General features: G+C 45.0%; 1 protein-coding gene across 4 annotated transcripts; it reads right to left on the reverse strand.

Annotated features, from left to right (window-relative positions):
• Positions 1-26,530: 26,530 nt before the first annotated feature.
• nat8l (N-acetyltransferase 8-like) lies at positions 26,531-111,851 on the reverse strand. Of its 4 annotated transcripts, none has more exons than XR_009445618.1 (4): positions 109,992-110,447; positions 105,412-105,576; positions 35,831-38,384; positions 26,531-35,717 (listed from the first exon to the last, which is right to left on the reverse strand). XR_009445618.1 is itself a non-coding variant. In XM_048528367.2 (4 exons), exons 2-4 carry the CDS (start codon positions 110,365-110,367, stop codon positions 38,017-38,019), a joined length of 909 nt encoding a protein of 302 aa, XP_048384324.1. In that variant the 5' UTR covers positions 110,368-110,382; positions 111,012-111,851; the 3' UTR covers positions 26,531-38,016. The 4 variants fall into 4 exon arrangements, 3 of the variants coding, with proteins under 3 accessions (XP_048384324.1, XP_048384325.1, XP_048384323.1); XM_048528367.2 differs by adding an exon at positions 111,012-111,851 and having other exon boundaries at positions 26,531-38,384; positions 109,992-110,382; XM_048528368.2 differs by adding an exon at positions 110,802-110,846 and having other exon boundaries at positions 26,531-38,384; positions 109,992-110,382.
• Positions 111,852-144,179: the final 32,328 nt, after the last annotated feature.

The raw sequence follows: 144,179 nt of genomic DNA on the forward strand, positions 1-144,179 counted from the left end.
TAGTGAGCCAGATGAGATTACAGCAATGAACACTAATTTTATGGTGTCCATTACTAAGACTAGTTTTCAAATCAAAATTTTATTAACTTAATGAAAATTCCACCACCCTGCTGTGGTGAGATTTGAACCCATGACTGTAGAGCATGAGCCTTGACCTGTAAATTGTGAGGGGGGAGATGTTACGAAGGCCAGACCTTCACAGTAACTCAGCCAGTATTGAATCAACACTGGTTTCACTCTACAACACAAACTAGCCATCCAGAAGGAGCATTTCAAGTACAGTGTTCATTTCAGTTGCAACAGAAAAATCTTCAACTCTCCAGATTTGCAATTTTATGAACAGAAATTAACAAGCAAAACATTTTACGCTGATTAGTAAGTGGCTATGCCAAAAACGATCAAAAGATGTAACACCAAGCCTAAGTGCCAGGGACCTGAGTTCAATTCCACCCTTGAGCGGCCATCTGTGTGGAGTTTGCACGTTCTCCCTGTGTCTACATGAGTTTCCTCTGGGTGCTCTGGTTTCCTTTCACAGTCCAAAAATGTGCAAGCAATGTGGTTTAGCCATGGGAAGTGCAGGGTTACAGGGATAAGGTAAGGGGATGGATGCCCTGTGGAGGGTCAGTGTGGACTCGATGGGCCAAATTACCTGCTTCCACACAGTAGGGATTATAATATTCTATGATAATAAAATCCAGTTTGATGTTGTTTATAAATATTCAAGAATATCTCAGAGCATCTCATAATATCTATGAATTGCTAAGAATAGAATATCCAACAATATCTAACAATAGACATTTTGATGTTTCAAGCCTCAAGGAGGTAAGGTACCTTTTCCTGGTAGGAGAAAATATCTTTTAGAAGCATTATCTGATGTTCCTCATGCTTCTGAAACTTCAGTGAAAGGATCTTTTTTTTTATTCTCCTGTTTTCCTAATGTCTGCTCTTTTAAACTCTATGTGATGCTGCATCATTCAACCCAATCCCTTAATTATTTACTGATGATTCCTTTATAAAATGTGAGATTTATTTGTGACGCTTTATATTCATATTCCCTTCATGTTGCCCTTTTGTTTCAACTCTTAAAATAATCCTTCAGTAAAGTTTTATCAGCAAACATATTTCCTTTCTCGTGTCTTTATGAGCGTTGACTTATCCCAGTTTCCAATGGTATTCATATAGTAAGGATCAAAAACAGAAATTGCTGGAAAAGCTCAGCAGGTCTGGCAACTTCTGTGATGAAAAAAGTCAGAATTAACATTTTGGGCCTGGTGACCCGAGGTTCTAAGGAAGAGTCACCGAACCCGAAACGTTAACTCTGTTTTTTACTTCACAGGTGCTGCCAGACCTGCTGAGCTTTTCCAGCAGCTTCTGTTTTTGTTCCTAATTTACTCTCTGATGAAGGGTCTAGGCCCGAAACATCAGCTTTTGTGCTCCTGAGATGCTGCTTGGCCTGCTGTGTTCATCCAGCTTCACACTTTGTTATCTTGGATTCTCCAGCATCTGCAGTTCCCATTATCTCCTTTTCCATCACGTCTGCATTGCTAGTTATTTTCTCACCAGGCAACTGTGAGGAAAAGAACATATTGTTGAAGTCAGGTTTGTGTGTTGGATGTTTATGCTTGAATGATTTTGTTGATTCTCAATGATAGTGCTCACCACTGTTGAGGTCAAAGTGGAGATATTCAACAATGATTGCACAGTATTCAACACCATGCACAACTCCTCCACAAATGGGACAAGATCTGAGCAATGTCTAGGCTTGGGCTGATAAGTGACAAGTAACATTCATGCCACACAAATATCAGACAATGACCATCTCCAATAAAAGACAATCTAACCACCACCCCTTAAGGTTCATTGGTGTTACCACCACTATCCACATTCTGGGGATTATCATTGACCAGAAACTGGACTGGACTTGCCACATAAACATAGCAGCTACAGGAGCAGGTCAGAAGCTAGGAATACTGTGGTCAGTAACTCACCTCCTGACTCCCTAAAGCCTTTCCATCATCTACAAGGCACAAATCAGGAGTGTGATGGAATACTGTTCATTTGCCTGTTAGGGTGCAACTCCAACAACACTCAAGAAGCTTAACAGCAACCAGGACAAAGCAGCCCACTTGAATGGCACCACCTCCATAAACCTCCACTCCCTCCACCACCAACACTCACAGCAGCAGTGTGTACTATCTACAAGATGCACTGCAGAAGTTCACCAAACATCCTCAGACAGTGCCTTCCAAACCCACAATGACTTGCACTTAGAAGGACAAGGGTAATAGATACACAAGAACACCACCACCTACAAGTTCCCCTCCAAGCCGCTCACCATCCTGACTTGGAAATATATCTTGGTTCCTTCGCTGGTGCTGGGTCAAAATCTTGGAATTCTCTCCTTAAGGGTGCTGTGGGTCCATCTACAGCATGTGAAGTGCAGCAGTTTAAGAAGGCAGCTCACCACCACCTTCTTGAGGGAAGCTAAGGTCAATAAATGTTGGCCCAGACAGCGATGTCAATGTCCCACGAGCAAAAGGAAATCATTAAAATGCTACCCCACAGTCAACACAATCACCTGGCCAGCTTCATTCCCCAAAATTACGTCTGGCATTGCACCGTCTCTTGTTGGACCTTCATGTTGATATAAAATGTTTTCTTAAATGTTTTTCAAGAAATCTGATCCCTTTATACCCTTTTTACTATGACTTTTCTAATTGATAATGAATTAGTTGTTGAAATCCCCCCAACGTAATTGGCCTATTATTCCCTATTTAACAGTTTCTCCATTGCCTGTTGACAATTTGGGAGTTTATAATACACTCCTAGAGGTTTGTCTGTCCCCTTTTTATTCCTAAGCATGACCCACGAAGCCTCGTTTGCGGACCCTTCCATGGCATTGTCCTTCTTTATTACAGTATCTGACTCCCTAACTAAAAATATCAAACATCCTCTTCTTTTACACCTTGCCCTGTCCTTCCTGAAGATCCTATACTTCAGAATGGTAAGGTGCCACTCCTGGGCATTATCAGTAAGAACACCCACTTCAGATGTCATGAGAAAGAAATAGTCATTTTCGGGCCGCTGAGGATGGTTGGAGTAAATGTTGAAGTATAAAAATACCATTTGACCCCTAGGCTTCTCTGTCCATTCAGTAAGATCATGGCTCATCTGATGGTAGCTTCAACTCCAAACCCCTGCCTCCACTAGCTTTTTGTAGATCAAAACTCTATCATTTTTAATCGATTTGAACACCTATGCTCCACTGCCATCTGGGAAAGAGAATTCCAAAGTCTACCGTCCCTGTGAGAGAAGAAATTCCTCCTCCTCTACCCTTCAAATGGGAGCCCCGAGTTGTAAGCTCCCTGGGGGAGGTAACAAATATTCAACACCTACTCTGTCAAAGCCCCTTAGAATCTTATACTATTCAATGATATCACCACATTCTGGTCAACTGCAATGGAACAGGCCCGACCTGTTCAACCGTTTGTCATCAAGACAGATGTTTCCACACCAGGAACTGCTTCCAATGTAATGATGACTTTTCTCAAGTTAGGAGATCAAAACTGGACAGCATCCTCAGGGTGCAGACTCAACAATATTTTGTACCACTGTGGGAAACCTTCATTATTTTCCCATTCCATTTCCCTCTACAATAAACACCAACATTCCACTTGCCTTCCGAAGAACCTGCCGCAACTACATTTAACCTTTTGTGATCCTGAACCAGGACATGCGAATCCCTCTGCGCCACTAAATCTCTCTCCATTTCTATTGTAATGCACACTGCGTTTCTGTTCTTGCTGTCAAAGTGAATATTTTCACCTTTATACCCTTGCGTCAAGTTTTTAATTTGTTCGCATAACTTACCTAAATCCCTCTGCAAACTCTTTAAGGATGTTGGTGAGACCTCTTATGGAGTAATGTGTCCAGTTCTGGTCTTCCTGTTATAGAAGGATATTGAAGTGGAGAGCGTTCAGAAAAGTTTTAAAAGATATTGCTAGGAATGGAAGGTTTGAGTTGTCAGGAAAGGCTGGGACTTTTTCACTGGAGTGTAGCAGGTTGAGAGGAGACCTTGTAGAGATTCATAAAATCATGAAGGGTATAGATAAAGTGAATGGCAAGTGTCTTTTCCCTAGGGTTGAGGATTTCAAGATATGGGGGAATATTTTTGAGGTGACAGGGAAAAGATTTTAAAAAAGACATGAGGGCAGTTTTTTTTACACAGTTTGTGTTTGGAATGAACTTTCAGAAGAAGTGGTAGATGCGGGTACAGTTACAAAGTTTAAAAGACATTTAGAGAAATGCACAAAAAGGGAATGTTTGGAGTGGTATGGGCCGGGAGCAGGCTGGTGGGACTAGCTTAGTTTGGGATTATGGTTAGCATGGACTGGTTGGACTGAAGGGTCTGTTTCTGTGCTGTATGATTATGACTCTATAACTCCTCACAATTAACTCTCCTAAATATCTTTGTGTCAGGACAAAATGTAGTAAGAGATACTAGTGACATCCTAAAGAGGAGATAATCAACTATTTACTAGCATCATCCTATGTGCCAAATGTTACTCCAGTGAGTGAACAGTTTTTAATCTCAACTCCCTTCAAGTTCCTCCATCTCTTTCCTGCCCTGTTCAGTTTCAGCTTTGGAAGCTGTCTTAGAGAGAACAGTGAGATGGTCAGCAGCTAGCTGGATCGTGTTAAGTTGAAAGTGACATCCTGATCTAAACTTGGGGATGTGAGAGAAGTTTTGGGGTAGCGGTAATATCGCTGAGCTATTAATCTAAAACCCCATGCTAATGTTCTGATATTATGGGTTTGAATCCCACCCTGGTGAAATTCGGATTTAATAAAAAGGAAAAAAAAATCTGCGATAAAAGGCTAATCTAATGGTGACTATGCAACCAATGTCAATTTTTGTAAAACCCCACCTGTTCTTTCGAGAGGGAAATCTGCTATCCTTTCCTGGTCTGGCTTACACGTGACTCCAGACCCACAGCAATGCAGTTGACTCTTAACTGCCCTCTGGGCAACTAGAGGTGGTCAGTAGTCAGCAATACCCCCACCACCCAAGCTTTTCTTTTTATAAAGTGTGGGTAAGGGGATGTAGGGGAGAGGGCAGTGGGGGATGGTTGGCACAGGGCAGAAGCTGAACTGAATGACGTAATAGGAAATGTATATGGTGAGACCAGTTCGAGCATTGAGCTCCGGGACAATGCATTGCCATCCACAAGGCCAAACTGATGTGTGACCTCAGGGGGAATGATAAAGAATCCCACTAGAATGGATTGCCAGGCAGCAAAAGGCCACTGCTGGGGTCCTAAGGGAGCGGGAGTGGTGCTCCATCAGTTAAGAAGGTGGGCAGGGACACACGATGATAGAGGTGCCCCAATGGAATAAGGCAGCTGCAAACTCACCTGTCTAACATTGACAAGCCCATATCCAATCTACACAACGGCCTTACCAAGGAAAAATCGGCCAATACACCTTGATTTACTTAACAACCAGGTTAGAATTTCATCCCTTAGCCCATTTGGTAGCATTCTCAACTTGTGAGTCAGAAGATTGTGGTTTTTAAATACCTCATCAAGGATATGTGCAGATAGCCGAGGCTGTGGGTGCGCTGTCTGAGACTAATGGGGATGGTCTGTCCGTGTGAACACAGCTTGTGAATCTCTCCTGTTTTACAAAATGCTACACTATTCAGCCTACAGCAGGTGATGCCATGGGAGACCTGCCAGGATGTTAAATAATTCATGTTCAGACCATGCTGGATCATTAAAACCAAGACAAAGTGAAGAATGAATTTGAGAAGATTAGTTACGCATTGTGGACAAAAGGTTAGGGCTTGAGCCATTGAAATCCACTCGGGAGCCTATTAATATGTGATGGGTTTTCTCAAGGCATCATTCTCATGAAGATGAAGAACGCCAGTTAGAGAGCAGGGGCAGGAAAGGGGTGTAGAGGGTGGTTGGAGGTTTGGACAACTGACTCCTATCAAATTTGACAAGAAGGCCTGGTGACCCAGCTCAGCTTGTGGTGAACATGTTTCCTTAATCCTCGTCTTGCACAACCCCCACCTCACCCCTATCCTACTGCTGCCAGGAATGAATGTAGGGGGCAGTGGAGGAACACGATTGAGGGCGTACGTCCCAAACCAGATGGCTGCGTGTTTCGTTTGCCAAGGCTGCCCATTGCTGAGCTCCATCTGTCATTATCGGCTTCTTCACACACTCCCCTGTCGATGGCTCCTTTATGTATCACTGAATATCCTGACCTTGGGTTGGCAATTTAAAAAGGCAGGAGAGCACCCAGTGAAGCTTTCACTGCCACAGTACCGAAAATTACTACACGTCAGACTTATGGGTAAAGGCAGTGGTAAAACGTTTATAAAACAAGTGCTGCCATCATGAAATGCTTGTCCGTTTGTTTAAGTTTGTTGTGAGCTTCCCAAACTGGGCCAGCATTTATTGCCCGTCCCTAGCATGAGGAAGGTTGTAGTCAGCTACTTTCATGAACCATTGCATTCCACCTGCTGTATGGTGACCCGCATGCCCTTCGGGAGGCAATTCCAAGATTTCGACCCAGCAACACTGAAGGAACAGTGATCAGACCATAAATTAGAATACAGGAGCAGAAATTATGCCATTCAACCCATCGAGTCTGCTCCTTCAATCATGGCTGATAACTCTCTCAGGCCCATTCTCCTGCTTTCTGCCTGTAACTTTTGATTCTCTTGACAATCAAGAGCCTATTTACCTCTGTCTTAAATATGCTCAATGACCTGGCCTCCACAGCCCTCTGCAGCAATGAGGTCCATAGATTCACCACCCTCTGGCTGAAGAAATTCCTGCTCTTCGCAGTTCAAAAGCGTCATCCTTATACTCTAAGGCTGTGCCCATGTGTCCTAGTCCCTCCTACTAATGGAAACATCTTCCCAATGAGCATTCTGTCCAGGCCATCTAGGCTGAGTGTTTCCATGTCAGGATGGGAAGTGGTTTAGAGAGGAATTTGCAGCTAACTGTATTTCCATGTCCTTGCTGCTCTTGTATAATCATAAGAACACACACCTGATAAAGATGAAGGATTTCAATGTCACATTAATGAGTTGCTGCAGTGCATCTTGTAGATAGTATTCACTACTGCTACTGAGTATCGGTGGTAGAGGGAGTGGATGCTTGTGGATGTGGTGTCAATCAAGCAGCTGCTTTGTCCTGGATGGTGACAAGCTTCTTGAGTGTTGTTGGGGCTGCACTCATCCAGCCAAGTGGGGAGTATCCCATCACACTCCTGATTTGTGCCTTGCAGATGGTGGACAGTCTTTGAGGAGTCAGGCGGTGAGTTACTCCTGCCTGTAACAGGCTCTTGTAGCCACTCTGTTTGTGTGGCAAATCTAGTTGCGTTTATGGCCGATGGTAACCCTCAGGATGTTGATAATGGGAGATTCAGTGATGGTAACACCATTGACTGTCAATGGGCAGGAGTTAGATTCTCTCTGTTGGAAACAGTTATTGCCTGAAACTTGTATGGCATGAATTTTATTTGCCACTTGTCTGCCCAAGCCTGGATATTGTCCAGATCTTGTTGCATGTGAACATGGGCTGCTTCAGTGTCTGAGGCGTTATAAATGGTGCTGAACATTGTGCAATCATCAGCAAACATCCCCACTGCTGACCTTATGATGGAGGGAAGGTCATTAATGAAGCAGCTGAAGATGGTTGGGCCTAGGACACTACCCTGAGGAACTCCTCCAGAGATGTCCTGGAACTGAGATGACTGACCTGCAACAACTATAACCATCTTCCTATGTGTCAGGTATGACCTCAACCAATGGAGAGTTTATCGCCCAATTCCCATTAATTCAGGTTTTGCAAAGGCTCCTTGATGCCACACTTGGTTAAATGTGGCATGGAGTTCAGTCACTGTCATCTCACCTCTGGAAGTCAGCTCCTTTGTCCATGTTTGAACCAAGGCTGTAATAAGTTCAGGAGCTGAGAGGCTCTGGCAGAACGCACACTGGGTATCACTGAGCAGGTTATTGCTGAGCAGGTGCTGCTTGATAGCACTGTTACTGACACCTTCCATCACTTTACTGATGATCGAGAGGAGACAGATGGGGCAGTAATTGGCCGGGTTGGATTTGGCCTGCGTTTTCTGTACAGGACATACTTGGGCACATTGTCAGGTAGATACCAGTGTTGTAACTGTACTGGAACAGCTTGGCCAGGGGAGCAGCAAGTTCTGGAGCACAAGCCTTCAGTACTATTGCCAGAATGTTGTCAGGGCCCATAGCCTTTGCAGTATCCAGTGTCCCCAACTGTTTCTTGATATCACATGGAGTGAATCGAATTGACTAAAGACTGGTATCTGTAATGCTGGGGATCACTGGAGGAGACCAACATGGATCATCCTCTGAACACTGAAGATTGCTGTGAATTCTTCGGCCTTACCGTTTGCAGATGGGGATAGCTGAGGACATCCTCCACCATTCAGTTGTTGATTTGTCCCTTGCCACTCCTTTAAAATGTGCGGATCCAATATAAAAATTGGCTTATCAAAAAAGGCAACAATAACACTTACACTAAACAAATGCCTCTCTATTGTGCAGCCATCTCTCTTCTTAAGCTGTGAATGTGGGGAGTCATGCACAACATCGCAGCCAGGGAAAGATTCAAAAATTATTTCACCGTAAAGGAGCTAATGTTCCAGGAACGGGGATCTCAGAGGGTTAGCGTTAATTTAACTCTGAGACGTGGTCTTAAATCCAGCCTTAGACAGCTGCTATGACAGCTCCCCCTTCCTCTGCCAAATGTAATCGTTCTCAGTGAAATGCGTTTTGGGAGCCTCGATCCAGCTCCTTAATGGATCCCTACCCCAGGATTTAGTAACTACTGAATTAACAGTGATTGATGGTAACCTGACAAAATCCCAACAAGCCAACCCTTCTGCAGCACCAGCAATAGAATTGTCACACTGGAGGGCTGTAATTCGTATTTAGGTCGATTGACACAACGTGTTCTCATGAGTGTGTTACAGCCAACAGGGTTGCAGTCAGAATGAAGACTGTTTACTCAGAAACAGAAAAGCCAGTTCAATAAGGGGCTTCAATCAACCAAATATCATTTGGGAATAATATGTGGTTCAGACGCTGAGTCGATAAATATAATGCACAACCGCTTTCTGACCTAATGCATCAAGGAAGGACCAGCGGCGAGGTACATCTCGATTCAGTAATAACAAATGGCCCAAATAAAAAGCAAGAAACTGAGGTTACAGCTCGTTAAAAGTGTTACAATTGCAAACTATTCCATGGTTACATGATATGGGATTTACAAGTCGCTGTGTCCCGGGGCTCACTAAGATTTGAAAAGGGCTACGTTAACAAAGATGGCCGAAGGAATAAAGCAAATTAAACCAAGTGTGGAGGCTGTACAACAACCATTAAACAGCATGGGGCGGCACGGTGGCTCGGTGGTTAGTACTGCTGCCTCACAGTGCTGGGGACCTGGCTTCAATTTCACCTCTTGGTGACTGTCTGTGTGGAGTTTGCACATTCTCCCCGTGTCTGCGTGGGTTCCCTCTGGGTGCTCCGGTTTTCTCCCACGTGCGGGTTTGGTGGATTGGCCGTGCTACAGTACCAATAGTGCCGAGGGATGTGTAGGCTTGTTAGATTAGCCATGAGAAGTGCAGTATTATAGGGAGTGGGCTGGGTCTGGGTAGGATGCTCTGCAAAGGGCCAGTATGGACAATGGGCCAAATGGCATGCCTCCATACTGATGGGATTCTATGAAAACAACATTTCATCTGAGAACAGTGAAAGGCGCAGCGTTGATCTGATAATTGTATCTCTAGAAAGTGAATATTGTGCATGATTGGTGCATCGAGGAAGCTATCAGAGCCAGTACCTATCCTAACTGGGCCATGATATCACTCAGACACCATAAAACAATCAGAACTGCAACTTAGTGGATGGTTGTAACTGTGGGATATGATGTACAACATGACCTGGGATGTCCAGCATCAGCAAAGCTGATCTTGTATATTTTTAAAACTGAAGTTCAAAAAGTGATGGAACAGCTTAAGCCAATAAAGTGAGATGTCCTTCATCAGAAGCAAAAGGTAAAGTAGGGGAGGTGATGGCTCATAGTTTTATCGCTTGACTGTTAATCCAAAGAACCCCGGACTGTTCTGGGGACCTGGGTTTAAATCCCAGCATGAAATATGATGGAATTTTAATTCAATTAAGATAATCTGGAATTAAGACTCTAAATCCATTGTTGATTGTCAGAAAAACTCATCTGGTTCAGTAATATTCTTTAGGGAAAGAAACTGCCATCCTTACCTGGTCTGGCCTACATGTGACTCCAGACCCACAGCAATGTGGTTGACTCTTCTCGGCCCTGTGGGCAATTAGGGATGGGCCCTTAATACAGGCCTACCCAGCAACATGCTCATCCTATGAATGAATAAACAGAAAAATGTGTTCTCCAACACCTCTGAGTGCACGGCAATGCAACATCTGTAAATATTGGCTGGGAACTTCTACTGGGCTTCTCTTTTGGGGTGGTGTTGGAGGCTCTGTCAGGCTTAAAAAACAGACCAATCCTCTGTCCCGGGTGGACTGCATCCCAGGCTGCTGTGGGAAGCGAGGCAGGAAATTGCAGGGATCGGGCACAAATTTTTAATCCTCCCTGGCCACGGGGTTACTGCCAAAGGACTGGAGGGCAGCAAATGTTGTTCCACTTTTCAAGAAGTATGGTAGAGATGGACCAGGAAATTACAAACCAGGGAGTCTCAGCAGTTGTAGAGAAACAGTTGTGGGAAATCCTGAAGGAGTGAATTAATGCCCATTTGGAAAGCCATGGGTTAATTATGGATCATCAGCATGGCTTTGTTAGAAGGAGAGTATGCCTAAGAAATTTGTTAGAATGTTTTGAAAATGTGATCAAGCGTGTGAATGATGGAAGTTCAGCTGATGTAGTTTATACAAATTTTAGCAAACTTTTGACAAGGTTCCACGTGGGAGACTGATAGAGAAGGTTAAAGTACATGGAATTCAGGGAAACTTGGCGAGATGGATCAGAGACAACCCTAGTAATAGGACACAAAGGGTAGTGGTAGAAGGCTGTTTGAGTGACTGGAAGCTAATGTCCAGTGGTGTATCACATGAATCAGTGCAGGGACCTTTACTGTTTATTCTGTACGTAAATTATAAGGGTGAAAATGTAGGGGGAATGTTAAGCAAATTTGCAGATGACACCAAGGTCAGTAGTGTGCTTAATAGCGAAGGGGATAGTTGTAAATTACAGGGAGGTGTAAGTGGGTGGATCAGACGGACAGACCAGTGGACCAGCTTCAAAATCTCCCCTTCCCCCACCGCATCCCAAAACCAGCCCAGTTCGTCCCCTCCCCCCACTGCACCACACAACCAGCCCAGCTCTTCCCCTCCACCCACTGCATCCCAAAACCAGTCCAACCTGTCTCTGCCTCCCTAACCTGTTCTTCCTCTCACCCATCCCTTCCTCCCACCCCAAGCCGCACCCCCAGCTACCTACTAACCTCATCCCACCTCCTTGACCTGTCCGTCTTCCCTGGACTGACCTATCCCCTCCCTACCTCCCCACCTATACTCTCCTCTCCACCTATCTTCTTTTCTCTCCATCTTTTGGTCCACCTCCCCCTCTCTCCCTGTTTATTCCGGAACCCTCACCCCATCCCCCTCTCTGATGAAGGGTCTAGGCCCAAAACGTCAGCTTTTGTGCTCCTGAGATGCTGCTGGGCCTGCTGTGTTCATCCAGCCTCACATTTTATTATCTTGGATTCTCCAGCATCTCCAGTTCCCATTATCACTGGGGTGCTGTCTACCATTCAGGTCACCTTGCTACAGAAACGATGTGATAGAAGGGACACAGAGGATGTTCACCAGGGTATTGCCTGGTATGGAGAAATTGAGCCATAAGGAAAGACTATATAGGCTGAGGAGTGACATGTGTTTGTGTGTGTCTGTGTGTGTGTATGTCTGTGTGAGGGTTTCTGTGTGTGTGTGTCTCTGTGTGTATGCTTGTTTGTGTGTGTGCCACTCTAGAGTGTGTGCGCCTCTGTGCGTGTGTGTGTGTGTGTGTGTGTGTGTGTGTGTGTGTGTGTGTGTGTGTGTGTGTGTGTGTGTGTGTGTGTGTGAGAGAGACCTTCACCCATAGAGCTACTACATAGAACAATACAGTGCAAAACAGGCCCTTCGGCCCTCGATGTTGCACCGATCTATGAACTAATCTAAGCCCATCCCTCTACACTATCCCACCATCATCCATATGCTTATCCAAGGACTGTTTAAATGCCCCTAATGTGGCTGAGTTAACTACATTGGCAGGCAGGGCGTTCCACTCCCTTACCACTCTCTGAGTAAAGAACCTACCTCTGACATCTGTCTTCAATCTATCACCCCTCAATTTGTAGCTATGCCCCCTTGTACAAGCAGACATCATCATCCTCGGAAAAAGACTCTCACTGTCCACCCTATCTAATCGTCTGATCATCTTGTGTGTCTCTATTAAACCCCCTCTTACCCTTCTTCTCTCCAATGAGAACAGACCCAAGTCCCTCAGCCTTTCTTCATAAGGCCTTTGCTCCAGACCAGGCAACATCCTGGTAAATCTCCTCAGCACCTTTTCCAATGCTTCCACATCCTTCTTGTAATGGGGCAACCAGAACTGCACACAATATTCTAAGTGAGGCCGCTCGAGCGTTTTGTACAGTTGCAGCATGACATCACGGCTCTGGAACTCAATCCCTCTGCCAATAAAACCTAACACACCGTAAGCCTTCTTAACAGCACTATCAACCTGGGTGGCAACTTTAAGGGATCTGTGTACATGGACACCAAGATCCCTCTGCACAGCCACACTACCAAAAATCTTTCCATTGACCCGGTATTCTGCCTTCCTATTATTCCTCCCAAAGTGAATCACCTCACATTTATCTGCATTGAACTCCATTTGCCACCTTTCAGCCCAATTCTGCAGTTGATCCAAGTCTCCCTGCAACCTGCAACATTCTTCCACACTGTCCACCGCTCCACCGACTTTAGTGTCATCTGCAAACTTACTAACCCATCCACCTATGCCTGTGTCCAAGTCACTTATAAAAATGACAAACAGCAGCGGTCCCAAAACAGATCCTTGAGGCATGCCACTAGTAACTGGACTCCAGGCTGAATATTTTCCATCAACCACCACTCGTTGCCTTCTTACAGAAAGCCAGTTTTTAATCCAAACTGCTAAATCTCCCTCAATCCCGTGCCTCCGTATTTTCTCTAATAGCCTACCATGTGGAACCTTATCAAAGGCTTTACTGAAGTCCATGTACACCATGTCAACTGCCCTCCCTCATCCACATGCCTGGTCACCTTCTCAAAAAACTCAATGAGGTTTATGAGACATGACCTGCCCTTGATGAATCCACGCTGACTATCTCCAATCAAATTGTTGCTTGCTAGATGATTATAAATCCTGTCTCTTATAATCCTTTCCAAAACTTTTCCTACCATAGACATAAGGCTCACAGGTCTATAATTATCTGGGTCATCTCTACTGCCCTTCTTGAACAAGGGTACAACATTTGCAATCCTCCAGTCCTCTGGTACTAAACCTGTAGACAATGAGGACTCAAAGATCAAGGCCAAAGGCTCCGCCACCTCCTGCCTAGCTTCCCAGACAATCCTCGGAAAAATCCCATCTGGCCCAGGGGATTTATCTACCTTCACACCTTCTAGAATTGATAACACCTCCTCTTTACCAACCTCAATCCTTTCAATTCTAACAACCCGTAACTCAGTCATCTGCTCTACAATATTCTCCTGTTCCTCAGTGAAAACAGATGAGAAATAATCATTTAGCACCTCTCCAATCTCCACAGGGTCCACACCCAACTTCCCACTTCTGTCTTTGACTGGCCCTATTCCTACCCTAGTCATCCTTTTATTCCTCACATACCTAGATATTCTGATGTTATGAAATGTGATAAGTAAATATAAGCTTTTGTGTAAATCTCAATGCGATTGTTTTATCAGAAATATTAACCTATTTAAATCAATTGGTTTAAAGCCTTCACTTGAGTAATAAAGAAATGCCTTATATGAGAACTAGAAGCAGGAGCAGGCCCTGCACCCCCTTGTTCCTGCTCTGCAATTTAGTCTAATCATGGCTGATTTCCTCTCAGCCTCAATTTCACTTCCCTGCCCAGAAGTCTTCAATCCATTACTAATGAAAAACCTGTCTGTCTCCTCCTTAAATTTACTCAATGTGCACCGTGCTGGGGGAGTGAATTCCACAGACTCACAGCCCTTTGAGAAAAATAATTTCTCCTTATCTCTGTTTTAAATCTGCTATCCCTTATCCTAAAACTACAACCTCTCCTTCTATTTCATCCCACATGAGGGTAAACACCATCTCTGTGTCCGCTTTGTTAATCCCCATTACCATCTTGTATGCCTCAATTTATGATTCATTAAACAGTCCTGTTTGTGTCACAGATTATCACAATAATCTCTAAAGTTTTCACTGATAATACCAGCTGCTCTGAATGATTTGGGTTAGAAACTGATACATCAGCTCCTTTCTGCAGCAGTTCACACACCTCCCACGTGGGATTATCGCTTTTTCTTCAATGGGCCACGTGCTGGAGTATGGGATTAGAATCGTTTGATAGTGGTTTCTGATTAGTGCAGACTTGCTGGACTGAAGTACTTTTTCCAGTGCGCTAGACCTCTGTGTTGAGGCAATGACTCCATGTCTTAATCTGTTCTTCTTCCCATAGGTTACCCTGGGGCATTTAAATTGAATTACATTGAATCACTTACGGTAAAAACACAATGAAAAGTGTGTGCCTTCACCATACATACCTGGCACCATTTACATTAACTTAGAATAAGATAAAAAAGTAAGTTAAAAGAGTCCAACCTTTGCTTACACTGCTGCAGCCCCCCATGGGCTTCCCAGCCCTCACCACGACTCTGCCAGCATTCTGTGCTGAGCTGCCTCACCGACCCCACTCTCACCGTCACTGCCTCACTGTCCCACTCTCACCGTCACTGGCCCACCATCCCCGCTCTTACCGTCCCCGCTCTCACCATCCCCGCTCTCACCGTCACTGCCTCACCATCCCCACTCTTACCGTCCCCGCTCTCACCGTCACTGCCTCACCATCCCCGCTCTCACCACCACTGCCTCACCATCCCCACTCTCACCGTCACTGCCTCACCGACCCCACTCTCACCGTCACTGCCTCACCATCCCCACTCTCACCGTCACTGCCTCACCAACCCCACTCTCACCATCACTGCCTCACTGTCCCAACTCTCACCATCACTGGCCCACCGTCCCCGCCCTCACCATCCCCGCTCTCACCACCACTGCCTCACCAACCCCACTCTCACCGTCACTGCTTCACCATCCCCGCTGTCACCGTCACTGCATCACCGACCTTGCTCTCACAGTCACTGCCTCATTGGCCCCGCTCTCACCGTCACTGCCTCACCGTCCCATTCTCACCGTCACTGACTCACCGTCCCCCTCTCACCGTCACTGCCTCACCATCCCCACTGTCACCGTCACTGCCTCACCTTGCCCGCTCTCACCGCCACTGCCTCACCTTCCAAGCTCTCACTGCCACTGCGTCACTGGCCCCGCTGTCACCGTCACTGCCTCACTGTCCCCGCTCTCACCGTCACTGCCTCACTGTCCCCGCTCTCACCGTCACTGACTCACCGTCCCTGGTCTCACCAACACTGCGTCACCGTGCCCACTCTCACCGTCACTGCCTCACCTTCCCCCCTCTCACCATCACTGCCTCACCATCCCCACTCTCATTGCCACTGACTCACCGTCCCCCTCTCACCGTCACTGCCTCACCATCCCCACTCTCGCTGTCACTGCCTCACCGTCTCCCTCTCACCGTCACTGCCTCACTATCCCCGCTGTCACCATCACTGCCTCACCATCCCCGCTTTCACCGTCACTGCCTCACTATCCCCGCTGTCACCATCACTGCCTCACCATCCCCGCTTTCGCCGTCACTGCCTCACCATCCCGCTCTCACCGTCACTGCCTCACCATCCCCGCTCTCACTATACCCACTGTCACCACCACTGCCTCACTGTCCCTCCCTCGCTGTCACAGCCTCTCCGTCCCACTCTCGCCAGTACCCCCCTCGATCTGCCATCACTGCGGGACACAACCCATGTGTTCAGCTCCTGCCATATGGTACCCGGTCACAGCTCGGGCCCTTCCTGACTCCTACACCAGGTAGTTAAAAGGGGTAGGAAGGGGGGCACGGACAGAGTTGCTGCAGAGGAAGGGAGAGAAGAGGGAGGGTAACAAAAAAGGCAAAAAAAGAGAAAAAGAACTGGCGAGCAGAGTGGAGCTCTGAAAGGACCAATTTAGCCTGCTGCCATCTAGCAGGACACGAGTGTGTGTTATTCTTCCTGTTCTTGGGTCTAAAGGGATTGAAGTCAGTTGGGAGAAAATGGGAACAGGATAGATACATTCTTATTCTACAAGGGGGTGAAAGGTTATCAGGAACAGGCAGGATTGTAGAGTAATCAGATCAACCATGATCTTATTGAATTGAGGAACAGATTGAAGGGTTGAGTGACTAATCCAGATCCTAAATCGAATATATCTTCTTGTTCTCTCAGGGAGAACCATCCCAATGTCTCCAATATATTCGGGTAACTGAGGGTTGTAGAATAGTTGGAACACACAAAGACGTTGTTCAATTCTCATGGCTCAGGAACCTAATGTTGTGGAAGTTTCTGGAAGAGTCAGCTGGATGATGGTGGATGGCCAACATAAGCTTCTCCTTACTTCCTGTGGTCTATCACTAGAACTTTCGTGCCATCAGCTTTTAGGTGTGTAATTTGCCGCTAACTCTTAACAGTTGATATCCTGTAATTTTAAGCAGTTAATTCACATTAAACTCCTTTTTGTTCCAGTTTCAAACAACTGTAATGTCAGTGTGGTTAGGAATTGAACACGAGCTATGTTAACCAGTTGCACAAAGGAACTGGGCGCTTACATTTGTATGTGCAGGAAGACTATACAGTGGGGTCTGATCCATAATCCTTAGGATTACTCAGGATGAACTGTGAACTGCTTGGAAGCCAGACCATCCTTTAACCAAAGATACTTACAGTTTACACGAGTTGACCATTCGGCCTCTCATGCCTGTGCTAGCAGAAGATGAATCCCCAATCCCCGTCCTCTCCCAACACTGCAGTGCTTTTTTGAATTAATCCTCAGACTTAGCCGTAGAAGGAACTGTGGTCTCATGATCCTGTGCTAAATCATTCCATGGTCCTTAAACAGGACATTTACTTTTCAGACCATCACAAACATTCGGGAATGGATGGCTGCTCACATTTTATCCTGAAATTTTCTAAGCCTGAGCTAATTACACCATCACAGCTAATGCTTCCACACATGGAGTACTTGCTCAGTATTGGTCTCCTTATTTAAAGAGGAGTTTAAATGCATTGGAAGCAGTTCAGAGAACATTTATCAGATTCATTCCTGAATGAGAGGGTTATATAATGTGGAAACATTGGACAGGCTGAGTTTGTATCAAGTGCAGTTTACAAGAGTGCAGGAAACTTGATGGAAATATACTAAATCCTGAGGGGTATTGACAGGGGAGATGTGGAGCGAATGTTTCCTCTTGTGGGATAATCTAGAACTAGAGATCACTGTCTAAAAATGAGGGATGGTACATTTGAGATAAAGATTGAAACAGAGAATAGAAGCAAGGTTGGGTCATTCAGCCATTCGAGTCTGCTCCGCAATTCAATATTTTGAATTTATTGATTCGTGGGCTGATCATCGACTCAGCCCTCTGTTCCTATTTTCTCCCCAGACCCTTTAATCCCTTTAGCCCTAAGAACTGTATCTAACTCCTTCTTGAAAACATTCAATGTTTCGGCCTCAGCAACTTTCTGTGGCAGAGAATTCTGTAAGCTCACCACTCACTGGTTGAAGGCACTTCTCCTCAACTCACTCCCAAATGGCCTATACTGTATCTGTAGACTGTGACCTCCCTCAACATCCCCCCCCCTCCCCAATATCCCCCCAGTTCTGCACTCCCCAGTCATTGGGAATATCCTTCCTGCATTTACCCCAACTGGTCCTGTTCGAGTTGTAAAAGTTTCTGTAAAATCCCCTCATTCTTCTGAACTCCTGTGAATATAATCCCAACCGATCCATTTTCTCTTCCTATGTCAGTCCCATCATCTCAGGAATAAACCTTTGTTGCACTCCAACCATCACCAGAATGTCCTTTCACAGATGTGGAGACCCAAACTGCACACAGTTCTCCAGGTGCTGTCTCACCAAAGCCCTGTGCAGTTGTAGCAAGACATCCCTATTCCTGTACTTGAATCATCTCATGATGAAGGCCGATATACGATTTGCCTTCTTTACTGCCTGCTGCAACTGCTCACTTACTTTCAATGACTGACGCACAAGGACACCCAAGTCACATTGCACCTCACCCTTCCCAAATCTTACAGATAATAATCTGCCTTCCTCGTTTTTGCTACCAAAGTGTGTAACCTCACATTGATCCGCATTATTGAGTCATATCTCACAGAAACAGAGCCTTTGGCCCAACTCATCCATGCCAACCAGGTTTCCTAAACTGAACTAGTCCCATTTGCCTGCATTTGGCCCATATCCCTCTAACCTTTTCTGTCTGTGTACCAGTCAAAAAAATCTTTTAAATGTTGTAATTGTACCAGCCTCTGCCACTTTCTCTGGCAGCTCATTCCATACACACACCACCCTCTGAGTGAAGTTGACCCTCAGGTCCCTTTTACATCTTTTCCCTGTCACCTTAAACCTAATGCCTTCAGTTTTGGACTCCCCTACCCTGGAGAAAAGGTCTTGGCTATTCATCTTATCTGTGCCCCTCATGATTTTATAAATCTCTTTTCCAAGCCTCCTACGCTCCGGGGAAAAGAAACTACCGTTCTATCCAGCCTCTCCTTATAACCCAATCCCTCCAATCTCAGTCACATCCTCACAAATCATTTTTGCACCCTTTCCAGTTTATTAATATCCTTCCTAAAGCAGGCTGCTCCAAATGTGGCGTCTCCAATGTCTCGTATAACATAACATTCCAACTCTGACACTCAACACTCTGATTAATGAAGTCAAGCATACCATCCTGTCAGCCTGTGCCACCACTTTCAAGAATCTATGTATCTGCACCCCTGGGTTTCTCTGTCAAACAACTGTCCCCAGGACCCTACCATTAAAGTTAGTCCTGCCCTGCATTGTCCTACCAAAATGCAACGCCTTGCATTCATCTAGATTAAACTCCATTTGATATATCTTGGCCCAATGGCCCAGTTGATCAAGACCCAGTTGTACTCTTTACTGTCCATTACACCACCAATTTTGCTGTCATCCTTGTGGCACACCATTAGACACAGGCGTCCAGTCTGAACAACAACCCTCAATCCCCACTGTCTGTCTAATATTGGCCAATTCAGTATCCATTGGCTCACTCTCCCTGGATCCCATGTGACCTAACCTTACTAATCAGTCTATTATTGGGAACCTTGTTGAAGGCCTTGCTAAAGTCCATGTAGTTGTTGAGATATACAAGGTGTGGAGCTGGATGAACACAGCAGGCCAAGCAGCATCAGAGGAGCAGGAAGCGTCCCGACCTGAAACATCAGCCTTCCTGCTCCTAAGATGCTGCTTGGCCTGCTGTGTTCATCCAGCTCCACACCTTGTTATCTCAGATTCTCCAGCATCGGCAGTTCGTACTGTCTCTCATCCACATAGATGTTACTACTCTGCCTTCATCGATCTTCTTAGTCACATCTTTAAAAAACTCAATCAAGTTTGTGAGACATGATTTCTCATGTACAAAGCCTTTTCAAATGGATGTAGGTCCTGTCTCAGAATCGTCTCCAACAACTTACCCAATACTGACGTCAGACTCATCGGTCTGTAGTTCCCCAGCTTTTCCCTGTAACCTTTCTTAAATAATGACACAACATTAGTCACCCTCCAGAGTTCCAGCACCTCATCTGCAATGTATTTGTCCACTCACTCGACTTGTCTCAATCACACTCATGCTTTTCTCCATTCTCCTGGTCACTCACTCTCCGAGAGCTTTGTGCTGACGCAAACTTGGAGATATTACATTTAATTCCCTCATCTAAATCAGTAAAATATATTGTGAAGAGCTGGGACCAAGCACTAATACCCATGGTACCCCACTATTCACTAACTGCCTCTCTGACAAAGACATGCCAATTTCCTGTTTGCAAACTAGCTCTCTATCATTGTCAGTATATTATCCCCAATCCCATGTAGTTTTACTTTACACATTTATCTCTAATGTGGGACATTAGCAAACCCCTTCTGAAAGTCCAAGTAAACCATATCCACTGGCTCACCCTTATTACTGCACTTGTTACACTCTCGAAAATTCCAGTCGATTTGTCAATTTCCCTTTTTATAAATCCATGCTGCTCACCGAAGCAATTCTTTCTCCTCACAGAGCATTGTTTTCAATTCCCTTCATCAAAATGTTGGCGGAGGCAGAGAATTTTTAAGACAGAAGTGGTCGGATTGTTGCTAAAAGAAAGGGGGGGGTGAAAGGTTATTGGGAGTGAGCGGGAAATGGAGTAATCAGATCAGCCATTTGAATGCGGAGCAGGCTTGAGGGCTGAATGGCCTACTCCAGTTCATTGTCGGTATCTACCAGCTTCAACAGACCATTTTATGAATACAGTAATCATGAACCATCAGCAGCTGAGGACCATTGAATACATCCAATATAACTGGGCTCCTTTGGCATAGTGGTAGTGTCCCTACCTCTGGACCAGGAGACCTGGGTTCAAGTACCACCTGCTCCAGAGGTGTGTAATAACATCTCTGAATTGCTTGATTATAAAGCATCTACATCCGACCTACTGACTTTACACGGCATCTAAGGGATTAAAGGGGCTGGGAGAAAGCAGGAAGAGGATATTGAGTTGGATGACCTTTTGAATGGTGGACCAGGCTTGAAGGGCCTACTTCAGTTCGTAGTTTGTGTGACTTCAGTCTGAGTTCCTGAGGCAAGCAACAGAAGCAACGTAGCACCTTGAATGTGGTACAACGCCCCCTGGCATTTCATATGAGCGCTATCCAACGTTCACACAAGTTACAGAGACATCAGACACTTGGCCAGTTTTAAGGAAGGTCTTGACCAAGTGAAGATATGACACACTGGTGAGCGCTAGGCTCAGCAAATGGAGTAAACAGTGGTTAAATATTTGAGTTTATTCCCAATTAGCAACACGATCCTGTCCTTTACCACAGTTTGGCAGTGCCGAGCCAGTGTCCAACCATGGAATATCCTGGACAGCAGAATGGTGAACATCTACCAATTGGTGACAAATTCAAAAGGCAAAAGGTCACAAGGAAGGCCCAAACTTGCAAAGAGGAGGGGAGCGAGGTGAAGGCAGACATGCCCCTCTGAGATCCATGGAAGCAGTGTGGCATTTAGAAACCCAGGATGTGTCTACTTGTAAGATGGGATGCTGTTTATTTTGTAGAGTTTCATTGGAATAGTGTAGGAGGCTGAGGGCAGAGATTTTCTCCATGATTTAATGGAAATAATTGTAGTCCCAGCACTGATCCCAGTGGCTTAGTTACAGTTTGCCATTCTGGAAATGTCTACCTGATCCCGACACTCTGTCTTCTATTAGAGTCATAGAGCTGTACAGCATGGAAACAGAGCCTTCAATCCAAATCATTCTTGCTGACCAGATATCCTAAATAAATCTAGTCTCATTTATCAGCTTTTGGCCCATATCCCTCTAAACCCTTCCTATTCATATGTCCATCCAGATGCCTTTTCAAAGTTGTAATTGTACCCAACTCCACCACTTCCTCGGGCAGCTTGTTTCATACACGCACCACCCTCTGCGTGAAAAAGTTGCCTCTTAGGTTCCTTTTATATCTTTTTCTCTCTCATCTTAAACCTATGCCCTCTAGTTTTGAACTTCACCACCCTGGGGAAAAGGCCTTAGCTATTTACCCTACCCATGGCCGTCATGATTTAATAATCCTCCGAAAGGTAACCCCTCGGCCTCTGACACCCCAGGGAAAATAGCCCCCGCCTATTCAGCGTCTCCCTATGGCTCAAACCCTCCAATCCCGGCAACAGCCTTGTAAATCTTTTCTGAACCCTTTCAAGTTTTAAAACATTCTTTCAATAGTTGGGAAACCAGAATCGCATGTAATATTCCAAAAGTGGCCTCACCAATGTCCTGTACAGCCACAACACGGCCTCCCAATTCCTACACTCAATGCACTGACCAATAAAGGCAAGTGTACCAAACACTTTCTTCACTGTCCTATCTACCTACGACACCACTTTCAAGGAACTATGAATCTCACTCCAAAGTCTCTTTGTTCAGCAACACTCCCCGGGACCTTACCATTAAGTGGAAAAGTCTTGCCCTGATTTGCCTTTCCAAAATGTAGCACCTCCAGTTTATCTAAATTAAACTCCATCTACCATTCCTCAGCCCATTGGCCCATCTGATCAATATCCTGTTGTACTCTGAGGTAATCTTCTTCACTGTTCACTACACCTCCAAATTGATGTTATCTGCAAACTTGTAAACCATATCTCCTACGTTCACATCCAAATCATTAATATAAATGACAAAAAGCAGTGGACCCAGCACCAATCCTTGTACCGCACTGCTGGTCACAGCCCTCCATTATAACCTTCTGTCTCCTACCTTCAAGCCAGTTCTGTATCCAAATGGCTAGTTCTCCCTCTATTCTGTAAGCTCTAACCTTGCTAACCAGTCTACCAGGAGGAACCTTGTCACATTAGAATTAGATTCCCTAAAGTGTGGAAACAGGCCCTTCGGCCCAACAAGTCCACACCAAACCTCAGTGGATCCTACCCAGACCCATTCCCCACCTAAGCTACACATCCCTAAACACTATGGGCAACTTAGCATGGCCAATTCTCCTAACCTGCACATCTTTGGACTGTGGGAGGAAACCCACACAGACATGGGGAGAACGTGTAAACTCCACACAGACAGACACCCAAGGCCAGAATCGAACTTGGGTCCCTGGTGCTGTGAGGCAGCAGTGCTAACCACTATACCACCGTACCGTCCAAATGCCTCACTGAAGTCCATATTGATCACATCCACTGCTCTGCCCTCATCAATCCTCTTTGTTACTTCTTCAGAAAACTCAATCAAGTTAGTACGACACAATTTCCAACACACAAAGCCATGTTGACTATCCCTATTAGTTAGACAATTCTCTATCCTTGTTAATGTACTATCTCCAACATCATGGGCTCTTACAAAGTAGGTAGTACTTCATTTGAGAGAGAGCGAGAGAGAGAGAGATAAAGAGAGAAAAAAAGTGGGAGCTGAGCAGAGAAGGTGGTGACCAGTAACCTTGGTCATACTTGTGGACCGAACGGAAGTGTTCTGTGAAGCACTGTGCAGTAATAATACTTGTAATTGTTGAACACAGGAAGAACAGTTGTGTTCTGAAAGTCCACAGAAAATCTTCGAGGAGAGAAACATCAGCAGCATAAATGTCATTTAGAGCTGGTAGAGCCCCTGGTTGTAATCTTCCAAGATCCTTAGATTCTGGAAAAGTCCCAGAAGATTGGAAAATTGCCAATGTGACACTTTTATTTAAAATGGAAAGCAGACACAAATCAGGTCATTATAGTATCAGTGATAATGGGAACTGCAGATGCTGGAGAATCCAAGATAACAAAATGTGAGGCTGGATGAACACAGCAGGCCAAGCAGCATCTCAGGAGCACAAAAGCTGACGTTTTGGGCCTAGACCCTTCATCAGAGACCCTTCATCCCCCTCTCTGATGAAGGGTCTAGGCCCGAAACGTCAGCTTTTGAGCTCCTGAGATGCTGCTTGGCCTGCTGTGTTCATCCAGCCTCACGTTTTATTATCTCAGGTCATTATAGGCCTGCTAGCTTAATGCCTATTATTGGGAAAAGGTTAGTGGCTATCGTAAAGGATGTAACAGCAGAGCATATAGAAATACACAATTTAATCCAGCAGAGTCAACGAATGGTTTTATGAAGGGGAAATCATGCCTGGCAAATTTGCTAGACTTTTTTACGGAGGTAACAACAGGATAGATAAAGGCGAACCAATGAATATTTTGGGTTTTCAAAAGGCATTTGATAAGGTACGACTCAGTATGCTACTTCATAAGGTAAGAGCCCATGATGTTGGAGATAGTACATTACCATAGATAGAGGATTGTCTAAGTATTAGAAGGCAGGGAGTTGGGGGTGAGGCATTTTCAGAATGGCAAACTGTAACAAGTGGAATGCAGGGTAACAAGGTGTGGAGCTGGATGAACACAGCAGGCCAAGCAGCATCAGAGGAGCAGGAAGGCTGACATTTCGGGCCTAGATCCTTCTTCAGGAATGCTACAGGGATCAGTGCTGGGGCCGCATCGTTTACATAGAAACAGTGAGAAAAAAATTACAATATGTATTAAAATCTTGGATGAGAGAAGTGAATGTACTATGACACAGATGACACAAAGATGGGTGGGAAGGCAGGTTGTGAGGATGACATGGATGGGCAAAGCAAATGGACAAAAAGCTGGCAGGTGGAATACAATGTGGGAGAAATGTGAGGTGATATACTTTGACAGAAAGAATAATGGTGCTGAATATTATTTAAATGGAGAAAGACTGCAGAAGTCCAAATGACTTGCTGTTTGAAAGTATGCTGCAAGTTTGTAATTTTTTCCCAGTTTAATTTCTGCCAGAAGCATCACCATTTGTCATCATTTTCTAATCTCCCTAAATCATACAATGGACATATGTCGTCAGGAAGTAAAATTGTAAACAATGTTCTTTCAAGTTCCTTAAGCATAATAGGAAAACAACCATTTCAAATCATCCTGCTACACACCTGTTATTACAGTGAGGCCAAAGACCATGCAGCCCCTAAGTTTGGCTGTAAAAGCTTTCCAATTAGTCACGATCCTCACACCTTTCTCAACAGCTCTCCAGCAAATGTCTCTCCATTAACAATTTATCCAAACCCCTTCCCTCCTGAATCTGCTACCACCTGTCCTTTTGAGTGGCACATTCCAGACTCGTGACCAGAATGAGACATCTTTCAGATTTGATCCCCTCCGACCCACTGCCCTCCCCAGCCAGGGGATGTTCATCACAGAGTATAACAGCAGTCAGACATCCCATCAGAAAGGACTACCAGCCTTTAAAAACTGACAGTACCAATGTCTGAAATTGAAAGCAGCAAGTGACGAAGAAACACAGGGGTTAAGGCAGGTTGGCAGCACCTAGAAAGGCAAGAATAGATCTTCCTTAACAAAATTCTGTCATTACATTGTCCATTCTCACATTTTTGTGGGTAATATTTTGAACACTGACAGAGGCATGTGAATACACTGGCACAGTGTACCAGCAATTGTAGTTTTGTAATGAACCACAGATTGTAACATTACAACATTATTTGTAATATCACAGAGAATGTAATATCAAACTGAACCAGTAATTACAATATCACAATCAATGAAATGTAACAACATTAAAATAGAATAATGATGCAAAATCACAATTAATCAGTGTAATGATACAGCATACCAGGGACAGTCGTACACCGGCAATCTAGACTGTAATATTGCAATACATCAGACTTTTAATGTCACAATATACCAACGATGTAATTTCATACTGAACAGTGGTTGTAATATTACAGTATACCAGAGACTGTAACGTTACAGTATATCAGTGATTGTATGTTACTGTACGCCAGAAGTTGTGACATTACAGCGTAGCAATGAATGTAATATCACAATGAACATGTGTAAATAAAATTCAGCTTGTGCTAATGTTTAATACAGATGTAGTATGACATTAATAAAAATGACATTAACAAGAATGGATAAGTCAGACCGCCTCACAATATCTGTTTCTGTCAACGTTACAATACCCGAATTCCTCAGCATTACGATACCTTGCTCCCTTTGTCGCTTGCTATATCAGATAATGTTATGCAACGAAAACAAAAAAGGCAGGAAATTCTCAACGTTATCTATTGAGACAGAGACTGTTAATATTTCAGGTTTGTGACCTTTCATGTGTTCTAAAGTTAAATCTGCCTCTCCACAAGTCCTTCCCTAACTGGCTGAGTATTTCCACATTTTCTCTTTTTAGATATGTTTTAATCAGAGGTGTTGTTACAGCCAGCTGGAGCAGGTGGGGCTCAAACCCAAACCTACTGGCTCAGAGCTTCGGACACTACCACCGTGTTTTAAGAGGCCTCTAGTTTCTGTTTTTATTTCAGGTTTCCAGAATCTGCGGTACTTTGCCTTTGTGCCTTTGTAATTCTCTCGAGTTATACTCCAAACATTTTCTCTTTCACAAAATCAGGCAGTGATGCAGGTAAATTCTTGCAGCACACAGAAAACATTAAATCTTTTGCAGAACCTTTCATTTGCTTTTATTGATACACTATGTACATGGCGTTGCTTTCAGAATACAAGTAATCATCTTTACAGCTTCCTTTAGAAATATGCATCAAACAAACCACGCACTACAGCACGCATATGCAATCATCTTACAGTCACAGTGGCAACCTGCTGTCCAGTGAAAGTGCCTGCAAGCTGCCAGCTTCAGAACAACACATCCTGTACACATCAGGAATCGAACTGAAAACGTGGATCCAGCCTACACACCGGTATGAGCAGTAGCAAACATGAGTACTATCAAAGTACTATATAAATCTGGAACAAGAGACAACAGTTGGCTTTTCTGTGAATTCACACACCCTTTCTCCAAAAACCAATATTGAATCCTGCTCAACAGATCAAGCAGCAGTTTGCCATCTCTGACCACGCTGTTTGCATTTTGAATTGCTTTGCTCAAGGCCTTATATCCTTATTTAAATAATTTTGTTTCTTATGGGAGTGGTGTGTTGGTTGCCTGCCTGGACTTTGTGCACGAACAAACACACAAAAACAGTAACTTTGCCCTTATGCACATGCCCAGGATAATCCAGGCAATTCCAATAGAAATCCAAAAAAATGTGCCCAGACCCGGATCATCTGCTGTGCTTACCCTTAGCCTGGCCTACATCTGACTCCACACCCAGAGCAACGTGGCTGGCCCTTAACTGCCCCCTGGGCAATTAGGGATGGGCAATAAATGATGGCCTATCCAGCAACACCCATATCTCATGACCAAATATAAGAAATAAAAGAGTGCTGTAAAAGTGTTTAGAAAATGGGTGTTAAGATGGTCTGTAACAGTGAGCATTGTAGCTGTGGCCTTTGTGAATTTTGACAGATTTGAAATGGTTCTATAAATGATCCTATGATTCTCAATATGTACATCAATCATTCTGGCCATCAGCAGTTACAGGCTTTCAACTGAAACAGTTACAACTGACCAGCAGCAAAGAACCCTGTGAAACAACTAAATTTTAGCTCATGAAAAGGAATGGAACACATCTCACACCCGTTAGAAAAATCGGCCAGAAATCTCCAATTTGTACAATTGTGCATTTTCACAGAAAGCTTTGATACAGTCAGTAAAGAGACAGTATCCCATGTTGGCATTAAACTTAGAGATCGAAACAATTCAAGATAGGTGCTTTGTTTTAATATTGGTAATATGTTTTTAAAAAATCAGTCTTATCACATATTTCCTTGCATTTGAGTTGCTACTCCTTCCTAACCTGTTGCCTCCAGAAACCATGAGGGGGGTCCCCTGTTATGCTGGTGCCATCAGTAGCTCTATGTGTTTACTGGTTAGGGTCGGGAGTGGGAGTCTCTAATACAGAGAAGACCTCAAAACTCCTGGTCCTCAGGAATAGGAAGGCTGGAGCGTTGGGATATGTCCAATCCTGGAAAGTGTCTAAATTCCAGTCAAACATAAACTCCTAACCACAAAACATTGACACCAAACATAGCATACAGCACACCAAACTGACTGGGGATTATCACATGACCTGTCTTTTGAACAAAAATGGCAGTGGCATCTCACAAAAATAATGAAGCGCCGTTTTGGCTAAGAGCGTCTAAATTACAACATCTTCCTAGCACTGCCTAGGTGGATGTTGAGAAGCTGAACACCATCTAATCTCTGATTGGTCCTAACATTTACTCTCAACAAGGACCGCACACATCAATATCAAACCCTTGGCTTTTCTGCCAAACATTCAGTTCCCCTCTGCCGACTGACTGCAAAATGTGTCGGTCTGAATGTACCGCAGGCCATATCCAACCCAGCCCAGGAAAACCCACTGATGGGAGATCTTCAGCTGGCAAGTCAAAATTAAGATGGGAAACTGCAATGGGGGCTTCATTTAAACAATATGGACTGACATTTCAAATAAGTTTATTCATTAATGGAATGAGGGTGTCTCTGACCAAGCAACATTTATTGCCCTTCCCCAAAGGGCAGTTGAGTCAACCACATTGCTGTGGGTCTGGAGTCACATGTCAGCCAGACCAGGCAAGGTTGACAGTTTCCTTCCCTGAAGGACATCAGTGAGCCAGATGGGCTTTTCCCTGACAATTGACAATGGATTCATGGTTGCCATGGTTGGATTTGAACTTGGGTCCTCAGAACATTATCTGGGTCTCTGGATTAAATAGGCCATTGCCACCCCCATCAACCCTCCCCTGCCCCCACACTAAACAAAGAATTCATCACTGCAGCTGGAGTAATAATGCTCTAACAGCAGTAACATGCTAACAGCACTTGGGACAGTCTGGTCTTCCTGCACTGATATTGAGGCTAATGGTTAAAATCTGCTTTCCTCTCCCAACTACAGCAACCACAGGTCACTGCTGACTCTTCTTCCAAATTAAGAAAGTGAAAATTGAATAGTTGCTTTAGTTGCTTCATTGTCATGATTGAACTCTGCATAGACAATGGGATAAGGCAAGGGAATGCCTTTCCTGCCACAGTCTCCTTCCAGATTCAATGATGCCCAATTCAAAGTACATTTGCCTTCCCTGCTCTAATAGGGTTGAAATATTATTTGAATTGTCTTACACTGGTTTACAAGCATTTCATAAACCTTTAATGGAACATTCAGTTCAAACAAACTGAAGCAAAATTGTAAACATGCTGGAGTTGATTTTCTCACTCCTAAAGTGGGATATCACACCTGTATAAGTACAGGGCTGCTGACACTGCAGACAGGATCTGGGCCAGATTGGCCAATCTCTCTTGGTTAAATATAGTTACCGCAGCCTAGTCTCTCATTAAAGTGACGGAGGGTGGTGCTTTAATCCAAGGGTCATTGTACTTCAGGCCAGGGGAGAGATTGAGAAAGACAGCCCATCATGGTAACCTCAGCTGGCATTGGAGCTGAACCCATGCTGTTGGCATCACTTACCAGACTTCCAGGCAACTGAGCTAGGTGACCCCCAGCAATAGCCCCCTAGCTTAATAATAAGTGAGAGGGGGAGATACAGAATGGTCCAGAAAGACTATTTTTTTCACACAGAGGGTGGGGGGGTGTCTAGAATTGGCTGTCAGAGGTAGTGGTGGAAGCAAGTACAATTCCATCATTTAGAAAACATTTCTAGGAGAGTTATGGAGGGAAATGAGCCAAATGCAGGCAAATGAGGCTCCTTTGATTGTGAAAACTGGGCAACTTGGGCAAGATGGGCCGAAGGGCCTGTTTCCATGCTGTAAGTCTCTATGACCCAATGGTAATGCTCACTGAAAACATTTGCATTGAAAGAGAATTGGTTCAATAAAGGATAGAAACCAGACAGGGGGCATAAAAAGGTCATTTCCAGATTGGCATGGGTTGATGATTAGTCAGGTACTGAATAGATCAGGTCCCAGGCCTCAGCAATTTACAATCAATACCAGTTAGTTGGGTGAAGGGACCCAGCGGAATGTGACCAGATTAGTTGGAAGGTGCAAAGCTTGGTGAGAACAGAAGTTCTGAAGGGGACAGGTTATCTCAAAGCAGGCTCGGGAACCTCACATTCATATGAATTCACTTCTTGCAATGCTTTGAGGAAGTGAGCTCAGTGCTCTTGGCAAAGGCAGTTGGCAGCCATTTTGAGGCTGATCAGAGCAGGTGGCTGACCCATGGAGGATAAACTAATGTAGAAGAAGGCAGCCAGGCTATACCAATGTAGACCGCACATTCCAACCCAGAGCTCAATAACTTGCTCTGTCATGAAATAAGCTTTCCTTCGCATCCACCTCCTAGCAAAGGTCACAGCTCCACCTCAGCATGTAGCACTTTGCTGGTGTTTGCTGATATTGGATGCACTAGCACTGGAGGGGGTGCAGAGGAGGTTCACTCGGTTGATTCCGGAGTGGATGGGCTTGGTTTATGAGGAGGGACTGAGTAAATTGGGATTATATTCATTGGAATTCAGAAGATTGAGATGGATCTTATAGGAACATATAAACTTATGAAGGGAATAGATAAGATAGAAGTAGAGAGGATGTTCCCACTAGCAGGTAAAGCTAGGACAAGAGGGCATAGCCTCAAGATTAGAGGGAGCAGATTTAGGACTGAATTGAGAAGGAACTTCTTCACCCAGAGGTTTGTTAATCTATGGAATTCCTTGCCCAGTGAAGTAGTTGACGCTGCTTCAGCAAACGTTTTTAAAGCTAAGGCAAATATTTTTTGAACAATAAAGGAATTAAGGGATACGGGGAGAACGCGGGGAAGTGGATCTGAATCTGCGAATAGATCAGCCACAATCTTATTGAATGGCGGGGTAGGCTTGAAGGGCCGAATGGCCTACTCCTGCTTCTAGTTCTTATGTTCTTATAAACTCTTAAAAATTACAGCCTTAATGGCTGAGGCCCCTTTAAAAACTCCTGAAGGACTTCATTGGGCTGTTGATCAGTCTTTGCTCCCACTGGCCCTGTTGGCCTGTGAGAAGAGGTCAAATAGATTGGGCGTTTACTTCCTGGGAGTTTAAATGGATAAATGGTGATCTCTTTGAGACAAATAAGATTCAGAGAGGGCTAAACAGGATCTCCTAGAGGGAGAAACTGGAGCTGGAGGGCAGGGTTTTGGATAAGGAGCCTAGTCATTCTGGTTGAAATGATTGGAGATTTCTTTAATCTGTGAATCTTTGGGATTCTCTTGCTCGCAGGCTGGTGAGATATTTGGACTCTTTAGTGATTCAAAGGATACAGAGATCAGGCAGCACAATGGAACTGTAGTCAAGCATCAAACACAACCTGGTTAAATGTTAGAACACGCTTGCAGGGCTGAATGGCCTCTTTGTGCTGCTCTTTCTTTTGGATTGGAGGGCACAAACAGTGCCTCCCCCTACTACTCAACCAGCCTAAGCATGGTGTGAAACTCCTGCATTTTGCTGTGGGGACTGGGGTCAATTTTTAACCTAACTGGCATCCTTCCCCCACCTCTCAGGATTAGGTGGAACATTCTGCACTACAGTCTTTTCTATTGCCCTTCTCCAGGGTAGTTAGGGATAGGGAATAAATGCCGGCCTAGCTAGTGATGACTGCATCAAATGCCTGTGAATGAATTAAAATAAATTTGGTGTCAAGTAAAATTGCCCCGAATGTAAGTCCAGCTTTGTAGCCAAATCTTGGACCAGGCTGTGGGAAAGGTTAAAATTGTTTAGGAAGGGCCTGTTCTGAGTGTCACTGGCGAGGAATCATGAAAATCCAAACACCAACAGTTTGTGAAAGTGCTAATTAATGGGAATGCAGTTTGAACATTCTGGGTTCAACAACTTAGGGCTTGAGCTCTCCCATTTCCCCCAAACACCAAGCCTTGTTATCACATGCTATTCACCCTCATAGTCAGATTGTTATCCACTCCTTTATCTGTCCAACTGCTCTTCTCTCTCTTTAGGCTCTATCCGCACCTATCATTTACTGCTTAGCCCCTTCCCCCCACCCCCCCCCCACTCCCCCTTCCTATCTGCTGCTTTAAACCGATGTTGCCCAGCCACCATCAGTTCTGAGGAAGGGCCACTCAACCTGAAACATTAACTCTGATTTCTCTCCACAGATGCTGCCAGACCTGCTGAGCTTTTCCAGCAACTTCCGCTTTTGTTCCTGAGCATTCACGAGTTGCCCAGCCCAGGGTTATTTGGTAAACATCCTGTACGGTCCATAAACGAAAGACAACTCAATCCCAAAATTGCAGCACTGACCCCAACTCAACCCACCCCATCCCATCCTGAGCTAAGCCAAGCACAGGCTGAATGTGGGCCCAGATCTCTGCTGTTTCTATCTGACTGTGTACCAGGGAAACAGCCCTGGAGTCAATGACCATGAGAGGAGTGAGCCTGTGATTCGAGTTGAAAATAGCAAGGGGATGTTTTCTTTCTCAGAGCCATTGGCCCCCTTGAGCTTTCTGAAATTTATGTACAACTTAACTTGGTCAGCCAATAGCCTTGCATTGCAATGGAGGTTAGCCAACAAAATAATGTCCCTTTCCAACATTTGTAAATACTGATACAATGTACTGGTAACATGAAGAATACTTGCATGCACAAATTCGAGTCACAATACAAAATTAATTTTTACTGTAAGGACACTCATAGAGTTTCATCATTGAATTGCAGCCAGCATCTGACAGATGCTTAAAAGTCAATTACAATGTATTTCTTATTAATGAAAACACAAATACCATTGGCTGTAATACTGCTTATCATTGTCTCTGATGTCAGTTTATTGCTGAATTAGATGTTTAAGGCTTAAAGGGACAATACAGTGAAAATCAATAAATCAAAAAGCAACTGGGGCAAAAAGAGAAGGAATTTAAGACTGTGAGAAGACAAGCATTTGACATCTGAATGTAGAACATTCCTACAAGTTTCCTTCATTCACTACATTAATCATTATTTTGCTGAAAGCATTTGTCAGGGAATGTTACATATGAGTTTTAAATGTTGGCTATTTAATATACCAGCCTGGAAATATACAGCAAGATCTGACTCCTGAAACATTAAACTTTTCTGTGTCTCACCACTGGGCGTTATTGTCACTTCCTTCACCTAACTACAAAATCTTCCTACTGGACATGCCTGGGGCGAGCAGAGGGAGAAAAGCTATATTATAACACTGATAAATTATGCTTCAAAATTGACATCTCTGTGCTTTTATACATCAGTAGTTTTGTGATACAGGCAAAGGATTGCATTTCAAGCAATAATTTTAATCAAGAATTTCTTCAGCTGTGGATGTTGGATCAATTGTTAGTTTTAAGTCTGAGATAGCTGAATTTTTGTTAAACAAAGGGTATGAAGGGGTATGCGTGCCCAAGGCAGGGATATGGGGCTAAGTCACAGATCAGTCATGGTCTCATTGAATGGCAGAACAGGTTCAAGGGGCTGAATGGCCCACTCCTGTTTCTCTGTTCCTGTAAGGCTCTTTCCCCCTTCTTTGCAAGTTTGTCTTTTACAGCTACTTACTACATATTGTACTTCAAGCACTTTCACTGCCTCAGGCCTGAGTAATCCTTTTGACCATGGTTTCACATTCTTGCAGCTATATCTTTTGTTTGTAAGACCTCTGACTCCCAATAGGAGCTGCTGGAGAGCAAGGAAGAATAGGAGCCTTGAGTGATAGAATCATCCCAGTTTTGGCCCTGTCTTGGTGTTTATTTATGGTGGGCCTTGTGGCAGGGCCAGCATTGATTGCCCATCCCAAATTACCCAGAAGGCAGTTAAGAACAACCACATTGCCATGAGTCTGGAGATACCGAAGGCCAGATCAGCAGAGGATGGCAGATCTTCTTCCCTAAAGGATATTAGTGTAGCAGATGCGTTTTTATTACAATCAGCACTGATTACATGGTCACCGTGAGACTAGCTTTTAAATCCAGATTGAACCCAAATTCCCTCAACATTAATCAGGAGCTCTGGATTACCAGGTTAGCATTGCCATCATTATAAGTGCTTTCCCTTCTTGAAATATTACTGTCCTTGTGCTGTAGGGACAGTATGGAGGGATTGCCAGGATTCTGACCATGGCCAATATACTTCCAAGGCAGAATGGTGAGTGAGTTGGAGGGAAACTTGCAGAGTGTGGTGTTTCCCTGTATCTGCTATACCTTCTGGATGGTTGTGGCCATGGGTTTCTGTCAGAGAGACATTATCTACGCCGGGATCTGACCTGGGATCTTCGGACAATTCAGTGCCAGGGCATGGGATACACTTTTGTTGATTTGTTTGTGCGATGTAGGTTTTTATCAGCTGGTCTAGTCTTGAATGCCTGTCCCTAATTGGCCTGGAGATTGGTGTGACAATCTGCCTTCTTAAAATGTGGGGCCTTAGTGTGGAAGGACACCCACAGTTAGGGAGAGAGTTCCAGGATTAGGACCTTGTGACAGTGAAGGAACACCAATATACTTCCAAATCAGGTTAGTGTGTGCTTTTGAGCTGTTACTGGTGAGTGGAGGCCTCATTGACTGGTGTATGAGATGGCTATCCATTAGCAACAAGCCGTGCCAGTGCTACATGATCAGCAAACTACAAACACCTTCAGGCCAGGGCAAGAGACTCTCTATTACATAAACACTGCAGTGCTGAATCATGTCACACTTAATGCTGCCTTTGGGCACCCCTGTGTGCGACAATGAGTAACGGTGAGCCAAAGTCTACTTTGAATCTTTTCTCATATATTACTGCATATTACTGTAATACTTCAGAGTTTCAGCTTCAAATCTTGCCAACCAGGTCTTCACTTATATGCCACCAGCTAGTTTTTATTGCTTTTCATAACCACGGGGAAAGAAACAGGTTGAGGAATTTGAGAATGGGAATGCTTTGTATTCTCACAGCCATTAAACTATTTCTTCCTTCCAGGCTAATTCTGTTTCACTCGAGCCTCCACTGTTGTACATCTTGGTGGCTAGAACAAGGCAGGAGGCTGACAGCAAATTTCCTCTCAATCCACACAAAGCAAAGGGCCAATAGAGTTTGGCTGAGGAGGCGGGTGAGAGGATGATACAATTAAAGCAGGGCTTCACATCTTTGTGTCTTTTATCTCCCCCAAGCAACAATCTTTGATTTGGTGAAGTGATGGAGTTAAATCTGAAATGCCAAAACTCCAATGGCTAAACCTCTTCAAGCCCAACCAATCACAGAGCTCATGTTTTACAACAAGGGCCGAGAGGTTCAGTTCTTTCTGCAGACGGTATAAGCAGCGAAATGGGCAGAATTGGAGTGGAGGACATTCAGAGACATGGTGTGACAACTGACTGAGTTGTGACCAACTGCCCCATCTCAGAACACAGGGTCCATTAACTTTGCCGTATTGTGGCCCAGTTTTAACTCACCCATCAAATGACTAGGCTGATGTAAAAAGAGAGTAATTTGGGGATTCCTGTAAAGGATACATTATCTACACCAAACTGTTACATTGGAGACAAGCTGTTACACTCATATTAACATACTTTCTTCTTAAAAAGCTAGCAATTCCACCCCTCGTTACAAACTGATACCACATCCAATATTCAACACTAACTCTACACCAGGGATTGAGACATGAGCCCCTGCTGTCCCCAATAGTTCCTGATCTTGGCTGGGCATCTCTCCGTGGCGAGGCGCTAGAGGTCATTCGACGATCACCCTCTTGCGCCTCCCAGTGGCCATCTTAGATGCAGCCCTGTTTACGGCCAGACCACGATCCAAAGAGACTGAGGAGAGAAACAGAAGAGCCTTATTGTTACAAAAAAAACCAACTCGAAAATAAAACAAAATTCATCGAGATTCCCCTAGGAGTGGCACAGAATAAAACAAGTCCTCTCACCCGTGGAGTTGCTTGGCCACACGAGCTGTGGGACTATTGTAGACCAATATTGCGCTAGTTTTAGAACTGCAACAAACTCACCATCGCCAGCGAGGTATCATCTATGTACAGAAAATGACTAAAAAATAATTTGGACTGATGTGAGAGATCTTCACTACTTCAGATACACATTCGCTTGACCGCACATTAGAAGCCAAGAGATATTCATTGCCAGTAAAATACTATCTTTAAAAAAAGAAAATTTGACTTTTGCCAGCTCAACTTCGGTATCTTTCAGAAAACATCAGCGTAACAAAAATAAACAAAGCAACCAATCCTTGTCCATTAACCAGGAATGACTTTGTGAAAAAGTATCTTTTCAGTTTTTTTTTACACATACAGCATGTCTATTACAAAGTACTGATACTAAAATCTCCCTTTACAAATCAATGAGGATCAGAGTCTCTGAGAAAGTAGCGGAAGTGCATTTCCAGAAGTTTTCTTCATATATATATATTTATATTTTGGACATTTCCCTTATTAAAACTAAAATTCAGCTATCCTCTTGTTGTTTGGAATTCAAAGACAGACATTCAGCATGCAAAAAAAAAGCTTTTAAAATATACACAGTTGTTACTTCATGATTAAGACACTATATCCATTGTCTTATTGTTCGGGCAGGCACTGTACAATACACAGGGTACAGACATGCCAATTGCATTGCTTCTGCATTCTACCAGTCACAAGGTTGATGTCATTAAAGCAACTACCATAGCAACACTAAGCAAGGCAGCAGAGACCAGTCACGACTATTATTAATTACTAATAATGATATTTTTGTTTTTTTTTGCTTATGGATTTTGTCTTGCGATTGTATGTAATCTTTTTTGATTGTTTGAAAGAGCCATTCTCCTTGTTCCCTGTTTGCTATTTTTGGACTCTGCATGTGCCATTGATATGGTTGGTCCGGTGGTGGTGGGGGGTGGGGAGTGTCAAGGTAGGAGGGAGCTTGTGGGGGTTGGGGAGGGAGATGCATTTTCTGAGAAACCGCAACCTCCCTCCTACTCTAATGACATCATTCAGCTCAAGCGCAAATTAAAAATAAAAACAGGAACAGAACAAAACCTGCCAGCAGCATAGATACTCCAGTTTGCATGCGAATGGTTTACTCACTGTCACCCAGGAGAATGTGGGGGGAGGGGTGGGGTGGGGGGGGGGGGGGAGAACTAAATGATTATTTCACAATATGCAACGTGCGTGAAGAATGTCCAAATTGGTCAAATGCTGAAGACAATGGGCATAACAGTTGATGGTATTGGACACACTTGGCTTTCATTCTGTTGCATTCAGCAGCCGCAGCACATCCAAGAGTTTATCTATTTTTTTTATTAACTTGCACGTTGGAGTCCGGATGCATAAAGATCAGGCCAGGAGGTGACTTCAGGGTCGAGCATCTTGCCATTTGCAGGCAATGCCTCTCTCAGTAGCAGGGGCTGAGCTCGCTGCACTTCCTTTTCAAACACACCCAAGTCATCTCTGATCTTGGAGGCCTGCCAGAGTAATGCTGGCCCCGAAGGGGCAGTGGGCTCTTTGGTGTGGGGTGGGGGGGCTGTCAGGGTGGGTATAGGGGTTGGAGAAGTTTGATGGGGGAGGCTGGAAGGGGGGGCAGAGCGTTGATTAATGAGCATCACTCGAAAGACATGAAATGCAAGCGCATACCAACCACATCCGTTTCAGCTCCGAACCCCTCCCTCGGAAAATCGTCCCCAATCCTGCAGCCGTGTGTGTGCGCGCGCGTGTGTGTGTGTGTGTGTGTGTGTGTGTGTGTGTGTGTGTGTGTGTGTGTGTGTGTGTGTGTGTGTGTGTGCGCGCGCGTGTGTGTGTGTGTGTGTGTGTGTGTGTGTGTGTGCGCGCGCGTGTGTGTGTGTGTGTGTGTGTGTGTGTGTGTGTGTGTGTGTGTGTGTGTGTCTAAGAGAGAGACTGATGGTATTGGTGGAGTCTAACCAAAGGGAACATGGACCCAGCCATGCATACTGCGTAATGACAGCCCGGGGAGTGCCAACACCATCAGGGGCTGGTGGGGGACTCTTGGGACACATCAAGGGGTTTGGGGATAAGAAATAAAACCGAGCTGTTATAAAGCATAGGTGTCCAAATTGTCAAGCAGGATGGGGTGAGGGCTGGTGGAGAGGTGAGCAGGGAAATGTTTATTCTTCGCGGACAAGGAGGCGGTAGCGGTGATAACGAAGCTGGAAAAACATCTTCTCCAAGAAGGAGTGGCTCATTCCCGGGAGGACGTAATGTTTGGTGATGCCCACATATCTGAAGCCCAGCGATTCGTACAGCTTGTGGGCGGCCGGCTTGACAGCGGTGGTCCCCAGCACCACGGCCGAATAGTTGTTGAGCATCGCAAACTCCAGCACCTTGCGGCCCAGGGCCTTGGCGATGCCCTTCCCCCGCTGTTCAAAGTCCACCGACATCCGGCGAAGCTCCACCACGTTGTCCTCTTCGTTGCCCCTGGCTGCCACGATGCCCACGACATTGCCGTCCAGAACTGCGACCCAGAAGCAGGACCCTGCAGCGAGATGGAAAGAGCAGGCTGAATATTATTGCACTCAGCTGGGGCCAATCTCGACAAGAGGGTAGATCTTGGCTGGGTAAATCCACCTGTTTAAGCAGCGGGCAAGATTCAAAGGTTACTGTGTGGACTTTGTCACACTCAGTCAAAATCTACCCTGATAACATTGCACTAATAAAACAAGAAAAACCAACAAAAATACACCAGCATTAGTCTCTCTCTTTCTCATATATATTAAACACACATATGTACTTGTCACTTAGTTATTAATGTGACCATGTAAATGTGGATTTTACACAGAAATCAATGCATAGACTCAATAAAACTGCTCAATAATATCTGGGGTAGTTGTTTGAACATCTTCCTCCTTCCCATTCTCTGCCCACACTCACCACTACATTGCTCCCAATTTTTTCCTTCCTATCAAAGACTGCATAGTGCATTAGAGCAAACAAACATACATATGATCAGTGTAGAGTGTCCAGAGATGTACAGCACAGAAACTCGTCCATGTTGACCAGAAATCCTAAATAAATCTCGTCCCATTTGCCAGCTTTTGGCCCATATCCCTCTAAGCTCTTCCTATTCATGCATCCATCCTGATGCCTTTTAAATGCTACAATTGTACGAGCCTGCACCACTTTCTCTGGCAGCTCATTCCATACACACGCCAGTCTCTGCGTGAAAGAAAAAGTATGTCGGCCATTCAGTCCCTCAGGTCAACTCCCACATTTGAGAAGACCCATGACTGAATTGATGACACCATATTCCTGCCCCTCCCCCGATAACCCTTCTGCTAATTAAGAATCAGTCCCCCCCGCTGCCAAAATGTTGAAAATACATCAGCTTCTACTCTCTTTCCAGAAAGTGTTCCAAACGCTCTTGTAGGTAAAAAAATTTCTCCCCGCCTCAGGTCTTAAAATGGGCGATCCCTTATTTACAAACAGCAACTCCAAAAATCTCCCACAATAAGATGCATCCTTTACATATCCAAGCTGTGAAGAGGATTTTAATATGGGATGCATCCTCAGATATTAAAGGAAGTGGCTCCTGAGATATTGGATACATTGGTAATGGGTCACCGCACCTTGGGGCTGCTCTCTATTGGAGAGAGATGACTGGTGGTAGTTTAACCTGAAGGGGACCACACCTTCGACAAGGGGAGAGGTTGAGAAGGAAGCTCAGGTAGTAATAATCCAGGAGACATTCGATTCTGGGAAGTCCCAGAGGACTGGAAAACTGCCCATGCTTCACCTTTATTTAGAAAAGGGAAGGAGACAAAATGATAACTTAGGCCAGTTAGCTTAATATGCGTGATGAGGAAAATATTAGTCAATTAAAAATCAGAGCATTAAGAAATGCAAATATAATCAAGCAGAGTTAGCATAGCTTAATGAATGGGAAATCATCCTGACACATTTACTTGAATTCATTGAGAAGGTAACAAGCAGTATAGATACAGGGCAACAGAGTATCATATATTTGGGTTTTCAAAAGGCATTTATAAAAGTACCATGAGGCGACTTAATGAGACAACAGCCCATTGTGTTGAAAGTAATATATTGGTATTATAGAGAGGAACGGCCAACTAATGGAAAACAGAGAGTTGGGGTAAGGAGGGGATTTTCAGGATGTCAACTAGTGGAGTGCTACGGGGATCAGTCTGGGACCACAATTATTTACAAAATATATTAATGGCTTCAATGAGGAAAGGGAATGTAGTGTAGCCAGGTTTCTGGGTGACACAAAGGGAGGTGGAAATGCAAACAGTGACGATGACACAGATAATCTCTTGAGGGATTGGACAGACTCAGTGAGAGGGCTAAAGCTTAGTCGATGGGATATAATGTGGGGAAATGTGAGGTTGTGCACTTTGGCAGGAAGAATAGAGGAGCTGAACATTATTTAAATGGAGGAAGGCAGCAGAAACTATGGAACAGAGAGGCATTTGTGACGGCGGGTAAATAGAATGTTGGCCTTTATTTCAAAGAGAATGGAGTATCAAGCAGGGAAGTTTTGCTAAAATTATACAAGGCAGACCACGGGTTTGGGCCCCTTATCTAAAAAAAAGATATACTGGAAGCAGTCCAAGGAGGGCTCGCTAAATGCTACCAGGTATGGAAGAGGCTGTCTTATGAGGTTGGGTTGAGAAGGTTGGGCCTGTACCCATTGGAATGTAGAACAAGGGGAGGTGGAACATGCAAGATTCTTAGGGGATTTGACAGGGTAGATGTGGAGAGGTTGTTTCCCCTTGTGGGATAGTTTGGGACGAGAGGGCATAATCTCAGAATAAGGGATCGCAGATTTAAGACAGAGATGAGGAGGAATTTATTTTCTCAGAGGGGAGTGAATCTGTGGAATTCTTTACTATCAAGGGCTGTCGAGGCTGGGTCATTAAGTATATTGAACGTTGACACAGAGTTTTAATCAGGAGGGGAGTCTAGGGTTATGGGGAAAAGGCAGTAAAGTGGAATTGAGGACAATCAGATCAGCTATAATCTTATTGAATGGTGGAGCAGACTCAATGGGCTGAATGGCCTATTAGAGATCCGACATGTTATATTCATGCATTCCAATGCATCCATCCCTCTGCAGTTAAACATTTTTTATCATATTAAACTGTACGCTGCCACTTGGTAACATAGAACTTGAGCATTGGTGGAAATAAAAAGGCGTTGTGCCAAAATATGTCATCCTGCTCTCATCAGGAGAGATGCAAGAATACCACATCACAAGGGGAGCAATAATTCCTACTGGATGAGAAATAGAATGCTGACTAATTGGCAAATGGCCTCTGATTTATGCAACCCCAAAGGAAAAGAATGCTCAATGTTTGGCTGCGTGGCTCTTAGCTTTTTATTGCTTTTTTCTGTTAAATAGTCATAAAATAACAAAAGAGTACAAGTTAAATTAACTTACTGCAGATCTTCTAATGAAACAAATGTGGAAAGTACAAGCCTTCACACTGAACAAACCAATTCACCCATAGAATAGAATCCATACAGTGTGAAAACAGGCCATTCAACCCATTGAGTCTGCCCCAACTGTCCAAAGAGCAGACCCTATCCTTGCACTTCCCACTGCTAAAGCACCTCCAAATCCCTGAACACAATGAGTAAATGAACATGGCCAATCCCTGTCAGTTGCACATCTTTGCAAACCGGAGCAGCCGGAGGAAACCCACGCAGACACGGGAAGAATGTGCAAACTCCACACAGACAGTCGCCCGAGGCTGTTCCTGGCGCCCTGAGGCAGCGGCGCTAAACACTGAGCCACCCTGACATCCATCACTTAGCCTGGAACAATCTGAACAAGAATTTAGCTTCATCATGTTGAAAACGCTCATTGTTTTAAACCAACTGAATGAGTACAGGTCTTCACATGAAACACCTAACAGAGGAAAGAGAGAGAAGCTGTCCCTGTCACAATCAGAAGACACTAATTAAAAATCGTTGGCGAAACAACAGAAGGTGGGCCTGTGAAAATTCAGGTTACAAGGGCAGTGGTTAAAATCTGACTGCCCACGAGTGTAGTGGAAGAAGATTCAACAGGGAATTCCAAAAAATTGAGTTACAGAAGCACCTGAAGAGAAAAACAAAACTCAAACTGTTGTGAAGGAATGGGACTGCAGTGATGGAGTCACTCCTGCAGAGGGCTAGCACAGACACAATGTGCTGAGTGGCCTTCTCTGTTGGGGAAGTGGGGCCATTTCGCTCGTCGTACCTGAGCTATACTCAGGCTGTCCCTTCATTGTAAGTTCCAATTCCTCAAGGACCTACGCAACTCTATTTTAAAATGATTTATCGAATCAGCTTATCAGGTGTAGCCACTAACTCTCTGATGGAGAAAGGTCTTCTTCATCTGTCTTCTAGATCTTCAGATGGTTTTAAATTCTTGACGTCATTCGTCGAAGGGCATGGTTACTCCTTCTTTACTAAATCAAAATCTCTCGTCATCCTGAAAGCATCTGAGTCCACCTTCACTAAAGTTGTCACTTTACCTCTCCCATAGGCTCTCCTCTCCTCCTCTTCCTGACAAAAGTCCACATAAACTTCCTTCCTACACTCTCCATGGTATTTGTACTTTTTCTGAAATATGGTGCCTAGAATTTTCCCCAGTACTCTATCTGTGGTTGAATCAGTTAGTTACCAAGACCCAGAACATGATATTCAGAGATAGTAAGAACTGCAGATGCTGGAGTCATAGACAACACAGTGTGGAGCTGGAGGAACACAGCAAGCTAGGGCAGCATCAGAGGAGCTCAAATTCCTGGAACATTCCTTTATTAAGTCATGGGCTATGGGGGTAACTAGCTGGGCCATTATTTATTGTCCATCTCTATTACCATTGAAGAACTTGGTGGTGAGCTGCTTTCCTGAATCACTGTAATCTAGGAGCTGTTGACAATGACAATGCTGCCAGGGAGGGAATTCTAAGATTTTCACCCAACGAATTGAAAGAATGGCAATATATTTCCACGTCAGGATGGTGAACGGCTTGGCGGGGAACTGGAACGTTGTGATATTCCCACGTATCTGCTGCCCTTATCCTTCTAGATGGAAGTTGCCTTAGGTTTGGAAGGTGCTGTCTGAGGATCTTTGGTAAATTTATGGGGTGCATCCTGTGGATAGTACACACTGCTGCTACTGAGTGTGGGTGGTGGGCAGAGTGAATGTTTATGAATGTGGAGCCAATCAAGCGGCTGCTTCACCCTGGATGGTGTTAAGCTTCTTGAGTATTCTTGAAGCTGCACCATCCAAGCAAATGAGCAGTATTCCATCATGCCCTTGACTTGTGCCTTGTAGATGATGGACAGATTTTGGGGAGCCAGGATGTGAGTTCCTAGCTGCAGTATTCCTTGCCTCTGACCTGCTCCTGTGTCTGTGTGTTTACGTGGTGAGTCCAATCGAGATAAACATCATTGAATGTCAAGGGGCAGTGATTAGGCTATCTGTAATCGGAGATTGTCATTGCCTGTCATTTGTGTGATGTGAATGTTGCTTGCCACTTTTCATCTCAAGCCTGGATATTATCCAGATCTTTTTGCATTTGAACATGGGCTGCTTTGGTATTTGAGGAGATGCGAATGGTGCTGAACATTGTTCACCAATGATCGCACACCTCCATTTCTGACCTTATAATGGAGGGAAGGTCATTGATGAAGGTTTTGGGCCAAGGGCTCACTCCCTAACAATCCTTTTGTTGACCTGCACCCCATCGACTGCAGCTGTCCACTAACTTCTCCAGGGTAATTAGGGATGGACGGTATCTACTGGCCAGGCAGTGACACCCACATCCTGTAAATAAATGCACGTAAAAAAACTCTTTTGCAAACATTGCACCTATTGACTCTCTTGCATCGAAGAGTTTGAACATGGATACATTTCTCTCCTCATCGGCACTCTTCAGCTGTCTATAGGGAGCTCTCTTTACATCTCTTCCTCCCAGAATGCATCAATGTTACATTTCTCCACTTCAACTCCACATGCTATGCTTCCACCACCTTGTTTGTGATATTCTGCAGCTTATAGCTACCCTGATCAGGACACATTACATGTGAATTTTGTATCATTTCCAAACTTTGCAAGACTAGCTTGCAACACCCAAGTCTCAATGTATATTAAAACAACTGAGGAAAGCATTTCATTTCTCGTTCCTTTTCCAGCATTGCTTTTCCTTTTGAACCTATACTCAGCCTCCCACCCCTTAAGATGTTAGCAGCCCTGGTTTCGATGGTTTGCAATTCCCTATGTTTATACTGGTCCCGTCTCCTCCAGAATTGGTCCCAATGTTGTGGAAATTCAAAGCACTGCCTCCTCTCCACTTAGGCATCACTGTCCTGGAGTCAGCAACCTCAGAAATACCTATCTGTTCTCCTGGCTATCAAACCTCCTGTGCCTATTGTTTTCTCGACCTGCCCTCCAGCCACTCCCCACGCCAACACCCGCACCTCACTTCCCGTGGTCCTCTCCCTGGCTGTCTCCCCCAAGAAGATCACTAAAGTTCAGTTACAACACATTCAGTCACTACAGTTTGAAAGCAAGGTGCCCTCAGAGAGGACTCCAGTATTATCTGCATGGTCTTTATTTCAAACCAAAACACTGGGGCCCAGGCTGATAGGCCCAGCCTACAGAGTCAGGCCCAGGCTGACAGCCCTGGCCAACAGAGTCAGGCCCAGGCTGACAGGCCCGGCCAACAGAGTCAGGCCCAGGCTGACAGGCCCGGCCAACAGAGTCGGGCCCAGGCTGATAGGCCCAGCCTATAGAGTCAGACCCAGGCCCACAGGCCCAGCCAACAGAGTCGAGCCCAGGCCTCGCTAACAGCCTTGGCTCATCTAGTTACACTGCAATTACTGAGTCAGAAGGTATTGGCAATACTTAAAGGTGATCCTCCTGCTGCAGCACTGCTCTGTCAGAAATGCTGCCTTATGGATGAGATGTTAAGCTGACACCCAATCTGATTGCTCACATGGATGTAATTTTGAAGAAAAGCAGAAATCATTCCCTGGTTTCCTAACAATATTTACACTTCAATTTTCCACTGGGACAAAACGATCCAATCTTCATCACCCATTTGCTGTTTGTTGGAGCTTGCTGTGTGCAAGTTGGTCGCCATATTTCCTACTTCACTGCAGTCAGGATATTTCAAAAGTTCTTGGTCAGCAGAAAAGCCATGAAAGGTGCCATATAAATGTAAGCGCTTTTTGTCCTTTTCACCCGCCATCTTACAAACCACCACTTGAGTGAAATTCGGTGAGTGTCAGGTTTCAGTTTGTAAAATAAAGTAAGGAAATACAGGGCGACCATCTTTTGAATCCACTTACTCTCAGGAGTGAAAGCAAGCCCTGAAATTCCCCATCAGGGTCAAGAAATAACGATTGGCAGCTTTGATTGGAAGATATGAGTTAGAAATATACCTTAACTCAGCTGAAAATAATGTCCAGGAGTTCACAGCCTATGATGTGGGAGGTGTAACTGGGCATTCCTAACTGAATTTGAGAAGGAAATCTGAATGTAAATAAGCTGCAAAACAGCAGGAATCGAGTTGGGGTGGGATGGGGTGGGATGGGTGGGGGGGGGGGGGTTGGAGGCTAAGTGGGACCTACTGAACCGCTCCCCAGAGAGTGGGCCTGAAATTGATGGGGTAATGGATCTCTTTCTGAGCCATAATGGCTATGTCACACTGTTGGTAGGTAGCATTCAGACGTAATACTCCGGTGAATAATAGGCTGGCAGCTAAGATCTTTTAAAATAAAAATAGTATTTATCTGGAGTTGCTTACCAACATAGAGCTAAAACAGGAAAAATGGTCACCAGCTCAGCCAAGCCACTGCATTTCAATGTGACCCACTGACAGTGTGACCTAGAATAGCCCAGGCTTTGCTCTAGGTGCTGAATGAATAATAACTACATAAAGTACCTGTGAACTGATGGCAAAAGAGAAAGATCAGGCTCCAGAACTTGTTCCATTGGAGACACGAGTTCTGTCCCAGGAAGAATCCTTTTAGGTGGGGAGGTGTTCAGGGTTTTCCACTCCTGTGCTCACCAACCTCTCATTTTCCACCCATCTGTTTTAAAGGACAGGGATCAGGGGCTGCAAGCACAGAATCAGAAAACCTTTGTCAGCTCATTCTGAGGCATACACTGAAATTGGTTTAATTTTCACCAACTTCGCTTCCAATTCCCTAAATATATACACGGGTGATCTGGTCATTTCTTTATCTGTTGGTGGGCATCTTACAAATTTATTCCTTCCACGACTTCACAAATAATGACTACATTTCAGAAAGCACTATGGGGTGGCCCTACGCTCACTTACAACAAACATTAGATTCATGTACTGCTGAAGAAAATGCCACTCAATGTACTCAAGAAGCCAATTTGGTAAAAACAAGCCTATTTAAGGAGGAAGTTAACCTTTAGGCAGTATGAGAGGAGAGTGCTGATCAGTTGAGAAATGGCAGCTGATTAGTTAGGGCATTGTCGTGGAAATGCGCCAGCCAATGATGATTGACAGTTAACTGCCAAGCTTTTTTCTTTTACGTTTTAATGATCGACAAAAGCATTGTCCTCAAAAATTAACCAGTGAACACCTGTCACCTATTTTGTTGAGTTGAAACATCTCCTTTCTTTTTGCAAAGTACAGGACTCTGAGGATGATTGTATGCACCTTGCATTACATGCATAGGGATCTAGAGTGGGTGTATAAAGAATATTGGTGTACACTGAATATAAAATAGTTATCGAACATGTGCAACAGGATCTGGATTGAGTATATAATGAAAGAGATGTCTTTCAGGCATGAAAAGAATGACTATATCGGGTGTACAATGTTTGTATATTGGTGGGGGGCACAGTATATTGTATAACATGTGCTGGTCAGATTGCATCTGAAGTTTTGGCCCTACATCAGACAACATGTAACTTAATTGGAACCACATTAGAGAAGGTTCATTAGATTAATTCCAAAGAATGAAAGGTTTGTCTTCTGAGGAAACATTGATCAGTTTAGGCCTGTACTTGTTACGATTTATCTAATTGACATATAAAAAGATGCTGAAGAGGATTGACAAAGTAGACATAGAGAGGATGTTTCCTCATGTAGGGCAATCTAGAACAAAAGATCACAGTTTTAGGATAAGGGGTAACAGATTTAAAATAGAGATGAGGAGAAATTACTTCTCTCAAAGGGTCATGAATCTATGGAATTCACTAATGCAGTGGACACTGAAAATATTGTGTAAATTTGAGGAGACAGACAGGTTTTATATTTGTGGTGGTTTGGAGAGTGGGCAGGAAAGTAAAGTTGAAGCTGAGATGGGATCAGCCATGATTGTACAGAATGGCAGAGCAGGCTCAAGGGGCTGAGTGGCCTACTCCTGCTCCTAGTTCTTAGGTTCTTGTGAAGCATACGATAAAGTTGGTATATATCAGGTGTACATTGAACTCGGTGTATATCTGGTAGACGATGAATGGGTGTATAACAACTGGAGTGAGAGACCAGAAGAAATAACAACAGAAGTAGGCCATTTAGCCCCTCGTGGCTGCTCCACCATTAAATCACAACACGGCTGATGGGCTGCATAATCGACAAAGTGTGTACCTGCTGTAAAATAACTGGGCTGTAAATGGAGGCTGTTAGCAATGGGATATACATCAGTTGTGTAATGAATGGTGTGTATGTCAGGTGTATATAAACAGGGTCAATAATGAAAGGGCCGTATTCTGGGTGTATAACAAGAGGATCTATCTGCAACATGTAATGAAGGGATGTACCTTGGGAGCACAATGCTGAGATGTGTACTGGGTGTAGGATGAATGGGATTGTATAGGGGATGAATGGAAAGTGGTGTAAATCGGGGATATAGTGATTACAATGTATACTGGGAGTGTAATGTACTGGAGGATACTGAGCTTATAATGGCTGGATGTATATAATGAAAATGGTGTGTATTTGGATGCATAGATAGGTGCGTATCTGGTGTATACTGACCAGGCTGTATACTGGGTAATGAATGAACGGGATATATACTGAGTGTACAAAATGGATGTGTGCCAGCTATACCTGAGAAGGATGTGTCACCTGCCCACTGACAGAGTTGGGGACATCTCCTCAGGTCTGGACCAGAACTTGCAGGAGGAGGGGAAGGACCCAGTTGTGGTGTTCCATGCAGATACCAGCAACATTGACAAGACAAAGAGAAAGGCCCTGCCTTTAGGTCTGTCTAAGAAACTGGGTGCCAGATTAATAAACATCGTCTCTGGGTTATTACCTGAGCCATGTGCAAACTGACATAGGACAAAACAGATTAGAGCGACTTGGCTCAACGATGGGTGAAGGAGAAGTGGGTTCTGGTTCATGGGGCACTGGCACCAACACTGGGGAAAGTGGGATCTGTTCTGATACAACTTCTCCACCTGAATCACACTGCGGCTGGTGCTCCTGCGAACTGCATAACAAGGAGGATTTTAAATGAAAAATTGTGGACAAAGGAATGAAATTTGGGAAGACGTGGGAGAAATTAAAGCCAAAGACAAGGCGAAAATGATAGACAGATAGGAAGGCACAGAGAGAGTAAATAAAGAAAGAATAAAGGATAAAACTAGACGCTCTGTGTGCACGTAGCACTCGAATCAAAATGAATGAACTGAGAGTGCAACTGGGAATGAGTCAGCAGAATCTGGTGGACTATATGGAATCGTGGCTATAGGAGTTCATAGATGGGACCTGAATTCTGAAGGGTAAAGAATATTCAGGAAGGACGTGAAGCTAGACAAAGGTGGAAGGATGTCTCTATTAGTTAATGATGATAGTAGCACAAGGGGGAGAAATGGCTGAAGTTTGGGAAATCAGGAGTACATCCAAGAGGAAAATCCAGATGGCAAAAACAGGACATGAGAAAGGTTTGGGAAATACAGTTAAGGAAAATCCAAGATATTCTATAAGCACAGTAAGGCAAAAGAGTAACTTGGGAGAGAATAGGGGCACTTAATGGTCAATGTGGCTGTCTATATGTGGAATGCATAGGAGATAGGTGAGGTACTAAATAATTATTTTGTCTCAGTATTTACTGCGGAGCAGGACATGGAAACTAAGGAAATTGGGGAAATAAATAGCGATGTCATTAAAAAGAGTTCATGTTATAGAAGAGGGGGTGCTGGGGGTCTTCAGATGCATGAAGGTAGGTAAATCTCTGGGACTTGATTAGGGTGTCCCAGAACTCTGTGGGAAGCTAGGGAAATGATTGCCAGGCCCCTTCCTGAGACATTTGTAACATTGACAGCCATGGGTAAGGTGCCAAAGGCTGGGAGTTGGTTAATCTGGTGCCATCACTTAAGAAAGACTATAAGGAAAAGCCAGGGAACTACAGACCAGTGAACCTAACATCAATGGTGAATAAGTTGCTGGAGGGGAATCTGATGGATAGGATTAAAAGCATTTGGAAAAGCAAGGACTGATTAGGGATAGTCAGCATGGCTTTGTGTGTAGGAAATCATGTCTCACTAACTTGATTGAGTTTTTTGAAGAGGTGACAACAAAGAGTAATTAAGGTAGAGCGTTGTTTATGTGGACTTTGGCAAAGCATTTGACAAGGTTCGATATGGTGGGCTGCTTCATAAGGTTAGATCACATGGGATCCAAGGGGAGCTAGCCAATTGGATACAAAATTGGCTTGAAGGAAGGAATCACAGGGTGGAGGTGGAGATCTGCTTTTCAGACTGGAGGCCTGTGATCAGCAGTGTGCCACAGAGATCGGTGCTGGGTCCGCTGCTTCTTGTACTTTATATAAATGATTTAGATATGAATATAGGAGGTGCGGTTAGTAAGTTTGCAGATGACACCAAAATTGGTGATATATACAGCGAAGAAGATTGTCTCAGATGGGTCAATGGGCTGCTCAGTGACAGATGGAGTTTAATTTAGATAAATGTGAGGCTCTGCATTTTGAAAAGTCACGTCAGGGCAGGACTTACACACTTTATGGTAAGGTCGTGGGGAGTGTTACTGAACAAAGAGAACTTGGGTGCAAGCTCATAGTTTCTGTTCCTGACACTTTTTGTTCCTAACCCTGACCCTATTCATCGAGATGATGTTGCAGTCACAGGTTGGACCAGCATTTAGTGCCTGTCCCTAGTTGCCCTTGAGTAGGAGGTGATGAGCAGCCTTTCAAAACTGCTTCAGTCCATATGCAGGGGCTACATGAGGGAATGCTGTACGTGACTGAGTTCCAGGCTTTTGACCAACAATGAAGGAATAGCAACTTATTTCCAAATGCAGTGGTACAGGGTCAATTAATGATCTCATAGTGAAGGGGCTCCTAGGTAGCAGCAACCATAATGGGATTGGTTCTTACATTCGATTTGAGGGAGAGAAGGTCAGGTCTGAGACTACTTGTAAAATTTAAATAAGGCGGGCTAAAAAGTGAACTGGTAAATTAAATTCGAAAAAATAGAGGATTAAAGGTAATATTTCAGAATGCTCAATACACACTGATAGGAGCATGCAGCTGTTAATATCACTGTGAAATAGATCGAAAGGGGTGTATTACACAGGGTATCACTGTGAAACAGACCGAGATGGGTGCGTTACACTCAGTATCGCTGTGAAACAGACTGAGAGGGGCGTGTATCAGTCAGTATCACTGTGAAACAGACCGAGAGAGGTGTGTTACACTCAGTATCACTGTGAAATAGACCAAGAGGGGCGCGTTACACTCAGTATCGCTGTGAAACAGACTGAGAGGGGCGTGTATCAGTCAGTATCACTGTGAAACAGACCGAGAGAGGTGTGTTACACTCAGTATCACTGTGAAACAAACTCGGAGTGATGAGTAACAGTCAGTATCACTGTGAAGCAGGCTGAGAGGGGTGTTTAACAGTATCGCTGTGAAACAGGCTGAGAGGGGTGTTTAACAGTATCGCTGTGAAACAGGCCGAGAGGGGAGTTTAACAGTATCGCTGTGAAACAGGCCGAGAGGGGTGTGTAACAGTATCGCTGTGAAACAGGCCGAGAGGGGAGTTTAACAGTATCGCTGTGAAACAGGCCGAGAGGGGTGTGTAACAGTATCGCTGTGAAACAGGCCGAGAGGAGTGTTTAACAGTATCGCTGTGAAACAGGCCGAGAGGGGTGTTTAACAGTAAAGCTGTGAAACAGGCCAAGAGGGGTGTGTAACAGTATCGCTGTGAGACAGGCCGAGAGGGGTGTGTAACAGTATCGCTGTGAAACAGGCCGAGAGGGGTGTTTAATAGTAAAGCTGTGAAACAGGCCGAAAGGGGTGTGTAACAGTATCGCTGTGAAACAGGCTGAGAGGGGTGTTTAATAGTAAAGCTGTGAAACAGGCCGAAAGGGGTGTGTAACAGTATCGCTGTGAAACAGGCCGAGAGGGGTGTGTAACAGTAAAGCTGTGAAACAGGCCGAGAGGGGTGTGTAACAGTCGGTATCACTGTGACGCAAAATGGGAGGGATGAGTAACAGTCAGTATCACTGTGACACAGACTGGGAGTGATGAGTAACAGTATCACTGTGACACAGACTGGGAGTGATGAGTAACAGTATCACTGTGACACAGACTGGGATTGATGAGTAACAGTATCACTGTGACACAGACTGGGAGTGATGAGTAACAGTATCACTGTGACACAGGCCAAGAGGGGTGAGTAACAGTCGGTATCACTGTGACACAGACTGGGAGTGATGAGTAACAGTATCACTGTGACACAGACTGGGAGCGATGAGTAACAGTATCACTGTGACACAGACTGGGAGTGATGAGTAACAGTATCACTGTGACACAGACTGGGAGTGATGAGTAACAGTATCACTGTGACACAGACTGGGAGTGATGAGTAACAGTATCACTGTGACACAGACTGGGAGTGATGAGTAACAGTCAGTATCACTGTGACACAGACTGGGAGTGATGAGTAACAGTATCACTGTGACACAGACTGGGAGTGATGAGTAACAGTATCACTGTGACACAGACTGGGAGTGATGAGTAACAGTCAGTATCACTGTGACACAGACTGGGAGTGATGAGTAACAGTATCACTGTGACACAGACTGGGAGTGATGAGTAACAGTATCACTGTGACACAGACTGGGAGTGATGAGTAACAGTCGGTATCACTGTGACACAGACTGGGAGCGATGAGTAACAGTATCACTGTGACACAGACTGGGAGTGATGAGTAACAGTATCACTGTGACACAGACTGGGAGTGATGAGTAACAGTATCACTGTGACACAGACTGGGAGTGATGAGTAACAGTATCACTATGACACAGACTGGGAGTGATGAGTAACAGTATCACTGTGACACAGACTGGGAGTGATGAGTAACAGTCGGTATCACTGTGACACAGACTGGGAGCGATGAGTAACAGTATCACTGTGACACAGACTGGGAGTGATGAGTAACAGTATCACTGTGACACAGACTGGGAGTGATGAGTAACAGTATCACTGTGACACAGGCCAAGAGGGGTGAGTAACAGTCGGTATCACTGTGACACAGACTGGGAGTGATGAGTAACAGTCGGTATCACTGTGACACAGACTGGGAGTGATGAGTAACAGTCAGTATCACTGTGACACAGACTGGGAGTGATGAGTAACAGTATCACTGTGACACAGACTGGGAGTGATGAGTAACAGTATCACTGTGACACAGACTGGGAGTGATGAGTAACAGTATCACTGTGACACAGACTGGGAGTGATGAGTAACAGTATCACTGTGACACAGACTGGGAGTGATGAGTAACAGTCGGTATCACTGTGACACAGGCTGGGAGTGATGAGTAACAGTATCACTGTGACACAGACTGGGAGTGATGAGTAACAGTATCACTGTGACACAGGCTGGGAGTGATGAGTAACAGTATCACTGTGACACAGACTGGGAGTGATGAGTAACAGTCGGTATCACTGTGACACAGGCTGGGAGTGATGAGTAACAGTATCACTGTGACACAGACTGGGAGTGATGAGTAACAGTATCACTGTGACACAGGCTGGGAGTGATGAGTAACAGTATCACTGTGACACAGACTGGGAGTGATGAGTAACAGTCGGTATCACTGTGACACAGACTGGGAGCGATGAGTAACAGTATCACTGTGACACAGACTGGGAGTAATGAGTAACAGTATCACTGTGACACAGACTGGGAGTGATGAGTAACAGTATCACTGTGACACAGGCCAAGAGGGGTGAGTAACAGTCGGTATCACTGTGACACAGACTGGGAGTGATGAGTAACAGTCGGTATCACTGTGACACAGACTGGGAGTGATGAGTAACAGTATCACTGTGACACAGACTGGGAGTGATGAGTAACAGTCAGTATCACTGTGACACAGACTGGGAGTGATGAGTAACAGTATCACTGTGACACAGACTGGGAGTGATGAGTAACAGTATCACTGTGACACAGACTGGGAGTGATGAGTAACAGTATCACTGTGACACAGACTGGGAGTGATGAGTAACAATATCACTGTGACACAGACTGGGAGTGATGAGTAACAGTCGGTATCACTGTGACACAGGCCGAGAGGGGTGAGTAACAGTATCACTGTGACACAGCCTGGGAGGAACTTGGTAATAAAGCAGTATGTGAGGAGACTGATGAATTTCAAATGAAGCAGCACAATAGACGCTGGAAAGAACAGCACAGGAACAGGCCCTTCAGCCTACTAAATGTGTGTTGACCCATGACGCCTTTCCAATCTAAAATCCTTTTTCTTCTATGTTGTCCATATCCTCCTATTCCCCGCCCCTTCCTGTCTCTGTCAAGGGGCCTCTTAAAGATTGCTATTATATCTGCCTCCACCACCTCCACAGGCAGGCACTTACCTCCCTCTGTACTAAACACCTGCCTGTCACATCTCCCCTAAATCTAGCCCGATTTACCTTAAACCTATGACCTCTAGTAATTGACCAACCTACCCCGGGTAAAAGACTTGGACTAACCACTCTAACCATGCTTCTCACAATCTGGTAAACTTCTATCGGGTCACCTCTCAGCCTCCAACATTCAAGCGAAAACAAACCAAGTGTCTAATCTCTCCTCGTAGCTAACGTCCTCCAAACCAGGCAACATCTACAGGAGAGCAGTGAACTCAGTGAGACTGTGCTGGTTAGGGCGAGACACAGAGCTGGTCAGGTGAGTCTTCAAATCATTCTAAATTCAAACGTTTGGAGTTATGTTCAGGTGAATACTATTCTCCTTCCTCTATTCATTAAACTGCTGCAGTTCATGATCTTAAGCAAAATAAGTTTGGGATTTTGGACTATAATGGGACTTTGTGGTGTGGGAAAACATCCCTAGCAGAATTAGTAATCTTCAAAAGGAGTAACTAAAAAGCTTAATCGAAAGGGAGGTCACACCCGTGGTATTCTGCACTGTGCTAAGTGGGAGGTGATTGACCATGTACAGGGAGTGTGTCCAGCTGTATAGTGATAATGCCAACATGGCTGCAAGGTGACCAAGAATGGGAAATGAATATCCAGAGCTCTTCATAATTCAGGGAGGTGGCATTATTTGTAAAGAGTGGGGAATAATGTTCCTTGCAAACTCATGGTGTGGAATCTGTATGGGTGGAGCTAAGAAACACAAGGGGAAGTAAACATTGATGTTAAGTGCCGATATAGTAACAGAGGTGTGAGAGCAGGCATTAAAGAAGAGTTTAGAGATTCATGCAGTAATGGATGATGTGAAAACAGGAATGACTTAAATCTGCATAAAGATTAGACAAACCAAACTAGCAATAACACTGTGCAGAAGTATTTCCTGGAGTGCCTATGTAATAGATTTTTAGACCAATATGCTAAGAAACCAACCAGATAGTGGGCTATTCAAGGATTAATTAAACATCTTGACAGATGGAATATAATGTGGAGAAAGCGTTAGGTTATGTATTTTGGCACGAAGAACAGAGCAGCTATATATAATTTAAATGGGGAAAGACTGCAGAAAGCTGCAGCTAAGTTTAGTGGGTAATAGGGAAGGCAAATGGAATGCTGGTTTTTCAGTCAAAGGTAATAAAGATTGGGAGGTCTTGCTAAAACCAGACGGGGCATTAATCAGACCACACAGTTTTTGTTCTCTTACCTAAGGTCTTGGAGACAGTCCAGAGGAGGTTCACTGGGCCGAAATCTGGGAATTTCTGATGAGGAGAGGTGGAATAGGTTGGGCTCATAATCATTGGAGTTTAGAAGGAAAGGAGGCTTCATGGAAATGTAGGATTCTCAGGGGACTTGACAAGGTAGATGCAGAAAGTTGTTTCCCTTTGTGGGAGAGTCTAGGACCAGACAGCATAATCTCAGAGTAAGGGGTTGCACAATTAAGATAGAGGTGAGGTGAGAATTTTTCTCTCAGAGGGAGTGAATTCATGAAATTCTTTAACACAGAGCGTTGTTAAGGCTGGGTCATTAGATCTAAAGAGGAGACATATACAATTGCAGAAAAAGTAGCAAGGCTGAAGACTGGGAGTAATTTGGAATTTAGCAAAATAGGACAAAATATTTGCTGAAGAGTGAAAATAGAGTACTGGACTAAGCTTGCAGGGAACATAAAAATTGACTATAAAAGCTTCTGAAATATGTGATGAGAAACAAAGATTAATGAAGATAAATACAGGTTCCTTACAGTCAGAAATAGGGGATATTTATAATGGGGGACAAAGAAACAGTAAAAGAATTAAACATATACTTTGGTTCTGTCTTCACTAAAGACGACACAAATGATCTCCCAGAAATTTATTTATTAGATATTTATTAGATTCCCTAAAGTGTGGAAACAGGCCCTTCGGCCCAACAAGTCCACACCGCCCCCTTGAAGCATCCCACCCAGACTCATCCCCCTATAACCCACAAACCCCTCTTAGGGGACCAAAGGTTTAGTGAGAGTACAGATTTGAAGTAAATCAGTATCCATAGGAAAATGATGCTGGGGAAATTATAATTAAAGTTAAAGGCTGACAGGTCACCAGGACCTGATAATCTACATTCTAGGGAACTAAAGGCCCTGGAAATATTGGATCTTCCAAAATTCTGTGGACTCTGCAGCACTTCCTACAGATAGGAGGATGACAAATGTAACTCCACTATTTAGAAAAAGATGAGAATTACAGATCTGTTGGTCAATGTCTGGAGTCGATTATAAAATACATGGTAACAGAACACGTGGAAATGTATTAATGGGATTAGACAGAGTCAACAAGGGTTTATGAAACACAAATCAGACATAACTAGCACACTAGAGTTTTTGAGGATGTGGCTGATAGAATAGATAGGGGAGAGCCAGTGAATGTGGTGTACTTGGATTACTGGAAGGATTTTGATAAGGTCTCAGAGGAGAGGTTAGCAAGTGAAGTTAGGTTTTGGGGTAAAACACTAGCAAACACTGAGAGATAATGGGAACTGCAGATGCTGGAGAATCCGAGATAACAAAGTGTGGAGCTGGATGAACACAGCAGGCCAAGCAGCATCAGAGGAGCACAAAAGCTGACATTTTGGGCCAGCTTCACGGGAATAAACAAAAACTGAAATAATTGCAGATGCTGTAAGTCAGAGGAGCACAAAAGCTGACATTTTGGGCCAGCTTCACGGGAATAAACAAAAACTGAAATAATTGCAGATGCTGTAAGTCAGGAACAAAAACTGAAGTTGCTGGAAAAGCTCAGCAGGTCTGGCAGCATCTGTGAAGAAAAAATATCAGAGTTAACATTTCGGGTCCAGTGACCCCTCCTTGTGTGGGACTGGGAATAATTGGATCTTTCCTTGAGTTGCAGGCAATGACTGGTGCGGTACCACAGGAATCAGCCCTAGAGTCCCAGCTATTCACAAAATATATAGTTTGTGAAATGGGTGAGGGAATATTTTCAAGTCTGCTAAAAGTACAAAACTAGATGGGTTTGAGAGTTATGAGTGGGATGCAAGGAGCCTTCAAGATGATGTGGACAAATTGAGTGAGTGGGCAAACACGTTGCAGGTACAGTACAACAGCTAAATTTAAACTCACGCTTAGATGTCAGAGAAAAAGTAACAGAAAGGGAGAGTATTATTTAAATAATTATACATTGGGAAGTATAAATGCACGTCAGGATCTGGGTATCCTGTATGACAGAAATTGAAAATAGACAGACAGGCGCAGCATACAATCAGGAAGGATTTGAATTTGGAAATAGGGATGTTTTACTGCAGCTATATAGGGCCAGGAGCCCATAGCGGGTGTATTGTGTGCAGTTTTGGACTCTCTACCCAAGTGAGGATATACTTACCATTGAGAGACTGTAGGGGAGGTTTACTAGGCTGAAACAGGGGATGCAGGACTGCTGTGTAAGGAGCGATGGGTTCACTTAGGTCTCTATTCACTGGAGTTTAGAAGGATGAGAGGGAATCAGATTGAAACTGGAGTGTTGACAGAACACGATGAAAGGTCTAGGCCCGAGACGTCAGTTTTTGTGCTCCTAAGATGCTGCTTGGCCTGCTGTGTTGATCCAGCCCCACACTTTGTTACCTTGTTTACGGGATAGTTTACTTGACTAATATGTGGAGGAACCAACTAGAGAGGATGCCATCTTAGACTGGGTGCTGTGTAATGAGAAGGAATCATTGCCAATCTAGCTGTGCGAGACCCCTTGGGGAAGAGCGACCATAACATGATCGAATTTTTTATCAATTTGGAGAGTGAGGTTGATGATTTGGAGACTCAGGTGTTAAATCTTGATAAAGGAAACTATGAGGATGTAAGGTGTGAGTTGGCCTTGATGGATTGGGTAGAGTTACTTAAAGGGATGACACTGGATAGGCAATGGCAAATATTCAAGAAACGTATGGGGGAATTGAAATAACAGTTTATTCCTGTCGGTTGCAAAATCAAAATGGGTAAGAGGGCCAATCCATGGCTTACAAGGGAAATTAGAGACAGTATCCAATCCAAGGAAAAAGCATACTGATTGGCCAAGAAAAATAATATGTCTGAGGATTGGGAGCAGTTTACAATTCAGCAAAGCAGGACCAAGGGGTTGATTAAGAAGGTGAAAATAGAGTATGAAAGTAAGCTTGGAGGGAACATAAAGACTGATGCTAAGAGTTTCTAAAGGTACATGAAGAGTAAGAGATTGGTGAAGACAAATATAAGTCCCTAAAGACAAAAATAGGAGAATGTATAATGGGGGATAAAGAAATAGCTGAGCGGCTAAATGCATACTTTGGCTCTGTCTTGACAAAAGAGGACACAAATCAGATACCATAAATATTGGAAAATGCAAGATTTATTGAGAAGGAAGAATTGAGGGAGATCAATATCAGTGGAGAAATGGTGCCGGGGAAATTGATGGGCGTGAAGGCAAATAAATCCCCAGGGCCTGATAATCTATATCCCAGAGTACTTAGGGAAGTGGCTCTAGAAATAGTGAATGCATTGTTCGTCATCTTCCAGGATTCTCTTGAGTCTGGACCAGCCCCTGCAGATTGGAGGGTGGCTAATGTCACTTCAATATTCAAAAAGGGAGGTAGAGAGAAGACAGGGAATTATAGACCAGTGAGCCGACCATTGGTAGTGGGCAAACTTTTCAAATCCATAATCAAGGACTTTGCAGTGCAGTATTTAGAAAGTGGTAGCAGGATCAGACAGAGTTGGTATGGATTTATGAAGGGGAGATCATGCTTGACAAATCTGTTGGAATTCTATGAAGATGTAACTAGTAGAGTTGACAAGGGGGAGCCAGGCGATGTACCATATTTGGAATTTCAGTGAGCATTTGGCAAAGTCCCGCATAAGAGATTAGTGCCCAAAATAAAAGCCCATGGGATTAGGGGAAATGTACTGAGATGGATAGAAGACTGGTCGGTAGAGAGGAAACAAAGAGTAGGAATTAATGGGTCCTTTTCAAATTGTCAGGCAGTAACTAGTGGGGTGCCACAGGGACCGGTGCTGGGACCCCAGCTGTTCACAACATACATTCATGGTTTGGATGAGAGAACAAAATGTAACATCTCCAAGTTTGCAGTGTACAGGGACCGGGCTGTATATCAGGGTGCTCAGGGACGGGGCTGTATATCGGGGTGCACAGGGACAGGGCTGTATATCGGGGTGTACAGGGACCGGGCTGTATATTGGGTTGCACAGGGACCGGGCTGTATATCAGGGTACACAGGGACCGGGCTATATATCGGGGTGCACAGGGACCGGGCTGTATATCAGGGTGCACAGGGACTGGGCTATATATCGGGGTGCACAGGGACCGGGCTGTATATCGGGGTGTACAGGGACAGGGCTGTATATTGGGGTGCACAGGGACAGGGCTGTATATCGGGGTGCACAGGGACTGGGCTGTATATCGGGGTGTACAGGGACAGGGCTGCATATCAGCGTGTACAGGGACAGGGCTGTATATCGGGGTGTACAGGGACCGGGCTGTATATCGGGGTGCACAGGGACCGGGCTGTATATTGGGGTGTTCAGGGACGGGGCTGTATATCGGGGTGTTCAGGGGCAGGGCTGTATATTGGGGTGCACAGGGACAGGGCTGTATATCGGGGTGTTCAGATACGGGGCTGTATATCGGGGTGTACAGGGACCGGGCTGTATATCGGGGTGCATAGGGACGGGGCTGTATATCGGGGTGTTCAGGGACGGGGCTGTATATCGGGGTGTTCAGGGACAGGGCTGTATATCGGGGTGTACAGGGACCAGGCTGTATATCAGCGTGTACAGGGACAGGGCTGTATATCGGGGTGTACAGGGACCGGGCTGTATATCAGCGTGTACAGGGACAGGGCTGTATATCGGGGTGTACAGGGACCGGGCTGTATATCGGGGTGTACAGGGGCCAGGCTGTATATTGGGGTGTTCAGGGACGGGGCTGTATATCGGGGTGTACAGGGACCGGGCTATATATCGGAGTGCACAGGGACCGGGCTGTATATCGGGGTGTACAGGGACTGAGCTGTATATCGGGGTGCACAGGGATCGGGCTGTATATTCGGGCGTACAGGGACTGGGAGGTGTTCTGATATACCATGGACACAGTTGCTATGATAATAGACATTCTTGGCAATCAATGGCAACTTGGGTGTAACCACTAATTATTCCATTTTCTAAATGAATGTATTCCCCCGGTGTAGCTATCTTAAAGCAGACCACAGGTTATATAAAACAACAACAACTTCCTCAAATAGCATCTTCAAGTCTGTAAATGTTCAGACGCGCTTCATATAAAATTTGACAGGCATGGAGAGATTTTCAAGCTGTTGGTTGATAGTCGAAGAGGTGGATTTTAAAAGACCACGTTACAGGCTAAGAGAGAAGTAAAGAGACAGAGGAGTTGAGGAAGAGAATTGTACAGCATTGGGCCTCAGCCTGTGATGGTGGCATTGATGAAAATCATGAATTCTTTACCGCAGAGGGATTTTGCTGAATGATTCTGTAAATTCAAGGCTGAAGAGGAAGGGCATCACTGGTCACGGGCAGCAAGTGGAGTTGAGGACAAGCATAATAAAAACGGAAAGAACTGCAGATGCTGTAAGTCAGGAACAAAAACAGAAGTTGCTGGAAAAGCTCAGCAGGTTTGGCAGCATCAGTGAAGAAAAAAACCAGCGTTAACATTTCGGGTCCAGTGACCTTTCCTCAGAAAGGAAGGGGTGAGAGAGGAAGGGTCACTGGACCCGAAATGTTAACTCTGATTTTTTCTTCTCAGATGTTGCCAGATCTGCTGAGCTTTTCCAATAGCTTATGTTTTTGTTGTTGAGAACTATCATATTAGTCGTGAGCTCACTCAATGGCAGAGCAGATTAGATGGGCTGAATGGCCTAGTTCTGCTCCTACATCTTATGGTCAAGATCTTACACAGGCATGATGGGACAAATGGCCCCTGTGTGTGTTTTGGTGTATGATTTTACAACCCAACATATTTAAAATAACTTGTATTCACACTAATGTTTCTGATTTGTAAAAACATAATCTGGAGTATGATGCCAAAATGTGTATTAGAAAGGTGGAGCCTTACTAACGGGTGAAATTATACATTATAGCAGGTACTTTATTAGCTTAAACAACCAAAATCAGGAACTTATTCATCTCAAAAGCATGGAAAGATACAGAAGGAGGTGATTTAGCCCAAGGTGCTTCTCCTGGTTCTTGGAGAGAGTGACACCATTAGTTCCTCTCCTCTGTTCCTTTCTCCAGAGCCTTGAAAATGTTTCTGCTGCTTCGAATGTTTGTTCAATTCCTCTGTCGAGGGTTATCACCCAAATCTGCTTCTGCCGGGCAAACAGGCCACCAAAACATTTGTTGGCTGATGTAGTTGCGTCTGCCAACTTGTTTGCTGCATATATGTGGCATCTGTTTCCCCTTGCCCCATACATGTCTCCCAGCACTTTGCCGCTCTAATTACAGACAATAGGTGCAAGGAGTAGGCCATTCGGCCCTTCGAGCCAGCACCACCATTCATTATGATCATGGCTGATCATCCACAATCAGTATCCTGTTCCTGCCTTATCCCCATAACCCTTGATTCCACTATCTTTAAGAGCTCTATCCATCTCTTTCTTGAAAGTATCCAGAGAGTTGACCTCCACTGCCTTCTGGGGCAGAGCATTCCATATATCCACCACTCTCTGGGTGAAGAAGTTTTTCCCTCAACTCTGTTCTAAATGGCCTACCCCTTATTTTTAAACTGTGTCCTCTGGTTCTGGACTCACCCATCAGCAGAAACATGCTGCCTGCCTCCAGAGTGTCCAATCCCTTAATAATCTTATACGCCTCAATCAGATCCCCTCTCATCCTTCTAAACTCAAGTGTATACAAGCCCAGTTGCTCCAATCTTTCAACATATGATAGTCCCACCATTCCGGGAATTGACCTCGTGAACCTACGCTGCACTCCCTCAATAGCAAGAATGTCCTTCCTCAAATTTGGAGACCAAAACTGCACACAATACTCCAGGTGCAGCCTCACCAAGGCCCTGTACAGCTGCAGAAGGACCTCTTTGCTCCTATACTCAATTCCTCGTTATGAAGGCCAGCATGCCCTTAGTTTTCTTCACTGTGTGCTGTACCTGCTTGTTTGCTTTCATTGACTGATGTACAAGAACACCTAGATTTCATTGTACTTCCCCTTTACCCTAACTTGACTCCAATTAGATAGTAAATGATAGTAATTCTGCTACACTTCAGCGAAACTGCGGCTGGACTATCGCTGATGGATCCCACAGCTTATCAGTGCTTTCTGACCTTCCCCATTGACTGCAGATGGCTTCAAATTCCAGTGCTGAGACACCACCCACTTTTCATTGGCCCATGTTGTGGGCAGGACTGGGGAATCATTGGTCTGCGGTTCGGAACATTTCTTGCGCTGACATGTGAAATGACTTCACTGATAAAAAGCCTCACCCGATAACCCTGAAATACACATCCTGCTCAGAAGGCATTTGGGCAAAAGGCTGTAGAAGGATCGAGAACAGAGAAGGCACACATGTAAACAGAAGAGGAGAAACAATGAAAGGAGATGTAAAGAGAATATTTTCAACATGGTGAGTGGTTAATCATAGAATCCCTACAGTGTGGAACCAGGCTATTCATCCTGTCAAGTCCACACTGACAATCCAAAGAGCATCCCAACCCCTGCATGCTATCCCCTTGTATCTCCCATGGCCAATCTGTCTAACCTGCACCTAATCCTTGTGGGAGGAAACCAGAGCGCCTGGAGGGAATCCACACTGATGTGGGGAGAATGGGCAAACTCCACACAGACAGTCGCCTGAGGGTGGAATTGAACCCAGGTTCCCGGTGCTGTGAGGCTGCAGTGCTAATCACTGAGCCACCGTGCCACCCCAAAATCAGGGTTAAGATTAGGGTTGCACTGCCCAAGAGACAGTGGAGAGGATTCATCTGAATATTTTCAAACGGAGATTGATATAAGATAACAAAATGTGAAGCTGAATGAACACAGCAGGCCAAGCAGCATCTTAGGAGCACAAAAGCTGACGTTTCAGGCCTAGACCCTTCATCAGAGATTGATATATTTGTGTAGAATTATTATTCAGAACTAAAATGAGTGGGTGAGTTAAGACAAGATCAGTTGTGATTTCACTGAATGATGGAACATAAGTTCTAGCCTAATTGAGGCTCATAAGGCTTGTTTCAAAATGAAAACCTGTGCAAATAAACCTCTATAAGGTCACCCATCAGCCATCTATGTTCCAGGGAGGAAAGAGAGGCACATCCAGCCTGTCCTGTGACAAAATCTTAACTGGGGACCATCTCGAGTCATGAGAGATCATTGGACGGCACCTTCCAAACTCATGAGTACTTCCATTTAGAAGGACAAGGACAGCAGTTACATGGGAATACCACCCCCTGCAAGTTCCCCTCCAAACCACTCACCATCCTGACTCGGAGATATATCGCTGTTTTTTCACTGTAACTGGGTCAAAATCCTCGAGCTCTGTCCCTAATGCATTGCTCCTGCATGCAGAGGATTCTCATGGTTGATGGAGGCAGCTGCTCTCTAACTTCTCCAGGACAATGAGAGCTGGGCAAATAAAGATGGTCCACCCACATCCTATCACATTAATTACACATCAATATCACATGAATTAATGAAGAAAACCGTCAGCAGGTTTTATATCTGTGTGTTTTTGGACTCAGTAACACTGGAGGAATCTTCCTCTTAGATCCAAAATGCACAGGTACCGGGATTCGTTGACAGATTAATTATCTTGTTCTCATCTACATTCACTCTGGCTCGCCAGCGTCCCTCAAGATGAAAGCCCAGTCAAGCCGCCAAGGCAGAGCAAAATCCAACTGCTAAAGAGAAAATTTGAATTTTTGGCCATTTTAATTGCTGAGCAGTGACACTATAGGATCAAAGTAGAAATTAAAGTTCAAACATCCTCAATCATTCTCCGTTTGCCTTGTCCCTAAGCTGGTATTTGATTGGCCATGCTTTTTCACCCTCATGCTCTTGTACTTTCTTTATAGTGTTTATTGTTCTGACTTGAACAGATGCAGGGTTTTGGAATTATCTTTTACATTTGCCAAGGCTCCTCATCTTGCAACGATCAGGACAATTTGCAAGAATTATCCATTTCGGTGGAAAGCCAACATTTATACTGTTTGACAGGAGGGTGTTAGCTGGCCAGCCGGTGGACACTGACTTGTTCAGATATTGCCTTGAAAATGAACCAGCGAACGGCAGTCACCTATTTTGTTGAGGTCAAACAGATGCTTTGTGCATACATGTTTGCTCTGCCTGTAGAGTGCTGTGCCCTGTGTATTAGCGTGAGCAGCTAATACATACAAGCTTTCCACACGGCAAGTCTAACTGACAATCTTAAAGTGATTGTCACAGAGGCTCAGAGTCACACAGCACAGAAACAGACCCTACAGCCCAATTTGTCCATACCAAACAGATATCCCAAACTAGTTCCATTTGCCTACATTTGGCCCATATCTCTCTCACCCTTTCCTAGTCATGTACCTGTCCAAATGTCTTTTAAATGTTGTAACTGTACTAACCTCGACCACTTCCTCTGACGGCTCATTCCATACACGTACCATCCTCTGTGTGGAAATGTTGCCCCTCAGGTCCCTTTTAAATCTTTCCCCTCTCGCCTTAAACCCATGCCCTCCAGACTTGGGATTCCCCTATCCTGGGGAAAAGACATTGATTATTCAGCTTATCTATGCTCTTCATGATTTTAAAAACTTCTATAAAGGTCACTCCTTAGCCTCTTATGCTCCAGGATTAAAAGTCCCTGCCCATCCAGCTTCACTTTATCTATCAAGTCACCCGGTCTCAGTGACGTTCTTTTGCATGAGTAACCGTGCTCTCTTACAGTACTAAAGTCTGTATTTCTTGTGAATGGTCCTGATGTGAGCAAAATGATAAGCTTCAACAAAATGCATCTTTCATATTGTCCTTTTGACAAGACCTTAGACAGAGGCTCCCTCAAGTGAGTGTCAAAATCCTATGGTATGATTTTGATGAAGAGCAGTGGAGTTCGTAGAGTCACTACAGGATGGAAGCAGGCTGTTTGGCCCACACGAGCCCTCTGAAGAGCTGCCCACCCAGCTACCCTGTCCCTGTAATCCTGCATTTCCCATGACCCGTCCACATTACCTGTACATCTTTGGACTGTGGGTGGGGGGGTGTGGAAACCAGAGGTCCCAGAGGAAACTGACATGGAGAACTTGCAAGCTCCGTACAGGCTGTCACCTGAGCAGGGGTGGAATCTGGGTCCCTGGCACTATGAAGTGGCACTGCTAATCACTGAGCCACCGTGCTGCCCTTAGTTATTGCTGCTGCCTGCTCAATACTCATCCTTTGCTCCAAATCACAAACAAATTAGGTCTGCTTCAACACACTGCATTGCCTAAAAGTACTTCGGGATATGCTGAGAGCATTAAGGAAACTGTATCATTGCAAATGTTTCCCACTGTTATTACAGTGAAGGGCAACTACAACTGACAGAATTGATTTATTTTTAAATTATATTATAGAATGTGGATGTTATTGGCAAGGCTAACATCAGTTTTCCACCCCCAATTGCCCTTGAGCTAACTGAGTGGCTTGCTAGGCCATTTCAGGGGGCAGTTAAGAGTCAGCCATATTGCTGTGGGCCTGCAGTCACATATAGTCTGGGCCAGGTAAGGCCAGCTGTCACCTACCCTGTTATTGAAGTTCATGGGTGAACCAGATGGGTTTTTATGACAACCAAGGATAATTGCTTCTTGAGATTAATCCAGGGCATTCTTTATCCCAGAAATTACTATAAATGAGGAGATGGAACAGAGGCGAAGAATCAAGGGAATTGTCATCAGTGAGAAAGTGGCAGAGATGGGGTCTGACATGTCATTGGATCCTGATGGACATTATCCTGGGATATTACAGGGGGGTGGCGAATGAGATAGCTGATTTTATTCCCTGGATTCGTGGGCGGTTACTTTAGACTAGCAATTAGTGATTGGAATTCCTTTTTATTCATTGAAGGGAGACAGGAAATGACAGGCCAATGAGCTTCACATCTTTCAGAAGGTATTTTTATTTCAGCAGGGCACTTAGCTCAAGGTAATCAGCCAGAGACAAGATGGTTTTGCGAAAGGAAAGCTTAACCAATTTATTGGAATTCTTTAAGGAAGAGACTCCTTTGAAGAACACAAAAAGGTTGGATGGCTTTCATTTTTATGCAAAGGTTCTTGCAAATAAGGCAGAGATGTTGAGGGTTTTGGTCAACAAATAGGGTTACAACATCATTACAATCACTGAGACATGGTAAATGGAAGGGCAGGAGTGGCATCTCCGTTTTCTGGGGCATAGAATTATGAGGGAGTGGTGGGGGGAGGGGATAGAGTATAAAAGAGGACATGGTGTTGTAATATTGTGTTCAGTTCTGGTCACCTCACTATAGGAAGCATGTGGAAGCTTTAGAGAGGATGCAGAGGAGACTTACTATGATGCTGCCTGGACTGGAGGGCAGGTCTTATGAGGAAAGGTTGAGGGAGCTAGGCCTTTTCTCATTATAGTGAAGAAGAATGAGAGGTGACTTGATGAGAGGTTTACAAGATGATGAGAGGCATAGATACAGAGGATAGTCAGAGACTTTTCCCCAGGGCAGAAATGACTATTACGAGGGGGCATAATTTTAAGGCGATTGGAGGAAGGTGGTGGGAGATGTCAGAGGTAGGTTCTTCACACAGCGAAAGTGGTGGGCGTGTGGAATGTGCTGCCGGCAGTGATAGTGTAGTCAGATACTTTAGGGACATTTAAGCGACTCTTAGATAGGCATGTGGAGCATTGTAAAATGTAGGATAGTTTGATCTTAGATTAGGACAATAGGTCGGCACAACATCTAGGCCAAAGGACCTATGCTGTGCTGTACTGTTCTATGTTCTAAGGTATCCATTTGTGAAATACAGCGGAATGGGACAGAGAAGAATCCTCAACCTAGGCCATTTCAAATCAAAAATGGTCAATCACATTGTTTGGAATGTACTAAAAACCTCCAAACAGTCAGCGAGAGTTCGAAGGGTTGATATGTAGGCAAATCTCAGACGTGTAAAAATAATAGAGTAATAACACCAGGAGATTTTAACTTCTCCAATATTAACTGGGATAGACAATGTGTGAAAGGCTTAGAGGGGACAAAATTCTCAAAATGATTACATTGGAGATACCAGGAACTCCTGACGCTGGTGTATCTGAGATAAGGAGGAGTGGAGCTGGATGAACACAGCAGGTCAAGCAGGATCAGAGGAGCAGGAAGGCTGACATTTCAGGTCTGGACCCTCTTCAGAAACGATTTCATTTTCAAAATCATTTCCAAAGACGGATCCAGACCCGAAATGTCAGCCTTCCTGTTCCTCTGATGCTGCTTGACCTGCTGTGTTCATCTAGCTCTACTCCTCCTTATCTATGACTACATTGGAAAGTGTTTTAGCCCAACATGTGGAAAGTCTACAAGAAATGGGGCAGAGCTGGAACTAATTGGGGTGGTTCGGTGGCTTGCACTACTGGCCCAAAGCACTAGGGGGCCCTAGTTCAATTCCAGCCTTGGGGAACTTTGTGGAGTTTGCACAGTCTGTGTGGGTTTCCTCTGGATGCTCTGGTTTCCTCCCACAGTTCAAAGATGTGTGGGTCAGGTGGATTGACCATGGCAGGCACATGGTGACAGAGATTGGGCAGGGGGCTGAGTCTGGGTGGAAGGGTCAGTGTGGACTCAATGGGCCAAATGGCTTGCTTTCACACTGTAGGGATTCTATGATAAGTTTAGGGGAATTTTTTTTAAATGTCTAATAGCGGAAGGCATGCATTTAAGATGAGAGGGAGAAAGTTCAAAGAAGTTGTGAGGGTGGGAGTATCTTTTTTTACAGAGAGTGATAGGAGTCTGGACCACGCTGCCAGGTTAGTGGTGGAGGCAGATACAATGGGGGTGTTTAAGGGACTTTTAGATAAACGCGTGAATATACAAGGAATGGAGGGATATGGACCAAAAGAAGATAGAAGGGATTGGCTTAATTTGGCATCATGTTCAACAACAATATTGTGGGTTGAAGTTCTTGTTGCCATATTGTACTTCTCTATGTTCTTTGAACAAACGTTGGCCAACGGTTAGAGTGTCAGTGGGAGAGCATTTTGGTGATAGCGATCATAGGATTTATAGTTGTCATGGAAAAGGAAAGGGTTGGACCCCAAATTAAGGTTCTGAATTGGGAGCAGACTGTGTTTAATGGGATAAGACAGGATCTGAACAAAGACAGAGATAATGGGAACTGCAGATGCTGGAGAATCCGAGATAACAAAGTATGGAGCTGGATGAACACAGCAGGTTAGACCCGAAACGTCAGCTTTCCTGCTGCTTGGCCTGCTGTGTTCATCCAGCTCCACACCTTATCTCTGAACAAAGACAACAGGGAGCAGCTAATCTATGTCGGAGCATTGGGAATCTTTCGATAAGGAAACAGCAAAAGTGCAGGGCCGATATGTTCCTGTAAAAGTGAAGAGTGGGATTAACAAGTCCAGAGAACCCTGGACATTGAGGGAAGTGTAAGGTTTGATAAGGAAAAGGATGGAAGTTTATGGCAGGTACCAAGGGCACAAAACAGGGGGAGCTGTTCAGGAGGTGGCTAATTAAAGAAAATTAGGGAAGTTAAGAGAGGTAATGAAAAAGACACTGGCAAACAAAATAAAAGGAAACTCTAAAGGGATTTTACAAGTATATTAGGGACAAGATTTGATTTGATTTATTCTTGTCACATGTACCAAGATACGGTGAGAAGTATTGTTTTGCATCCGAACCAGACGAATCATAAGTACATCAGGGTAATAGAACAGAATGCAGAATGCGGTACTATAGCTACAGAGAAGGTGCAGAGAAAGATCAACTCTAATATACCAGAGGTCCATTCATAAATCTGATAACAGTGGGAAAGAAAAGGATAACCAGGGAAAGAATGGGGATTGTTAGAAGATAAGGGTGAGGTTTTAATTATGGGCTTTGCATTTATTATCAGGAAGGACAATTACAGCATAGAAATCAGGGAGAGAGTTTTTGATATACTAGAATGAATTACAATTGAGAGGGAGCAGGTCTCAGTGGATTTAATGGATAAATTCCCAGGACCAAATGAGATGTACTCCACACTGCAGTGAGCAGTTAGGGGAGGACATTGCAACGGCCCTGACATTAATATTCAGTTTCTCTCTGGGACACAGAAGAGATGCCACGTGACTGGGGAGGCAGCTAATGTGGTACCATTATTCAAGAGGATAAATTAGGGAACTGCAGGCCTGTGAGTCTAATATCCAGTGGTAGGGACAGAATTAATCCCCACATTGATGGGGAAGGATTCATCAATCACAGTCAATACGGTTTTGCAAGAAGAACATCATGCCTGACAGGTTTGAATGAGTTTTTTGAGGAGGTGACATAAATGCTTACAGCACGGGAGGCCATTCGACCTATCTTGCCCATGCCAGTGAAAAGCTGCATAGATGAGGCCAGTGCAGGTGATGTAGGCTTTGGACAAGGAGCTGTTTAAGAAAGTAAGAGCCCGTGGGATCCCAAATTGATTTAGCAGCAGGAGGAAAGGGGTGATGATCAAAGGATGTTTTTGTGACTGGAAGCCTGTGTCCAACGACATACCACAGGGTTCAGAGCTGGGTCCCTTTGTGTACATTAATGATCTCGACATGAATGGTGCAGTTATGACCAGTAAGTTCACAAGTGATGTGCAAATTGGTGTGTTTTGAATAGCAAAGAGGAAATCTTTAGACTACAGGAAGAAATAAATGGGCTAGTCAAATGGGCTGGACACTGCAAAATGGGATTTATTGGTGAAAAGTGCGAGGTGATGTATTTTGGGAAGACTAACAAGGCAATGGCAGGACACAAGGAAATACAATGGGCCAGAGGGACCTCGGTGTACACGTTCGCAGGATCCCCGAAGGTAGCAGGACAGATAGATAAGGTGTTTAAGAAGGCACATAGGATATTTCCCTTTATGAGTCAATGCATTGAATATAAGAGCAGGAGGATGGGATGGAGCTGTGTACAACATTAGTCAGGCCACACCTGGTGTTCTGTGTAGAGTTCTGGTGACCACATTATAGGAAAGATGCAATTACACTCGTGAAATTCACCAGGATGTTGCCTGGGCCAGAACGAGTCAGCTATGAAAAGAAATGAGAAATTAGAGCAGAGAAGGTTCTGTACAGGGGTATCTGAGTGAGGTGTATGAAGTTCTGAGGGACATAGATAGGAAGATAGAGAGAAACCTTTTCCATTAGTAGAGGTCTCAATAATCATGGGGCTCAGATTTAAGCTAAGATAGGGGAGATTTAGAGAAGTCATAAGGAAAACATATTTTCAGACAGAGGGTGGTGGGATGCTGGAATCCACAGCCTGAAAGAATGGTAAGGGAGGGAACATCATAACATTTAGGAAGTACTGAGATGAGCACTTGAAATGCCATAACACACAAGGCTACAGTTCAAGTGCTGGGAAATGGGACTTAAATAGACAGGGACAAAAGGAGAAGTTGCTGGAAAAGCCCAGCAAGTCTGGCAGCATCGAAGAAGAAAAATTCGGAGTTAATGTTTTGCGTCTGTGGAAGGATCACCGGACTGGAGACGTTAATTCTGATTTTTTTCTTCACAGATGCCGTCAGACTTGCTGAGCTTTTCCAGCAACTTCTGTTTTTGTTCCTGATTTACAGCATCTGCTGATCTTTCGGTTTTTATCTTGAATAAGTAGGAATGGCCAGCATGGACACAGAGGGCTGTAAATTTTGATGGCTCTAAGAAGCATGTGTGGCAGATAAAGGAGAAGCAGTGGAGGTACTGTGCTCCAATTTCCAGAAAGTGTTTCCTCGGAGACTACAACAAGGTTTCTTGAAGAAAATGGAAGCTATGTTCTATGTTCTATGTTCTATGTTCTAAAGTGAGAGATAACATATTGCCACCGATAGAAGATTGGTTCACCAACACAAACAGAGTAGATGTAAGGTGGGTCATGGAAAGATGCCGTGTGAGCACTGTACCATGGGTATCAGTGCTGGGACCTCCCATTTCTACAGTTTATATCAATCACTTGGCTGAAGGGAACAAATGTCAGGTTATTAAATTTTCATTGAAACAACGGTAAGTAGAAAGTAAGCTGTGAAGAGGTTATGAAGGAATATTAGAACATAGAACATAGAACATAGAACAGTACAGCACAGAACAGGCCCTTCAGCCCACAATGTTGTGCCGACCATTGATCCTCATGTATGCACCCTCAAATTTCTGTGACCATATGCATGTCCAGCAGTCTCTTAAATGACCCCAATGACCTTGCTTCCACAACTGCTGCTGGCAACGCATTCCATGCTCTCACAACTCTCTGTGTAAAGAACCCGCCTCTGACATCCCCTCTATACTTTCCTCCAACCAGCTTAAAACTATGACCCCTCGTGCTAGCCATTTCTGCCCTGGGAAATAGTCTCTGGCTATCAACTCTATCTATGCCTCTCATTATCTTGTACACCTCAATTAGGTCCTCTCTCCTCCTCCTTTTCTCCAATGAAAAGAGACCGAGCTCAGTCAACCTCTCTTCATAAGATAAGCCCTCCAGTCCAGGCAGCATCCTGGTAAACCTCCTCTGAACCCTCTCCAAAGCATCCACATCTTTCCAATAATAGGGCGACCAGAACTGGACGCAGTATTCCAAGTGCGGTCTAACCAAAGTTTTATAGAGCTGCAACAAGATCTCACGACTCTTAAACTCAATCCCCCTGTTAATGAAAGCCAAAACACCATATGCTTTCTTAACAACCCTGTCCACTTGGGTGGCCATTTTAAGGGATCTATGTATCTGCACACCAAGATCCCTCTATTCCTCTATACTGCCAAGAATCCTATCCTTAATCCTGTACTCAGCTTTCAAATTCGACCTTCCAAAATGCATTACCTCGCATTTATCCAGGTTGAACTCCATCTGCCACCACTCAGCTCATCTCTGCATCCTGTCAATGTCCCGCTGCAGCCTACAACAGCCCTCTATACTGTCAACGACACCTCCGACCTTTGTGTCATTTGCAAACTTGCTGACCCATCCTTCAATCCCCTCATCCAAGTCATTAATAAAAATTACAAACAGTAGAGGCCCAAGGACACAGCCCTGTGGAACCCCACTCACCACTGACTTCCAGGCAGAATATTTTCCTTCTACTACCACTCGCTGTCTTCTGTTGGCCAGCCAATTCTGTATCCAAGCAGCTAAGTTCCCCTGTATTCCATTCCTCCTGACCTTCTGAATGAGCCTACCATGGTGAACCTTATCAAATGCCTTACTGAGGTCCATATACACCACATCCACAGCTTGACCCTCATCAACTTTTCTAGTCACATCCTCAAAGAACTCGATAAGGTTTGTGAGGCATGACCTGCCTCTCTCAAAGCCGTGTTGACTGCATTTGATCAAGCCATGCTCTTCCAGATGGTCATAAATCCTATCCCTCAGAATCCTTTCTAACACCTTGCAGATGACAGACGTGAGACTTACTGGTCTGTAAATTATTGAATATTGAAAGGTTAAGTGAGTGAGCGAAGATCTGACAAATGGCTATTTTGTGAGAATATTTGAAATAGTCCATTTTGGCAGGGAGATTAAAAAAGCACTTTATCTAAATGGCGAGAGATTGGAAAGGTCTAGGATGCAGAGAGATGTGAGTACCCGATGGTACAAATTATAAAAGGGTCATACAGTAAGTGATTTGGAAAGCTAGTGAAATGTTAACATTTATTGAGAGGGGAATTAAATACAAAAAGTAAGTGGTCATGCTTCAATTAAATAGGGCATTAGTGAGATTACGTCCAGAACACTGGGTACAGTACTGGTCTCTTTAACTAACGTATTGGGAAAAGTTCAGAAAAGTTTTACTCAACGAACACCTGGAATGGGTAGGTTATCTTATAAGGGGAAGTTAGACAGATTAGGCTTGTAGCTGAGTAAGAGGCAGTTTTATTGAAACAAAAAGGCTATCGAGAGATCCTAACAGGATATACGTGGCAAGGATATTACCCTTTGTCGGGGAATATCGTACCAGGGTGTTACTGTTTAAAAAAAGGTGGCCCATTTAGGACAAAGATAAAGAGTTCTTTTTCTTGCAGTGGATCATGAATCTTCGCTTGAATATTCTTCTGAAAAAAAGGTGTTTAGCAGGCTTGCCTTCATTACTCGGTCCATTGAGTACAAGAGTTGGGAAGGCATGGTGAGGTTTTAAAGGACATTGATGTAGCCTCTGCAGGAGTACCATGTCCAGCAACTGGACAACTGAAAGGATATAATTAACCTCGAGTGGGTTCAGGAGAGATTTATCAAGACGTTGCGGGTATAAGTTATAAAGAAAGGCTGGATAGGCTAGGAATTGTTTCCACTGGAGCTTAGGAGGTAGAGGGCTGACATTATAGAGGTGTATAAGATCATGAGGGATACAGATAAGGTTAACGGGAAGTGTCTTTTCCCTAGGATGGGGAATTTCAAGACGAGGAGACGTATTTTTAAGGAGAGAGTAGAGACATTTAAAAAAGGGCAATTTTTTTGCATAGAGGGTGATTCAATATCCTAGAATGCGGAAGGAAATAAGGGAGGAAACCGCAAGATCCTTTGCAGAAATATTTGCATCACCTGTAGCTATGGGTGAGGTGCCCGATATCTAGACAGTGACTCGTGTTGTACCTTTATTTAAGAAATGTTGTAAGGAGAAAGCAGGGAACTGTAGACCTGTGACTCTGATTTCAGTTGTGGGAAAATTGTTGGAGGTGATTATGAAAGATAAGATTTATGAACATTTAGAGGCAAAAATGAATTATACACAGTCAGCGTGGGTTTCTGTGAGGAAAATAGTGCTTCACAAACTTGCACGGGTTTCAAGGAATTTAGCAAAAAGATTGATGAGGACAGAGCAGTAGACATTGTTTATTTGGATTCAGGAAAGCCTTTGACAAGGTTCCACATGGCACACTAAATAGCAACGTTAGGTCACATGGGATTCAGAGTGAGCTTGCCAATTGGAAACTTAATTGGTTTAATGACAGGAGACAGAGAATGGTGGTGGAGAGTTGCTCATCAGACTGGAGGCTTGTAACCAGGTATTCCGCAGGGATTAGTTCTGGGTCCTCGTTTGTTTGTCATTTACAAAAATAACTTGGATGAGAATACAGAAGGCATGGCTAACAAATTTGCAGATGATACCAACATCGTTGGTATAGTAGACAGTAAAGAAGTTATTGCGAGATTACAAAGGGACCTTGATCAAATAGGTCAAAGGGCTGAAAAATGGCAGATGGAGTTCAATCTGGATAAATGTGAGATATTGCATTTTGGTACAACAGCTTATTAAGCTGGAGAGGGCTCAGAAGAGATTTACCAGGATGTTGCCGGGGATTGAAGGTTTGAGTTACAAAGAAAGTCCTTCTTAAGCTGAGATTTTTTTCACTTGAGCGTAGGAGGTTGAGAGGTGACCCGACAGAAGTTTATAAATTAATGAGAAGGACAGATAGCTGTAATGGAAGTGGTCTTTTTTCTAGGATGGGGATTTCAAGACGAGGGGGCAAATCTTTAAGAGGAGAGGAGAGAGATTTAAAAAAGACATGAGGGCAATATTTTTTCAGAGGGCAGTTTGTGTGTGGAATGTACAGTCTGAGGAAGTGGTAGATGTGGGTACAATTACAATGTTTAAAAGACATTTGGATAAGTACATGTATGGGAAAGGTTTGGAGGAATATAAGCCAGGCATGGGACTAGTTTAGTTTGGAATTATGGTCAGTATAGACTGGTTGAATCAAAGCTTCGAAATCCATGTTTGACTCTATAAAAGGTGGTGAAGGCAGGATCTTTGAATATTGCTAAGGCAGAGGTAGATAGATTCTTGATGAGTGAAGGGTGGAATTGTTATTAGGCTAGATAGGAAGGTGGAATAAACAGATCTCCCCAATCTTATTGAATGGCAGAGCAGACTTGAAGGGCTGAATGGCCCTAACACATTTGCTGATATGTAACACCTCTATTCAATTCCCTCTCAACTTGCTCTTCCATGAGGACAGAAGCATCAACTTCTGCAAACTATCCACGGAACTGAAGTTCCTCATTGCTGGAAAACAGCTTGAGATTGTTTTCCTGCACATTAACTTGTGCCCTTCTGAAAGTGTGTACCAAAGTTGAGGCATATACACCAAATGGGGTCGAACTACTGCCTTACGAAGGTTCACCATAACTTCCTTATTTTTGTACTCTATGCAGTAAATCTTTCCTAGAGGGGTATGTTAAATAATTACTTATTGCGCCAATATTTACAACAGAGGAAGAGGTGCACATGTTAGAAATCCCGGGAAAAGCAATACTGAATGGAAGAGAGAAGATCATCAAAAATTAACAGAAATAAAATAGTATTGCTAAGAAAGATAAAACACATTTTGTTGTAGCTTTTCACCTATTTTGTAAAAGCACTTCATTCATTCACTCATTGGTGTTGCTAGCTGGCAACATTTCTGGTCTGTCTCTAGTCATCCTTGAGGAGGTGGTGGCGAGCTGTTTCTTGCACCATTACAATCCAACACCCAAAGTGCCATGAGTGAGGGAATTCCTGTGACACAGCAGATACGGCAATATATTTCGAAGTTAGGATGGTGAATGACTTGTGGGTGGTGGTATTCTCATGTATCTGCTGCACTTGTCCTTTTAGATGGAGCGGTCGTGGGTTTGGAAGGTGCTTCTAAAAAAGCTTTAGGTGAATTCCTGCAGTGCATCCTGTAGACAGTACATACTGCTGCTACTGAGCATTGGTGGTGGCAGGAGTGGTCGTTTGTGGATGCGGTGCCAACCAAGCGGGCTGGTTTGTCCTGGGTGGCATCAAACTTTGAGTGTTGCACTCATCCAGGCAAACGGGGAGTATTCCATTAACTTTCCTCATTACCATAGTCAAAGCACCAGTTAATGACAACTGGCAGTTAGTTGCCAGGTTTAGCCCAAATTTCAATCCAGGCAGGTTGACTCAAATTAGTCAAGGCAAAGCCCTAGAAAATGAACCACAGAATTACAATCTTGTTGAGTTAAAACAGATTTACTGGACCTAGATGGTCTTCCTGTGTGCAAAGAAATGGGCTGGTATTAAATTTTTTAAACTTCCAGTACATGTAAGTGTGCCACGTTGTAGACCTGACTGAAAATCCTAAGTGGTTGGCATTTTTTTTGTGTACAGGGTTAAGTAGCATGTATATTAGGATTAATGAACACAGTTATGGCACCAATGATTAGGTGGGTCATACCCCAACATTTATAGGATGAAAGTAAATTAGAACACCACAGATACATTTACTATAATCTTTGAGTGTTCTCTTAATTCAGACACCGTTCCGTTATACTGGAGAATTCCATGTGCCGCTCTACTCTGCTACTTAATTAGGTGAGAGAGAAAAAAAAAATACAGGGATCACAGGCCAGTAAGCATCTGTTATTGAGGAACTGCTAAAGTCTAGCATCTGTTAGTGAGAAAATGTTCGAGTCTGTTGTAAAGGATGTAATTGTAGAACACTTAGAAATATAGAAAATAACCGGGGCTTCATGAAGGGGAGATTATTCCTGATGAATTTGTTGAATTCTTTGAATAGGTTCAGCAAGTAATGAGGAAGGCAAACAGAATGCTGGCCTTTAACTTCAGAGCTAATGGAATATAAAAGTAGAGAAGTTTTGGTAAAATTATACAAGGCACTGGTTTGGTGCCCTTACCTAAGGGGAGGTGTACTGGTATTGGAAGCAGCCCAGAGAAGGTTCACTAGGGTGGTACCAGGTCTGGACGGACTGCCTTATGCGGAGAGAAAGTAGGCTGTGCCTGTACTCATTGGAATTTGGAAGAATGAGAGAAGACATTATTGAAACATACAAAGATTGTTTGGTTTTTGACAGGGTAGATGTAGAGAGGTTGGTTCCCCTTGAGAGAGTATTGGTCCAGAGGGCATCATGTCAGTGTAAGGAGTTCCCCATTTAAGACAGAGATGAGGAGGAATGTATTCTCTCAGATGTCAGTGGGTCTGTGGAATTCTTTACAGCAGAGGGCTGATGATGCTGGGTCATTAAGTATAGTCAAAGTCTGAGATAGACGGATTTTTATTCAAGAAGGGAATCAAGGTTCATGGGGAAAATGGCAGGCAAGAGGAGTTGACAACTGGTAGGTCAGCCATGATCTCACTGAATAGTAAAGTGGAGTAGATAGGCTGAATGGCTTCCATGCCTATAATTGGGATAGTGTGTCTGATTATGTTGTAAAATTTAAATATTTAAAGAAAACAAGCATTGCTTTGTCAAGGACTGGGTACACCTGATGGACGTGGTTGAATGTTTTGCCCTCATAGGGCACTGTTAAATAGAGCTTAAGTTCATGGAATTCAAATTCTGGCTCTGATTGCAAATATCCAGAGGGTGATGCTCTAAGAGTCTCTGTTGTATACTGTAAATGACTTTATAAAATAGTGGCCGGTTGTATCCATGGATGAGCTGACTAACTTAACTCATACACTCAGTGCCTGATGTTAACTTTACCTGCATACATTGAAACAGAGACAAAACAGGAGCAGGAATAGGTCATGTGGCCCTTCAAGCCTGCTTAGCTATTCAATATGACCTTGGCTGATCTTCCAACTGTTCCCAATTTCACACCAAACCCTTTGGCCCCTTTAGCCCTGAGAACTATATCTAAATCCTGCTTGAAGACACGCAGTGTTTTGGCCTCAATTGCTTTCCATGGCAGACACTTCTATAGGCTCACCACTCTCTGGGTGAGGACACTTCTCATCTCAATCCTAAATGACCTACCCCATACCCTCAGACTGTGAATGCATGTGCTAAACAAGATGGAGTGGCTAGTTAAAATGGCAGGGAGGTCCCTTTAAGAATTTTGTAAACTTAGACTCAGAATCATACAGCACAGAAACAGACCCTTCAGTCCAACCAGTCCAGGCCGGCCATATTCCCAAACTAAACTAGTCTCACCTGCCTGCTCCTGGCCCATATCCCACCAAACCCCCCTTATTCAGGTACTTATCCAAATGTGTTTTAAACAGTGTAACTGTATTTGCATCCACCACTTCCTCTGGCAGTTCGTACCATTCTGTAAAAAAGTTGCCTCATTAAAATCTTTCTCCCCTCACCTTAAAAACATACCCCTAGATTTGAACATCCCGACCCTAGGGAAATGATCTTTGCTGTTCACCTTATCCTTGCCCCTTAAGATTTTATAAACCTCTATTAGGTCACGCCTCAACCTCCTATGTTCCAGTGAAAAAAGTCCCAGCCCATCCAGTTTCTCCTTATAACTTAAACCCTCCATTCCTAGCAGCATCCTGGTAAATCTTCTCTGAATCCTCTCTAGTTTAATAATTTTCTTCCGATAAACAGGGCAACCAGAACTGGACACAGTACTCAGAGAAGACGGTTCACCAACATCCTGTACAACTTCAGTATGATGGCCCAACTGCTATACTCAATGGTCTCGCAATAAAGGCAAGCATGCCAAACAGCTTCTTTACTATCCTGTCTATCGGTGAAAAATTTCAAACAAATTTGGACCTGAGCTTCTCGGTCTCTGTTTTACAACACTACTAAGGGCCCCGATTATTAATTGTACAAGTCCTGCCCTTTGTTTGTTTTACCAAAATGCAATACCTTGCATTTATCCAAATTAAACTCCATCTGACTTTCCTCAGCCCATTGATCCAAATGATCAAGAGTTCTTTGTAATCTTAGGACATCTTTTCCACTGTCCACTACACGACCAATCCACCTTCTATATTGTCATCCAAATCATTTGTACAAATGACAAACAACAGTGGACTCAGCATGGATCCCTGTGGAACACTGCTGGCCACAGGCTTCCAGGTTAAAAAATATCCCTCTATCTCCCACCATCAAGCCAAATTTGCATCCAGTTGGCAAGCTCTCCCTGAATCCCATGTCATCTCACTTTATCAGTCTACTGTGCAGAACCTTAAAGGCTTTAGTAAAGCCCAAGTAACCAACATCTACCACTCGGCCTCCAATCTCTTTGGTTACTTCCTCAAAAACGTAATCAAATTTGAGAGACACGATTTCCCCTCACATTAAATTATGCTGACTATCTTGAATCATTCCCTGCCTCTCCAAATGCACACAAATCCTATCTTTAAGAATCACCTCCAAGAACCCACCCACAACGAGTATCAGACTCACCAGTCAACAGTTCCCATGCTTCTTACAGCCTTTCTTTTATATAAAGGTACAGGCTCAGTGAGATTACCTCTCATTCTTCAAGCTTCAAGACAATACGCGTCCAGTCCATCTATACCTAGAACATAGAACATAGAACATAGAACAGTACAGCACAGAACAGGCCCTTCAGCCCACGATGTTGTGCCGACCATTGATCCTCATGTATGCACCCTCAAATTTCTGTGACCAAATGCATGTCCAGCAGTCTCTTAAATGTCCCCAATGACCTTGCTTCCACAACTGCTGCTGGCAACGCATTGCATGCTCTCACAACACTCTGTGTAAAGAACCCACCTCTGACATCCCCTCTATACTTCCCTCCAACCAGCTTAAAACTATGACCCCTCGAGTTAGCCATTTCTGCCCTGGGAAATAGTCTCTGGCTATCAACTCTATCTATGCCTCTCATTATCTTGTACACCTCAATTAGGTCCTCTCTCCTCCTCCTTTTCTCGAATGAAAAGAGTCCGAGCTCAGTCAACCTCTCTTCAAAAGATAAGCCCTCCAGTCCAGGCAGCATCCTGGTAAACCTCCTCTGAACCCTCTCCAAAGCATCCACATCTTTCCTATAATAGGGCGACCAGAACTGGACGCAGTATTCCAAGTGCAGTATAACCAAAATTTTATAGAGCTGCAACAGGATCTCACGACTCTTAAACTCAATTCCCCTGTTAATGAAAGCCAAAACACCATATGCTTTCTTAACAATCCTGTCCACTTGGGTGGCCATTTTAAGGGATCTATGTATCTGCACACCAAGATCCCTCTGTTCCTCCACGCTGCCAAGAATCCTATCCTTAATCCTGTATTCAGCTTTCAAATTCGAAGAGGAGGAAATAACTTCACAGAGGTCAGTATCCCATTACCAAGTCACCCTTTATTTACACAGGGAGAGTCCTTCACACTCATCCAGATTCCTCAGAGCCGGCTTTCAGAGAGTGAACAGAACCTCTGGCACTGCTATTCTTATCTGTCAGCCAGGGCTCCCTAATTGAGGCTTAATCTGGCCCCATCAGGGATCTCACATTCTACAAAGTTCACCTAGCTGGCCTCATTATCATCATTACATCCCTCACCTTCTGAGTCTGAGGCAATAAGCCAATTCTTTTTTTTTTGTAGCTCCTCCTGGGGTGTTTTAGCACCGGGTCAGGCTCCTCCAACTCTGCCTCTGATATGGGCAGCGTGTACCGCAGTGTAGCTCACCTCTTGTGCCCGCTGTGTCTGGGGAGAAATTCATTCTCTTCTTCAGGCAGCAAATGCATTGAGGCAGGACATCCACCATATCCATCTCAGATTCCGAGGTATCTTCAAAGCTCAGAGAGTGAGAACTGATGGGTTCTAGAATGGCTAGAAAGGCTTTTGAGGAGCAGGGCACATGTTGCTCCTGCAACATTTGAGAGTTTATAGCTTTCAGATGGTCCATGTGCTTGCTCAGGACCATTGCACCCACCTGAACTTTATAGGTCACAGGCCCAAACCTTGTGCCAACCCTGCCTCTTACCCATACAGTGCCATTCCCATGGTTCCTGCACCAAACTTCATCCCCTGAAATAAACGGCCCCCCACTCTGAGTGGAGCCGTGTGTCAGCATTGGTGTTCCTGATGTCATTTCACCCCTGCCATCTCCACCAACCCCACCCCACACCCATCGGGTCCAGGATGAACAGATTTTAGCTGGTGCAGAGTCTTCTCCCCATTAGCAACTCTGCTGGACCAATCCCTGTAATTGCATGGGAGGATGCTCCTGCCATCAAATAGGAAGCAGGGCAGTTTGGGATCCAAGTGAAGCTGTCTTTAAGCTTGCCTTCAAAGTTTGGTTTGCTGTTACTGCCAGACCATTGGATGAATGGCATGGAACTGTCCTTATTTACTGATTACCATTTGGCCTTATGAAATAGTCAAATTCTCTGCTGGTAAACAATGGCCCTTCATCTGTGACTGGCACTTCCATAAGTTCACGTATTGCACAAAAAAATCACGCAGTTTTTATATCACTGTCCCTGCATTTGACGAATGAACGCTATGCATGTCCAGCTACTTCGAATGGGCACCCTCAGTGGAAGCACATTGACAACGCAAGTCCTTTCATGGGCTCAATGTGTTACTGAGTTCAGCGTTCACATGGCCATTCCCACAAAGGTGGGGAAGCCACTGGTGCCAATTATTGTCCTTGTTGACAATCTGGGCATTGCCCCACCAACGTCAGCGCCCAATCCTGGCTGTCAGTCATAACTTCTCACCAACATGTTCATTCTCAAAACATCTGGGTGACCCTGGTAGAGTTCAGCCAGTATCTGGCAGCAGCCTTTGCTGGGGACAATCACACTTGCTCCCATGAATAATATGTTGTTGTCCTCAGCGAACTAATCTCTCTAGGTCCAAAAAGGCTTCAATTCTGGTTATGACTGTTCTTTGGCTTCCCCCCACCCCATCACCACCAGCTGTTTGAGGGCCAGATCATTCTGTGCCCAAAGTTTGATATTGTCAGCTGTGACTGGAAATGTGTCTAGAGACTTTAAACCCATGACAGACTCTTTCAGTGGCTGTACCAGCGGTGGTGTACCCGCTGTGGGAGGTGGCTCAAATGCGTGCGCATTTGCTACTTGTTCTCCTGGACCTGGCTCCAACTTGTAATTATACGCATTCAGTATTAGACCCCACTGCTGAATTCAGCCTGAAGCTACAGGCTGCATTGCCTTGTCCTTTTTAAAATAGGCCCCACAGGAGTTAGTCGTCCATTAATATTACAGATTTGTGTCCATAACAGTATTGGTGGAACTTCCTGACTCTGAATATGACCAACAAGCCTTCCTTCTCTATCTGTATATATTTACATTCTGCATTAGCCGAAGTCCTGGATGCATGTGCGATTGGGTATTCCTCTCCACTGCCCCACCTATGAGCTAATACTACCCATACTGGAAGGCTTCATATATCAATGCCAGATCTCACTTGTGATCAGCGTGCCAACACCTCACAGGATGATAGCTGTTTCTTCACTTCCCTGACAGTGAGTGCTTGTCTATAGGACCATTTTCTAGGAGTTGGTGCAAAGGTGTCAGGATGGAGGCCGAGTGATACATGAACCTTCCGCAATAATTTGCCAGCCTAAGAAAAGGCCCAAGCCCCAGAACAGAATGGGAAGCTGAGGCATCTTTGATCGTCCTCTCTTTATCTTCCAACAGGTATAGCCTGGTCTTGTTGACTCTGCAGCCCAAGTTGGTCACTGGGGGAGCCTGGAACACACATTTTTCCTTTCAACTGCGTATGCCCATTTGGGAGAAATGTCTAAAGACTATGTCCAAGTTCTCCCAGGCTCCCTATTTGTCTTCCCTGCCATTAGGGCATCATCTTGATAAATGGTGATCTGGGGTGGAGCTTGTAAAATGTTCTCCATTGCCTGCTGGGTAGAAAAAAAGCGCAAAGTCTGATGATACCCCCAGAGGCAGTCTTGCATATTGGTGCTAGGCCTTATGGGTATTAATTGTAGCATACCTCTGGGAACCCTTATCTAACTGCAATTGCAGGTACACATGGCTCATGTCCAGCTTCGTGGAGGACAGCCCCTGCAAACCCCTCCACCCCGGTAGCTTTACATATCTATCCTCTATGCGGGGGATTGGGTATTTATCCAGCTGCATAAAGCAATTTACCATTTGTTTGAAATCCCCAAAAATCACTTTTGTGACCTGTTGGGCTTCACAATTGTTATGACCAGTGCTGCCCATTCTGCAAACTAGACTGGTCTGATGATTCCTTTACTTTCCAGCCTCCTGACTTCTGCCTCTACTTCTTCCTATGAGATAACTGGCAGTGGGCAGGCCTTGCTTCATGGTCAATGTGCAAGGTGGCCTTGGCTGCTTTAATAGACCCCTGACCTTCCTGAAAAACCCCCAGGGTATTTCATTAGGACTTCGCTCAGGCAGCTACTTTCTAATCAAAAAAAGGGAAAGCCAGTCAAGGTGAATCTCAACCAATTTTGCCCCATCAGTCTTGGGTATGAGCCTTAATCTGCAAGGGCTCACTGCTATAGGTTCTCAGTCGAGCCGAGGTCTTGCACAAACTTCAAATTTGGAATCCAGAGCAAATTGTTAAAAGCTGGTTCTGCTATCACCAGCTTTTAACAATTTGCTCTGGATTCCAAATTTGAAGTTTGTGCAAGACCTCGGCTCGACTGAGAACCTGTGACCAATTAACTAGGTGTTTATTTGGATTGGTTCCGATTTGAATGTTGCTAAGCAATGCCACTGATCCAAACCAGATGCATGTGGACTCTCCTGGATACTGGCCTGAGAGTTTCCTTACTCATTTCAGGCCTGGTGGGACTCCTTTGCTGCCTCGAGTACACATACTGGCAACTACTGCAACAGTTTGCTGGCCCAGATCCTGAAGAAAATGTTGACCATTTAGTCAAGGCTTGGTTTTGTTTTGGTTGTTTTGCTGTGGGCAGACCTACAGTCCCTCTGTTCAGGATATGTCCCGAGTGAGGCTATGCAGTTGCCCTCACTCGAGTGATGTTCCCTGAGCTCAGTCGTCCTGGTAACTGTGTCTATTTCCTTTGGAATACCCTGAAAATCATACTCCACTTGCTGCATTTTCCAGTGAAGCAGCCAGTTGTGGTACCAGGTTCGGGTTGAGTTGGGCTTCAGCTAGTAGGTGCTTTTGCAGGGTTACATCATTAATCCTGCGTACCAAACAGTCTCTCAGCATCTCATTAAAGATTAAACCAAAGTCACGTGCCTCTGCCAGTCATCATAACTTAGTCAAAGATCCCAATGCAGATTCCCCAGATTCTCGAATTGCCGAATAAAACCCATAATGTTTCAGAGTCAGAAGGATTGAGGTTGTAATATTCCTTAACTAAATCCAACAACTCTTGAAAGCTTTTAGTATCTAGTGCCGTAGGTAAACGTAGGCTTCGAACACCCAACAAAGCTGTGGTTCCCAGGCTATCAGGAGAATTACTCATTGGTCACCATCTGTCCCAGTGTCATTTGCCCCCACCCAAAAAAAACACAACACATTCTTTCCACAGCAGGACAAGCAGCATCAGAGGAGCAGGAAAATTTGACGTTTTGGGTCGAGACCCTTCTTCAGAAATGGGGGAGGGGAAGGGGATTCTGAAATAAATGGGGAGAGAGGGGGAGGCGGATAGAAGATGGATAAAGGAGAAGACAGGGTGAGAGGAGACAGACAGGTCAAAGAGGCGGGGTTAGAGCCAGAGAAGGTGAATGTAGGTGGGGAGTTAGAGAGGGGATAGGTAGGTCAGTCCGGGGCGGGGGGGGGGGGGGGGGTGGGGGGGAGCAGCGGGGGGGGGGGACGGGATGAGGTTAGTAGGTAGGAGATGGATGGTTTCCCCGATGTAGAGGAGGCCACAATGGGAGCAGCGGATACAGTATATCACATCATTAGTTGTACAGGTGAACATCTGTTTGATGTGGAAAGTCTTCTTAGGCCCTGGGATACGGGTGAGGGGGTGGTGGAGGTGTAGGGACAGGTGTAGCACTTGCTTCGGTTGCAGGGAAAAATGCCGGGGGTGGTGGTGGGGCCGGAGGGGAGTGCAGAGCGGACAAGGCAGTCCCAGAGAGAGTGGTCCCTCCAGGAAGCACATAAGGGTGGGGAGGGCAGATGGCAGAAATGTCGGAGGATGATGTGTTGCATTTGGAGGTTGGGGTGGTATGTGAGGACGAGGGGATTTTGTTTTGGTTATTATTGCGGATAGAAGGTGTGAAGGATGAGTTGTGGGAAATGTGGGAGACACAGTCGAGGGCATTTTTGATCACTGTGGAAGGGAAGTTGCAGTTCTTGAAAAAAAAAAGAACATCTGGAATGTTCAGGAGTGGAATGCTTCCTCTTGGGAGCAGATGTGGTGGAGGCGAAGGAATTAGGAATAGGGGATGGCATTTTTACAGGAAGGTGGGTGAGGGGAGGAGTTTTCTGGGTAGTTGTGGGTGTCAGTGATAATGGGAACTGCAGATTCTGGAGAATCCAAGATAATAAAGTGTGTAGCTGGATGAACACAGCAGGCCAAGCAGCATCTCAGGAGCACAAAAGCTGACGTTTCGGGCCTAGACCCTTTATCAGAGAGGGGGATGGGGTGAGGGTTCTGGAATAAATATGGAGAGAGGGGGAGGCGGACCGAAGATGGAGAGAAAAGAAGATAGGTGGAGAGGAGAGTATAGGTAGGGAGGTAGAGAGGGGATAGGTCAGTCCAGGGAAGACGGACAGGTCAAGGAGGTGGGATGAGGTTAGTAGGTAGGAAATGGAGGTGCAGCTTGAGGTGGGAAGAAGGGATGGGTGAGAGGAAGAACAGGTTAGGGAGGCAGAGACAGGCTGGGCTGGTTTTGGGATACAGTGGGGGGAGGGGATGAGCTGGCCTGGTTGTGTGGGTGTCGGTTGCATTTTTCCCTGCAACCGAAGCAAGTGCTACACCTGCCCCTACACCTCCACCACCCCCTCACCCCTATCCCAGGGCCTAAGAAGACTTTCCACATCCAAATGGATATGGGTTTCCAGGTGGATGCTAGCGATGGAGACAGAGGTCCAGGAAGGAGTGAGGTGTCAGAGATGGTCCAGGCTTAATGTTGGGTGGAAGGTGTTAGTGAAGTGGATGAACTGTTCGAACTCCTCGTGGGAATATGAGGCAGTGCTGATCGCCATCAATGTAATGGAGGAAGAGATGGGGGATAGGGCCAGTGTAGCTTTGGAAGAAGGAAACCAAGCAGGGGCTTGGGGACTGCTTTGTGGAACACCTATGCTTAGTTCGCACTAAACAACTACACCTCCCAGTCACAAACCATTTCACCCCCCGCCTCACTGACCCCACTCCTCGGATGACATGTCCATCCTGGGCCTCCTGCAGTGCCACAATGACGTCACCTGAAGGCTGCAGGAACAGCAACGCATATTCCGTTTGGGAACCCTGCAGCCCAATGGTATCAATGTCGACTTCACAAGCTTCAAAATCTCCCCTCCCTGATCACATCCCAAAACCAGCCCAGCTAGTCCCCACCTCCCTAACCATTCGTCCCACCTCAAGCCCCACCCCCATCTCCTACCCACTAACCTCATCCTGCCTCCTTGACTTGTCCATCCTCCCTGGATGGACCTATCCCCTCCCTAACTCCCCACCTACATTCACCTTCACTGGCTTTAACCCCACCTCTATGACCTGTCTGTCTCCTCTCACCCTATCTTCTCCTTTATCCATCTTCTATCCACCTCGCCGTCTCCATGTTTATTTCAGAATCCCCTTCCCCTCCCCCATTTCTGAAGGGTCTCAACCTGAAACATCAAACTTTCCTGCTCCTCTGATGCTGCTTGGCCTGCTGTGTTCATTCAGCTTCACACCATGTTATCTCAGGTTCTCCAGCATCAGCAGTTCATTCTATCTCTAACATTATTTCCACGTAGAGTCCAGTCTTCCAAGGCAGGATCAAATAAGTCAACTTCCCAAATACTGGAATGATACCAGAAATGCTTACCCCCACCCCCCCCAAACTCAAAGACGACTGTTGCAAATGAATTTCATTAGGAGCATGTTTTTCTCTCATCACTACCAAAATAACTTCACAGAGAGCAGTATCCCATCAGCAAGTCACCTTTATTTACACATTGCACATCCTTGACACTGATCCAGCTCCCAAAGTGAGCAGAATGTCTGATCCTCCTGTTCTTATCTGTCAGCTCGGGCTCCCTGATTGGACCAGATTAACTGCACCAGTTGGGGAACTCATACTTTGTGAGATTCACCTGGCTAATCTCATTATAATCACTGCACTCCCCTCAAAGGATAATCTTTTCATTCCAGGTATTACTTTGGCAAAATTCTGTTACACTCCTGTTCTGGCAAATACATGAGAAACAAACAAAAACAATGCCCAGGTGTGGCCTCACCAAGGCTCTACATAAATGCAGTAAAGCCTCGTTATTCCTTTTTCCTGAGAGTTTCCTGGGTCTTGGGAATGTTCTGCCTCATAAGGTTGTGGAATATTTTTAAGGTAGAGGTGGTTTGATTGTTAAAAGTCAAGGGGCTGTAATGTTATTAGGGATAGGCAGGCAGATACAGGAATGAGATCAGCCCTGGTCTGATTCAATGGTGAGCAGGCTTAAAGGGTCCATTTGGAGTTCCACTCCTTCACTTTCCATCTTTGTCCTTCCTTTTTGTTCCCCTCCCTTCTTGTCTCTCCCTCTGCAGTAATTCTATCTGCTGCCTCCCTCACTCTTTTTAACTACCTATTGAAGAATTTGGAAAGGAGATGGGTTGTGACTGGAACCCATGTGGTGGGCGCTGAATGTGGGGGTTGTGTTCTGCAGTGACGGTGGATCGAGATTGGGCCGGAGCAACGGCAGTGGCTCGAGGGTGGGCCCGAGTGGTGGATTGAGGGTGGGCCAGACCAATGGCAGCAGATTGAAGGTGGGCCAGAGTGACAGCAGCGGATCGAGGGTGGGCTGGAGCAATGACCACGGATTGAGGGTGGGCCGGCAAGAGTGGGCCAATGAGGCAGCTCAGAGTGGGACTCTGGCAGAGGCATGGCGGGCGCTGGAAAGCCCTGAGTAGAACTGTGGCAGTGGCAGGGAAAGTTGGACTCTCATAAGTTACCTTTATCTTATTCAAAGTCAATGTGAATGGTGCCATGTATGTACAGCAAAGGGACACACTTTTCACAGTATTTTCACACTGAATACACGTGACAATAAATGATTCAATATTCCTGTCCTCGTTCTTCAAATCCCTTGATGTGTATTTGCATCCTCCGCACAACTCACAGTTTCTCCTCGTTTGCATCATCCACAAACTTTGAAATATTACATTTAAATCCCACATCCAAATCACCTACACAGAGAACCAGATGGGGGTTTTCCCAACAAGTGACATAGACTTATGGTCACTGTTAGACTCTTAATTCCAAATATTTATTGAATTCAAATTCTATCAGCTACCATCGCAGGAGTCAGACAATCATTGAATCCCTACAGTGTGGAAACAGGCCCTTCAGCCCAACAAACCCACAATGCCCCTCAGTGTATCCCCGCCATTATATCCATCTACCTTATCTATGCATCCCTGAGCACTACAGGCAATATAGCATGGCAAATCCACCTAACCAGCACTTCTTTGGACTGTGGGAGGAAACCCACACAGACAGAGGGAGAACGTGCAAACTCCGCACAGAGGATCACCTGAAGGTGGAATTGAACCCAGGTCCTTGGTGCCGTGAGGCAGCAGTGTTAACCACTGAGCCAGCATGCTGCCTGGGTCCCCAGAACATTACCTGGGCCTTTGGCTTAATAGTCCAGTGTAAATACCACTAGGCCTTTGCCTTCTTGTGACTCCAGACCCACAGCAATGTGGTTGACTCTTAACTGTCCTCTGGGCAATCAGGGATGGGCAATAGATGCTGCCTGGCCAACGACATCCTCATCCCATGAATGAATTTATGAAAAGATTGTGAATAAATCAAGCCTCAGCGTTGGCCCCAGTGGTACCCCACTAGTCACGGCCTGGCCAACTAAAGAAGGATCATTTATTCCTGAACCCTGCAGCCCAATGGTATCAATGTGGATTTCACAAGCTTCAAAATCTCCCCTTCCCCCACTGCATCCCAAAACCATCCCAGCTAGTTCCCGCCTCCCTAACCTGTTCTTCCTCTCACCTATTCCCTCCTCCCACCTCAAGCCGCACCCCAATTTCCTACTTAATAACCTCATCCCACCCACTTGACCTGTCTGTCCTCTCTGGACTGACCTTTCCCCTCCCTACCTCCCCACCTGCACTCACCTTTACTGGCTCCATCCCCACCTCTTTAACTTGTCTGTCTCCTCTTCACCTATCTTCTCCTCTATCCATCTTCTATCCGCCTCCCCCTCTCTCCCTATTTATTTCAGAATCCTCTTCCCCTCTCCCATTTCTGATGAACGTTCTAGGCCCGAAACGTCAGCTTTCCTGCTCCGAAGATAATGCCTAGCCTTCTGTGTTTATCCAGCTCTACACCTTGTTATCTCAGATTCTCCAGCATCTGCAGTTCCTCTTATCTCTGATATTATTTATTCCTATTTGTTTTGTCCGTTAACCCATTCTCAATCCATGCCAGTGTACTCCCCCAATCTCATGTGCTCTGATTTTGTTTGCAAACCTTTGTTTCTGGATCTCATTAAAGACTAAACTCACCACTTCCACTGATTCCCACTTATCTGTTCTGCTAGTTATACCCTCAAAAGACTCCAGCAGGTTTCTCAGGTATGATTCCTCTTTCATGAATCCATGGTGAAACCACCCAATCAAACCATTATTTTCCAAGTGTCCAGTTACTGCGTCCTTTTGCATAGATTCAAGCATCTATCCCACACTGACAGGTCTGTTCTTCCCTATTTTCTCTCTCTCCTTGTTGTCAAATACATCTGTTCTGGTGTAACGTGTGTTTCTTCAATGTGAGATAATGGGAACTGCAGATGCTGGAGATTCCAAGATAATAAAATGTGGGGCTGGATGAACACAGCAGGCCAAGCAGCATCTCAGGAGCACAAAAGCTGACGTTTCGGGCCTAGACCCTTCATCACTCTGATGAAGGGTCTAGGCCCGAAACGTCAGCTTTTGTGCTCCTGAGATGCTGCTTGGCCTGCTGTGTTCATCCAGCCCCACATTTTATTACTTTCTTCAATGTGAATTGGCTTTAACGCAATTGAAGATTGTAGACCGCTATTTGTAGAATGGGAACTTTCCTTACCTGTATTGGCTGTAACGTGATTCCAGCCCCATTAATTTATACGGCACGGCTATTTCACAATTTTCATATCATGCGAGAATGCATGAGAATGGACGAGAATGGAACTATTGCGTTATATCAGAACCCACCATAATTGGATTTCACTCATCATCTTCCAACCTGCAACGGCCATTCTAGAGAGTATAAGAATTTTAAAGATGGCCGACATACTATCCCATCAACCACCTCTTTCATCACTCAGGGATGAAGATCATAAATTCCAGGAAATGCATGTAATTTATGTCCCATTAATATCGCAGGTAGCTTTGTTTTCTCAATATTAGTGTCCTGCAGATCTTTCAAAATGACTTTTTAAACTTTATTCTTTTGTGGGTTTTGTATATTGCTGGCTTGGCCAGAATCTATTGCTCATCCCAAATCGCCACTTGAACTTACTGGCTCGCTAGTGCCATTCCAGGGGGCAGCTAAGAGTCATCCACATTGTTGTGGTTTTGGAGTCAAGTATAGGCCGGGCTAGGTAAGGATGGCAGATTTCCCTCCCTAAAGGACATTACTGAACCACATGGGTTTTTAAGTGAGGACATGTGTCTTGCCTTATCCCAGGCACCAACACTGAGGTAACAGGAAGCCACAGAGCAAATAGAGACCGGCAGTTTCTGGGTTTCAAGGGTGCCGCCGTCAAGGCTTCTCCTCAGGGGGTCCAAGGGTGAGAAGGCAATTTTCTTTTTGTCACGCGTGAGAAGACTCAGGAGACTGGAGGCAAGGACAGAGAGCTGGCTTTCAGATGTCCTTCCTAGCTTCACCCTCCTGTTTGGGGCATTTGGAGGCCAGCCCCCAGATCTGGCAGACAGGTACCCCTGGTTAAATCAGCCACCTTTGTTGGTCCTCATAATGATCTGGAAGGTGACAATTAAAGGCCCATGGCTGGTGTCCGATTGACCATTTCAGGCCTAGAATTGCTGCTGACTCAAGTTACCACCCATGGACTTTCTCACCAGCAGTTAACTGCAGTGGGACAAAAAGCATGAGACATGGGAGCAGGAGGCCATTTAGCCCATCAAATCTGGTCCCGCACTCAATGAAATCATAAATGATTTGTTAATCCTCAATTTCACCTTCCTGTCATTTGGCCATAATTTGGCCTGAATTCCATTATTAATGAAAAATCTGTCTACTTCAGCTTGAATATATTTGGTGATCCAATCTCAACAGCCCTCTGTGATAAAGAATTCCACAGATTCACTACCTCTAAAGAAGAAATTCCTCCTCATCTCTGTCTTAAATGTGTAACCCTTTACTCTGAGATGATGCCCCTCAGGTTGTAGATTCTCCCACACAGGGAAACAACCTTTCCACATCTCCCCTGGCAAGTCCCTCAAGTATTCTTGGTTAATAATTTGGAGGGTGTGGGTTCAAATCCCTCGAAGACAGCTGATACTATTTATATTCAATTACTACATCAGCCGTTGAAAGCTAACCCCAGGAATGTTTAAGGGTGAGTTTCTCTCCAGGACACTCTCACCCCCATTACTCCCCTTTTTTGCCAAATCCAGGAAGTGAACAGTTCTCCGTGTTGTGTACTCATGCATATATCACTCCACTCAGACTGCCTTTCCCTACACTGTGGGGATCTTTGGCTTTTTGGGACAGAATTGGAGGAGGCCAATCAGCTTATGGGATAAGGCAGGAACAGGATACTGATTGTGGATGATTAGCCATGATCGCAATGAATGGTGGTGCTGGCTTGAAGGGCTGAATGGCCTACTCCAGCACCTATTGTCTATTGTCTATTGATATTTAGTTCGATCGTAGATCTTCTGAATCTTAACTGTCCTGGTCCCAGAAATTGTCATACTCCTTCCAAATGAAAATCTATCAATTTCAATGCAGAAAACTCCCACTTCCAACTGTTAACCACCAAGATGGGTGTTTGAAACACAGTCAGTGATTGGTCACCATTCCTGGGGTTATCTTTCAATGGTTGATGTAGTAATTGGACATAAATAGTACCAGCTGCCTTAGATTATTAATCTCTGATTATTAACCCAGATTCTCTGACTTGGTCAGTGATATTACCACAACAGCACTAGTACCCTCTAACAATAGCCTGCCATTATTTTTATGATGATTCCCATTTCCTGGACTCCCAGAAGACAAAATAGCCTCCCTCTAATTACACTACCATTTCCATTAAACCATATCACTCCTCAATCTCCTAGATTCAAGGGAACACAAGATCAGTCTCCACAACCTGTCCTCTTCAGCTCAGTAGCATCCTAGTGATGATCAGTTCATGACAGCAAGAACACTGAAGGAATGGTGATATGTTTCTGAGTGAGGATGGTGAGTGATGTGGAGGAGAACCTGTAGATGGTGGTGTTCCCATGTATCTGCTGCCCTTGTCCTTCTAAATAGAAGTGGTTGTGGGTTTGGAAGGTGCTCTCTGAGGGTCTTTGGTGAATTTCTGCCGTGCATCTTGTAGATGGTACACACTGCTGCTACTAAGTGTCGGTGGTGGGGGGAATGGGATGTTTGTGGATGTGGTGCCAATCAAGCGGCTGCTTTGTCCTGGATGGTGTCAAGCTTCTTGAGTGTTGTTGGGGCTGTGCCTGTGGAGAATATTCCATCACAGTCTTGTCTTGTGCCCCGTGGACGGTGGAAAGGCTTTGGGGAGTCAGGAGGCGAGTTACTCACCACGGGATTCCTAGCCTCTGTGTTTATGTGGAAAATCCAGTTGAGTTTCTGGTCAATGGTAACATTTGGGATATTGATAATTACTGCACTTCCACATCTGCCAAGTAGTTCAGAGCCTCCTGTTGTTGTGGAAGGCCCTTTCGTTTCCCTTTCCAGTGTCACCGTGAGATTCTGATCGTAAGATCTCAGGAAACATGAAATCAGTGAGGGAGCACCTCAGTGGCTAAACTTGCTCCTCGAGTCACACTCTGTCAAACTCAAATCGTTGCAGACACCCCAGAATCACCCTGTAACGTGCACCCCAAAAGTGTTACACCTTTTTCAAAACATGTCAAATTCCTTTGATGGAAATGCTTTGCAGCAATCTTCAAATGAACATGGGGCTGAGCCGTGAATGGCCAATCCCACTCCAGGGGCAAATAATGCAGGACAGTGAGGTTTGGAGGCATCAAGGAGACATTACCGATAGGGGCATGAGTCACAAAGAGCCAGCTGCTCTTCAGATAGAGAGACATCCACCTGGTCGCACCCTCCTGCACTTCTCCCAGAGATCAGAATGTATTTCCTCAGGAAGTGTGTATCCCATTCTCATTTGAAACTTGATTCGCTCTCACCAAGTGTTCAGACTGTGCATTCCAGATCACAGTAACTTGTTGTACAAAGAACATAGAACATTACATCACATTGCAGGCCCTTCAGTGCAGATGTTGTGCCAAATTTTTACTCTAATCCTAAGGTCTATCTAAACTCCACCCCAACCTTTTACCACCATCCATATGCCTATCTAATAGCCATTTAAATGCCCCTAATAAGGCCGACTCCACTACCCTCTCGGCGAAGCATTCCACGCCCTGACCACTCTAGTTGTGTGACAATAATTCTTGTTATTTCCCCCATGAATTGTCATCAACTAATTATATTGGTGCCCTTTGATACGATCCCTCTTACCAGTGGGAATGATTGCCCATTATTCGCTCTGGTTAAAATTCCCGATAACTCCGAACACCCCTTGTCTCCCCTTAGTCTGTGAAGTGTCAGTTGTGTCTCAGTTATAATGACATTCAGCATTTAGCAAATATGACACTCAGAGGTTGAACATGAAAGTCAAGATCAGCATCACACAGTGGAAAAGGGCGGCACGGTGGCTCAGTGGTTAGCACTGCAGCCTCACGGTGCCAGGGACCCAGGTTCGATTCCACCCTCAGGCGACTGTCTGTGTGGAGTTTGTACGTTCTCCCTGTGTCTGCGTGGGTTTCCTCCCACAGTCAAAAGATGGGTCAGCTAGGTGGATTGGCCATGCTAAATTGCCCGTAGTGTTCAGGGGTGTATAGATTAGGGGGATGAGTCTGTGTGGGATGCTCCAAGGTTCAGTGTGGACTTATGGGTTGAAGGGCCTGTTTCCATGCTGTAGGGATTCTATGAAAACTGAGCAACTGTTGGAGATGCTGACAATGGTCCTTCCCCATCTTCTTGTGTAAATCTAGGTAAGAGATCCCATAGCATTGGGGTGTTAACACTGGAACCTTTAACTGTCAGTTAACACTACAAAAGACAGCTCTAAAGTTGTGTGGTAACAAGGTGTGGAGGCCAAGCAATCCGACCCCACTACCCAAGACATTTTTCCATCCCCATCCTTGTCTGCCTTCCGGAGAGACCACTCTCTCCATGACTCCCTTGTCCACTCCACACTCCCCTCCAATCCCACCACACCCGGCACCTTCCCCTGCAACAGCAGGAAATGCTACACTTGTCCCCACACCTCCTCCCTCACCCCCATCCCAGGCCCCAAGATGACTTTCCAATTAAGCAGATGTTCACCTGCATATCTGCCAATGTACTATACTGTATCCACTGTACCCGGTGTGGCTCCCTCTACATTGGGGAAACCAAGCGGAGGCTTGGGGACCGCTTTGCAGAACATCTACGCTCGGTTTGCAATAAACAACTGCACCTCCCAGTTGTGAACCATTTTAACTCCCCCTCCCATTCTTTAGATGACGTCCATCCTGGGACTCCTGCAGTGTCACAGTGATGCCACCCGAAGGTTGCAGGAACAGCAACTCATATTCCGCTTGGGAACGCTGCAGCCCAATGGTATCAATGTGGACTTCACCAGCTTCAAAATCTCCCCTCCCGCCACTAAATCCCAAAACCAGCCCAGCTCATCCCCGCCTCCCTAACCTGTTCTTCCTCTCACCTATCCCCTCCTCCCACCTCTAGCCGCACCTCCATTTCCTACCTGCTAACCTTATCCCGCCTCCTTGATCTGTCCATCCTCCCTGGACTGACCTATCCCCTGCCCACCTCCCCACCTATACTCTCCTCTCCACCTATCTTCTCCTCTATCCATCTTCGATTCGCATCCCCCTCTCTCCCTATTTATTCCAGTTCCCTCTCCCCATCCCCCTTTTCTGTTGAAGGGTCTAGGCCCGAAACGTCAGCTTTTGTGCAGCTGAGATGCTGCTTGGCCTGCTGTGTTCATCCAGCTTCACACTTTGTTATCTGAGGCCAAGCAGCATCTTCATGTGTGTTTGAGTGTTTGATGCATTCTGATTTAAATGATAGCCATTACAGAGAAATTGCTGCAAGGTGATAAGGGCTGGGACCTGAATATTCAAATGCTCATAATGTTTCAGAAGGACAGGAAGCTAGTTGGAGGGCTCTCTGTGTTGATTCAGGATGTAAAATCATAAAATGCTGGCAAAACTCAGCAGATCTGGCTGTATTTGTGAAGACAGAAACAGCGTTAATGTTTTGAATCTAATCTCACTCCTGTGAAAGTCATGTTGGACTCAAAATGTTAACTTTGTTGCTCTCGACACAGACGCCAAACCTGACGAGTTTCTCCAGACTTTTCAGTTTTGTATTTCAATCTCCAGCACCCGCCATATTTTGCTTTTATTAAGATGTCAAATCGATTTGGGTTGAGATAAGAAATATTAAAGGGAGAAAGATTCTTTGGGAGCTGTTTACAGACTCCCTAATAGCAGTCACATTGTATCAAACAGGCAAGAAAACTAAAAGGGTCTTGGCAGAAAGATCCAGCAACAATCATGGGTGAATTTACTCTAAATATAGATGGGCTTCATTAGATTGACAAAGATAATATGCAAAGTGAGCTCATAATCTTTCAGGGCAGCTTCTTAAAGCAACATGTTCTAGAGTCAGAGAGCAAGCCATTCCAGATCCCAGACTTTGCCATGAGACTGGATTATTGTCTGACCTTGAAGCACCTAAGCATTCAGTTTGAGGGAGAGAAGCCTGGGTTGAAGTCTAGTCTTTGAAACTTAAATAAGTGTGGTGATGAGAGCTGGTTAAAGTGAATCAGAAAATTAGATCAAGGGATGGCACAGAAGGCATGCGGTGGCAGATATTTGGGATATATCTCATAAAACGTGCCAAAAATACATTCTCTTGAGGAAAAAAAATCCTGTAGGGGGTAAACCATTTGTAGATAACTAAAATCAGAAAGAAGAGGTATAAAATTCTGTGAGGAGTAGCACCAAGTTAATGGGCTAAAATTTAGCAGATGGAGTTTAATGTTGGTAAAGGGTGGCAGATTTAAAACAGAGAATAGAGGAATTACTTCCCACAAAGGGTCTGTAGAATTCATTATCCCAGAGTGGGTTGATTTGATTCAATTTTATTTGGTTTATTGTTGTAACATGTACCTAATTACAGTGAAAAGTTTTGTTTTGCGAGCAGTACAGGCAGATCATAACATACAAGGTCATACAAATTATAGGGTGCTCATACAGAGAAAGGCACATAGGGTTATGGCTGTACAGGAGGTGAACAAAGAAAGATCAACATTAGATTAGGAATTAGTGAGGTCTATTTGGCAGTCTAACAACAGCAGGGAAAAAGCTGTTCTTGAACCTGCTGGTGTGCATGTTCAAGCTTCTGTATCTTCCGCCTGACCGAAGAGGTTGTAGGAGAGCATTACCAGGGCAGGAGGGGGTCTTTGATGATGTTGGCATCATCAATCAACATAATCCTACCAGGCCATAGGGCTGCTTTCTCGTTGTAGAGAGAGAGAAAGAGAGAGATAGAGAGAGACGACTCATGTTAGTTTAACCTGAGGGTGCCCATGCCTCAGGCAAGGGGGAGAGGTTGAAAAGGAGAGCCCTTCATAGTAACCTTAGCCAGTGAAGGCATTGAACTTGTGGCATTGGCATTACTCTGCATCTCAAAACCAGCCATCCAGCCAACTGAGCCAAAAGGCTATCAAACCCTCACCCGGCAATTGAAAGAAACAGTTAAATCAAAGCTATGGATGTATCAGTAAAGAGATCTCTCTCACTCTGATAATAAAATGTGAGGCTGGATGAACACAGCAGGCCAAGCTCTCACTCTGATGTTTGGTGCTGCAAAATGATAGTGTTGGGAAAGATGCAATTGCGTTTTTACTCTATGTTTTGATATCTTTCAAGTTATGTTTTATGCAAGTATCTTAGTTTATTCTAATTTATGCTTATTTAATTTGAGTAATTAACTTCCGACCAGAACTAAATCTGCAGCGTTCTGTGCTTGTATTTAACTGAAAGACCACCTTGTCAAATAAAAAAAGCGCAGAATATGACCTATCAAATGAGATTTCAGTCAGGGATCTGATTGTCTGATCATAACATCAGCTGGGATTGTAACAAAATAACACAAAATGTGAGCTCATGATGACAGCAGTAACAGCATAGAGGACCCATTAGCTATTAAGGAAGGGTCAATTGTGGGTTGGCAACACAAGTGGGGGCATGTTTTTAAGCTGAGAAAGAGAGAAATTTAAAACAAAGACATGGGGTTTTACACAGAGGGTGGTTTGCATGTGGAATGAACTTCCTGAGGAGGAGGTAGGTGTGGACATAATTATAACATCAAAAAGGCATTTGGGTAGTACATGAATAGGAAAGTTTCAGAGGGAAATGGGCCAAACGCAGACAGGTGGGACGAGTTTAGTTTGGGATTTTTGGGATGAGTTCGGCATGGACTTGTTGGACGAAAGGTTCTATTTCCATGCTGTATGATTCTGTGACTCTATAAGTGGTATGCCATAAGAATCAGTGTTAGGGCCTCAAATATTCACAATCCACATCAGTGGCTTGGAAGCTGAAACCAAATATATGTTTGCTAGTTTTGCTGATGACACAAAGGAAAGTCAGATGAAGAGATAAGAAGTCTGCAAAGGGACACGGACAGGTTAAGTGAGTGTGTAAAAAAAAATTTCTGGATGAAGTGTAATGTGGGAAAATGTGAACTCGTCCACTTGACAGGATGAATAGAAAAGCAGCATGACATAGCATTTAGCAAATATTGAAATGGACAGATGTTGCAAAACTTTGCAGTACAGAGGGATCTGTGTGTCCTGGTACTTGGTACATATGTACTTCAAGTGATCAAAAGGCCAAATGAATCATGTCATTTATTACAAGGTGAATGAAGCATAAAGGGGATATTTTGCTACAGTTGTACAGGGCATTCGTGAGATAATTTGAGAGAACTGTATTGGGTTTTAGTTTCCTTATGCACATGAGCAGGGGTTTGGAGATTTCTAGGATGTTGAGTTACCTTAGGGCAGGTTGGACCTGTATTCATTGGTGTGTAGGGAAATGACAAGTTTATCTTATTGAAACATATAAGACTGTGAACAGACAAAGTGATCACTGAGAAGATATTTCCCATTGTGAGAGAGAGTAGAACTCAGTGACACAGTTTAAAACTAAAGGGATATCCCATTTATGGCTAAGATGAATAAAAATTTCCTTGCATTAGTTCGTGGATCTCTCATCTCCAGAGAGTGACGAGGGCTGAGTTATTGGGAGTTTTCAAGGCAGCTGAAGAAATTCTTGACAGTCAGAGTATCAGGGTAGGCAGGAACGTGCAGTTGAGGCACTATCAGATTGGTCATGATCTTATCAAGTGAAAGGGTGGGTTTGACGTGCTGAAGGGCCAAATCCTGCTCTTAATTTATATCCTGCTCAAGAGAGCTTGCTGAAAGTAAATTAACTGCTATATTTCAACATGCATATGCATTATACACGCTTGATTCAGGCTATTCAGCCCACAGTGTTGCAATGGCCATCAACGATCTGGCTTCACTGGTCCTATTATCCAACTTTTGGCCCACAGACCTGGACGAACTGACTCAACTTTTTCAGTAAGTTCTTGTGTCCCACCAGCCTGTGTCTGAAAACATTTCCCCCTCAAATCTCCCCTCTACCTTCCGTCTTTTACTTTACACCTCTACTCCTTGTTATTGACCCCTCTATTATTGAAAAAAGTGCCTTCCTATCTGTACCCCTCTTAATCTTATCCACCTGTATCAGGTCTACTCTCAACCTTCACTGCTTCAAGCGAAGCAACCCTAGCCTATCCAAACATTTCTCATTGCTCAGACCCTTCCAGCCAGGCAGCATCCTGCTAAATCTCCTCTGCAACCTCTCTAGTGCAATCACATCCATCCCATAACACAGTGATCAGGCTGCACGCAGTTCTCTAAATGTGGCCTAACCAGCATTGTGCACAGTTCCATCGTAACCTCACTGTCCCTGTATGCCTCAAACAACAATGCCAAGTTTCTCTTCAACCTTCTTAATCACCTCATTTACCTGCTGTGCCCCCTTCAAGGCTCTGTGAGCTTACACACCATCTGACCTTCAGCACCTTTCAGGGTACTCCCATTCATGGCTTCATCCCTTCCCTTGTTAGCCCTTTGCAAGTGCATTCCCTCACACTTTTTCCAGGTTGAATTCCTTTCTCCCTGCTCTGCCCAACTGACCAGTCCATTGATATCTTCCAACAGTCTGTTGCTAGCATCCTTGCTATTTACCACCCTTTTCATATCATCAGTAAACTTTTTGATCATTCTCCTATATTCAAGTCCAAATCATTAATATACACCACAAACAGCAAGGGCCCTGTGAAACTGCAGAATTTTTAAAAGAAATTTCTTCAGTGTGGAAGATGGCCATTCAGCCCATCAAATCCACATCAACCCACCTACCCAGACCAACCCCTTGTCCTAACCTTATAACCTGTAGCCAACACATCCCCAAACACTGCATGCAATTTCGCATGGCCAATCCACCTAACCCACACATCCTGGGGCTGGGGGAGGAAATCCACACAGACACAGGCAGTCACCCAAAGGTGGAATTGAGCCAGTGTCCCCAGGGCTGTGAGGCAGCAGTGCCAACCCTTCTAATTACAGAGACATCCCTCTACCCTCTCCTTCCTGCCTCTCAGCCAATTTTGGATTCAGCAGTCACTGGCTCCTTTGTAAAGTCTGTGAAAGGTGTTATGCAGGAATCTTTTATCATTCGAGAATAATCCAATACCCTTGCATCCTAATGAACAGTGCATATAGGGAAATAATAAGAGAATGCCTATTTGATGGATTGTAGCACAATGTTTAATGAGGTGTTATACACTGTTATGTATATGATACATCACTGCATATTGTTTCTTGTGCATCCTCAGAGACAATGCAATGTTTTGGTTGGATTATGTGAGTATAGACAGTCAAATCTTCTTGCGAAGTATAGACAGTGCTGTGCTTATTAATTTACTGTTGCATGATGCAACTTTAAATTATTCATTAGCTGATAGAATATCCTCTCGATTATCACAGGCTTAATTAACTTGACTGGGATGAAGCGAGATTCAATTCAATTCCTCACAAATCTAGGCCAAGCAACCAGGCCTGTGGATGTAGATTGTCGTGACTTGTCGATAACTGCATGACTGTGATATCAGACAACGAGCAGGATCGTGGAAGGTGAATGCAATGAACTCAAGTCTCTCTTCATCAAGATACTCTGATATTACTACACATGGAGTTACATCAGGCCAACAGCAGTGACACAGCCTGTTTGCCTCCTACGAGCCTCCTGAAACCTGTCTCTCACTGAGCCGCGCCTCTGGTTACCCATCTTCCAGTTAAGATGTGGAGGTGCCTGTGTTAGACTGGGGTGGACAAAGTCAGAAATCACATGACACCAGGTTATAGTCCTACAGGTTTATTTGAAATCACAAACTTTCAGGTGATGAAGTGCTCCAAAAGCTTGTGATTCAAATCAACCCCTTGGACTAACACCTGCTGTCATGTGACATCTGACATCTTCCAATTAAGTACGTCTTATGCTACACAACTAAAAGGGCACTTGTGGTGCACTGGTAGTGTCCCTATCTCTGGTGCAAGGAGGCCTGGGCACTCAGGATGCAATAGCCTAGTAGTTCTGTCACTTGGACTCATCATCCAGCAAACAAGATTCAAATCCTAACGTAGCCAGATGATGGAATTTGAATCCATTGATAATCATGAATCGAGAGTCTCGTGATGATCATTGTCAATGATCAGGAAATAGCCATTTGGCTCATATTAGGGGAAGGAAACTGGCTCACTTCATATCTACATGTGACTCCAGACCCACAGGAATATGGCTGGCTCTTAACTTCCCTCTGGGTAATTAAGGGTAGACAATAAAATCTGGCCAGGGCCGGTGATGCCTACATTCTGTCAATTTTTAAAGTCCCACTTGCTCCAGAGGCATGCACTAACATCACTGACCAGGTTAATCGGAAAATTTCATCACTCAACCACTTCTAGGGGCTCTTGTACTGTAATGGTAATGTCCCTGCTTTTGAGCTACGAGATTCAGTTCCCACTGGCTTGGCTCCAGAGGTGTGTAATATCACTTCTGAAGCGGATGATTAGAAACATCTATGATACTCAACTATCATGTTACTTGCCACATGGCAGCAAGATTCTAAACCCATTCCTGAGTGAAGAAGGTTTTCCTCAACGTTTTATTGGTGTTGATTATGGTCTCATTCATATGTGGTAGCATCATCTTTGCATATGCCCTTGACCAGTTTAAGTCATAAATCACCATAAAGAGCCCCAAAATGTTTATTTCTTTTCCTGATAGATACAGTCCTGGTAACACCTTGTGAATCATTGTCCCATGCCACTTGTCTAATCAAGCTTGGGCTCAATAACACTCAGGAAACTCAACACCATCCAGGACAAAGCAGTCCTCTTGATTGGTGCTATATCCACAAGCATCCACTCCCCCCAACACCCACGCTCAGTAGCAGCAGTGAGCATCATCTACAATTTGCACAACAGAAATTCACCAAAGGTCCATGGAGAGTACCTTCCAAACTCATGACTACTTTCATCTGGAAGGACAAGGGCAGCAGTTACATGGGAACACCATCACCTACGTGTTCCCTTCCAAGCTACTCACGATCCAGACTTGGAAAAATATCGCCATTCCTTCAGTGTCGCCATGTCAAAATCCCAGAATTTCCTCCTTCATGGTATTGTGGGTTTACCTTAACATGTGGATTGTAATGGTTCAACACAGCTCCTCACCACCTTCTCAAGGGCAACTTGGGACGAGCAATAAATGGTCAAGCGAGCATAAATCATAATCCCGAATGAATAACAAGGTCTTGCCCCTCATGCAAGAAACTAGAAGAAGGGGCAACAATTTCTGAGTAAAGAATAGGGACAGAAATTTTGTCCCAGTGTTGTAATCTTTGGAATTCTCTTCTGTAAGGAGCAATAGAGCTGGGTCATTGAATAAATTAAAGCTGAGTTAGGCAAGTTTTTGAACCGCAAGTGAATCAAAGGCTCTAGGGAGGTAAGGAACAAACCAACTGTTCTTGTACTGAATGGGAGAGCATGATTGAGGGGCTGAAGGGCCTACATCCGTTCCAGTTGCCTGTGTTCTTATAGAATTTGAGAATGACTACAGTACAAGAGGTGGTCATTTCATCCAACTTGTCTCCAAGAGCAACTCACATAATCCTCTCCAATGACTTTTCCTTCATAATCAACAATTTTTTTCTACTCAGATGATTTGGCTAATTCCTTTTTGAAAGCCCCAGTTGATTCTCCCTCTATCGTGCTTTCATTTAGAGCATTCCAGACCCTCCCTATCCGCTTGCTATGAAAAAAACACGTTTCCTTAGCCAATCAGTTTAAATTAATGTCCTCAGGTTGTTGACATTCCCACCAATGAGAACAGTTTCTCGTGACCTATTTTGTCCAGACCTCTCTTTATTTGGAAAACCTCACTTAAAATTCCTCCTAATCTTCTCTGCTCCAAGGGCATTCACCAACCTATCCTGATAGCTGAATTTTTTCATTCCTGGACTATTTTCCACTCCATTTCCAATGTTATTCCATCGGCCTCCAGTTGAGGCAGAACCAAGTTTTACAGCAGTCATGTATAATTCCTTGCTTTTGCTCTCCATGGCCCTAATTATAAGCCCAGTATCCCATACGTTTTGTTATTAACCACACCCCTAACCTGACTTACCACCTGGAATGAATTATTCACATGTTCCCCCAAGTCTTTCCTCTGGAATTATCCCCTTTAATTGCCTCTCCTCATTTTTTTCCACCAAAAATGAATCATTTTCACTGATCTGCATTAAATTTCACCAGAGATCTCTCTACCTCTCTCTGACCTGAGATTAATCACAGTATTCCTCACAGTGACATCCAGATTTGTGTAATCAGAAAATTATGAAACGGAATGCTGTGACCATTTCCCTCCCCGTATTCCTCATAAATATATATAACAGGAAGGTATGGTCTGAACATTCAACCCCAACGAACTCCATTATATATTTCCTCCTGGCTGAAAAACGTTCATTCTTAAGCTCTTACATGTGCCCTAACCAAGATTTTACAGAAGGCTGAGGTGTTAAGTCTTTCTCACAGATGTGTGTGTGTGTGTGTGTGTGTGTGTGTGTGTGTGTGTGTGTGTGTGTGTGTGTGTGTGTGTTTGTGTGTGTGTGTGTGTGTGTGTGTGTGTGTGAGCACATGCATGAGTGACGCTGAATGGGTCTGGAAATATTTTCACCAATGCACACATTTAAAATGATGATGGTGCGCTATTTTAAAATTATTTTCTGTAAACATTTCCAATAAGAAGACACACTACTTCATATCAATCGATGGTTAGTAGCAAAGAGGGACCATGAATGTGTGGACTGGAAATAGGATGGGAGACCACATGGAGTGCTAATCTTGATATCATAGATGTTACATTTATAGTCCATTCTTAGTCTGTTAAATTAATTGATAAATCACAAAAAACACGAAACTCCTACAATTTGCTACAATAAAACAAAGCACTGTGGATGCTGAATATCAGAAAAAAAAATGGAAATTGTTGGAGAATATCAGCAGGTTTGGCAGCATCTGTGAAGAAAGTAACAGAGTTAAGATCTCTCCACAGATGTTGCCAGACCTGCCGAGTTTCTCCAGCAATTTCTGTTTGTGTTCCTACTTTGTTAGCTTAAACTGCTGGGGTAGTACATTTTTCAGACACAGGAGTAACCACAGAAATGTTACAAGTAAAGTCCCATTTCAGTACAATATTAAACTGAAAAATACAGACACAAAATCACTATTTCTGCTGTATCCGAAATTCCTATTTGAAAACAATGGCAACATTCTTATACAAGGAACAACATTGTAGGCAGCTCAGCATTAAGGAATGCTTGGGATCTTCTTAAGAGTCAACAGCCTGTTCATTTCTTAACAAGACAAACTTACGCACATTGAACTGTTTGTAATAGGCAAGTGAAACTAGTAAATATGCTGTTACTAAACTGGCAGGATAGAATTGGGGCTTCACAAGACAATATTTCTGGCTCTAGCAGCAGTGAGGCTTGATTTGCTCAACAGGCCTGAACAGTTTGTTGTTTAAATCTAACGATGGCTTGAACTCAGCTGTAGCCCTCAACCCTCCCATTCCTCCCCTCACCCCCAATCCACTCTAGCTCATTTATTTTCTCCCTCTACATTGAAACTTAACAGAATACTGGGGGGCCTGGATGGAGTGGACGTGGAGAAGACGCTTCCACTCAACAGGTGAGACTGGAACCTGAGGGCCCAGCCTCAGAGTGAAGGGATGACCCTTTAGAACTGAGATGAGGGGCAGTTCTTCAGCCAGAGGGTGGGGAGTCCGTGGAACTCATTGCCACAGAAGGTTGTGGATACCAAGTCACTGAGTGTATTTAAGACAGAGATAGAGAGGTTCTTGATTAGTAAGGGGATCATGGGGTTTCAGGGAAGAGGCAGGAGAATGGAGATGAGATACATATCAGCCATGATCAAATGGTGGTGTAGAATCAATCTACTGAAAGGCCTAATTCTGCCCCTACGTCTTTTGGTTTTATGGTCATATATACATACATCATTCTCTACTTCCTGACGGCAAGTAGCTGGTATTAAGCCTTCATTCTTGCTCACTGTCGTTTGTAATAATGAGGAACTGCTCAGAAGGATGACTGTGGTTGGGGTTTTGCACAAATACATCACCACATGAGAAGACTATTCAGCCCCCTGAACACGTACCTCCATCCAATCTAAACCTCACTTGATTCACTCGCCCCTGTTCCACATCCCTCAGTATCTCCATGCAGCAACAATTTATCGATCTCAGGTTTGAACATTTCAGTGGAACTCCTCCCCCCCAAAAACGCCGATAGCTTGTCAGGGAAGATTATTTTCTTAAAATCGACAGAAACTCAAGCTCTAGTGATTGTGAGGCACCATGATTTAAAAATAAACGACAAGGTGAACATTTAACGTAACACAAATTGTATCATTTTACCAATATCTGAAGCAAAGCTCATCAATTTTAATGTTGTTTTCCCCACATCATCACTGAAAGCTTCCAGCAAAATATAATTTTAACTCACAGGATTTTAAAATGACAGAAGAAATAAAACAGAAAAATAAAATCACCCACGCTTCCTCCCCTATGTTTCTGAAAATACAGAACTCACCTGCAGGTTTCATGTAATATTGCTCTATATCTGACATGTCGGTTTGTAGCACACACTCAAGATAGCTGAGGATAACTTTCCTACTGTAGTAATATCTCATGCCCAATAGTAAGGTGGGCACACAGCAGGTCAGCAGCGCGGACTTGGTCAGATAAAAGCACATTACTATGGAGACAAGGGAGAGAAATAAACGATACCTGTCAGAAAAGAGAATGAAGTGTTTATTTCGGAACAACCCCAAAGGATACACACACACACGCACACTCACACGCGCACACGCACACACATATAAATATATACATGCCCATAATACTGCCCATATTGATATTTGGAAAGTAATAATTCCTATATATATATATATATGTGTGTATATATACTTACATAACTCGTTGTTTCAACTGCAGGAGATGTTCACAAGAGTCCCCAAACGCAGTTATGTACTGCGTTTTTATTTTAAACCTGTTCTATCATCAAAACTGACCACATCATTTAAACAACAGTTCAGTCAAATTGTTAACACAGGGACTGTTGAGAGGCATGGCAAACTGTGTGGCATCTTCTACCATAATGTCCTTACCTCATTACACACTGTGTCCCCACATTTAATATTATACCAGCAAACAGCTCAGAAACGTGACATTGTTTGAAAAAGATCTGCAGTGGAATTAGGAGCAATCTTTGGTTGTATTTCAACTTTTAATACTAATGTTTGTTCATTGCCGCACACACACACACACACACACACACACACACACACACACACACACACACACACACACAGTCTCTCTCTCTCTCACTCACACACACACTCTCTCTCAAACACACATACACACACTCTCACTCTGTCTCTCTCTCTCTCATGCACACACACACACTCTCACACACACACACACACACACACACACACACACACACACACACACACAGTCTCTCTCTCTCTCTCACTCACACACACACTCTCTCTCAAACACACATACACACACTCTCACTCTGTCTCTCTCTCTCTCATGCACACACACACACTCTCACACACACACACACACACACACACACACACACACACACACAGTCTCTCTCTCTCTCTCACTCACACACACACTCTCTCTCAAACACACATACACACACTCTCACTCTGTCTCTCTCTCTCTCATGCACACACACACACAAACACACACACACACTCTCACACACACACTCTCACACACACACACACACAGTCTCTCTCTCTCTCTCACTCACACACACACTCTCTCTCAAACACACATACACACACTCTCACTCTGTCTCTCTCTCTCTCATGCACACACACACACTCTCACACACACACACACACACACACACACACACACACACACACAGTCTCTCTCTCTCTCTCACTCACACACACACTCTCTCTCAAACACACATACACACACTCTCACTCTGTCTCTCTCTCTCTCATGCACACACACACACACTCTCACACACACACACACACACTCACTCTCTCTCTCTCACACACACACAGTGTCATGACTATGCCATGCAGCATGTCTGTCAAATACCACCAGTATATGGTGTCATGGTATCTGTTCTTGAGGACTGCAGGAGGGCAGGGTGCGATACTCATCACAGTAGCAACTAAGGGGGTGATATGATGGAGAGAGACATAAAAATTCCCACTGGATTGTTACCCCTCTCTGTGAGCAGAGGTGGGTGGGTGGTCTGTTCCCACGGCATCTGAGCGTATGTAAGATATGGACAGCAAATACAGAGTGGCCAAAGGAATAGCAAAGAGACATGAAACAGTCTCAGAGATAGTAGAAATTGCCAATGCTAGACAATCTGAGATAACAAGGTGTAGAGCTGGAGGAACACAGCAGGCCAAGCAGCATCAGAGGAGCAGGAAAGCTGATGTTTCAGGTCTGGGCCCTTCTCTCAGTAGTGGTAGGTATGGTAAAGGAATCTGGGAACAGACACCATGACACCATATGCTGGTGGTAACCTGGGTAAAGCTTACCATGGGAAAGCTACACTGGTAAAGTAACCATGTTAATTGCAAACTGGGTACATTGAGCTGGGTACATGAGTGTGGGTACATGGGAATGGGTTCATGTCAGGCTACATGAGTGAGGGTCTATTGGTAAAATGAAACTGGGTAACGAACATGGTTAAGAGGAACAATGCTAGGGATACTTGGAGAAGGGTACCATGATAGTAATATGAGTGACGGTACAAGTACATGGGTAAAGTGTATGGGTAACAGAACCATGTTAAGAGTATATTAGAAAGGATACATTATTGGTTTTGGAAAGGGTCTGGGTAATGGGTGTGAGGAAGGGTCTGGGTACATGGGTATGGGGAAGGGTCTGGGTAATGGGTATGGGGAAGGGTCTGGGTAATGGGTATGAGGAAGGGTCTGGGTAATGGGTATGAGGAAGGGTCTGGGTAATGGGTGAGAGGAAGGGTCTGGGTAATGACTATGGGAAAGGGTCTGGGTAATGGGTATGAGGAAGGGACTGGGTATGGGTCTGGGTAATGGGTTTGGGTAATGGGTTTGAGGAAGGGACTGGATATGGGTCTGGGTAATGGGTTTGAGTAATGGGTATGGGGAAGGGTCTGGGTAATGGGTATGGGGAAGGGCCTGGGTAATGGGTATGGGGAAGGGTCTGGGTAATGGGTTTGGGGAAGGGCCTGGGTAATGGGTATGGGGAAGGGTCTGGGTAATGGGTATGAGGAAGGGTCTGGGTAATGGGTATGGGGAAGGGTCTGGGTAATGGGTATGGGGAAGGGTCTGGGTAATGACTATGGGGAAGGATCTGGGTAATGACTATGGGGGAGGGTCTGGGTAATGGGTATGAGGAAGGGTCTGGGTAATGGGTGTGAGGAAGGGTCTGGGTAATGACTATGGGAAAGGGTCTGGGTAATGGGTATGAGGAAGGGACTGGGTATGGGTCTGGGTAATGGGTTTGGGTAATGGGTATGGGGAAGGGTCTGGGTAATGGGTCTGGGGAAGGGTCTGGGTAATGGGTCTGGGGAAGGATCTGGGTAATGGGTATGGGGAAGGGTCTGGGTAATGGGTATGGTGATGGGCCTGGGTAATGGGTTTGGGGAAGGGACTGGGTAATGGGTCTGGGGAAGGGTCTGGGTAATGGGCATGGGGAAGGGTCTGGGTAATGGGTATGGGGAAGGGTCTGGGTAATGGGTTTGGGTAATGGGTATGGGGAAGGGTCTGGGTAATGGGTATGGGGAAGGGTCTGGGTAATGGGTTTGGGGAAGGGACTGGGTAATGGGTTTGGGGAAGGGACTGGGTAATGGGTCTGGGGAAGGGTCTGGGTAATGGGCATGGGGAAGGGTCTGGGTAATGGGTCTGGGGAAGGGTCTGGGTAATGGGTATGGGGAAGGGTCTGGGTAATGGGTTTGGGGAAGGGACTGGGTAATGGGTTTGGGGAAGGGACTGGGTAATGGGTTTGGGGAAGGGACTGGGTAATGGGTCTGGGGAAGGGTCTGGGTAATGGGCATGGGGAAGGGTCTGGGTAATGGGTCTGGGGAAGGGTCTGGGTAATGGGTATGGGGAAGGGTCTGGGTAATGGGTCTGGGGAAGGGTCTGGGTAATGGGTATGGGGAAGGGACTGGGTAATGGGTCTGGGGAAGGGTCTGGGTAATGGGCATGGGGAAGGGTCTGGGTAATGGGTATGGGGAAGGGTCTGGGTAATGGGCATGGGGAAGGGTCTGGGTAATGGGTCTGGGGAAGGGTCTGGGTAATGGGTATGGTGATGGGCCTGGGTACTAGGTATGGGGAAGGATCTGGGTACATGCATAGTGACGAGTTGGACAAACGGTTTTGTTCAGAGTACACGGTATGAACGCGGTTACTGAGTTAGAATGACGATGCCAGTGAAGGGGAGGGGGTGTAGACTGGAGCACGGCAGGTCAGATTAACCATGTGGTAACCTGAACATGGAGTGCTCAGCGGGACGGTGGTGTCGGACCCTGGTCCCCAGTAAGAGCCGCGGTTGGAGCCATTGGCGGGGAACGGCGGAGGATGGAGGGCAGCCCCGGGGGGCGCGCATCTCCTGCAGTATAGCGCCCGTCCAGCAAGCAGCAACGCTCCGCTCACACACACACACACACACACACACAAACATAACTGTTTCTCCAAAGAGGCTGAAACCTGGGCATTAAAAATGGCCAGGTTTTATCTCTCTGATATTTAAAAACAACTATTAAACAGTACCAAATGCAGTGAACTATATATTTTAAAAACCCTATATATAAAATAAACCCTACATATGTGTTTAAAATAAACCTGATATATAATAAGCCCTTTGTATAATAAACTTCATACATAATAAACCCTATATGTAAAATAAACCTTATATAAAATCACCCCATAAAGAAAATAAACCTTAAATATAGTAAACCCCATATATAAAATAAACCCTATATGTGTATATAAGATGAACAGTGCGTTTGCCCCTCACTGATCCTTGCAAAAGGTGAACATTATATATACATATGGGGGGGGGGGGGTGTGAGAGATGGGAGACGGGGTTAGAAGAAATTGGAGGGGGTGAGACTGAAGCACAGATCTCGCTTACCGGTGAAGCAGAAGTAAAGCAGTAGGGTACCAGGCTGTTGCTTTAAGCCCCTGAACGCCGTGTTGGGGACCCGCTCCAGAATACCCTCTCGGAAGATGCGGCGGACGCTCGGCCGGTCACCGGGCTCGAACTCCCGGATCAGCAGCACCGGCTCCGGCTTGTTTCCCCGGCGCTGGCCGCCGCCTCCTGCTCCCCCCGGGGACGGAGACGGAGACGGCGCTGGGACCGGGGACGCTTCGGGGCCGGCTGGAGCCGAGGCTGGAGCCGGGGAAGGCGGCGGAGGAGCTGGGGACCACATTTGGCTGGAAGCGGCGATCGCGTCCCCTTTCGAGGCCGGTATATCCTCATCCGCTACCATCTTCGTCTCACAGACCATGTCGCAAGGCAGAAACTGCATATACACCAAATATATGTGTATATATATATATATATATGCACACACACACACAGGCTCCTTTCCCCCCTACCCCCCCAACACACACACACACAGGCTCCTTCCCCCCTACCCCCCCCAACACACACACACACACAGGCTCCTTCCCCCCTAACCCCCCCAACACACACACACACAGGCAAAGCAAAGAAACTGGGCAGAGCAGGGAGGGAGAGAGAGAGACAAGGAGGGAGGGGGAGAGATGCTAGGGAAATGGAGAGAGAGAGAGAGAGAGAGAGACAGAGACACAGAAAGCCCCCCCACTCCCTTTCCCTCCCCCCGATCCCTGGTAATTTACCCCCCCTCCCCTACAGCGCACAGCCTCTGCAAGAAAAGCTGCCCTCGCTCTATCCCGGCTTTTTAAACCGGGGGGGTACCAGCTTCGCTGCTTTTATACAGATAACGCGTCTCTGCGTCCTTCTGTCCCCCCACCCACCACAAACTTCATGTGATCCGGAGGGTGGCGACTCAGGATGAAGCCCTCTCTCACTCTCTCCTCCCCACCCTCCCTCCCGCTTACAGACCACTGTCTATTTTTTTTATGGGGGGGGTGTCTTTATTCCATAGAAAGATATTTGCAGTGAGACCTTCAGGCTGGCATCTGTGAGAGGGAGGAACCCGCTTTCATTTCATATCATTACACATTTCAGTGTCGAATCTCCTCTTCGTGTGAGATGGATGATAAATCTCATTTCGCTCCCCCAGACTCCCGCCCCCACAACTGAAAAGGAGTTTTACTGTCTGCCTGAAAAGAAGGGACAGTTTGTAGGGTCAGGAGTGAATGCTCCAACCCACCCAAGGATTTAATCCACCACCCGCTCTCTGTCCATCCTCTGACTCTCTCTCTCTCTCTCTCTCCGGCTCTCCTCTGTAAATGCGTCTCACTCTCTGTGTCTCTCTCTGTCTCTGCCTTCCCCTGTCTCGCTCTCTCTCTCTCTGTCCGCCTCTCCTCTGTGTATGCGTCTCTCTCTCTTTACCTCTCTCTCTCTTTCTGTATCTCTGTCGCTCCGTCTCTCTCTCTTCGCCTCCCTCTCCGTCTGTCTGTCTCTCTCCCTCTCTCTCTCTGTCTGTCTCTCTGTCTCTCTCTCTCTCTCTCCCCGCCTCTCTCTCTGTCTCTCTCTCTGTTTGTCTCTGTCTCTCTGTCACTGTCTGTCTCCCTCTGTCTGTCTGTCTGTCTCTGTCTCTCTGTCTATCTCTGTCTGTCTCTCTGTCTCTGTCTCTCTGTCTGTCTATCTCTGTCTGCCTCTCTGTCTCTCTGTCTCTGTCTCTCTCTCTCCTCTGTGCCTGTCTCTCTCTGCCTCTCTCAGTGCCCCCCGGGTCCGAGGGTGATTCTTTGCGCCTGTCTATCCGGCTAATCCCAAACAGCGTTGACACTGCAGTCCAAAATACACCAAACAGTCATCGCTGTTCCCAGCGTTACTCCTTCACTGTACTTAATGCGTGCTTCCCACCTGCCCACCCCGTCTGTCTCTCTCTCTCTCTTTCTCGCTCTCTCACACGCACACACTGACTCACACTCAGTCACACACGCTTACACTCTCTAACACACACACATATATACTCATACGCACTGATACATTCAGTTACACAGAGACTCATTTACAATCTACACACACTAACTCACTCATACAAGCACCTATTTCTCACAAATGCACACAAACACACACACAAACAAACACGCCCTCAGACACTCTCTACCGCAGACACGCACATTCTCTCTCTCACACACAAATCCTCTCTCTCACATTCTCACACATTCTCTCTCACATTCTCACACATTTTCTCACATATTTTCTCTCACATTTTCTCTCACATTCTCACATTCACACACATTCTCACATTCTCTCACATTCTCTCTCTCACACACACACATGCTCTCTCAGACATTCTCTCACACACATTCTCTCACACATTTTCTCTTACACACACATGCTCTCTCTCACACGCCCTCAGATATACTCTCTCTCACACACACACCCGCCCCAGTAAAAACCCAGGAACGTTGTCTCAGACCCCACTGGGATGTGTGCATTGAGAATAACCTTGGAGCTGGAGCAGGCGCTCTGACTCGCTCCTTGTATTAAAAATGCACTTCCATCTTTAATCTTTATAAAACTGATGGTGTTGGCGAGAATCTGACACTGAGATGCTGCCGGACGATATGGGGAAGGAGAGGAGGAAGTGGCCGTCAGGAGATTAAGAGAGGGCAATATCTTTCTCTGGCGAATTCCGCTATTTTATACCGAGCGTCAGCTGGAAATGTTCCTTAGGAGCAGGGACCTGGGTCTGTTCTGCCGGCAACGGGACACGGCGTAATGAGATTACATTCGGATTCAATAAAATGGCGCAAAGACAGGAGCAGTATTTCCCTTCACGCTGTGTCTGTGTGTCCGTCTGCGTCTGTGTGACTCGGTGTGTGTGTGTCTGTGTGTATCTGTGTGTGTGTGTGTGTGTGTGTCTGTGTGTCTCCGTGTGTCTGTGTGTGTAAGTGTCTGTGTGTATCTGTGTGTACCTGTGTGTGTAAGTGTCTGTGTGTCTGTGTATGAGTATGTGTGTGTATTTGTGTGTGTTTCTGTGCATGTGTGTTACTGTGGTGTGTGTGTCTGTGAGTGTATGTGTCTGTGTGTGCGTGTATCATTGAGTATGTGTCTGTGTGTGTGTGGGGGCATGTGCGCGTGTGTGTGTTGCTTTGTGTGTGTCTGTGAGTGTATGTGTCTGTGTGTGCATGTATCATTGAGTATGCGTCTGTGTGTGTGGGGGGGCATGTGCGCGTGTGTGTGTTGCTTTGTGTGTGTCTGTGAGTGTATGTGTTTGCCTTTTTTCTCTCTCTGTATCTATGTGTTTGTGTGTGTGGGTGTTTGTATATGTGTGTGTGTGTACCTGTCTGTATGGACCTGATGAAGGGTGTAAACCTGAAACATCGACTTTCCTGCTCCTCTGATGCTGCCTGACCTGCTGTGTTCCTCCAGTTCCACGCTGTATTGATTATGACTTCAGCAATCTGCAGTTCTTTTATCCCCATGCCCTCAGAATCTTGTATTTTACATAAGATCACTCTATTTTTCTAAACCCTAATCAATAAATGCTCTAAAATCATGGGGGCCATGGATAGGTTAAAAGACAAGGTCTTTTCCCCAGTATAGGGGAGCCCAAAACTAGAGGGGCATAGGTCTAAGGTGAGAGGGGAAAGATTTAAAAGGGGCCTAAGGGGCAACTTTTTCACACAGAGGGTGGTGCGTGTAGGGAATGAGCTGCCAGAGGAAGTGGCGGAGGCTGGGACAATTACAACATGTAAAAGGCATCTGGATGGGTACATGGATAGGAAGGGGATAGAGGGATATGGGCCAAAAGCTGGCAAATGGGGCTGGATGCCTTGTTGGAGCATGCAAGTTGTGCCAAAGGTAGACAAACAGGAGCCTGGAAGGACACAGCAAGCTAGGCAGCATCTGGAGGAAAGGAGCGGTCAATGGTTTGGGTATGGCCCTTCTTCAGGATTGTTTCCACGCTGTACGGCGCTATGCCTCTAGCCCATTCAGCTGTTTTTGACAAGTCAGCACCTTCAGGAATCTGAGATAACAAGGTGTAGAGCTGGATGAACACAACAGGCCAAGCAGCATCAGAGGAGCCAGAAAGCTGACGTTGGGGAAGAGGGCTCTGAAATAAATAGGGAGACAGGGGGAAGTGGATCGAAGATGGATAGAGGAGATGGTAGGTGGAGAGGAGACAGACCGGTCAAAGAGGTGGGGATGGAGCCAGTAAAGGTGAGTGTAGGTGGGGAGATAGGGAGGGGATAGGTCAGTCCAGGGAGCACAGACAGGTCAAGGGGGTGGGATGAGGTTAGTAGGTAGGAAATGGAGGTGCGGCTTGAGATGGGAGGAAGGGATGGGTGAGAGGAAGAACAGGTTAAGGAGGCGGGGACGAGCTGGGCTGGTTTTGGGATGCGGTAGCGGGAGGGGAGATTTTGAAGCTTGTGAAATCCACATTGATACCATTGGGCTGTTTTGATCTGCCTCCAATGCCAGAATAAATATCTCTTAAATACACGGACAAAAACTGTACACAGCACTCCTCACTAACACTCTGTACAGTTGTAAAACCTCCCTGTTCTGAAACTCAGGCTCCCTTAAAAGGCAAAAATTCCATTTGCTTTAGTTCCTTGCAACACCTGGGTGCTAACATTTTGTATTCCATGCACAAGAATACCCATATCCCATTGCGCTGCACTTTTTGGAGTCTCTCTCCACTTAATCTCCATTTAATTTTTGGTCCGAAGTGCACTTTCCTACATTAAACTGCATCTATATCCCCTCGCAGACTCCTCATGAACTCATCACAACATGCCCTCCCACCTATTTTTGTATCGTCAGCAAATTTGGATAGATAGCATACTGGACCCTCCTCCCAGTCATTACTATAGATGGTAACTATTTGAAGTCCAAAGACTGTTATACAGAACTTCGGAATACTGTGTCCAGTTCTGGTGAGGAAGGATATTATTAAGCTAGTGACTGGAAGGTTTGAGTCATATAGAAAGGCTGGATAGGCTGGGACCTTTTCTCACTGGAGTGCCGGAGGTTGAGAAGTGACCTTGTACAGTTTTATAAAGTCATAAGGGGTATAGATAAGGTTAATGGTAGGTGTCTTTTCCCTTGTGTGGGGGAATATCAGGACTAAGGGGCATATTTTTAATGTAAGAGGAGAGAGATTTAAAAGAGACATGAGGGTTATTTATATTTTACATTGAGGGTGGTTTGCGTGTGGAATGAACTTCCTGAGGCAGTACTAGATGAGGACAGTTCAGTATTTAAAAGATACTTAGGCAAGTACAGGAATAGGAAAGGTTTGGAGGGATATGGGCCAGGAGCAGACAGGTGGGACTGGTTTAGTTTGAGATTATGTTAAGCATGGACGAGTTGGCCCGAAGGGCCTGTTTCCATGCTGAATGGCTCTATGACTCTATGATCCTTATAGCACTTCACTAGTTATATCTATCCAACCTGAAAAAGACCAATTGATCCTGGCTCTGTTTTCAGTGTGTCAACCTATTCTCAATAAAGTTCGTGTATGACTCCAAATATTGTGAGCTTCCAACTTGTGCAATATCTTTTATTAGACACATTATTGAATGCCTTCTGGAAATCCAAATGCACTACATCAACCAGACTCCCTTTATTAGATCTGCATGCTTAATCCTAAAAGAACTCAAACAAATTTTAGACATGATTTCCCTTGAGTTCCCCTTGGCATGTGTTCAGTTTGATTGCATTAAGCTTTTCTAAATGCCTTGCTGTTCCACCCTTAATAAAAGAATTTCCCAAGGACAGATGTTAGGCCAAGTGACTTATGTCGTAGAATCCTGCTTTTTGTCTCCATCCCTTATTGAATTGGGATGTCACATTAATGGTTTTCCAACCTGCTGGAATTCAGTGAGTTCTAGAATGTTGCAACCAATGCTTCCATTTTCTCTGTAGCCACTTCCTTTGAAATCAATAAATGTAGGCCATCAGTTCCTGATGGCTTCAGTACCATTAGTTTCTCAAATATTTTGTCCCTCATGATAGAGACATTTACAAGATCTTTCCTCACATTAGCACCTTTCTTATCCATGATCTTTGGGACATTTATATTATCCTCCATCATAATGTAAAATATTGGTTTAAATCATCTGCCACTCTCCAGGTCCCTGTTATCAATTCCTAGTTGTATCATTCAAGGGTCCTACAGTTGCTACTCCCTTTCTGTTTATATACCCATTGAAGCTTATGTGTTTTTTTATATTTCTTGCCAATTTATTTTCACAATGTTTTCTCCCTCTATTCACTTTTTATCCGTCTACTGCTCTTTCCTGAAAAATCCCAATCTTTAGGATTACCTCTATTTTTTGCTGCTTTATATGCCTTTATATGCCTTTGATTGGATACTCTCTTTGATCACGTTTGTTGACCACGAGTGGCTCATCTCTCTCAGTAACTTTTTCATTTGGACCGGAATAATTTCTTCTGCAAAGCATTGTGAATCTACTTAAATGGTCACCAATGCTCATCTACTGACTTCTCCCTTAGTCTATTTTCCCAGCCCTCTTTGGACATATCTTTCTTTATACTTCTGTAATTTCCCTGGTTTAAGTTGAGTACACTTGCTCAAGACCTGTGATGCTCTGGCACAAAATGAATTTGAAATTCCTTGAGAATATGACTGCTATTCTTGAGAGGATCCTTAACTATGACATCTCTGATTAATCCTACACACTCCCAGGTCTAAAATGATACATCCCTGGGTAGGTTGCTGACGGTACTGCTTAAGAAACAATCTCTGATGAACTCAACAAATTCATCTTCTTCATTAACCTTGTCCTTCTCATCAGCTTCTCCCAATCGGGGAATTGATATCCTTTCCCTGGCAGGATCCTAACCTGAGAAAGGTGTGCGGTAGGGACGTGAGGAATGAGGAAACGCCAGAGTCTGGAGCCCAGTCAGCTGACAGCACAGCGGCCAGTGGGGGAACAGTTAATCACATTGGAGAGACTACAAAGATTGTGGATGGGGGACACGAGCCTGGAAGCAATTGCAGGGATAGAGAGGGGTGGAGAGGCTGGAGGAGGTTACAGAGATAGGGAGGAGTGGAGAGGCTGGAGGATTTTACAGAGATAGGGAGGGATGTAGGGATTTAAGGGGGTTACAGAGATAGGCAGGGATGTAGAGGTTTGAGGAGGTTACAGAGCTAGGGACCTGAGTAAGGTTCAGAGGAGGTTACAGAGATAGGGAGGGATGTAGGGATTTGAGGGGGTTACAGAGATAGGGAGGGATGTAGGGATTTGAGGGGGTTACAGAGATAGGGAGGGATGTAGGGATTTGAGGAGGTTACAGAGCTAGGGACCTGAGTAAGGTTCAGAGGAGGTTACAGAGATAGGGAGGGATGTAGGGATTTGAGGGGGTTACAGAGATAGGGAGGGATGTAGGGATTTGAGGGGGTTACAGAGATAGGGAGGGATGTAGGGATTTGAGGAGGTTACAGTGATAGGGAAGAATGTAGGGATTTGAGGAGATTACAGAGAAAGGGAGAGATGTAGGGTTTTGAGGAGATTACAGAGATAGGGACCTGAGTAAGGTTCAGAGGAGGTTACAGAGATAGTTGGGGCGGGGGAGAACATGGATGGATTTGAAAACACATTTGAAGCATTGTTTTAAAACCCTATGATTTTAAGAAATTGGGCAAAAATAGGCCATTTAGTCCATAAAGCCCACTTTGACATTCACTGAGACCACGGCTGGTTTTGTAATCGTCAATTCCACTTTCCTGCCTTTTCCCCATTACCCTTCATTCCCTCCCCGATTAAAAATCTGTCTGTCTCACCCCTGAATTTACTTAATGGCCCTGTCTTGACAGCCCTCTGCGGAAAAGAATTCCACAGATTCAGCACCCTCTGAGAGAAGAAATTTCTCCTCATTCCTGTTGTAACTGGGTGACGCCTTATTCTGAGATGATACTCTTTGGTCCCAGACTCTCTCACAAAGGGGCACAGACCCTGAAGAACATACTTTAGAAGTGTAGCCAAAGTCATTTGCCCAGGCTAGGGAAGACCAAAACTGGAGGACATAGGTTCAAGGTGAGAAGGGGAAAGGTTTAAAAGGGACCTGAGGGGTATCTTTGTCACAGAGAGGGTGGCGCGAGCTTGGAACAAACTGTCAGAGGAAGTGGTAGAGGGTGGTACAATGACAACATTTAAAGGACATTTAGACAGGTAAATGGAGAGGAAAGGTTTGCAGGGATTCGGGCCAAATGCAGGCAATTGGGACTAGTTCACATTAGGAAACATGGTTGGCATGGACAAGTTGGCTGATGGGACTGTTACTCTGCTGTATGTCTTTAGGTCTCCAAGTGGATATTGTTCTAAAGAAGGTTCTCTGGGATCAAAATACTAACTCTATTTCGTCTCCACAGATGCTGTCTGGCCTGCGGTGTTTCCCAACAATTTTTGTTTTGTTTGTTTCAGGTCTGTAGCGTCTGCAGTTTTTATTTTGTCCCTAAGAATCTTGATAAGGTGTCCTTTCACTCCAATGAGTACAGGCCCACTTGGCCAGCTCTGAGGAAGGGTCACCAGGCCCGAAACGTTAACTCTGTTTCCTCCTCCACAGATGCTGTCAGGCCTGCTGAGCTTTTCCAGCAACTTTGTTTTTGTTCCTACTTGGCCTCTCCTCATAAGACTATCCTTCTGTACATGGAATCAGCCTGGTGAACCCCCTCTGGGCTGTCTTTAATACCGGGATATCATCGTGGGTCAGTGCACACAGGGCTACTGGCTGAGTGCAGCTTGGTGTGAACCAGGGCTTACGCAGCAAAGTTTTGGGTGCCATGCTGAGTCTGTGGGCTCAGTGTAGTTCTCAGTGATGTAGTGGGAGAGAGGGGAGATGGCCACCCCTTCAGGAATGTGCACAATGAGACGTGCTGAGCCTGCCATTTGAAGATCTCGCATTGAAGTTCAGGCAACATGCTTCTCTTACACTCACTGACACTGACACTGTCGAACACTATCTAATGCTGAAAACTACTGTCTAACACTGGCCAGAACTGGTTAACATTGGCTACACTGGACAATACTGTCTAAAACCAACTAAAACTGGGTAACACTGGCTAGACCTATCCTCCTCTTGCTCCTCAGTGCAATTCCAGTTCAGCTTCTTTTGGGACAGCTTGTCCCAAGACGTTAGAGGAATGATCTCCAGGATGGAGAGACAGTGCGGAAAACAAGGAGGGAAATTTCCAGCACTGGACCAAATCCTGGCTGAGCTGTGATTCATGAGTTCCTGAGCAAGGAGTCATATAAAAAATAGGAAACTTTGAGCCAATTACAGGGGAAGTTGAAGATAATTTTCGCCCCAGGCCAACACATTTGTGGCACAGCAGTAAAGTTGGTTTGTTCAATTAACCTCTACCCATAGCCTGTAAACAGCAGCAATAAAGAAACAAACTGGATCGAGTTGGATTGGATGTAAGCATGGCATTTAGTGACCAGCCCTGCCCCCACTCCCAAGGCTAGCTGCAGGAGTTATGTTCACATTGGCAATGTCCTCTTTGACTTGCTGTTTGGAAACCCAGCTTCTGAAACTCCCAGGCATCGGTATTATACGAGCCCGAGAATGCTGGGGAAACTTATCAGGCCTGGTAGCATCAGTGGAGAGAAAGATACAGCTCTGTAGAAGACAATTACCAGACTCAAAACATTGACTCTCTCTCTCTCTCCCTACTCACCCTGCCAGACCTGCTGAGTTTCTCCAGTATTCTCCGCGTTTGTTTCAGATATTCAGCATCCGCAGTATTTTTCCTTTCTCAGTCGATATCTTGCTGGTGTCTGTCCATCTACCACTGCTTCTCCAATAGAGTTTCTCACGCACTTGTGGGATGTGGGCATCACCGGCTGGCCAGCATTTATTGCCCACCCCTAGTTGCCCTTGAGAAGGTGGTGGTGAGCTGCCTTCTCGAACCGCTGCAATGCACCTGCTAAAGGTTGACCTACGATGCTATTAGGGAGGGAATTCTGGGACTGTGACCCAGTGACAATGAAGGAACGACGATATACTTCCAGGTGAGGATGGCGAGTGGCTTGGAGGGGAACTTGCAATGTTCACATCTATCTACTGCACTTGTCCTTCTAATGGAAGTGGGTAGGGTCTTGATGCACCCAGGAAAACCCAACCCTTTAAGGTGAGTTTCTCCACATCTGCTACTGTATTCAATAAGGCTCTGAGGGACAAAAACTGCTCCTGTTTATTGTAACCAACCATTTGAGGGGCAGTGGAGGCGGAGGAGGGAGAAACTCACTGATCTGTGTGTTAGCTGTCGTATCTTCAGTGCGATATAAACATTCTTCATCTGAGCATGAAGAAGCTGTGTTTGACACTGAGCTACATTGAGAGGTTTCAGAGCAGATGGACAATGCTTGGTGAAAGAGGTAGATTTTAAAGCCCACACCAGAATCCCAGCTGACTTTACAGCGCTGTACTGAGGGAACAGTGCATTGTTGGGGCTGCTGCCCTTTCCAATGGGACAGTAGACCCCCGGTGGATGAACATACACACATAGGAACAGACCATTCAGCCTCTTGAGCCTGCTCTACCACTTAATAAGATTATCGGACCCCTACAGTTTGGAAGCAGGCCTATTTGGCCCGTTGAATGCTCACTGACACTCCAAATGTCATTCAGACCCACCCACCAATCCGTGCAATTCCTATGGCGAATCCACCTAACCTACACATCCCTGGATACTATGGGACAATGTAGCATGGCCAATGCACCCTAACCTGCTCACATGTGGGCTGTGAGAGGAAATCCACACAGACTTGGGGAGAACGTGCAAACTCTACACAGACAGTTACCCGAGGCTGGGAATCGAACCCAGGTCCCTGGTGCTATGAGGCTGCAGTGCTAACCACTGAGCCACCATGAGCGCTCACCTGATTGCTTCCTCATGTCTGCACTCCTGCCTACAGGGATAATCGCCAACCCACTGAGTGAACAAGAAGCTGTCTATATCTGCCCTAAAAATATTCAGTGTTCCCATATCGCGGTTTTGAAGAACAACAGGGGAGTTCACCCTGACGCCTGAACAAATTTTCACCTTCACTTTCACATGCAAACAGGTGATCACATGGCTGTTTGGAGGAGCTTTCTCTGCACCATTTGGCTGCCCCATCTCTAATATTGCAGGGGCTATATTTCAGAAGAGCTTACTCAGCTGCAAGGTGCCTTGAGACAACTTAACTGCTTGCCAACAAGTTTTAGCCGTGAATAGCGCTATCTAATACAAGTCATTACTTTTAACCTTACAGGAGGAGACAGAGAGAAGGAAAGGAATGGTGGAAATTCCAGCGCTTAGGAAGAGTTTGTACCAGCCACCAACTGCGGGATGATTAAAATCAGGGTCGTTCAGAGGCCAGAGTGCGGATTTTTTTAGAGGGTCGAGGGACTGGAGATTTACAGAGAACAGGGAGAGCAAGATTGTGGAGGAATTTGGAAACATCAATGGAAATTTTAAACCCGGGGAGATTACTGGGCTCGGAGCCAATGAATGTATGCCTATTCAGGTGAGAGGTGAACAGGGACTGACACAATCCAGTGTACAACTAGCTGAGCTGTGGATAACCTCAGGTTTACAGGGGGTTAGAGGATGGTGGGTGGGGTGGGGGGGGGGGGTGGGAGGTTGTGCTGATTAGGAGGTTGATGTGAGAATCAACCCAAGTTCTCCCCAAGACTGCATGGGTTTCCTCCCACAGCCCAAAGGTGAGCAGGCTGGGGTGCAGTGGCCATGCTACATTGTCCCATAGTATCCAGGGATGTGCAGGTTAGGTGGATTCGCCGTAGGAATTGCACGGATTGGTGGGTGGGTCTGAATGACATGCACTTCGGAGTGTCAGTGTGCATTCTGACAATAACAGGGGCACCACCCGATGTTTTAGCAGCAAATGAAACAGGGAATGTGCAAAGTTAAAAACAATTTTGGGCAAATGTAAATAGATCATCCCTGTGGTTACTGAAAATTGTATTGTCCGTTTTGTCTACTCGAGGCTATCATACACTCACGGAGGGAGTCTGCTAGAAAGAGATAACAAAGGATTTATGTTTAACAGTTTATTCAGTCCTACTTCTCAATGTTTCTGACTGAATATATAACTGTCACTGTCCCAAGAGCTTCAGAACCTTGGTGATGGAGGGGATATGGAACATGGGAAACAGGAATACGAGTAGGCCATTTGGCCCATTGAGCTTGTTCTGTCATTCAATGAAATCTTGTTCGATCTTCTACCTCAACACCATTTTCCTGCATAAAAACCGAAAGAACTGCGGATGCTGTTAATCAGAAACAAGAACAGAAGTCAAGCAGCATCTTAGGAGCACAAAAGCTGAGTACTCTCTCCCCATCCCCCTCTCTGATGAAGGGTCTAGGCCCGAAACGTCAGCTTTTGTGCTCCTGAGATGCTGCTGGGCCTGCTGTGTTCATCCAGCCTCACATTTTACTATCAAGGCGTAGAGCTGGAAAGCTGATGTTTCAGGAAGGATATAGGCCTGAAATGTCAGCCTTCCTGCTTGGCCTGCTGTGTTCATCCAGCTCCACACTTTGTTATCTTGGATTCTCCAGCATCTGCAGTTCCCATTATCACTGATCACAAAAACAGAAGTTGCTGGAACAGCTCAGCAGGGTCTGGCAGCATTTGTGAAGAAAACAATCAGAGTTAATGTTTCGGGACCAGTGACCCTTCTCAGTCTAGTCACTGGACCCGAAACGTTAACTCCTGTTTTTTCTTCACAGATGCTGCCAGACCCTGCTGCGCTTTTCCACTATTTCGCTGCACTCAATCCTCTATCCATCTCACTCCTGTCCTTTTGTCCTACTATCGTTTTCTTGCTGGTGTGTTTAACTGCCTTGCCCTTAAATGTATCCAGTAAACTCAAATACTCATAAGATGTTGAAGTGAAAGGGAGTCACACTTCACAATATGAATGGTGCAGACTTACAAATGACACAAGTGCTTCCTTCAACTGGTTAACTACTGGTTAAGTCTTAGACCAATAAGAAGGTCATGACAGCTCTCACCCATATAAGAATGTGCCTCTTGCCATGATCCTATGTGAAACTGGGTCAAGTCTGATCCCAGAGTGAAACCTGGTTTGATAGACCTAAATTTTATTTTTGTTTACATTTGCTACTGTGGTCACTGGTTGCTCACTAAATATTTGCAAGAGATTGGTCAAGGTTCTTTTAACAGAAGAATGCAAAACAAACTAAAACAAGCTATCTATGTAATATAAATTGGAAAGCTCTAATTATAAATAGCGAAGAGAAAGATGTAACATGTTTTATCCCAACAATGCTCTTTACAGACACTCAATCCCAGTGAAATATCACTTCTATTTTCACCTTAAACTTTCTTATTGAACTGATGCATTTGCAAAAGATTCCTTTTGATGAATTTCTGGGCATTTATCAAACTTTGTTCTCTCTGCTACAGTCTGTCCCCAAGATGGAGAGCTGTTCAGGTTAAATTACTGATTGCACTCTCTGAAACATAAGAAATAATCTCAGGGATCTGATGAATTTAAACTGCAAATGATACATTTACTGATGTGGATCTTTTCTTCTGAGCTGCTAACACCTAATCGATCCTAATCTTCCTTCCTGTAGTCGTAATAAGCTCGGGTCATCAAGAACCAACAATATCTCATCACTTAACTTGCTGAGTTGTTTGTTAAAGTGAAAAGCTCATTTTTCAAGGTCATTTCTTTAGCTCATTGTTCCAAAGGCTTTACTGACCTTTCCATTAAAAAGGCCTTCACAGCACATAAAAGCGAAACCCTCTGTTTACCTCTAATTTCGAATAAAATTTTCCAAAGAATATTAATATAGTTTAAATGTTCATCACCCCATTCCGAATAATAATTGTCTCTCTGGGCGTAAATGAGATTACAGTTTCTTTCTCTTACTTTTCATTTTGGTTGTAAATCTCACATAAAACATTTCCACAGTTGGCATTGATAGTTCTGTCGAGTGGATCATGTGAATGAGGGAGGCAATAGATGGGGAGGGGAGTTAAGTCAGTGAATGAGAAATTTGCCGAATGATACAAATTGGGCAGCATTGTAACAGTGTTGGTGACAGCATGAAGTTACAACAGGATATTAATAGATTAGGTGAATGAGCAAAGCTGTGGCAGATAGATTTTATTATAAGCAAACATGAAGTTATCTATTTCAGACCAATCAAGGATAGATCAGGGTATTTTTCTGAAGACATAAAGTCAGATACAGTGAATGTCCAATGGGATTTGGGGAAATCATGTACCAAACGATTGAAGAACAGCTTTATCCCTGCTTTTATCATAATTATGAACAGACCTCTCAGATGTTAGAGTCAATCTTTCTCTGCACCTTCTCTGTAGCAGTAATATTATATTCTGCATTCTGCTCCTGTTACCCTGATGTATTTAAGTAAGGTGTGATTTGCCTGGATAGCATGCAAAACAATGCCTTTCACTGTGTCTTGGTGCAGGTGACAATAATAAATCAAAACAAGTCAAATCAGACCGTAAGACCATACAGTGTAGGAGTGGAAATAGGCTATTCAGCCCATCTAGTCTGCTTTGCCATTCCATGAGATCATGGCTGATCTGATATACCTCAAATCCACTTTCCTGCCTTTCCCCCAAAACTCTTGATTCCCTTCCTCATTAATAATCTGTGTGCCTCAGCCTTCATTATATGACCCAGCCTTAGCAATCGTCTGCAGTAAAGACTTCCACCGATTCACTTCCCTCTGAAAGACGAAATTCTTCCTTATCACCGCTTTAAATATACAACCTCTTATTCTGAGATTATGCCCTCTGGCACTAGACTTGCTCCCAAGTGAAAACAAGGAGAAGGGATACATGGGAACATCATCAGCTGCGAGGTCCCCTCCAAACCAATCACCAACCTGACTTGGAAATATATCACTGTTCCCTCAGCGTCACTGGATCAAAATTCTGGAATTTCCTCTGCAAGGGCATTGTGGGTCCACCTACAGCACAGGGGCAGCAGCAGTTCAAGAAGGCAGCTCACCCCCACCTTCGAAAGGGGCAACTAGAGATGGGCAATAAATGCTGGCCTACTAGGAACACTTATATTCCCTGACAAATAAACAGAAAAGCACAGGGAAAGGGGAAGATGCCCAAAGCAGGAAAAAAATGGAGGTCTTAGGTGCGGTGGAAAGTTTTCATGAGGAAAAACCTACCCATAACCCAAAGATCAGGAAGCAAATGCTTAAAAAAGTACATTCAACACCAAAATCTGAGGAAAAAGATCCTTTATTTTGTCTGAAAACATTTGAAGTGGTCACAGGTAAACCAGACCATGCTCATGCAAAATGAGGTAAAGCTCATTAAAGTGATGTTAACAAAGTTGAATCAGGTAGATGAGAGATATAAAGGATTTTTGTCAACAGGAAAGGCAACTCCTAATTCCTAAATAATAAAGTGTGAAGCTGGATGAACACAGCAGGCCAAGCAGCATCTCAGGAGCATAAAAGCTGACATTTCGGGCCTAGACCCTTCATCAGAGAGGGGAATGGGGTGAGGGTTCTGGAATAAAGAGGGAGAGGGGGGAGGCAGACCGAAGATGGAGAGAAAAGAAGATAGGTGGAGAGTATAGGTGGGGAGGTAGGGAGGGGGTAGGTCAGTCCAGGGAAGACGGACAGGTCAAGGAGGTGGGATGAGGTTAGTAGGTGGGAGATGGAGGTGCGGCTTGGGGTGGGAGGAAGGGATGGGTGAGAGGAAGAACCGGTTAGGGAGGCAGAGACAGGCTGGACTGGTTTTGGGATGCAGTGGGTGGAGGGGAAGAGCTGGGCTGGTTGTGTGGTGCAGTGGGGGGAGGGGACGAACTGGGCTGGTTTTGGGATGCAGTGGGGGAAGGGGAGATTTTGAAGCTGGTGAAGTCCACATTGATACCATTGGGCTGCAGGGTTCCCAAGCAGAATATGAGTTGCTGTTCCTGCAACCTTCGGGTGGCATCATTGTGGCACTGCAGGAGGCCCATGATGGACATGTCATCTAAAAAATGGGAGGGAGAGTGGAAATGGTTTGCGACTGGGAGGTGCAGTTGTTTATTACGAACTGAGCGGGGGTGTTCTGCAAAGCGGTCCCCAAGCCTCCGCTTGGTTTCCCCAATGCAGAGGTAGCCACACCGGGCATAATGGATACAATATACCACATTGGCAGATGTGCAGGTGAACCTCTGCTTAATATGGAACGTTATCTTGGGGACTGGGATAGGGGTGAGGGAGGAGGTGTGGGGGCAGGTGTAGCACTTCCTGCAGTTGCAGGGGAAGATGCCGGGTGTGGTGGGGTTGGAGGGCAGTGTGGAGCGAACAAGGGAGTCACGGAGAGAGTGGTCTCTCCGGAAGGCAGACAAGGGTGGGGATGGAAAAATGTCTTGGGTGGTGGGGTCGGATTGTAGATGGCGGAAGTTTCGGAGGATGATGCGTTGTATCCAGAGGTTGGTGGGGTGGTGTGTGAGAACGAGGGGGATCCTCTTTGGGCGGTTGTGGCGGGGGCAGGGTGTGAGGGATGTGTTGCATCATCCTCCAACACTTCCGCCATCTACAATCCCACCCAGTCAGGCTACTTCTATTGTTCCAAAACTTTTAAAAAAATAACCAAGGCCTCACAAACTGTTTACCTTAATGGCTTTACAAAGATCGCTTTTCACCTCTGTCTAAAACTTTCTTCATAACCAAAACCAGGACAAAATACATGCCTGAAAGCAATAGAATTGTCACACATGGTAATGTTCACTGATCAATGCACAATGTTTAGCACTATTTGTGATATTTCTCAGAAACCCTGGTTCGGCCACATCTGGAGTATGGTGTCCAGTTCTGGTCGCCTCATTACAGGGCAAGATATGGAAGTGTTGGAAAAAGCGCAGAGGAAATTTACCAGGATGTTGCCTGGAATGAAGGAAAGGTCTTACGAGGAAAGGTTAAGAGAGCGAGAGCTTTTCTCTTTAGAATGACGAAGGATGAGAGGTGATTTCATAGAGGTGTACAAAATGATCAGAGGTATAGATAGAATAGACAGAGACTTTTCCCTAGGGTGGAGGTAGCTTTTATGAGGAGACATAGTTTTAAAGTGAGTGGAGATAGATATAGGAGAGACGTCAGCGGTAGGTTCTTTACTCAGAGAGTGGTAGGGGTGTGGAATGCATTGCTAGAGAGGGTAGTGGAGTCGGCCTCTTTAAGGGCATTTAAGTGGCAATTAGATAGGTGTATGGATGGTAGTATAAGGTAGCGGTGGAGGTTAGATAGACCTTTAGGATTAGGGTAAAAGTTCGGCATAATTTTGTGGGCCGAAGGGCCTGTACCATGCTGTACTGTTCTCTGTTCTATGTTCTATGTTCTATACTGAAGCAGTCTATGTTCAAAAGCACAGATTGGGGCAATATCTAGGCTTGGACTGATAAGTACCAAGCAGTGATCATCTCTAATAAGAAATAATCTAACCACAGCCCCTTCACATTCAATGGTGTGACCATTTCTAAATTCCCCACTCCCAACAAACTGGGGGTTACCATTGCCTAAAAGCTCTACTGGGTTCGTCACAAAAACACAACGGCTGCAAAAGGAGTTCAGAGGCTATAAATACTGAGGCAAGTAACTCACCTGCTGACTCCCCGAAAGCTTCTCCACCATCTACAAGGCACAAGTCAGGAGTGCGATGGGATACTCCCCACTTGCCTGGATGGGTACAGCCCCAACAACACTCAAGAAGCTCGACACCATCCAGGACAAAGCAGCCGCTTGATTGGCACCACATCCACAAGGATCCACTCCCCCCACCACCGACACTCAGTAGCAGCAGTATGTACGATCTACAAGATACACTGCAGAAATTCACCAAAGACCCTCAGACAGCACCTTCCAAACACACGACCATCAAAAAAGACAAAGACAGCAGGTACATGGGAACACTACCATCTTCATGTTGCCCTCCAAGCCACTCACAATTCTGACTTAAAAATATTTGCTGTTCCTTCAGTGTTGCTGGGTCAAAATCCTGGAATTCCCTCCCTAAGGGCATCGTGGGTCAATGTACAGCTTATGGATGAGTTCAGAAGAATCTGATTGAGATGTATGAAATGCTAAAGGGGATTGATAAGATGAATGTTGAACAGATGATCCCCCACCTTGTGGGACAGTCTCAAACAAGATGTCATAGATATAGCGTGAGAGAAGGTAGGTTCAAAACAGAGATGAGGAGTTACTACTCTCAGAGGGCTGTGAATCTGTGGAGCTCCCTGCCCCAGAGTGCAGGGGAGGCAGAATCAATCAACAGATTCAAGAAAGATACAGATATATTTCCCATGAAACGTGGCATAAAGGGCTAAGAGGAGCAAGCAGGAGAGAGGACTTGAGACTAGGATAAGATCAGCCACGGTCATGTTAAATGGCAGAGTGGGTTTAAAGGGCTGAGTTGCCAACTCCCGCTCCTAATTCCCACATTCCTATGGACTGCAGTGATTCAAGAAGGCAGCTCAGCACCTCGTTCTCAAAGGCGACTAGAGACGGCCAATAAATTTTAGCCCAGTGACCAATGCCCAATTCCAATCAGTGAATTAGAAAAACACCCAATGTAGGACAGAGGGTGTGAGAAGCGACCAAGGAGGATTCTGGGATGCGTTAGTTTAGTCACCATGACTGAGAAGGGTCATAGATCCTACAGTGAGGAAACGGGCCCTTCAGCCCAACAAGTTCACACTGACCCTCAGAGCATCCCACCCAGCCCCATCCCTTCAACCCACCTAATCTAAACACCCTAAGCACTACAGGGTAATTGAGCTTGGCCAATCCATCTAACCTGGACATTGTTGGACTGTGGGAGGAAACCAGAGCACCCAGAGGAAACCCATGCAGACATGGGGAGAATGCGCAAACTCCACACCGACAGTTACCTGGAATCGAACCCAGGTCCCCTGGTGCTGTGAGGCAGCAGTGCTAACCAGCATTGAAGGCGATCCAGTGTTTAGCGAGAAAAACATCATCGGACCTCTCGGTTGAAAGCTTGTATTGATAGGATTGGCAGTGTATCATTCCTTACTGTGACTGATTTATTGTGGGGAATTAATATCGAGAGTGAGGGAAACATCAGCTATTGATACACCAAATGGTCTTTATCGATGCTGAGTTTTGCTATTCAGGATTAGAAATGCTCCAAGTACTTTCCAAAGATTCATGAGTTAGCTAACTAATGCACCTAATTCTGTTGTTTACTTGGATGGTATGGTAATAAGCAGCATCACCTGGGAAGAACATGTGTAATAGTTGGAGGTTTTATCTAAATGGCCACAGTAATGGAGTGGTAAATCTTGGCAAGTGGGAGTTCAGGATGTGGTTAATGTACCCCTGATAGATTGTTGTGGAAAAGCATGTGTTGCTGAGGAAAATGAGACTAAGGCAAAAACAAAGATTGCTGGAGAACCTCAGGAGGTCTCGCAATATTTGCCAGGAGAGTAAACATTGTTAATGTCTTGGGTCTGGTGACTCTTCATCAGAATCGTCAGTATGTGGTCAAAGGTATAGAGCTGAACAGCATGGAAACAGACCCTCCAGTCCAACCAATCAATGCTGACCCAGATATACTAAATTAATCTAGTCCCATTTGCCAGCATTTGGCCCATATCCCTCTAAACCCTTCCTATTCATGTACTCATCCAGATGCCTTTTAAATGTTGTATTTGTACCAGTCTCCATCACTTCCTCAGGCAGCTCATTCCATACACGCACCACCTTCTGTGTGAAAAGGTTGTCCCTTTTAAATTTTTCCCTTCGCACTTTATACTGATGCCCTCTAGTTTTGGACACCCCCACGCCAAGGCAAATACCTTGTCTATTTACCCTATCTGTGCCCCTTATGATTTTATAAATCTCTATAAGGTCACCCCTCAGCCTCTGACACTCCAGGGAAAATAGCCCCAGCCTATTCAGCCTCTCCCTACAACTCAAACCCTCCAGCCCTGGTGATATCCTTATAAATCTTTTCTGAACCCTTTCAAGTTTCACAATATCCTTCCTATAGCAGGGAGACATGAATTGCACACAGTATTCCATTAGTGGCCTCACCAATGTCCTGTACAGCCACAACTTGCCATCCCAACTCCTACACTCAATGCACTGACCAATAAAGACAAGCATATCAAATGTTTTCTTTACTATCCTACCTACCTGTGTCTCTACTTTCAAGGAATTGTGAACTTGTACTCCAAGGTCTCTTTGTTTAGCAACACTGCCCAGGATCTTACCATTAACTGCATAAGCCCCGTCCCAATTTGCCCTTCCAAAACGCAGTACCTCACATTTATCTAAATTAAACTCCATCTGCCACTCCCCCATCTGATCCTGATCTCATTGTAATCTGAGGTAATCTTCACTGTCCACTACACCACCAATTTTGATATCATCTGCAAACTTATAAATCATACCTCCTATGTTGTCATTTAAATCATTCAGATAAATGACAAAAAACAGTGGACCCAGCACCAGTCCTCGCGGCATGCCATCGGTCACTGGTCTCCAGTCTGGAAAGCAACCCTCCACCACCACCCTCCATCTCCTACCTTCAAGCCAGCACTTCAGTAAGGCATTCGACAAGGTTCCACTTGGTAGACTGGTGAGCAAGGTTAGCTCTGTATCCAAATGTCTAGCGACCTAACCTTGCTCACCAGTCTACCAAGTGGAACCCTGTCGAATGCCTTACTGAAGTCCATATAACTCATATGCACCACTCTGCCCTCATCAATTCTCTTTGTTACTTCTTCCAAAAACTCAATTATGTTGGTGAGACACAATTTCCCACGCACACAGCCACGTTGACTTTCCCTAATCAGTCCTTGCCTTTCCTAGTACATGTAAGTATTGTCTCTCAGGATTCCCTCCTGACAAGCTACACCCCCCCCCCCCCCCCACTGATGTCAGGCTCACTAGCCTGTAGTAGCTGGGAAAAAAGTGCTATTTATGGTGAGGCTGAAGTTGGGGGAAGGAATGGGTATGTAAGTAGGTGGAGGCATTGCTCAAAGAGAGAGACAAAAGGCTTTGATAGGACTCCCCATTCCCAACCATAAAAACAAATGGGAAATCATGAGATTTTTGGGGATATGCAAATTCCGTCAAAACTTTGAGTCAAACATCAGCACAATGATTGCTTCTCCAATCAAATGATGACAAAACCAGAAGAAGTAATGAGGCTAAAAAGAGAGTGTCAGACAGAGTCAGAAGGCAGTCCTGAGGAGGGACCTGGTCGGAGCAGTTGCGGGAGTGGAGAGAGACTGACGGGAACAGTGGAGCGGACATTCCTGATAAAATTCTGAGGGTCCTGAGCCAGGTCGAGCTCAATCAGAGCAACAGCTAAACCCCAACAGAAATCTCGCCAAGAATTCAGCATAAGGTACGTCAGAAGATCTGAAACAAAAACAGAAATTGCTGGCGAAACTCAGCAGGTCTCAGCATCTGTGAGAAGAAAGAACTCATGAGAAAAGTCACTGGGCTGGAAGCATTAACTCTGTCTTCACCCCCCCAGGTGCTGCAAAACCTTCAGGGTCTCTTCAGCAATTTCTGTATTTGCTTCACAGCTACTTAGCAATTGTTACATCAACAAATTCTAATGGCCAATACTTTTGTCGCTTTCTTTCATTTTGTGCCAAATACTTTTGAACTTCTTGAGTTGGTAACTGGTGGCGTCCTACAGCAAGCCTTTCTTTTCTCTTTCAGTTGCTTTGCCTTTGCATATTACTCCTCTTCAATCTCATAGAGACTTACAAAATGCCAGCAGGATTGGACAGGGTGGGTGCAGGGAGGATGTTCCTGATAGTCGGTGTGTCCAGAACCGGGGGTCACAGTATGAAGGTTCGGGGTAGACCATTTAGGATAGCACTGAGGAGACATTTCTTCACCCAAAGAGTGGTGAGTCTGTGGATTTATTACCACAGGAAGTAGTTGATGCCAAAAACATTGAATGTACTCAAGAGGCAACTAGATATAGCATTTGGGGGCAAATGGGATCAAAGGTTATGGGGCGAAAGCATGGTTAGACTATTGAGTCAGATGATCAGCCAGATTGTGATGACTGGTGGAACAGGCTCGAAGGGCTGAATGCCCTCCTCCTGTTCCTGTCTTCTAAGTTTCTATGATACTGCTTTGTCCTACTCAATTGCAGAGACCAGTCTAGCATTGAAGATAAATTCTAAATAACCCCTGTGCAATGCTTCAGTGCATCTGAACAGGAACAGGAAAAGCAGAAAAGACTTGTATTTATTTAGTGTTTCACGGCCATCAGATACTTCACAGAGTTTTAATGTAGAAGGAGGCCATTCAGTCCATCAAGTCTGCACTGGCTCTCTGAGTGTTGTTGGGGCTGCACTCATCCAGGCAAGTGGGGAGTATTCCATCACACTCCTGACTTGTGCCTTGCAGAAGATGGACAGGCTTAGGGGAGTCAGGTGAGTTACTCACCACAGTATTCCTAGCTTCTGGCCTGCTCTTGTAGCCAGATTGTTTATATTCGAGTCATATAACCTAATCCCGTTCTGTGTTGTTTTATGTGGTGCTTGAACATAATTCCATCTTCAGCCGCTAGCTGACTCTATACACTTTTTGACAGTTTTTCACACACTCGAATGATTTTCCAGTCTTTGAGGAAATCAGTTTCTATTTCAGATCCTGCTCCCTTTCACCATCTGATGGAGTGGTTTATTGAGCACCGAGAGGAATGTGAGGTGGACTTCTGGTCTGTTGAACTTTTTTATTCATTCACAGGATGAGGGTGTCACTGACCAGGCAGCATTTATTGCCCATCCCTAATTACCCAGAGGGCAGTTAAGAGCCAACCACATTGCTGTGGGCCTGGAGCCTCATGTAGACCAGACCAGGTAAGGACGGGGGTTTCCTTCCCTAAACGACATTAGTGAACCAGATGGGCTTTCCTGACAATCAAGAATGGAGTCACGGTCATCATTAGATTCTTAATTTCAGATATTTTATTGAATTCAAATCCCACCATCTGCCCTGGCAGGATTCGAACCAGAATGCTACCTGGATCTCTGGATTAACAGCTCAGTGATAATGCCACTAGGCCACTGCCTCCCCTATTCAGTAAGATAATGGTTAATCTGCATCTTAACTCTGCTTTCCCATCTGTGCTCCCTATCCTAAATTACTTTTCCACAACAGATACCTACTTCTGTCTTGAAAATTTAAGTTTATCTCCCCGTGCTCGCCACCGACCCCCCACCACACACACACACACCTGTAACTAAGAGAGTTCCTGTTTTTCACAACCAATGATGTGAGAAGTGTTTTTTTTGGGATTTCACAGCCAAACGGCATGAAATGAAGATGTTGTCTCTTTATTGGCATCTGGACGTGTCTGGAAAGGCTGGTATTTGCTGCCCATCCCTGACTGCCCTTGAAACAAATGACTCACTCGACCACTTCAGACAGCAGTGCCTGGTTATGGGTCTGGAGCCATGTGTAGACCAGACCGGGTCAAGGTGGCAGATTTTCCTCCCTGGGGGAGCACTAGTAAATCCAATGGGGTTTCACAGTATTTGATGATAGTTTTGTGGTCACCCATTCTGAGGTCAGCTTTTTAACTACAGATTTAAATTGAATTGAGTTTAAATCACAGCAGCCATCCTGCCAGGATTTGAACCCAAGTCCCCAAGAGCATTATCCTGGCTCTGAGGATGGTTGATCCTGTGACATTGCCAGAAGCTCCCCACCCAGGACTCTGCTTCTTCTTCATCCTCCTGCAATCACACAGATACTTTAACGAATGAGACAGACAACCCCATGTCTTTGTCCTCAGGAAGCATTAGGCTGGGTTTAAGCAATCTGCCCTAATAACCCAACCCAGTAACGATCTGCACTAAGCTGTCTCCAAAACCGAATGAGGGAGAGCGGTTCGAGCCTGGAGCAGCTGCTGTGGCTGGAGTCTGAACCGAACTGTCACGTCGTCCCCTTTGTAATTTGAATTCGAACACCATCCGAACTCCTTACACCAAGAGGGGACTAGACAGGTAGGAGTTAAGTGTTAGGGGGTGGGGAGAAAGCAGGAGCCTGGCACTAAGTAAAGATGCTCATTCGAGAGGTGGTGGGAACACGATGTGTGTATGGTCTTCTGTGCTGTAACACTCTACTGCATCATGGGGATGACTGAGGCAGTTAAAAAGGGCTCTCAATTCTGATGGAGTAATTGTTGGCCTGTCTCAGAGAGCCTGCTACCTGGCACTGAGTTATCCAGAGACACAGGCGAATGCTTTGGGGCACGTGTTCGAATCCCATCAATACATTTGGTAGGGTTTAAATGTGATTAAAATTAATATGGAATGCAGAGCTGGACTCAGTCATGATTATCACGAAACTGTTGTCAGTTGTGATGAGGGGACAGGAACTGTCTGGTTCGCTAATGTCCTTCAGGGAAGGAAACTGCCATCCTTACCTGGTCTGGCCTACATGTGACTCCAGGCCCACAGCAATGGGGTTAACTTGCTGAAATAGTTGGGCGAGGCGCTCCGTTCAGTGGCAGCTCGGGGTGGCCAGTAAATATTGGGCTAGCCAGCAAGGCTTGTGTCCTGTCAAACATTTTAAAACACGGCCAGAATACAAGATAATGAGAATGGAGCAGGCACTTGGTTTGCTGTTACAGGATGTCTGAAGACAGACAAAGGGCCCAAAAAACTCAGTGCAGACCGAGTTGGGGTTTGTCATGGGAATGCTGCCCCCTTCTGTTGACAGCCTGGCTTACACTTGACAAGGATGAGGTGGGACTGGGGAATCGACTCTAGCAGACTCAGACCATGTGAAATAAATGGTGACATGCTGTCGTGTAGTGGCTAAAGACAAACAGCAACTGCCAGCAGATATTTCCGAACCAATCCATTCAGAGATCTTTTATTACTCCTCTGTAACTTGTGGAACTTGATCCGAGGCCTCTGAGCCCAGACACAGGAGCATTACCAGCGCTCCACAATAGCCTGATGGGGAGCTAGAAATGGAATAGGTTAAACTAGGAGAACATTCCACTTAGATAATAAAATGTGAGGCTGGATGAACACAGCAGGCCAAGCAGCATTTCAGGAGCACAAAAGCTGACGTTTCGGGCCTAGACCCTTCATCAGAGAGGGGGATGGGGGGAGGGAACTGGAATAAATAGGGAGAGAGGGGGAGGCGGACCGAAGATGGAGAGTAGCAGTTTCAAGGCTGAAGAGATTACAAGAGAGTTGCAATGGGAGAGAGATTCCCTGAGGTTGGTCCGGAGGGAGGAGGGTAACTTCTTCAGGTTAGGCATCCCTGGAAGAGGCTTCGCAGTGAGGTTAAAATAGTATCAGAGATAATGGGAACTGCAGATGCTGGAGATTCCAAGATAATAAAATGTGAGGCTGGATGAACACAGCAGGCCAAGCAGCATCTCAGGAGCACAGGCCCGAAACGTCAGCTTTTGTGCTCCTGAGATGCTGCTTGGCCTGCTGTGTTCATCCAGCCTCACATTTTATTATCTTGGAATCTCCAGCATCTGCAGTTCCCATTATCTCTGAACATTCCACTTAGACCTGATTGGCTCTAATTTTGAGTAACTAGGATAGTGAAGAAGGGATAATGGGAACTGCAGATGCTGGAGAATCCGAGATAACAAAGTGTCGAGCCGGATGAACACAGCAGGCCAAGCAGCATCTTAGGAGCTCTGATGAAGGGTCTAGGCCCGAAACATCAGCTTTTGTGTTCCTGAGATGCTGCTTGGCCTGCTGTGTTCATCCAGCTTCACACTTTATTATAGGGGTTTGGTGTGCTTGACTTTATGAGCCAGTGCTTGGAGTGTAGGAGTTGGGAGGTCTTGTTGCAGCTGTACAGGACATTGGTCAGGCCACTTTTGGAATACTATATGCAATTCTGGTTTCCCTGCTATAGGAAGGATGTAGTGAAACTTGAAAGCGCTCAGAAAAGGTTTACAAGGGGTTGGAAGGTTTGAGCTATAGGGAGAGGTTGAATACCCTGGGGCTATTTTCCCTGGAGTGTTGGAGGCTAAGCGGTGATCATATTGAGGTTTATAAAATAATGAGGGGTGTGGATAGGGTAAATAGACATGGTCTTTTCCCTGCGTTAGGGAATTCCACAACTAGAGGGACACAGGTTTAAGGTGAGAGGGGGAAGGTTAAAAAGGGATATAAGAGACAACATTTTCCCGCAGAGGGTGGTGTGTGTATGGAATGAGCTGCCAGGGGAAGTGGTGGAGGCTGGTACAAATGCAACATTTAAAAGGCATCAGGATGGGAATATGAATAGGAAGGGTTTAGAGGGATATGGGTCAAATGCTGGCAAATGGAACTAGATTAATTAATTTAGGATATCTGGTCAGCATGGACAAGTTGGACCGAAGGGTCTGTTTCTGAGCTGAATATCTCTATGACTCTATGATTTGATTTGATTTATTTACTGTCACGAGTATTTTGAGATAAAATACTGTGAAAAGTTTTGTATAGTGTCACCACTCTCTGGCGCCATGTCAAAACACAGAAAAATAAACCAAAACGCAGAATATACGGGCAAATAAAAAGAGATAAGGCTAAAGAGTCCAATTTTACATTCCTTCTTGTTCGGTGCTCCGTCATAGGTCATGCGCCTGATGGCCAGGTATGAATCCCCTTCGCCAACCCCACCGGAACGAAAGTTGCCCCTCCTTGGTACCATCCCGCTTCGACCAACACCCTCAGCACTCTGAGTCCTCGCTGGGCCTCGCTAATGCAGACAGACATAACGCTGGAGCAAACTCAACACTGCCACGAGGCCACATTGGGCCCACCTCGCTGACGCCACTGGGTCTCATACTGGGCCCAAACCCACCTCCACCGCCACCTCCACAAATTGGTGCTGGACACAGAAGCTACTACGAACTCAAAGCTGTCTCCAGTGCCATGGGTCCACACTGGTCGTACTTTAAATATCCCTCTGAACCCTTCCTATTGGTATACCCACTCACACTGGGCTCATTCGCTGCCATTAATGTCATCACCATGACCGTCAATACTGAGTCCGCACTGACCCTCCAAACAGCATCTCACCCTGACCCACCTCTTCCCCAATAACCCCACATTTCCAACAGCCAATCCACCCAAACCTGCACATCTTTGGACTGTGGGAGGAAACTGCAGCACCCATAGGAAACCCACACAGACATGGGGGGAATGTGCGAACTCCACACAGTCGCCTGAGGGTGGAATCGAACCAGTGTCCATGGAGCTGTGGAGAAGCAGTGTGAACCACCGTGCCACTTAACCACTGTGAGTTACTTTTGCTCTTGGGATGTGTGGCATTAATTGCCAGTTCCTAGTTGCCCTTGAGAAGGTGGTGGTGAGCGGCCTTCTTGAACAGCTGCAGTCCATGTGCTGCATGTTTCCCACAATGCCCTTAGGGAGGGACTTGCAGGATTTTGACCCAGCCACAGTGAAGAAATGGCGATATATTTCCCAGTCGGGACGGTGAATGTTTTGGAGGGTGGTGATGATGATGGTTTTCCCATGTATCTGTAACCTTTGTCCTTGGAGGGAGTGAATGTTTGTGGATGTGATGCCAATCAAGCGGCTGCTTTGTCCTGGATGGTGTCAAGCTTCTTGAGTGTTGTTGGGGCTGCAGTCTAGTGGGGAGTATCCCATCACACTCCTGACTTGTGCCTTGTTAATGCTGAAAAGGCTTTGGGAAGTCGATTCCTAGCCTTTGATTTGCTCTTGTACCCACTGTGTTTGCGTGGTGAGTCTAGTTGAGTTTCTGGTCAATGCCAATCCCAAAAATGTTAATAATAGGGGATTCAGTGATAGTAACACCATTGAATGTCAATGGTGATGGTTAGATTGTCTCTTATTGGCGATGGCCATAGCCTGGCATTTATGTGGCATGGATGTTGCTTGCCACTTATCAGCCCAAGCCTGCATATTGCCCCGATCTTGTCGATTATCAGCACGGACTGCTTCAGTACCTGACGAGTTGTGAATGGTGTTGAACGTTGTGCGATCGTCGGCAAACATCCTCTCTTCTGACCTTATGGTGAGGGAAGCTGCTGAAGATGTTTGGGCCTGGGACACTACCCTGAGGAACTAGGGCTCTTGTAGCAGAGTAGTAGTGACCCCTTCTACGGACCAGGAGGTCCCACCAGTTCCAAAGTTGTACAATGCCATCTCTGAACAAGTTGATTAGAAAATAATATCCAAAGGAACTCCCGCAGAGATGTCCCGGACCTGAGATGATTGACCTCCATCAACCACGACCATCTTCCTAAGTGCCAGGTTATGACTCCAACCAGCAGAGAGTTTGCCCCATTGATTCTCATTTTGTCAGGGCTGCTCGATGTCACACACAGTCAAATGTGATCTTAATATTAAGGCCTGTCAGTCTCCCTCCCCCTCTGGAATTCAGTTCTTTAGTCTTCAGCCCTTCTGGGAAAGGGAGGGAGGGCCACTGTTCTGTTCCATAAGCTCTGTTCAATCACTCTCACCAAGGAGAGAGAGAGAGGGAATATCACTGTTGCACAGAGAAAAATTATGAAAATGAAACATTATTCAACTACACAAACCATTTGTCCCAAAACCCTCAGAGCCCTGGGTTTCCGAATCAGATCCACCAGAATATTAGCAACAAATATTCCAAGTAATGGGGAATCTGAGGGAGAATAACTTGACAGTTATCATCAAACCACTGAGGAGAGAGGACATGAGGACGTGAGGAATTTGTCGCATCAAACTGAATGAGCAAAAGCAGGTAAAATGGAACTCAATCGTGGAACGCTTAAGATGTTGGGCAAGGAATGATCAAATTATGCATTAGATTGTGCTGTATCACAGAATTGTAATGGCGCAGAAGGAGACCATTTGGCCCATCGTGCCTGTTCCTGTTCTATCACCGAGTTTCAATCTCCTGCCTTTGACCCCTATCCCTGCACACCATTCTGTCCAAAAGCAACACCATTTCCAACACACTATCACTTGAGTACAAAGCAGGCTAATTTTAAGAACTTTTTTTGTTTTTGACGATGGTAGCAGCTTTTGCCCAGCTTTCAGCAGGCTGTGATGCAGGAACTGCTTGATTCACTGCTGGTGACTCAGCGTTGCCTTTGAAGTCAGCGATTTTATTTAATTGTGTTTATTTCTTCATTCACAGAGTGTGGGTGTCTCTGGCTGGATCAGCATCTTCCCAGTGCTTAAATCAATACATTTTGCCATGCACTCACCAAGAAATACCAAAGGGAAACAACTTTTTATGCTGTTCCTTATTTCAGTGGGTGTCCTGACCAAAGCCCAGCAACCTACACTTGCAAATCTCAAAACAGTGTCCCACAGTGAATATGATGCCATGATTGGACCACATTTGCTTGACGACATTGACAAAGATCGTCAAGATATTAACAGGAAAAGACCAGGCAGATAAAGATAAAAATATTTCCTCCGGTTGGAGCTTCTGGAACTAGAAGACATTGTCAGAGAATTAGGGACAGACCATTTAGGAGAAATATTAGGAAGCACTTCTATGTACAAAGGGTGGTAGATGTTTTGAACTCTTTTCCACAAACAGCAGTGAATGCTAGAGTGGCTGTTAATATTAAATCTGAGAAACTTTTTTTTTGATAAAAGAAGATAGCCGGGGAATGGACCAAAGACAGGTGTATGAAATTAGGCCACAGGTCAACTACGATCTCACTGAATGGTGGAACAGGCTGGAAGGGCTGAAGGGCCCACTGATGTTTCCACATTCTTCAAAACTTACTTTCCTACTTAGCTTTGTGTTATCAGCAAATTCCACCAGAAACTTCAGTGATGTAGTTAGAGTGAAGAAGTTGGGACCATTCTCCTCAGGGAGAAGGAACCTGAGGGGAGATTCAATGGAAGCTTTCAAAATCATGAATGAGGACAGAGTAGATTGAGAGAAACTGTTCCTGCTCAGAAAAGGAACAGAACGAGGGGCATGGATTTAAAGTGATGTGTAAGAAACATAAGAAACAAACGAGAGGCAGAAGTAGATATTGGGCCGCTCCAAATTGATGCTGGAAGGCTAGTGATGTGAGATAAGGAAATAGCTGAAGAACTTAATAAGTACTTAGCGTCAGTCTTCACAGTGGAAGACATGAGTAGTATGCCAACAATTAGGGAGAGTCAGGGGGCAGAGTTGAGTATGGTAGGCATTACAAAAGAGAAGATGCTAGAAAAGCTAAATGGTCTAAAAATTGATAAATCTCCTGGCCCCAATGGGCTATATCGTAGCGCTGTGAGGGAGGTGGCTGAGGAAATAGCGGAGGCTTTGGTCATGATCTTTCAAAAGTAACTGGAGTCAGGGAAAGTCCCAGATGATTGGAAAATTGCTGTTGTAACCCCCTTGTTTAAGAAAGGATCAAGGCAAAAGATGGAAAATTATAGGCCGATTAGCCTAACCTCGGTAGTTGGTAAAATTATTGAATCCATTGTCAAGAATGAGATTTCTAAATTCCTGGAAGTGCAGGGTCAGATTAGAACAAGTCAGCATGGATTTAGTAAGAAGAGGTCGTGCCTGACAAGCTTGTTGGAATTCTTTGAAGAGGTAACAAGTATGTTAGACCAGGGAAACCCAGTAGATGTTATATATCTAGACTTCCAAAAGGCCTTTGATACTGTGCCTCACGGGAGGTTGCTAAGCAAGCTGAGGGCCCATGGTGTTCGAAGTGAGCTACTGGCTTGGATTGAGGATTGGCTGTCTGACAGAACGCAGAGAGTTGGGATAAAAGGCTCTTTTTCGGAATGGCAATCGGTGACAAGTGGTGTCCCGCAGGATTCAGTGTTGGGGCCGCACTGTTCACCTTGTATATTAATGATCTGGACGAAGGGACCAGGGGCATTCTGGCGAAGTTTGCCAATGATATGGAGATAAGGTGGACAGGCAGGTAGTACTCAGGAGGTGGGAAAGCTGCAGAAAGATTTAGGCAGTTCAGGAGAGTGGTCCAGGAAATGGCTGATGAAATTCAATGTGAGTAAATGTGAGGTTTTGCACTTTGGAAAAAAGAATACAGGCATGGACTATTTTCTAAACGGTGAGAAAATTCGTAAAGCAGAGTGTTGGTCCAGGATTCTCTAAAGGTTAACTTGCAGGTAGAGTCCGTGATTAAGAAAGCAAATGTAATGTTGTCGTTTATCTCAAGAGGGTTGGAATATAAAAGCAGAGATGTGCTTCTGAGGCTTTATAAAGCTCTAGTTAGGCCCCATTTAGAATACTGTGTCCAATTTTGGGCCCCACACCATGGGAAGGACATATTGGCACTGGAGCGTGTCCAGCGGAGATTCACACAGATGATCCCTGGAATGGTAGGTTTAACGTATGATGAACGGCTAAGGATCCTGGGATTGTATTCATTAGAGTTTAGAAGGTTGAGGGGAGATCTAATAGAAACTTACAAGATAACGTATGGCTTTAGAAGGGGTGGACGCTAGGAAGTTGTTTCCGTTAGGTGGGGAGACTAGGACCCGTGGGCACAGCCTTAAAATTAGAGGGGGTCAATTTAAAACTGAAATGAGGAGACATTTCTTCAGCCAGAGAGTGGTGGGCTTGTGGAATTCATTGCCACGGAGTGCAGTGGAGGCTGGGACGTTGGATGCCTTCAAGACAGAGATCAACAAATTCTTGATCTCACAAGGAATCAAGGGCTACGGGGAGAGTGCAGGGAAGTGGTGTTAAAATGCCCATCAGCCATGATTTAAATGGCGGAGTGACTTGATGGGCTGAATGGCCTTACTTCCACTCCTATGTCTTATGGTATTATGGTAAGTGAAGCACGGAGGGTGATGTGAAAAAAACACACCTTCACTCTGCGAGTCGTTCGGGCCTGGAATGCATCTGCCTGGAGGCAGGTTCCATTGAGACATTTAACAGGGGCATTGAATGGTTATTTGGATCGAACTGGTGTGTAGGGATATGGGGAAAAGGCAGGAGATTGACAGTAGGGAATAGAACCAATGAAAGAACAATGAACTGAATGGCCTCCTTCTGTGCTACAACAGAATCATAGAGATGTACAGCACAGAAACAGACCCTATGGCCCAGCCTGTCCATGCTGACTGGATTTCCTTGTTAAATGTTGTAACCAGACTCCACCCCCTCCTCTGGCATCTCATATTGTGTGTACGCACCACCCTCTGTGTGAAAACTTTGCCTCTAGGTCCCTTTTATATCTTTCCCCTCACACCTTAAACTATGCCCTCTAGTTTAGCACTCCCCCACTTCAGGCAAAAGACCTTGTCAATTCACCCTATCCATGCCCCTTGTGATTTTATAAACTTCTGTAAGGTCACCCCTCAGCCTCTGACGCTCCAGGGAAAATAGCCCCAGCCTGATCAGACGCTCCCCTTAGCTCAAACCCTCCAATGCTGACTCCATCCTTGTAATTCTTTTCTGAACCCTTTCGAGTTTCACGACATCCTTCCTATAATAGGGAGACCAGAATCGCATGCAATATTCCAAACATAGCCTAACCAATGTCCTGTATAGCTGCCACATGACATCCCAACTCCTACACTCAATACACTGACCAATAAAGCATGCCAAATGCCTTCTTCACTATCCTATCGAGCTGTGATTCAACTTGGAATTATGAACCTGCACTCCAAGGTCACTTTGTTCAGCAACACTCCCCAGGACCTTACCTTTAAGCGTCTAAGCCCTGCCCTGATTTGCCTTTCCAAAATGCAGCACCTCCAGTTTATCTAAATTCAACTCCATCTGCCACTCTCCTGCCCATTGGCCCATCTGATCAAGGTCCCATTATACTCTGAGGTAACCTTCTTCACTGTCCAATACACCACCAACTTTGATGTCATCTGCAAACTTATGAAACCTACCACCTACGTTCACATCCATATCATTTATATAAATGACAAAATACAGTGGGCCCAGTACCGATCCCTGTGGCACACTCTTGGTCACAGGCCTCCAGTCCGAAAAGCAACCCTCCATGACAACCCACTGTCTCTTACCTTCCAGCCACTTCTGTATCCAATGGCGAGCTCTCCCAGGTTGATGGGAAATGTTCATCCTGGAGAGCAGTTACTAGTGGTGTACCGCAAGGGTTGGTGTTGGGTCCACTGTTGTTTGTCATTTTTATAAATGACCTGGATGAGGGCGTAGAAGGATGGGTTAGTAAATTTGCAGACGGCACTAAGGTCGGTGGAGTTGTGGATAGTGACGAAGGATGCTGTAGGTTGCAGACAGACATAGATAAGCTGCAGAGCTGGGCTGAGAGGTGGTAAATGGAGTTTAATGCAGACAGGTGTGAGGTGATGCACTTTGGTAGGAGTAACCGGAAGGCAAAGTACTGGGCTAATGGTAAGAATCTAGGTAGTGTAGATGAGCACAGAGATCTCGGTGTCCGTGTACACAGATCCTTGAAAGTTACCACCCAGGTTGACAGGGCTGTTAAGAAGGCATACAGTGTTTTAGCTTTTATTAATAGAGGGATCGAGTTCCGGAACCAAGAGGCTATGGTGAAGCTGTACAAAACTCTGGTGCGGCTGCACTTGGAGTATTGTGTACAGTTCTGGTGATCGCATTATGAGAAGGATGTGGAAGCTTTGGAAAGGGTGCAGAGGAGATTTACTAGGATGTTGCCTGGTATGGAGGGAAGGTCTTACGAGGAAAGGCTGAGGGACTTGAGGCTGTTTTCATTAGAGAGAAGAAGGCTGAGAGGTGACTTAATTGAAACATATAAAATAATCAGAGGGTTAGATAGGGTGGATAGGGAGAGCCTTTTTCCTAGGATGGTGACGGCGAGCACGAGGGGGCATAGCTTTAAATTGAGGGGTGAAAGATATAGGACAGATGACAGAGGTAGTTTCTTTACTCAGAGAGTAGTAAGGGAATGGAACGCTTTGCCTGCAATGGTAGTAGATTCGCCAACTTTAGATACATTTAAGTCGTCATTGGACAAGCATATGGACGTACATGGAATAGTGTAGGTTAGAGATCGGTATGACAGGTCGTCACAACTTCGAGGGCCGAAGGGCCTGTACTGTGCTGTAATATTCTCCTGCACTCCTGCCATTCTATGAAATTTAACAAACATTACTTCACTCATTCATCCAAATCATTTACTTCTATTTTCAATGTTCAAACCCAGCATGATCACTGTGATATACCATTCCTTATCGCTGTGATATACCACTCCTTATCGCTGTGAT

This window comes from Stegostoma tigrinum, chromosome 3 (assembly GCF_030684315.1).
Source record: "Stegostoma tigrinum isolate sSteTig4 chromosome 3, sSteTig4.hap1, whole genome shotgun sequence".
NCBI lineage: Eukaryota > Metazoa > Chordata > Chondrichthyes > Orectolobiformes > Stegostomatidae > Stegostoma > Stegostoma tigrinum.

Coding starts and splice junctions, on each gene's coding strand:
- nat8l (XM_048528366.2), bottom strand. CDS start 110,388: ATGCAGTTTCTGCCTTGCGACATGGTCTGTGAGACGAAGATGGTAGCG. Junction 105,577..109,991: donor GCTTTACTTCTGCTTCACCG/GTAAGCGAGATC, acceptor TTGTCTCCATAG/TAATGTGCTTTTATCTGACC. Junction 38,385..105,411: donor ATATTACATGAAACCTGCAG/GTGAGTTCTGTA, acceptor ATCTCGCTGCAG/GGTCCTGCTTCTGGGTCGCA.